Genomic DNA, 144,179 nt, shown 5'->3' with positions numbered 1-144,179 from the left:
CTGAGCCTACCAAGCAACCTGGGAATTCAGATCCAAAGAATCGTGAGGATGGAGCTGAGCCTACCAAGCATCCCGGGAATTCAGTTACGAAGAATCGTGAGGGTAGATCTGCGCCCCCAAGCATCCTGGGAATTCAGTTCCGAAGAATCGTGAGGATAGATCTGCGACCCCCAAGCATCCTGGGAATTCAGTTCTGAAGAATCGTAAGAATAGATCTGCACCCCCCCAAGCATCCCAGAAATTCAGTTCCGAAGTCTATGAATCTGGTCAATATATACGGGTGCATCATAGTGCGCATCCGACAGATCATACTTCTGCTTATAATATCTCTAAAGAAACGAGCAGTCTCAAATTGGAGAGTAAATAAAAAGCAGAGAGTTGACTCTACATCATCGTTCAAAGCGAAACCTGTGTGGTCAGATGAACAGGACAACATGCTTACGGCTATGTCTGGTCAGTACGTTCAATACAAAATTTACCAGATGAAACTAAATATTTCTGCGAAATATATGAAAGATTGATGAATGCATACCCAACACCTGACATTATCGCAGAACTATATGAATTCAAAAGAGAGCATGCTATTGTATCATCACAACCTAATTTGACAGGTGCAAGAGTATGGGCACTCTTAACAATTTCTTGATTTGAACACTCCTAACTACTTTTTACTGACTTACTAAACCACTAAATTGGTTTTGTAACCTCATTGAGCTTTGAACTTCATAGGCAGGTGTATCCAATCATGAGAAAAGGTATTTAAGGTGGCCACTTGAATGTTGTTCTCCTATTTGAATCTCCTATGAAGAGTGGCATCATGGGCTCCTCAAAACAACTCTCAAATGATCTGAAAACAAAGATTATTCAACATAGTTGTTCAGGGGAAGGATACAAAAAGTTGTCTCAGAGATTTAAACTATCAGTTTCCACTGTGAGGAACATAGTAAAGAAATGGAAGAACACAAGTACAGCTCTTGTTAAGCCTAGAAGTTGCAGGCCAAGAAAAATATCAGAAAGGCAGAGAAGAAGAATGGTGAGAAGAGTCAAGGACAATCCACAGACCTCCTCCAAAGACCTGCAGCTTCATCTTGCTGCAGATGGTGTCAATGTACATCGGTCAACAATACAGCACACGTTGCACAAGGAGAAGCGGTATGGAAGAGTGATGCGAAAGAAGCCGTTTCTGCAAGCACGCCACAAACAGAGTCGCCTGAGGTATGCAAAAGCACATTTGGACAAGCCAGTTACATTTTGGAAGAAGGTCCTGTGGACTGATGAAACAAAGATCAAGTTGTTTGGTCATACAAAAAGGTGTTATGCATGGAAGCAAAAAAACACGGCATTCCAAGAAAAGCACTTGCTACCCACAATAAAATTTGGTGGAGGTTCCATAATGCTTTGGGGCTGTGTGGCCAATGCCGGCACCGGGAATCTTGTTAAAGTTGAGGGTCGCATGGATTCAACTCAGTATCAGCAGATTCTTGACAATAATGTGCAAGAATCAGTGATGAAGTTGAAGTTACGCAGGGGATGGATATTTCAGCAAGACAATGATCCAAAATACCGCTCCAAATCTACTCAGGCATTCATGCAGAGGAACAATTACAATGTTCTGGAATGGCTATCCCAGTCCCCAGATCTGAATATCATTGAACATCTGTGGGATGATTTGAAGCGTGCTGTCCATGCTCGGCGACCATCAAACTTAACTGAACTGCAATTGTTTTGTAAACAGGAATGGTCAAATATACCTTCATCCAGGATCCAGTAACTCATTAAAAGCTATAGGAAGCGACTAGAGGCTGTTATTTTTGCAAAAGGAAGATCTACAAAATATTAATGTCACTATTATGTTAAGGTGCCCATACTTTTGCACCGGTCAAATTTTGTTTAAATGCAGATTGCACATTTTCTGTTAGTACAATAAACCTCATTTCAATCCAGAAATATTACTCAGTCCATCAGTTATTAGATAAATGAAACTGACATAGCTGGTGCAAAAAGCCAAATTGTTATAAAGAAAAAAGGTTAATTGTAACATTAATAGGGGTGCCCAGACTTTTTCATATGACTGTAGATCGAGAGTAATCAAACGTGCTCTAAAACTGTTAGTTAGATCGAAATTATTACTAGCAGTTAGAAAATGAGAAGAGGCAGCTCACATATCTATAACTACACAAAACCCACAGATGTAGATAAATGCACAGAGTTTATCTTTACATGTCTAAGATGACTCTAGAACTGTTAGCCCCAATGTGTCTCCAAATGCTCAAAGCAGACAGCCTCTGGAAACACCTGCTGAAAATGAACATGATGCAGCACCGGTTGGTAATATTGATTATGATAATGTAGTGAACGCAGAACAAACATTATTTCTACAGCATTTTTTTCATCAACAAAGAGATGTCTGCAATTTGAATGCCCACATGTACATTGATCATTTCAGATTTGTAAATTTAGACCGTATCCATTCATTTGTAGAGGCAATAAATGTTGTACATGATACCATTCAGTCATTACTGGACGGAATCATTAGAGACATTGCTCCTGGTGACTCTGTTCAATTAAGGCTTGAAGGCGGTGCCATGTTAGTGTCGCGGGCGGAGGGGCCGCGCTCGCTACGCTCGGGTCCGGGGCTGCTGCTGCTTGGTGGCTCGAGCGGTGGGCCGGACCCGGGGACTCGAGCAGCGCTCCTCGCCCACGAGTGAAAAGTGGGGTGGTTTGTTTGGGGAGATAGTTTTGACGCCACCCACGGGTCGTGGGGATAATGGGCACCACCGCTGCTGGTGACGGGGATCCCGGGAGCGATGGCAGGGAGCAGCTAGGATGTTGGTTCCCCCTCCGTGGGTATGGGTTGGTGATCCCGGGGCCCGGTGGTGATACGGGGAGGCAGGATAGCTGGGGTGCAGGGTTGCGGAGGCAGCGCGGCGCGGTGCCAGATGGTACTGTTGTACTCACTCAGGCACAGATTCACAGAGTCTCTGGTAAACCAAACGGCTGGATGGACGGGTCCCGCAGCCGGCTGCAGTGTCTTTGCTCTCCCCGGATAGGTTGATGGTGGCTGTCTTTCCCTACACCTTTGTAGAATGTTTTGACTCTGATGGTTTCCCAACGGTAGTCCGCTCCCCGGCGTGTATGTACCGAAGGAGCCCGTTTTGCCCGCAGGCGCTGGCCCTTGGATCTCTAGCCTATGGCGGTGGCTTTTTATCCTCACTGTGTGGACGGTTGCCTTCTGTCGGGTCTTGGGTGTTAAGGAACCCCTGGGGTTCCGGTCACTCTCGGATTTGACCGTTGTCGGCGGCTCCCAGCCTGGTCGGGGTCCGATGGCCCTGCTTTTGTGCTTGGTACAAATCTGCTCCCCGGCTCGGTACCGGCACACCACCCGTCCCGGTCCTACAGTTTTGCTGACTTGCACCACCTCCTGTAGACGGCCACCACCGTCTGCCGACCTTGCAGACAGTGCCTGGGCTCCGACCCAGACACTAGCAGTTTCTCTGCTGTCACTTTCAACTCCAAACTTAACTAACTGCTTTTTCCCGCCTCCAGGCCTGTGAACTCCTTGGTGGGTGGGGCCAACCACCTGGCTCCGCCCCACCTGGTGTGGACATCAGACCCTGGAGGAGGCAACAAGGATTTTGTTTGACTGATGTTGACTATCCAGGGGAGGGGGTGTGTGTGTTGTTATGTCTGTGACGACTTGGCTAGTCCAGGGCGTCACATTAGATCCCATTTTCACTACAAAACAATCAAGGAATGATTTTAGTTCTGTATCATTTTTAAATTCTGTTGTTCGCACACTACAAAGTAATGCTGAATGCCTAGCATCCAATTCCCTCAAATAAGTCGTAACAATAATTAAAAATAGACGCAGGGGAGCAAAGAGGCACTTGAAATCTATAGCGAGTAGTCAAATCATTAAACTAAAGAAATGCTGGTTGTATGACTTTAACAATTACAACACAAATCTGTGCTTCGGCGCTAGTGTATATACACTGATGGTCGACACCGATGTTGGTGATTCAGTTACTGCGTCGTGCTAAAGCCATACACGCAGCCCTGGGTATTCCTGAGGAACAACTAATCTTTAGCGATATTGTGGATTTTGAGAAACTTCTGGGTGTCAACATTAAAGTACTGTACTACAGTCAGGGAGATGGGGTTACTTTCAATCAGGTAATACATCTGGTACTAAAACCATTTTCATATTGCACCATGATAATCATTACTACTAGGGATGATCGAATACCCTATTATTCTCTTCGACGGATATATCTCGCCACTATTCGAGTATTCGCGAATATTTGACCCCCAATGTAAGTTTATGGGAAACTCGAAAAATTTTACATTGAACCTGTTGGTGACCTGTGGTGACCGAGCAAAAGGCTGAAATGAATGCGAAAAGGCTGAAACAGTATAGGTACAGCCTGTAGAAGGTACCTCACTGCATTTCTGGTGTCTTTGAATAACGTGCTCAGAGCAGCACACGGCGCTTACGTAGTCACCAGAACAGCTCTCAAACCAAAGTAAAAGAGGGGAAATTGCTAAGAAACAGTTTCTAGTGCCTAAATACTGTAAAAAAACATAAAATCAAGCCCCGACCTCCAAAAAAAACACTTTAGCATATGTTCACACGTTTCGTTTTTTACATTTTCCTTCTTTTCCGATAAGAAAGGGCTGTAACTTATACATTATATTGGTGTCTGTCTCACACCTCCTTTTTTGGGACAAATTTGACAGCACTTTAAAAGGTCAGCTACAATGTGCCCGTTGGGATGTTGACCTTGCCCTCCTCCTACTCCTCCACCAGCACCACCGGCTCCAGTGGTCCTCTATTCAAATGTACAAAAGGGCCACTGGCTGTCCTCAAATCTCAGACTTCTTAGGGCACTCAGGTGGGCCCTGTAACATACATTGGGGAGGGATGGCAGTCATTTGTAGTTATCTGTGTCCCCTATATCATTTGTGTGAAAGTTGGAATACGTACTCCATAACACTTTACAGTGCTATTGCCAATGTGGCCATTTGGATGTTTTTCCTTGCCCTCTTCCTCCTCTTCCTCCTCCACCAACACCACCGGCTCCAGTGGACCTCTATTCAAATTCTATTCAAATGATTCAGAAATGTATGTTTTATGGACAAATGAACGCCACACTGGGACATTGAAGCTGATGTCGTTGCTGATGATTGCATCTGACCAAAAGCAGGTTGGAAGCAAGAGGCATCATCGCCTGCTTCCTAGACCGCAGTTTGTGAAGTATGCATCACCGTGGAAGTGGCAGTTGTTTCACTCTGGAACTCAGGCTTTATTCCACTAGCTAACCCCGAGGATTTCAAAAAATTCCCCAGGGGGGAATGGTTCAAAGACCATGTAGCACAGCATCAGAAGTTACTCCCAACAGCTCCCAACAGCTTTTTTTTTTAAAAAAATGGTAGGATTTGCAACAGGGCATAACATGCCAAGGAGTTTAATACATTCAGTTCCCCTAGGGTGTAAAGGTTCAGATATCATATGGCTAAGCATCACAGGGTACTCCTAAGAGCTCCCAACAGCTTATGTTAAAAAATATTGGTAGCATGAGCAACAGGGCATAACATGCCAAGGAGTTTAATACATTCAGTGTCCTCAGGGAATAATGGTCCAGACAGTATGGAGCTAAGCATCAGTAGGTACTCCCAACAGCTCCCAAGAGCTTATTTTAAAAAATTTGGTAGGATACGCAACAAGGCATAACATGCCAAGAAGCTAAAAAAAGCATCAATAAAGGACCCCATTTAGAGACTGTCTGACCAATTGTTCTAGACAGTGTAGCCTCGACAGTGCTTGTGCCAGTGCATAATGTACAAAGGCCTGAAAAATATTGCCCTGGGCGATTGGGCCAAACAATTACATGACAGCAGCATAACAAGTTACATTAGTCATGAGGTGAACTTAAGAAATCCAAATTTTGGGGCTACACTTATTGGGTATTGTCAACAGGCGGCCTGAGATACTCTGGGGCAATCCATCTATGGTTCATTTTGATCATGGTCAAACTGTCTGCACTTTCTGTGGATAGTTGTGTGCGACTATCTGTTATTATTGACCCCGCTGAGCTGAAAACACGCTCAGACAACAGACTCGCAGCAGGGCAAGCTAGCACTTCCAAAGTGTATAACACGAGGTCTGGCCAAGTGTTGAGCTTGGAAACCCAATAGTTAAAGGGAACAGTAGACTTGGAAAGCACGCTGATACGGTCACCTTCATAGTCCCTCACCATCTTACTTAACTGTTCCCTCTTTGTCATCGTTCCCCCAACCGGTATCTGATTCGCAGTTGACGGTTTGTGGAAAATGGACCAGTTTTGGCACATTAGTCCCCCACCTGTGTTGCTCCTACTATGCGTAGCCCTCTCTTGTAATCCTGTTGCGTGAGATGACATGCTACCTCTGATGCCAGCATGATATGAGGGTAATCGTTTGATCAACTGCTCCAGTACAGCCCTCTTGAATGTTTCCGGAGTACAATCCATATTTGCCTCCACAAGTAGCAAAGCAAATATGTCTTTGTAGCGTGGGTCAAGGAATGTACATAACCAGTATTTGTTGTCTTCCAAAATGTGGACTAGCTGACAGTCATGAGAAAGGTAGTGTGACATGAACTGTGCCATGTGTCCCAGACTCCGAACTGGAAACCTTTGTGTGTCATTGCTAAGAATACATTTTGTCTCCCTAAACCTCCTCTCCTTCTCAGTCTGTCTCTCCTCCTCCTGCTCCTCCTCAGGCCATCCATGCTGGACAGCCCTGAAGCTTGGGTTGTCAATCCCTTGACTACCAACTTCAAAGCATTCCTGTTCTTCATCATCCTTCTCATCCTCATGATGCTGAGCAAACGTGGCCTGAGCTTGTTGGCCGAGGTTGTGTGGATTACTAGCAACCATTGTGAAGTCTGGATCCACAGACAACTTGGGTGCATGAACACTTTGGTCAGTCAGACCATCCAGAGAGCGTTTCAATAAACAAATCAGTGGAATTGTAATGCTGATAACAGCATCCTCACTGCTCACAATGTTGGTACAGTAATCAAAATTCTCCAAGACCTGACAAATGTCTGCAATCCACACCCACTCGGCAGTACTTATGTCTGGCAGCTGCTTCTGATTAGCATGTTCCAGCTGGAATTGGGATACTGCCCTCTGCTGCTCATGGATCCTGGCCAACATATGATAGATTGAATTCCATCTCGTAGCGAGATCACATATTAGTCTGTGACGAGGCAAGTGTAAGCGCTACTGCAGCACTACCAGGCCAGCAAAAGAGGGAGATGACTTGCGGAAATATGCGCTAATACATCGTACCTTGGTAAGTAGGTCTGGTATCCCAGGGTATTTCTTCAGAAAGTGATGAACTACTAAATTTACAATGTGGGCCATACAAGGAATGTGTACAAGCTTTCCAAGCTTTAAAGCCACCACCAGATTACGACCATTATTGCACTCTACCATCCCTGGATGGAGCTCCAAAGGCTCAAGCCATTCTTCTGTCTGCTCAGTTACTGCTTTCAAAAGCTCAGGTGCCATGTAAGATTTGTCACCGATACAGATGAGCTTCAGTAAAGCGTGTTGACGCTTAGCTGAGGCAGTGCTGCAGAGATCCCAGCTGGGGAATGATGTCGACGGTTGGACACCGGCGGATGTTGAGGAGGATGTACAGGAGCCAGATGAAGAGTAGGAGGAGGAGGGAGTTGTTGCTGTGTAGGAGGCTACTGAAACTGTGATTGAAGTGGCCCCGCTATTCTGGGTGTGGTAATTATATGGAATGTTGCCGGCTCAGACTCTGTACCAGCCGCCACCAGATTCACCCAGTGTACCGTCAGTGAGATGTAGCATCCCCGTCAACTTCCGCTGGTCCACGTGTCTGTGGTTAAGTGGACCTTCCCTGTTATGACATTGGTGAGAGCCCGTTTGATGTTTACGGACACGTGATTGTGGAGCGCGGGGACGGCACAACGAGAAAAATAGTGGTGGCTAGGCACAGAGTACCGATGTTCTAACATCGCCAAAAGGTCACGGAAATCCTCTGTTCCCACAAGCCGATACGGCAACATCTCAAGGGCTATCAATCGTGCAATGTGTGCAGTTATGGTTTCTGCCCTGGGGTGCGTAATGGGGTATTTTCGCTTCTTTTCAAAGGTCTGTGGTAAGGACAACTGAGCGGAACGTTGGGACACCGAAGCTGATGTCGTTGATGATTGAATTTGGCCAACATCAGGTTGGGAGAAGGAGGCATCAGCGCCACTTTCTTGCACACCAGTTTGGGAAGCAGGCAGCCCAGGGGAAGTGGCAGAGTTTTGAGTCTGGAAATCGTGTTTTTCACCTAGAGCTGTCAACCACCTAGTGGTGTGCTTGGCTAACATATGGTTTCTCATGCTACAGATAACAGATACAGATAACTGTATGATTGTACTCACACTACCGGCATCAACAGAAGTTTTAACTCAGCCTGAAATGATGACTTGTAGAAAGACCAGGAGAACCGCTGTAGTTTTCTTCTAGACTCTTGTATTAAGTACAAGGTAAAGGCAGTTGAAAAGGAATAATCTGTACAGTGTTGTAGACATGTATTCAGCAATGATTCCTCTCTAGACTAAACTGAAGGAGAAGGGAGGAGCATTCTATACAGAAGCCAACTAAGGGAGGAACATCGGGACAAACTTCATACAGTCTAAATCTACCTAGTAACAATAAGGAATTTCCTGATAGGAGGAAAAATATGCAATGCAAGAAATATATACAACACGTTGTTCCCATTCATGGGACACAACACTCCCACACAATTGCACCACGGACCCTTGGACTCTGAGATGGTTGAGGTGGTGCACGGACCCTTGGACTCTGAGATGGCACAGGTGGTGCACGGACCCTTGGACTCTGAGATGGCACAGGTGGTGCACGGACCCTTGGACTCTGAGATGCCACAGGTGGTAATGTCATGTGCACAGTTGATTGACTTCTGGCAGTGGTCGAAACCCTATGTCTTACAGCCTTATTGCGGACTATGGGCACATGCTCCTCTGCACTGCTGCTCTCGCAATCCACGCCACCCATCCATGTTGGATCAGTAACCTCATCATTGACCAGGTCATCTTCAAATTCCTGAAGGTCAACATCTTCGGTAATGGAGGTTTGAGGCTGACCTGAGGGCAACTGTGTATCATCATCCTCCAACACTTCCACCTGATTGCCCAGCAAGTCACGGACAACAACATGGCTTTCTTCTGGTCTTGGGTGCTCAAAGATCTGTGCATCACTGTACACCACGGCCTCACCTGCGTTGGTGGTGTTGTGCGGTGAGAGGCATGAAAGTTCAAAGGGTCCCGTAAACAGTACCTCAGAGTAACCTGCTTTAATGTCATATTTTTCCTTAGAATACTGATGTTATGAGGAAGGATGACCAGGCTCAGGATTTGATGGGCCAGCCTCTGGGCTACTCAAGTCTGTCTGTGTGAATCCTTGGGATTTGCTACTCGGCAAGTAACTGGAAGCATTTTTTGCTATCTAACTCGTTACCTGTTGGCACTGTTCAGGGCGCAAGAGTGCTTTCCCACGTGGAGAAGAAAATTGGGATAGGAAGGCAGAGGTCGATAAAGCAGGAACCTTTTTCTTTGGCTCAATTACACTGCTTGGGCGACCACCACTGTCACTACCACCTCGTCCACGGTTCTTACCCCCTCTTTTTCCCATTTTTTTGGTTTGATTATTCAAGGTGAATACTGTAACGTGACATTTTCTACAGGCAGTGGAACAACACTTATGCCAGATTGTTAAACTTGCATTAATAGTTTCTCACGATAGCTGTTTCTGTAAGTCTAAAAACCAAAAGGTACCTTTATTGGACAAACTACCACTTGGAGGAGTCGACAAAGATGTTGTGAATGTCCTTCAGCCCCAAAAGAAAACAGGGTTTGACAACACTTTTCTTTTAGTATTGGTTTTTGGCACTCAGACTGTGTTTTAGTAAGAGCAAGGCACTATGTAGGTGCTGTAAGATATGAAGCCCCCAAAAGTATGCTAGTTGGCTGGTAGGAAGGTACTGGCCTTGAGGCACAATTACTGACCCTCACAGCAAGTATTAATAAAAACTGGGTAACGCTGAGACTGTGTGTTAGTTGCAGCAAGCCACTATGTAGGTGCTGCAAGATATGAAGCACCCAAAACTATACAAGGTTGTTGGTAGGAAGGTACTGGCCTTGAGGCACAATTACTGACCCTGACAGCAAGTATTAATAAAAATTGGCTAATACTGAGACTATGTGTTAGTAGGCCTCCACACAACACTTTCCCTCATAGGGAGCCGACAAAACCCTAGTCACCCCCCCAAAGTAGGAAAGGCACACCAGTGGGCGGGACCAGGCGGATGGAAAGCGCCCACTTAGGGGTCTAGTGAATCCGGGGCGGGAAAAGAGAGAGTGCAGAGTGCAGAGTTGAGAGTTTGGAGTAGGAGAGGAGAGGAGAAAGTGAAATGAAGTTCAAGTGGAAGCCAGAGAGAAAAGGTGTCGGGGTTGGAGCCCCGGCATGCTGGCTAGGTGGCAGACGGTGGTCCATGTCTGTCAGGAGATGGGAAGATGGAGATCCGAGGTGGACCGGGACAGGGTAGGAGCCCGCCGGTACCGACACCGGAGAATCAACCCAGAAACCATGCACAGAGGGGGTACCTGGACCCTGAAGCAAGGACCGGAACCACCGGCTTTGTTAATTCACCAGTTGAGGACAGGATTATAGGTTCTGTCCCATCCAAAGTCCCAAAAGAGCAGCCCAGCAGCCCACCGCAGGCAATAGGGCATCCGCCAGGGCCCCTTTAGATCCCATGGGTCAGCGTTTGCGGGCAAGGCTCCCACCCGCAGTTCTGGGAGCGGACTCCCGTGTTCCACACCGGGAAGTCCAAAGAGAATTAAACCGTGCAGAGGAAAGTGACACAGACCATCACCCCGCATCAGGTACCAGAATGCACCCGGCCACTGGCACCTTGGTTTACCGCTGGACTTGTGTGATTTCTTTGACTGTGAGTACACTAATATCCCCCAGTCCGACCGGGCGCGCCGGCCCTTGCAGCCACCATCCTCAGCACAGTGACACTGGGCCCCGGGGCATCCATCCTACCATCCTACCTACGTAGGGTTACAAACAACTAGCTGCCATTCCAACATCCCTGGGTGCTCCCTAATAGCAGTGGTGGTACCCCATCTTCCACACGCTGTGAGTGGCGTCACGGACTATAAAGAAAATCCCACATACAACCAATCCCCCCTTTTTATTTGAAGTGTCCGCGAGACCGCCGGGTCCGGAGATCCCTCGAGCCACACTGTGGATCCAGATCCGAGCAGGACGGCTGCTGGCGTGGGGGCGGCACAGTTGCAGCAAGCCACTATGTAGGTGCTGTAAGATATGAAGCCCCCAAAATATATTAGGTGGCTGGTAGGAAGGTACTGGCCTCGAGGCACAATTACTGACCCTGACAGCAAGTATTAATAAAAATTGGCTAACACTGAGACTGTTAGTTGCAGCAAGCCACTATGTAGGTGATGTAAGATATGAAGCCCCCAAAACTATACAAGGTTGTTGCTAGAAAGGTACTGGCCTTGAGGCACAATTACTGACCCTGACAGCAAGTATTAATAAAAATTGGCTAACACTCAGGCTGTGAATTGAGATGGTAGCTGACAGGCACTACAGTACACCTAAACCCCTTGTTTTTACAATTTTGGGACCTTTTTTTGCAAGTTGTAATACTTATTGCTAGTATAACAGACACAAGGGATGTAGCAGTGCTGAGATTGTTGATTATTAGTAGCAGATGTCAGGACAGCTTTAAATCTCTCCCTGCCTGTGAGTAAGCTGTCCCTAGCTGTCCCTATATCTCACACTGCAGGAACAGACCGTATGCAGCACTAAGAAGAGGATTTTTTTTTTCAGCAGCAGTTCTATGATTTACACAGCTGCTAGCACAGTGGACACTGTCTTCAGCCCTTACAAGGACTATTTTGGATTTTGCGGCAGGAACACTATCTCATAGAACAAAGTGCACTGCCCCTATACCTGTTTCTATGATTTACACAGTCGCTAACAGGTAATGCTAAATAGCTTTAGCCCTTAGAAGGACTAGTATTAGCTGACTGGAAAAACGCTGTACTGCTACAGTACAGTCTCACTACACCAGAAGCTCAGGAATGAATGTGTGCACATGTGGCGCCCTGGACAAGCCAGGACGTCACAGGTACTGCAACAACACACCCTACACCCCGGTTAGGAACATCAAGGTCAGACACAAATCCTTGTTGCCTCCCTCCAGGGACTGATGTCCACACCAGGTGGGGCGGAGCCAGGTGTTGGCTCCACCCACCAAGGAGTTCACAGTCCTGGACGCGGGAAAAGGAAGGAGTAGTAGGACAGTTGAGTTTTAGAGTTTGGAGAGTGAGGAAGTAGTAGTGGAGGAACTGACTGGCCGTGTCCGGGTACGTGGCCCGGGCACAGAAACAGCAAGGTTGGCAGACAGTGGTGACCGTCTGCAGGAGAGGCTGATTGACGTACAACCATAAGGAGCGGGGACGGGCGGTGGCCCGCCGGTACCGGATCGGGGAGCAAAGAGAAGCCAGCACCAATCGGCAAGGCCTACAGACCCCGACCAGGCTAGGAGTCGCCGTAAAACCGGTCAAATCCGTCAGGAACAGGAACCTCCGGGGTTTCCCAGCAGTAAAGACCCGACTGAAGGCAACCGTCTAAACCGTGAGGGAGATAAAGCTACCACCAGAGCTAGAGCTCCCAGGGCCAGAGCCTACGGGCAAAGGAGGGGCTCCCTTAGCCAACATACCGCTGGGGAGCGGGCTATCAGTGGGAAGCCATTGGGGCTGAGAACAGCACACCGGTGCAGGGAGAGACAATTACCGCCAACCCACCGGGAGTTACCGCCGCAGCCGTCTGTGGGACTCGTCCATCCAGCTGTTTGTTTTACCAGAGACTCCGTGTGCGTTACTGGCTGAGTAAGTACCACCGTGCCGTCTGGAACTGCGCTGCCCCGCGACCCTGCACCCGGCCAGGCCCTGCAACCCACCTTCCGACCTCCACCACCGGGCCCCGGTGTGGAGACACGGGGCTCAGTGGGTGCTCTCGTCCACTAAAACCCGCCGCCTTTAGAAAGACAGCGTGGCTCAGGGCTCATCCCAACTGAACGCCGGCCTCCTTAACCGTGGGCGTAACACTACTCAGACAACACAGGGTGAGGGAACCACAATAATTAGACTTTATTGGATCCCCAAACAATTAACGGCACATAACACATAACCAGCAAAACACACAAATGTAACAGGCAACAGAGTCTCACCCTTCCGCTGGCTCACCAGGGATTAGAATGTCCATGCCTCAGAGCTTCCAGGGCCGCTTACTCCAGTCCAGCAGCACCCCGCTTTTGGCGGGCACCCACCGAGAAAGGAATAACGCCAGATTTAGGAAGCTGAGTGAGGTCTGCAAAGTCTGTAACAGGTGACTGAACTGTCCCAACCTGAGTGTCCTCCTTAGGTAGTCCTGGTATGATGATACAGTCCTGGCAGCCGGGGTCGAAATCCCTAGGCTGTGGATATGGTCTCCAACCAGAACCGGAGCCCCTAGATTGAAGCCATAAGCTATCCTGATCCTCTAGTCAGCTCCAAAGAGCTTAGACTGGATCCATCAGCATCCATCAACCTTCAACAACCCTGGTGGCTTAAAGAAGTCCCTTTTATAGCCATAACCTTCCCTTAGGATACACTGCGTCCTCATCGATTGGTTGGACAAGATTGCTTCTCCCATTGGATGAATTTCAAGCTGCATGGATAATGTTCATTTAAATGATGTGCATAGAAAGACTCAGTATTTTTACATGGAGTCGGCAAGTCACCGACTAGACAATGGCTACTAAGGAAATCACATTAGTAAGGCTGTGTGCACACGTTGCGTTTTTTACCGCGGAAACGCTGCGTTTTGAACCGCAGCGTTTCAGTGGCAAATTGCATGCGTTCAGCTTTCCCAGCAAAGTGTATGGGAAAGCTGAAAAATCAGTGCACACGCTGCGTTTCTCTCTGCAGCGTTTTGGATGCCAAAAATCGGTGCGGAAAGAAAAGCAGCATGTCACTTCTTTTGTGCGTTGTGGCTGCGTTCTCTCCCCCATTGAAATCAATGATGTGGGGTCAGAACGCAGCTACACCGCATGGACCTGCTTTTTTGTTGCGGTCCGCGGGCTTTGTCGGCACGCCAGAACGCAGGCATTTACCTGGAAGTGAGGTCAAGAGGTTTCCTGTTGACCTCACTTCCTGGCAAAGCCCCCGGTGTCGCCAAAGTGCCCGCCCCGACCCCCGACCCCCCTCCCGAAAATCCAACATGGCCGCGCGCACAGTAGCGCACCGGCCGCCCTGCTCCTATGTTATCTGTCGCATGTGCCTTGAGACATGCGACAGAAAAATGCACCCAGGCCCTGCCCGTTCACCCCAATTCCCCCCGGTGTCATACATACCTGTCCGGTCGCAGCGCTGATCCCCCGCGGCTCCCTCCTCCTTCACAGCAGACGCCGGCCGGTCACATGTGCAGAGCAGCTGACAGCCAGCACTGTGTTCAGTGTGAGCTGTGCTGGCTGCTCGGCACTCTGCAGCTGTGACCCGGGGAGAGTGGGTGCAGATTTTTGCACCCACTCTCCTCAAATGGAGGGTCTGCCCTCCTAGAAAATGGGGGATACGTTCCCTGAACGTGCCCCCATATTCTAGAAGGTCCAGAGCCGACGTGGGACATCCAAATGGATTTCTGCAGACCCATTTTTTTTATTAAATTGGAGAACAAGGGAATGATTTGGGGAGTGTTTTTTCTAATAAAAAAATTTTTGTTGTCTTTTTTTGCTTTTGTTTACTGTCAATTAGTTATGTCGGGTGTCTGATAGACGCCGTGACATCACTAATTGCTGGGCTTGATGCCAGGTGACAATACACATCTGGTATCAACCCCATTTATTACCCCGTTAGCCAACGCACCAGGGCGCGGGATGAGTTGGGGCGAAGCATCTAATGGATGCGCCACTTCTGGGGCGGCTGTGGCCTGCTATTTTTAGGCTGGGAAGAGTCCAATAACCATGGCTCTTCCCACCCTGAGAATACCAGACCTCAGCTGTCAGCTTCACCTTGACCCCATGTTATTTTTTTTTTATTATTTTTATTTATAAATAAAAAAAAAAAACCTGGGGAGCCCTCCAAATTGATCACCAGACAAGATGAAGCTGCCAGCTGTGGTTTGCAGGCTACAGCTGTCTGCTTTACCCTGACTGGCTATCAAAAATAGGGGGGACCCCACGCCATTTTTTTTTTTGTTTTTGTGATAAAAACTAGGCTAGGCACCCTTTAGTGCCACATGAAAGGTACTAAAGGTGCCAGCTTAGAATATGCAGGGGGGGGTGGGACGTTGTATATATATTTGACCTCCATTGACGCTTTTTAGGCTGGATGCCCACAATCGGGGTTTGCAGCGTTTTGGGCGCAGATTGTTTTCCCTGCGTCCATGACGCTGCGTTGTGCAGTAGAAGCACAGTGGAAGGATTTTTAGAAATCTCATGCCCACTGTGCTTCTTTTCTCCGCAGCATAAACCGACCGGTGGCACAGCTTCCCGAGCCTCAGCATGTCAATTTATGCTGCGTAGATGAGTGTTCTCTGCAGGTAGCATAGAGCTCCACAGCAGCCTGAACCCAAATCGTGGGCATGGGCAGCTGCGTTCTCCCGTGGGAAACACTCACATCTCTGCAGGAAGGCTGACACTGGGTACTAGACGCCGTGTCGCTGGATCATGGCCACATAGCCCAACAGTGAGAATATTGTTGCTACAGCTACATTTTGGGGGAAGTAGCTGTGGATTCAAAATGATTAATATACTCCTGAATAAAATCCTTGAGGGGTGCAGATTCCAAAATGGGGTCACTTGTGGGGGTTTTCTGACGTATAGGTACCCAAGTCTTAAAAAACGCACCTAAAAAAACGCATGAAAAACGCATGAAAAACGCATGCGTTTTCGATGCGTTGTTTCTCAAAAAGCATTGTTTACTATTCTCCCCTCTGCCAGAGGGTGCGTTTTTTTCCGTGCGGAAAAAAAAGCAACGTGTGCACATACCCTAATACACAACTACAATACAATGGTTACTGGAAAAGTCTGGAGAACAATACGTCTAGCTTTCAGTGGCCAACACAATTACATTGAGTCAACAAGAGTCTTGTAAAAACAATGAGGGACTTCTCCCTCATTTATAGACAATCTATCATGCTGTCTGGCTGGATTTTAAGAAACTTTAACCCATGAGAGTCCATGTCGTCACATTCCTCCCCCTTCTTAATATTAGCCAGACATGATAGGCTTCCGATCATCCTTCTCCTCTTGACGGCATTGTCCTTTTTAATGGTGAGGTCAGCAACAGAGGCTTGCATCTATACACCTCCCCCTGATTACCTCCCCCAAGTTGAGCAGCCATATTGTGGGCAAGCACTAAGGTGGGGTCCATGAGTTGGGCCTGCACAAATCTCCCACTATCAATCCTCCCCCAGTCAATAGCCACAGTGTGGTTAGGCTTACTCACGGTTCTTGGCTCAGAAGTGGATGATGGAGACCGGGCATGCAAACCATCCCTGGAAAAGATGTTAGAAAGATCCACATCAGGGTCCTGCTTGGCTTGGAGGTGGGTGATGGCTGCTTCAAACTGACTGGATAGTCCTTGTCCTAGGTCATTCTCCAAAATGACTGGTGTGAGCAGGTAATTCACAAGCCCCACTTTCACTTCCCTTTGAGTGGTATCCGAAACAACAGGCTTGGTGGGGCCATCTATGAACCCCACTTCAACTTCCTCCTGGCTAGTCCCCGAAACAACAGGTGTGGGGAGGCTGTCCATAAACTCCATATGGACCTCTTCCTGGTCAGACCCCAAAGTAACTGGTGTGGGGACGGTGTCCATAAGCTCCACATCAGCCTTGCTCTGATTAGTCTCCACAATGACAGGTATAGGGAGGCTGTTCACAAGTCTCACATCAACCTCTCCCTGGTCCTTTCCCGAAATAACTGGTGTAGGGACGGTGTCCATAAGCTCCACATCAGCCTTGCTCTGGTCAGTCTCCACAATGTCAGGTATGGGGAGGCTGTTCGCAATCCCCACATCGATCACTTCCTGGTTGGTCCCCAAAATACCAGGTGTGGGGAGGCTGTCCACAAGCTCCACCTCGACCTCTCCCTGGTCGGTCCTTAGGTCCAACTGCACACATGCCAGAGGAATGTCTGAGCGCTGGCCCTCAGCCAGGGAGATGGATAATTGGGAATCTGGTACAGGGTCTTCTGGGGAAACAATAACTGGACTTCCCAGGGTAATGGAAGAAACAGTGTCTCGTAGTCCCTGGCTCTTGACCGGCTGAGCTGGTAGATGGGCTCCAAGCATGCGGCCTCGGTTTTGGAGACAATCTCTATCTATATGTCCATGGCGCCCACATGTATAACAGCGCCATAGATTGGGCGAGTCACAGGCCCTGTTTGTAGTCCTTTGTTTTGGCGCAGCTTCTGCTGGGTAGCGGGACCATCCTAGTCGAAAGGCTGGTGTTAGCAGTACTGCAGCTGGAATCCCATAAACATATTCCAGAACATAAGCCCTCTCTTCTCTTGAGGATCTAGGCCCCAATGCATCCAACAACGCTGTGGCTTGGGCCATTTTGGACAAAGTTGATCCCTGATTGTCACTAGATCCATGATGTGGCACATAGTTTAAATCCTCTGGGTCAATATCGGCGGGATCCTCATCGTCCTCTGCATCATTCTGGGCATCCCAACGTACTAATTTCCGGATCAAGTCTGACCGAGTCTCAGCGTTCCAGTAGATAATCTTTCGCCTCTGGCACAGATCCTGTAGCATCCATTTACTGCAGCGGTCGTAACTCTTCTCTTGTCCTTGTCCCATGGCTGAGCTGGTGGGGTTGGACATGGCAGCGTCCGAAACCTGAATGCCTCCCCTATGGCCTGCTGGGTATGCTTATGTGCCTCCCTGGTTGTTGAGCCTTGGGCGGTGTCCGAAAACACCAGTCCGCTGCAGCTCCCCTGGGTAAACCAGGCTGAGTAGTATCCCACTGCTGCCACCAATTGTGGAGACACGGGCCTCAGTGGGTGCTCTCGTCCACTAAAACCCGCCGCCTTTAGAAAGACAGCGTGGCTCAGGGCTCATCCCAGCTGAATGCCGGCCTCCTTAACCGTGGGTGTAACACTACTCAGACAACACAGGGTGAGGGAACCACAATAATTAGACTTTATTGGATCCCCAAACAATTAACGGCACATAACACATAACCAGCAAAACACACAAATGTAACAGGCAACAGAGTCTCACCCTTCCGCTGGCTCACCAGGGATTAGAATGTCCATGCCTCAGAGCTTCCAGGGCCCCTTACTCAAGTCCAGCAGCACCCCACTTTTGGCGGGCACCCACCGAGAAAGGAATAACGCCAGATTTAGGAAGCTGAGTGAGGTCTGCAAAGTCTGTAACAGGTGACTGAACTGTCCCAACCTGAGTGTCCTCCTTAGGTAGTCCTGGTATGATGAGACAGTCCTGGCAGCCGGGGTCGAAATCCCTAGGCTGTGGATATGGTCTCCAACCAGAACCGCAGCCCCTAGATTGAAGCCATAAGCTATCCTGATCCTCTAGTCAGCTCCAAAGAGCTTAGACTGGATCCATCAGCATCCATCAACCTTCAACAACCCTGGTGGCTTAAAGAAGTCCCTTTTATAGCCATAACCTTCCCTTAGGATACACTGTGTCCTCATCGATTGGTTGGACAAAATTGCTTCTCCCATTGGATGAATTTCAAGCTGCATGGATAATGTTCATTTAAATGATGTGCATAGAAAGACTCAGTATTTCTACATGCAGTCGGCAAGTCACCGACTAGACAATGGCTACTAAGGTAATCACATTAGTAATACACAACTAAAATGCAATGGTTACTGGAAAAGTCTGGAGAACAATACGTCTAGCTTTCAGTGGCCAACACAATTACATTGAGTCAACAAGAGTCTTGTAAAAACAATGAGGGACTTCTCCCCCATCTATAGACAATCTATCATGCTGTCTGGCTGGATTTTAAGAAACTTTAACCCATGAGAGTCCATGTCGTCACACCCGGGACCAGCAAATTCCCCCTACCCACGGAGGGGAGAAAACATCTCAGCTACTCCCTGTCAACGCTCCTGGGATTCCTGTACAGAGCAGCAGTGGTGTCACAACCTCACCACAAACCGTGGGTGGCGTCACGGACAATATCCCTAAACCAAACCACCCCTTTCACTCACGGGCGAGGAGCGCCACTCGAGTCCCCGGGATCTGGCCCACCGCTCGAGCCACCGACCGAGCGAGCAGCAGCAGCAGCCGGACTCGAGCAGTGGGTGAGCGCAGCGTCCCCTCCCCGCCCGTGACAACTTGGCGTCACGAACAGGATCTTACCGCTCTGCCGTCTGGTAGAGGTGCGCCTTGTGTCCCGCCGGAGGTGTCCGGCCAAAAATTGTCAGAATCCGTCATCTTGGGCGCGAAAAGTCCCCCGCTCGAGCGTCTTTCCGAGCAGTGGAGGCGCGAAAGCCGAAGCTCCACCCCTGAAGAGGAGGTGCCGGAAAGACACCAAGGGGGGACGGATGGCGTCTGGCCGCATGTAGCCCGCGGCTATAAACGCAGGGACGCCAGGACCCTGCGGCCATCTTTGGTTCCTGGAAGAGGCCGCTGCTAAGATGCTGAGACTGATCGACAACACCGTAGTCCCCGCACCCGCGCCTGGCACCGCGGCGTGGGTGGAAGTCCGGACCGTCCAGCTAAGCAGCCGTCTGCAGGTCCGTGTGCAGCTCCTCCTGGAGGAGTGGGAGACTGACATAGCGGACGTGGTGGCGGCTATACAGAGACGCGAGGTGGAGGAAGATCTGGAGGAGCGGGTAAGAGACCCACGCCCCTGTATTCCCGAGGGATCGGCCACTGCGGCTGAGGGGCCCGGCCTGCACCCGCTCACCCTGCTGCCTCCCCCGCTACCCGCATTAGTCGCTACCGCCCTGCCACTAGGCCCGCTACCCGCCCAACCGGTAGCGGTACCCCGCCCGTCCGCCCAAGCGGACCGACCTGCAGCAGAAGCCCGTCACAGTCCCGAACCGCTTCCTTGGAAGTTACCAAAGGCCGAGCCCATCGGCGGATCTATACCGGAGGCCCCCCGCAACAACCGTGCCCGATGACGTACCGATTCCGGCAGGCCGTTCCGTGCAGGAGGGAGCGGAGGTTAAGCGGGAGACGATCCCTGTGCCCATCCCCCACGCCTCGGCTGAGGCCGCGCTGGGTCGCCGCTGTGAGGCAGCACCCCAGGCCATGACACCGCGGGACCTTCCACCCAGAATGCCAGTAATGGGCAGCGTGAAGGAGGTCTCGCGGGGCCCGACCCGTGCGCCGGGGCCCGCAGTAGCCCCTTACTGGGACAGGGAAGACTCCACTGGGCCAGGAAATCGCAGAGAGAGAGAGGAGAAAGGCGGAGCTGGTAGCCCGCACGATTAGAGAAAAGGAGAGCCTCCGCCAGGCCACCTTCCTCGTACGGGGCCCGATCTATGAGGGGCAAGGGAGGAGATTTGATGTCCGTCGGGGGTACGGATTCATATATGAGCCGGGCCTGGAGGCCGAAATCTTTATAGCCCGACGTGACGTCCATGCCCACTTACCGGAGGACCACCCGGGCCGTAACCTGATGCCAGGGGATTTGGTCCAGTACACTAGGCATTGCGGGGAGAGGGGTTGGTTTGCTCTGGACGTCAAACTGAGGGGCAGACATGAGGCCCGAGCACCAGCCCAGCCCCCTCCCCCAACCGACACTGTGGATCTGAAGTGAGTCAGCGGTCCACCGTTGCCGCAAGTTGTCCCCGTTGGGACCACCAGTACAGTTGATAAATGTTGTTGAATGATAAGGAAAATGAAAGAAATCAACCGAAGAAGTTTACCAGATTGACACCGTGATTCAACCGGCCGTTGCTGGCAACTAGTCCCCATAGGGACTTTCTGCAACCGTTGCGTAAGGAACTGTTTACGGACACGCCCGTGAACTTGCAGGGCAACCATAAACTTAGTGGCATGTAAATATATTTGTTGGCTTAATACCGTAACCGCCACCGGAGAGGCAGATTGGAGGAAGGGCCCGCAGTGGAGTAGGCTGGGGCCCGGCCACCACCTGAACCGGTGGCGATCCTCCGGGGGTTCCCCATGGACGTGGGTCCCCTGAAAGGGACCGTACCCGCTCGGGCAACTTGGATCTGGACTGGGGCAAGGGGTGCTGCCCACTTCTTAGGGGCAGCATCAGGGCCAGGTTGTTTGGGCGGGGGGGAGAGCGGAAGCCGTACCGTTAAATAAATAAAAAAAAAAATGTTTAGTAACGTTAAAAGAAAGTGCCTCCTGTTAAGGGAAGTTTTATAGAAATGTTTGTGTTTTATATGTTTTACCATTTTCTATTTTTCCTAGTTGTGAAAATAAAACTGGTGATGGACGAGCAGCCCTCGGACGGTCTGCGCTTAACCAAGGGGGAATGTGGCACCCTGGACAAGCCAGGACGTCACAGGTACTGCAACAACACACCCTACACCCCGGTTAGGAACATGAAGGTCAGACACAAATCCTTGTTGCTTCCCTCCAGGGGCTGATGTCCACACCAGGTGGGGCGGAGCCAAGCGGTTGGCTCCACCCACCGAGGAGTTCACAGTCCTGGAGGCGGGAAAAAGAAGGAGTAGTAGGACAGTTGAGTTTTAGAGTTTGGAGAGTGAGGAAGTAGTAGTGGAGGAACTGACTGGCCGTGTCTGGGTATGTGGCCCGGGCACAGAAACAGCAAGGTTGGCAGACGGTGGTGACCGTCTGCAGGAGAGGCGGATTGACGTACAACCGTACGGACCGGGGATGGGCGGTGGCTCGCCGGTACCGGATCGGGGAGTGAAGCGAAGCCAGGACCATCCGGCAGGGCCTACGGACCCCGACCAGGCTAGGAGTCGCCGTAAAACCGGTCAAATCCGTCAGCGATGGGAACCTCCGGGGTTTCCCAGCAGTAAAGACCCAACTGAAGGCAACCGTCCAAACCGTGAGGGAGATAAAGCTACCGCCAGAGCTAGAGCTCCCAGGGCCAGAGCCTGCGGGCAAAGGAAGGGTTCCCTTAGCCAACATACCGCTGGGGAGCGAGCTATCAGTGGGAAGCCATTGGAGCCGAGAACAGAACACCGGTGCAGGGAGAAACAGTTACCGCCAACGTACCGGGAGTGACCGCCGCAGCCGTCTGTGGGACCCGTCCATCCAGCCGTTTGTTTTACCAGAGACTCCGTGTGCATTACTGGCTGAGTAAGCACCACCGTGCTGTCTGGCACTGCGCTGCCCCGCGACCCTGCACCCGGCCAGGCCCCGCAACCCACCTTCCGACCTCCACCACCGGGCCCCGGGACCACCAAATTCCCCCTACCCACGGAGGGGAGAAAACATCTCAGCTTCTCCCTGTCAATGCTCCCGCGATCCCCGTACAGAGCAGCGGTGGTGTCCCAACCTCACCACAAACCGTGGGTGGCGTCACAGACAATATCCCTAAACCAAACCACTCATTTCACTCACGGGCGAGGAGTGGCGTTCGAGTCCCCGGGATCCGGCCCACCGCTCGAGCCACCGACCGAGCGAGCAGCAGCAGCAGCCAGACCTGAGCAGTGAGTGAGCGCAGCGTCCCCTCCCCGCCCGCGACACACACAAAATGGCGGCTGCCTTATATAGCCCCTATGACGTGACGCTGTGCGGCCAAGCCAATCACAGTAACGCCACAACAGAGATTCTCCTGCGTTACTGTGAGGGCAAGCAACGTCAGATGTGTTCATTGGCTTTAGAGCTTATGCGACCCACATAATTAAATAGAGGAGCTGTGCTCTCGATGGCTGACACTTTGGATTTCAGTAGGCCGCATAAGCTCTAAAGCCCTATCCCACTCGTTGTGTTAGTGCCTTCGATCTCTGAGCTCTTGGGGAAAGTTTGTAAAGAAACTATCCTCCACAGGTGAATTATCAGGTTGCGTGAAGCTACTCCCTGATCTAGGGTCCAGTACCCTGCCGTGCTCGGTACCGGTCCAGTTACTAGATTTTCCAGTGCCGACCGTTCTCCAAAACTAAGCCTTTCTCCAATACCCTGTGACTGGGTCTCTGACTCCTCCGGTCCCAGACCACTGTCTGCGACCTAACCAACGTCTCCCAGGGAGCTACAACTCCCTCAGCTCCTCACTCTCCGAGGGCTACCGCTCGACTGAACTGTGTCAGTTTGAAATTTAAAGTATTCTGTTGGCCCGTTGGCATAAAGCTGTCCGGGCCCCACACTCTACTGTTTGTAGTGGAGCTGTGCTCTCAAGGGCTCACACTTGGGATTTCAGTGGGCTGCTGGGGTGGGAAAGCCCTATTCCCCTCGTTGCATTAGTGCCCCTGATCTCTGAGCTTCTTGGGGAAAGTCCATAAAGTCATTATCCTCCGCAGGTTAATTGCCAGTTTGCCTGAAGCTACTCCCCAACCTAGGGTCCAGTACCCTGCCGTGCTTTCGGTACCGGACCGGTTATTAAGTACTCCGGTGCCTCCCGTCCTCCAAGACCGGGTCCAGGCACCCAGCCTCAATACCCTGCAACCAGGTCTCTGACTCTTCCGGTCCCAGACCAACGTCTGTGACCCAACCTGTAACTCCCCGGGAGCCACACGCTCCTCTAGCTCCTCACTCCTCGAGGGCTACACTGTTCTCTTCTACTTCCTTCCCACCAGTCTGCCTGACCCCTAGGTGGGCGGCCCTATTACAGCTCAGCAGCCCACTGGTGTGTCTAACAGAGGAAGGCAGTACCATAGGTTGGGAACACAGTACCATGGGGGGTTGAACCCTGCACTGAGAGATAAAGAGCGTGCAGTACCCTGTGACGCCCTGACCATGTGCGTCACATTCCCCCTTGGTTAAACGTAGCTCATCCTCGAGCTACAGGACAGCCAGGGGTTTATTTTTGTTTAACTGAAAAGAAAAAGAATAACAACTTTTATTAACAATTTCTCTTCTTGCACAGGGGAGGCACATTACTTGAACATTGCATAACAAAACTCTTAGAGTTTTAAATGAACCATGGGAACGCTACCGGTTATGGTGGTAGCCGGTGGCTCAGCCTACTCTGCTGCAGCCTCTTCCTGCAACAGTCCATTCCGATTGTCCCTCTTCCTTCAACCCGCCACCCAAACAACCTGTAACCCGCCGCTTCCTACTTGGGTTCCGTGACGTGGTTGGAGTCCTGGAGGTACTAAAAGACGACTCTGGTGGGCGCACTAGGCGCAACTATGTACAAAAGCACAAATTCCTGCTGGCTGCTTTCAGTCCCGCAGCCATAGTCCATTTTTACTAGCAATGAAACATGGTCCATGCACCAGGTGCAAACATTATAACTCCTGAATCAGGTGAGGTAATCAGGTCAATTAGAAAACATATAAATCAGCATTTTTTCAACATTCTTCTTATCGTTAGCAGCTTATCAAACATTAAGAAACATTAGAAAAACACAACTTTTTTTTTTTTTTTTAAACCCTATGATAGCCGGGTCCCGCTACCACTTTAGCCCATAGTTTACTGCAGAGGCCGACATGGCTTTCCCATCAAGGAGGACAAGCCTCTTTACCTCCAGGGCATACCAGCCCCGCTCGCCGCAATGTCGGCAGTAGGAGACCACCTCTCCCAGCTCCAGATTTCGTCCTGGGTGCCCTCTAGGGAGGTGCTCCTCAACATCCCTCTGGGAAACAAATACTCCAGCCGTGAAGCCTGCTTTTGTGATGAACCCCCATCCCTTAACAGGGTCAAATCGCTCCACTAGGCCATGGTACCGTGGCCGTCTGACCCGGTAGGTGGCATTCCTCAGGTGCTCCTTTTTCTCGTTTGGTTCGGGCAGCAATCTCCCGTTGTCGCTATTCTCGAGTACTGATTTCTTGGTGTAGCTTTTGTTGTTGTCTTTCCCATTAGGGGGCGTCAGCGTCCGGCCTCGCCTCTCCCACAGATACTGGCTGCAAGGTAACTCCTACGGCCCTGGCAGCCGCCGGGACGCCGCGCGGTAGCGGAACCGGCATCTCTTCTGGCTCCACCTCCGCTGTGGTGTGTAGAGAAACTGGCTGTTCCTCAGCCGGGGTTGCAGAGCCCGGGTGCTCCGTATCGAGGTACAGATCCGGTGATGCGACTGGGTCTGGTTGGGCCGGTGCTGGGATGAGCTGTGTTGCGGCCTGGTCTGGTGGTAAGGTCAGGGGGTTTGCAGCCTGCATTTCACAAACGGGGACTGGAGGTTCCGCTGCCGGTGTTGGAGGTAGCGGCTCGGCGTCCTCCGAGGGCGAGGGTGACGTGGCCGGATGCTTGCAACGGTCGGGGGCAGACCGGATCCCGCGGCCGGGTAGGCCGGGTCAACCGGGACTGGGTAGCTGCTTACCTGCTCCTCTCGTGGGACCTCCATCTCACGGGCCCTCACCGCCACTGCCAGACTCCTAATCTTTTCCCTCCAATGATCCAGGATGTACAGAAACTGTGTTTGCATCCTCCTGCAGAGCTGCTCGGTTTCTTGCTCTATCCAGGTCGCGGTCCTAGGAGCAGCACGCTCCGGTGATCAGTCCCTTACTGCCGTCATCTTGCCTCTGCGCTGTCCAGGAACTTTATGTCAGAGTCCTGCCATCCATGCTCCACTTCCGCTGCTACATCCCGTCACGCCCCCTTCGTTTTTCATCCACCAATCACTCTCGCGCCAAGAAACCCTGGGAACGTCCGGTTCCGGCCACACTCTCAGGACGAGGGGCGAGGCTTCAGCTTTGCGCGCTTTTGGTCAGGAAAATGGCGTTTTGGCTCCAAAGATGGTGGAAAATGGCGGGAACGGGATTTTGATACCACAGCTTCGCTTTTCAAGGCGCACGTCACCCAGGTTAGTGGGTCCTGTCTGTATCCTGTTCATGAGACCAGAAATTTGAGCTGTGCCACCCCTGCAGTGGTCAAACCGCTCAAATCCGGTATCTACTGTGGCTTGAGGGTCTCCAGACCCAGGGGCTTGCGGTCACGTCAAATGTAAAGGGGGTATTTACAGGGGATAAGAGTTCGTGATGCCACCCATGGTTCACGGTAAGGGGAGTACCGCCGCTGATGATGGGAGTACCCAGGGAAGATGGAGTGGGGCAGCCAGATGACGTTCCCTCCACGGGTAGGGGAGGCCCCGGACTCTGGATAGCGGGGGGTCGTTGGTGCAGAGGAGCGCAGGGCTAGTGGCAAGCATGTACTCACTCAGATGGTGTCAGCGATGAAAAGCAGACTCTCACAACAATGTGAACCAAGTCTCTGGGTGCCGCTGCCCTCTTAGGGAAGCCCGTCCGGGTTTCCGTCCCCTATAGTACTGCCGGATGGTCCAGAGCCTGCCTCTGTGCACACAAGTGTTCTGTTTGCCCGTTGGCATAAAGCTGTCCGGGCCCCGCTCCCTACTGTTTGTAGTGGAGATGTGCTCTCAAGGGATCACACTTGGGATTTCAGTGGGTTGCTTGGGTTGGAAATCCCTAACCCCCTCGTTGCACTAGTGCCCATGATCTCTGAGCTTATTGGGGACAGTCCATAAAGTCATTATTCTCCGCAGGTTAATTGCCGGGTTGCTTGAAGCTACTCCCCGATCTAGGGTCCAGTACCCCACCGTGCTTTTGGTCCCGGACCAGTTATTAAGTACTCCGGTGCCTCTCGTCCTCCAAGACCGGGTCCAGGCACCCAGCCTCAATACCCTGCGACCAGGTCTCCGACTCCTCCGGTCCCAAACCACCATCTGTGACCCAACCTGTAACTCCCCTGGAGCCACACGCTCCCCTAGCTTCTCACTTCTCGAGGACTACACTGTTCTCCTCTACTTCCCTCCCACCAGTCTGCCTGACCCCTAGGTGGGCGGCCCTATTCCAGGTCAGCAGCCCACTGATGTGTCTAACAGGGTGTGATGTGAGGTGTGGTTGGGATTTGGATGCTGATGGAGGTGTGGCGCCCTGGAGAAGCCAGGACGTCACAGGTACTGCAACAACACACCCCACACCCCGGCTAGGCACACCGAGGTCAAACAAAAATCCTTGTTGCCTCCCTCCAGGGGCTGATGTTCACACCAGGGGGTGGAGCCAGGCGGTTGGCCCCACCCACCGAGGAGTTCACAGTCCTGGAGGTGGGAAAAGGAGAGAGTTGAGTTGAGGAGTGAGATGAGAGTAGTAGTGGAGGAGAAAGGGGAGTTGAGTTTGAGGAGCGGAGCACATACAGCAAGGTTGGCAGACGGTGGTGACCGTCTGCAGGAGAGGCTGATTGACATGAACCGTAAGGACCGGGGACGGGCGGTGGCCCGCCGGTACTGGATCGGGGAGCAAAGAGAAGCCAGCACCATTCGGCAGGGCCTACGGACCCCGACCAGGCTAGGAGTCGCCGTAAAACCGGTCAAATCCGTTAGCGAAGGGAACCTCCGGGGTTTCTCAGCAGTCTAGACCCGATTGAAGGCAACAGCTCGAACCGTGAAGGGAAACACAGTCACCACCAAGGCTACAGTTCCCAGAGCCAGAGCCTGCGGGCAAAAGGGGCTCCCTCAGCCTCCATCCAAGCTGGGGAGCGGGTTACCGGTGGGAAGCCACCAGAACCGAGAACATAACACAGGTGCAGGGAAAGGCAGTTACCGCCAACCTACCGGGAGAAAAACCACCGCAGCCATCTGTGGGACCCGTCCATCCAGCCGTTTGTTTTACCGGAGACTTTGTATTCATCATTGGCTGAGTGAGTACCACCGTGCCGTGTGGCACCGCGCTGCCCCCACGACCCTGCACCTCACCAGGCCCCGTAACCCGCCTGCCATCCCTCCCTCACCGGGCCCCGGGACATCCAACCCCCCTACCCACGGAGGGGAAAAACAACATCCAAGCTGCTCCCTGTCATCGCTCCCGGGATCCCCGGCCAGAGCAGCGGTGGTGTCACAACCTCACCACAACCGTGGGTGGCGTCACGGACAATAAATCCCCAAAACCATCCCCCTTTTCACTCACGGGCGAGGAGCGCCGCTCGAGTCCCTGGATCCGGCCCTCCGTTCGAGCCACCGAGCAGCTAGCGAAGCAGCAGCGCCGGACCCAAGCGTGGTGAGCGCAACGTCCGCCCCGCCGCCCGCGACAACTTGGCGTCACGAACAGGATCTTACCGCTCTGCCGTCTGGTAGAGGTGCGCCTTGTGACCACCGGAGGTGTCCGGCCGAAAATTTTGAGAAGCCGCCATTTGGGGCGCGAAAAGTCCCCGCTCGAGTGTCTCCTCGAGCAGTGGAGGCGCGAAAGCCAAAAACCCGCCCCTGTAGAGGAGGAGCCGGAAAAAGACTAAAGGCTACTTTACACACTGCGATATCGGTCCCGATATCGCTAGTGTGCGTACCCGCCCCCATCTGTTGCGCGACACGGGCATATCGCTGCCCGTGCCGCACAACATCGCCCAGAGCCGTCACACATACTTACCTGTCCGGCGACGTCGCTGTGACCGGCGAACCGCCTCCTTTCTAAGGGGGCGGTCCGTGTGGCGTCACAGCGACGTCACTGAAACGTCACTGAACCGCCGCCCAATCGCAGCGGAGGGGCGGAGATGAGCGGGACGTAACATCCCGCCCACCTCCTTCCTTCCGCATAGCGGCCGGGAGGCAGGTAGGGAGAGCTTCCTCGCTCCTGCGGCGTCACACGCAGCGATGTGTGATGCCGCAGGAACGAGGAACAACCTCGTTACTGCTGAAGTAACGATAATTGGGAATGGACCCCCGTGTCGCCGATTAGCGATTTTTCACTGTTTTGCAACGATGCAAAATCGCTAATCGATGTCACACGCAACGGCATCGCTAATGCGGCCGGATGTGCGTCACGAATTCCGTGACCCCAACGACTCCGCATTAGCGATGTCGTAGCGTGTAAAGCCCGCTTTAGGGGGATGCGGATGGAGAGATGGCGGCGTCCTCGAATTGGAGCACGGGAGTACCCGCCACCGGGGCGTCTAAGCTCTGGGGGAACCGAGGAGGAGTAGCCATTGAGGACTGCGGCCTGGGTGAGCTCCCCGCCGAGACCGCTGCGTGGCTGGAGCGGGAGCTGGGCCGGTTCTACTTGAAGGTGAGGGCGCAGAGCCTGCAGCAGCCACTGGATTGGAAGGCAGAGATGCGCAGAATGGTTGCCGTAGTGGGAACCTGTGAGCAGGGGCCGCTGCAGCCGTGCCGCGTCGCGATCAGTCCACCCAAACTCCAGAACCAGCCCTGATTGCGTGGGAGCCGGGGGCCAGCACCGCAGCCGGAGGTCCAGAGAGAATGCCGCTGATGGAGGAGGGGGTCCCGAGTACTCTGCCCCCGCCACCGTTCCTAACGGCCGTCAGTGGTTCTGGACTGAGCTGCCTATGAAAGGAGAACCCAATGTACCGCCCAGTCCCCGAGTGGGCCGACCCCCTGCGATTGTAGCCACCTCAAAGTCAGCGGCGTCCCGCTGCAAGTTGTTCCCATTGGGACCACCAGTACCGTTAAAAGTTTGAATGACAAGATGAATCAACCAAAGAAGTTATCTGATTGGAACCGTGATTGAACCGGCCGTTGCCGGCAACTAGTCCCCGTAGGGACTTTCTGCTCTGTTTGCGTAAGAAACTTCTTACGGACAAGCCCGAGAACTTGCAGGGCAACCACGAACTTGTGGAATGTAAATAATTGTTGGCTTATACCGTTACTGCCTCCGGAGAGGCTGATTTGGGAGGATGGGCCTGGAGGAAAGGGATGGCCCAGGCCCGCCACTACCGTAACCGGTGGCAATCCTCCGGGGGTTCAGGGGTCCCCCATGGACGCGGGTCCCCTGAAAGAGACAGTACCCGCTCGGGCAGCCTGGTGATGGACTGGGGTCAAGGGGTGCTGCCCACTTCTTAGGGGCAGCACCAGGGCCAGGTTGTTTGGGTGGGAGAAGAGCGGAAGCCGTACCGTTGTAAAATGTTTGTGATTTTTACATGTTTTTACCGTTTTCAATCTTTTGCAGTTAACAAAAATAAAACTGGTGATGGACGGGCAGCCCGCGGACGGTCTGCATTTTACTAAGGGGGAATGTGGCGCCCTGGACAAGCCAGGACGTCACAGGTACTGCAACAACACACCCCACACCCCGGCTAGGCACACCGAGGTCAAACAAAAATCCTTGTTGCCTCCCTCCAGGGGCTGATGTCCACACCAGGGGGTGGAGCCAGGTGGTTGGCCCCACCCACCGAGGAGTTCACAGTCCTGGAGGCGGGAAAAGGAGAGAGTTGAGTTGAGGAGTGAGAGGAGAGTAGTAGTGGAGGAGAGAGGGGAGTTGAGTTTGAGGAGCGGAGCAGACTGACGGTGTCCGGGTGCGTGGCCCGGGCACATACAGCAAGGTTGGAAGACAGTGGTGACCGTCTGCAGGAGAGGCTGATTGACGTGAACCGTAAGGACCGGGGACGAGCGGTGGCCTGCCGGTACCGGATCGGGGAGCGAAGAGAAGTCAGCACCATTCGGCAGGGTCTACGGACCCCGACCAGGCTAGGAGTCGCCGTAAAACTGGTCAAATCCGTTAGCGAAGGGAACCTCCGGGGTTTCCCAGCAGTCAAGACCCGATTGAAGGCAACAGCTCAAACCGTGAAGGGAAACACAGTCACCGCCAAGGCTACAGTTCCCAGGGCCAGAGCCTGCGGGCAAAAGGGGCTCCCTCAGCCTCCATCCAAGCTGGGGAGCGGGTTACCGGTGGGAAGCCACCAGAACCGAGAACATCACACAGGTGCAGGGAAAGGCAGTCACTGCCAACCTACCGGGAGAAGAACCACCGCAGCTGTCTGTGGGACCCGTCCATCCAGCCGTTTGTTTTACCGGAGACTTTGTATTCATCATTGGCTGAGTGAGTACCACCGTGCCGTGCGGCACCGCGCTGCCCCCGCGACCCTGCACCTCACCAGGCCCCGTAACCCGCCTGCCATCCCTCCCTCACCGGGCCCCGGGACATCCAACCCCCCTACCCACGGAGGGGAAAAACAACATCCAAGATGCTCCCTGTCATCGCTCCCGGGATCCCCGTCCAGAGCAGCGGTCGTGTCACAACCTCACCACAACCGTGGGTGGCGTCACGGACAATAAATCCCCAAAACCATCCCCCTTTTCACTCATGGGCGAGGAGCGCCGCTCGAGTCCCCGGATCCGGCCCACCGCTCGAGCCACCGAGCAGCAAGCGAAGCAGCAGCAGCGGCCGGACCCGAGCGTGGTGAGCGCAGCGTCCGCCCCGCCGCCCGCGACAGAGGCAGTACCAAAGGTTTGGAACCCAGAACAATGGGGGGTTGAGTCCTGCACAGACAGATAAAGAGCGTGCAGTACCCTGTGACGCCCTGACAAGTCCAGGGGCATCACACATCCTCATATTATCTATGAGAACTTTGGATTCATTAATTCATTTGGTATTGCCAAAATCAAGGTCTACCATCCAAGGGATTTATTTTTTCTTGTTCTACCGATAAAACTCAACAAAAAATTAATGTCCTCTCTTTGCTATACATGCGCTGTAAATTCACAAACTGAGGACTGCGCACATAGTGACGAAGAGCGCTCTCTGACAGGTACATGGTGCACAATAGAGCTTGAAGTAGCCATAGAAAAAGGGATAGCACACATCTATGAAATTTGGGATTTTCCTAAGGCGGGCTTTGCACGTTGCGACATCGCAAGCCGATGCTGCGATGTCGCACGCGATAGTCCCCACCCCCGTCGCAGGTACGATATCGTGTGATAGCTGGCGTAGCGAAAATTATCGCTACGCCAGCTTCACACGCACTCACCCGCCCTGCGACCGTCGCTGTGGCCGGCGACCCGCCTCCTTCCTAAGGGGGCGGGTCGTGCGGCGTCATAGCGACGTCACACGGCAGGCGGCCAATAGCGGCGGAGGGGCAGAGATGAGCAGGATGTAAGCATCCTGCCCACCTCCTTCCTTCCGCATATCCTACAGAAGCCACGGTGACGCCGGTAGGAGATGTTCCTCGCTCCTGCGGCTTCACACACAGCGATGTGTGCTGCCGCAGGAACGAGAAACAACATCGGACCGTCGCGTCAGCGTAATTATGGATTACGCCGACGCTACACCGATGATACGATTACGACGATTTTGCGCTCGTTATTCGTATCATCTAGGCTTTACACACTACGATGTCGCATGCGATGCCGGATGTGCGTCACTTTCAATTTGACCCCACCGACATCGCACCTGCGATGTCGTAGTGTGCAAAGCCGCCCTAATACCAGTGATGTTCTGTTTGCTCCGTACATTAAATTACACCTTAGGGATAAGCAGGAGGCATATGGCTATCCCAGCTGGTGCATTGATGATAACAAGAAACAACAGTACATACATTGATGTTTTTTTTTTTAAAAAAGGTGTGCAATTACGGTCTGAAAATATAGGAATGAATTCTGCTTCGAGACAGATCTACAAACATTTCTTAAATTCTTTATTGGAAAAGCTTGCACAGAGATCTAATTTATAATGTACCAGCATTGTTAGCGATAATGAAGATTTGTTTCATCATGTTTTTTTACCATACTATGACATTTCAATGTTGAATTTTATTGATGATGAGTCAGCCACAATTGATTGGAAATATACAGAAGGACATTACACTGTCAACAAAAACACAAACAGTTTTATAGCGTGTTTTACAACAGCGTATGCCAGCCTAGAGCTTTACTCTGTTCTGGAAAATTGCAGGAAAGGTGTCTTTATCATGACACAGATTCTGTTATTTTTGTGCAGAGAGATGGTGAGGGGAGTGCTCCTTTGCAGGTCCAAAAACGTACGGATACAAACTCAACACTGGTAAAAATGTCTTAAAAGTGAAGGGTATAACATTAAGGGGTACTTTACACGTTGCAACATCGCTAGCATCAGCTAGCGATGTCCAGCGCGATAGTACCCGTCCCCGTCGCACATGCAATATCTTGTGATTGCTGCCGTAGCGAACCTTATCGCTACGGCAGCGTCACTCGCACATACCTGGTCGGCGACGTCGCGTTGACCGCCGAACAATCCCTCCTTCAAGGGGGAGGTGCATTCGGCGTCACCGCGACGTCACTGCGACGTCACTGCGACGTCACTAAGTGGCCGGCCAATAGAAGCGGAGGGGCGGAGATGAGCGGGACATAACATCCCGCCCACCCTCTTCCTTCCGCATTGACGGTGGACTCAGGAAAGGAGATGTTTGTCGTTCCTGCGGCTTCACACACAGCGATGTGGGACGCCGCTGGAGCGACAAACAACATCGTACCTTCAGCTGGAGCGACATTATGAAAATGAATGACGTTACACAGATCAGCGATTTTTGACTGTTTTGCGCTCCTTCATTGTCACTCCTAGGATTTACACATTGTGATGTCGCTACCGGCGCCGGATGTGCGTCACAACAACCATGACCCCGACGATATTTCGAAAGCAATGTCGCAACGTGTAAAGTAACCCTAAATGTTGGGAACAACCAATCTATTAATTTCAACAGTCTAAAAGATCTAGTTCTGGACTACCCACTTAATTCTGATTCTGAAACACAAAAGCGTATTATTGTTGAACAGCTTCCAACCAGTCTAGGGCCCCAGTGCCCTGCTCCTGCACTAGGCCCTGAGAGTGGTCAATCACAAAGCTCACATCAGCGGCCGTGTGCACTACTCTCTTGTACTGTTCCGTTTTTTTCACTTTCAGTGTGTGCTCATGTGTCTGTCCTAGCCCCTCCCCAGACCAGAATGCATCAGGGGAGCTCTCCTTAAAACAGTGTTTGAGCTCCCCCTTCTGGCCTGAGTTAGGAAGTGTTGTGTGCAAACTTACCTAATATGAAGTTCTCCCCACTGCTTTCAAGCATAGCATTGCTCCTGGTGAAGAGAGCAATACCACTGTGGCTCCCATGACCACTGGGGTGCCACATCCCCCTCTAGTTAAATTCAGTACTCCCGGACTGAGAAGAAAGAAAAAGAAAAACATTTTTCAAAGACATACAACACAATATAAATAACACAAGTTAGAGAGACAAGGTATATACATTGTTTGCTTTATATCACATAACTTTGGCTACACCATGGACTCTCAATACCGGACAGGTTTTTGACCAAGGATGCTACGCTTTGACCTACGTAAGATTGGTGATACCCCCTCACTGTCCGGTGTATTTCCTGACCTATCTTGGCTGCCTAGGTCTATGGTGCAAATGGGCCCTAGTCGCACTGACTGGACGGGCAGTCCCTCACAATCCCTTACACTCACTGTGGGCACGAAAGATTCACCATTGGCAGGAGGCAGATTCTCCAATTCCCTTGCTGGTGTCGCTTCTGTTTCACTGGCTGGTGGGGCTTCGGGTTGGTCTTGGGGCTCGGCCACATCGGGTAGGGTCATTTGGGGAAAGCTCAGGAACGGGATTATGCTAGCTTGATTCACCTGTGTCCAGGTCATGGGAAATGCTCCGAGGACAGTCTGAATGGTTTCTTCTTCCTGTTCTGTAGACTGGGGAACGTCTGTGTCATCTTCCCTAATCTTCAGCTGACTGTGGCATACGTTTAGGTGATCCCTTCACACTGCCGCCGAGGTTCTTCCTCCATCTTTACTGATGAGGTATATTTGTGATTATCAAAGCTTAATGGCATGACGGTAAATGGCTCTGCTTCCACTGGTTGTCTAATTTGTGCACCCTCCATTTCCTCTTGAGAACCTGCTCTCCAGGTGCTAAGGGAGCTGCTGGGCCCATTTGATTGTAGTTCCTCTCCTGACTCAGCCTTGCCTGGGATAAGCTCTTCTCCACACATTCTTGGACCTGACGGTACTGTTGATGTCACCCAGTGTCCCAGTCTGCATCCGGTTGGGTTGCCTCAGGCTCTAAGATTCCCATGTCCAGGTTTATGGGCAACCTGTCAGGTCTTGCCCGCATTAAGTAGGCCGGGATGCATTTGGTGGATTTCACTGGGATATGATTGTACATGTCTACCAGATCTGGCAACTTCTCTGGCCACAGGTTTCTTTCTTCAAGGGGCAGAGTCTTCAGCAGGTCTAGCACCACCTGGTTCTTCTTCTCACACAGCCTATTGGTTTGGGGATGGTGCGATGTTGTTCTTATCTTCTTGCAGCCATACAGGTGACAAAATTCTTGGAACACTTCAGCTTCAAAGGCTGGACTCTGATCAGTGAGCACGCTTTCAGGGTAACCATGGGGCCGACAGAAGTATTCTTGGAACGCCTTGGCTGTGGTCTTGGCCATCTGATCTTTCACGGGGACCACTACCAGAAAACAGTAGTAATGGTTGTGGAGACACGGGGCTCAGTGGGTGCTCTCGTCCACTAAAACCCACCGCCTTTAGAAAGACAGCGTGGCTCAGGGCTCATCCCAACTGAACGCCGGCCTCCTTAACCATGGGCGTAACACTACTCAGACAACACAGGGTGAGGGAACCACAATAATTAGACTTTATTGGATCCCCAAACAATTACCGGCACATAACACATAACGAACAAAACACACAAATGTAACAGGCAACAGAGTCTCACCCTTCCGCTGGCTCACCAGGGATTTAGAATGTCCTTGCCTCAGAGCTTCCAGGGCCGCTTACTCCAATCCAGCAGCACCCCGCTTTTGGCGGGCAGCCACCGAGAAAGGAATAATGCCAGATTTAGGAAGCTGGCTGAGGTCTGCAAAGTCTGTAACAGGTGACTGAACTGTCCCAACCTGAGTGTCCTCCTTAGGTAGTCCTGGTATGATGATACAATCCTGGCAGCCGGAGTCGAAATCACTAGGCTGTGAATATGGTCTCCAACCGGGACCGGAATCCCTAGATTGAAGCCATAAGATTTCCTGATCCTCTAGTCAGCTCCAAAGAGCTTAGACTGGATCCATCAGCATCCATCAACAACCACCTGGTGGCTTAAAGAAATCCCTTTTATAGCCACAGCCTTCCACTTGGATACACTGCGTCCTCATCGATTGGTTGGACAAGATCGCCTCTCCCATTGGATGAATCTCAAGCTGCATGGACAATGTTTATCCAAATGAGGTCTACAGAAAGACTGAGGGTATACATGGAGTCTGCAAGTCACAGACTCAACAATGGCTACTAAGTTAATCACATTAGCAATACACAACTACAATACAATGGTTACTGGAAAAGTCTGGAGAACAATACGTCTGGCTTTCAGTGGCCAACACAATTACATTGAGTCAACAAGAGTCTTGTAAAAACAATGAGGGACTTCTCCCCCATCTATAAGCAATCTATCATGCTATCTGGCTGAATTTTAAGAAACTTTAACCCATGAGAGTCCATGTCGTCACATTCCTCCCCCTTCTTAATATTAGCAAGACATGACAGGCTTCCGATCATCCTTCTCCTCTTAACGGCATTGTCCTTTTTAATGGTGAGGTCAGCAACAGAGGCTTGCATCTATACACCTCCCCCTGATTACCTCCCCCAAGTTGAGCAGCCATATTGTGGACAAGCACTAAGGTGGGGTCCATGAGTTGGGCCTGCACAAATCTCCCACTATCAATCCTCCCCCAGTCAATAGCCACAGTGTGGTTAGGCTTACTCACAGTTCTTGGCTCAGAAGTGGATGATGGAGACCGGGAATGCAAACCATCCCTGAAAAAGATGTTAGAAAGATCCACATCAGGGTCCTGCTTGGCTTGGAGGTGGGTGATGGCTGCTTCAAACTGACTGGATAGTCCTTGTCCTAGGTCATTCTCCAAAATGACTGGTGTGAGCAGGTAATTCACAAGCCCCACTTTCACTTCCCTTTGAGTGGTATCCGAAACAACAGGCTTGGTGGGGCCATCTATGAACCCCACTTCAACTTCCTCCTGGCTAGTCCCCGAAACAACAGGTGTGGGGAGGCTGTCCATAAACTCCATATGGACCTCTTCCTGGTCAGACCCCAAAGTAACTGGTGTGGGTATGGTGTCCATAAGCTCCACATCAGCCTTGCTCTGGTCAGTCTCCACAATGACAGGTGTGGGGAGGCTGTTCACAAGTCTCACATCAACCTCTCCCTGGTCCTTTCCCGAAATAACTGGTGTGGGGACGGTGTCTATAAGCTCCACATCAGCCTTGCTCTGGTCAGTCTCCACAATGTCAGGTATGGGGAGGCTGTTCACAATCCCCACATCGATCACTTCCTGGTTGGTCCCCAAAATACCAGGTGTGGGGAGGCTGTCCACAAGCTCCACCTCAACCTCTCCCTGGTCGGTCCTTAGGTCCAACTGCACACATGCCAGAGGAATGTCTGAGCGCTGGTCCTCAGCCAGGGAGATGGATAATTGGGAATCTGGTACAGGGTCTTCTGGGGAAACAATAACTGGACTTACCAGGGTAATGGAGGAAACAGTGTCTCGTAGTCCCTGGCTCTTGACCGGCTGAGCTGGTAGATGGGCTCCAAGCATGCGGCCTCGGTTTTGGAGACAATCTCTATCTATATGTCCATGGCGCCCACATGTATAACAGCGCCATAGATTCGGCTAGTCACAGGCCCTGTTTGTAGTCCTTTGTTTTGGCGCAGCTTATGCTGGGTAGCGGGACCATCCTTCTTGACCGGCTGGTGCTAGCAGTACGGCAGCTGGAATCCCATAAACATATTCCAGAACCCAAGCCCTCTCTTCTCTTGAGGATCTAGGTCCCAATGCATCCAACAACGCTGTGGCTTGGGCCATTTTGGACAAAGTTGATTTCCGACTGTCACTAGATCCATGATGTGGCACATAGTTTAAATCTTCTGGGTCAATATCGACGGGATCCTCATCGTCCTCTGCATCATTCTGGGCATCCCAACGGACTAATTTCTGGATCAAGTCTGACCGAGTCTCAGCGTTCCAGTAGATAATCTTTCGCCTCTGGCACAGATCCTGTAGCATCCATTTACTGCAGCGGTCGTAACTCCTCTCTTATCCTTGTCCCATGGCTGAGCTGGTGGGGTTGGACATGGCAGCGTCCGAAACCTGAATGCCTCCCCTATGGCCTGCTGGGTATGCTTATATGCCTCCCTGGTTGTTGAGCCCTGGACGTTGTCCACGAACACCAGTCCGCTGCAGCTCCCCTGGGTAAACCAGGCTGAGTAGTATCCCACTGCTGCCACCAATTGTGGAGACACGGGGCTCAGTGGGTGCTCTCGTCCACTAAAACCCACCGCCTTTAGAAAGACAGCATGGCTCAGGGCTCATCCCAACTGAACGCCGGCCTCCTTAACCGTGGGCGTAACACTACTCAGGCAACACAGGGTGAGGGAACCACAATAATTAGACTTTATTGGATCCCCAAACAATTAACGGCACATAACACATAACCAGAAAAACACACAAATGTAACAGGCAACAGAGTCTCACCCTTCTGCTGGCTCACCAGGGATTTAGAATGTCCTTGCCTCAGAGCTTCCAGGGCCGCTTACTCCAATCCAGCAGCACCCCGCTTTTGGCGGGCAGCCACCGAGAAAGGAATAATGCCCGATTTAGGAAGCTGGCTGAGGTCTGCAAAGTCTGTAACAGGTGACTGAACTGTCCCAACCTGAGTGTCCTCCTTAGGTAGTCCTGGTATGATGATACAATCCTGGCAGCCGGAGTCGAAATCCCTAGGCTGTGAATATGGTCTCCAACCGGGACCGGAGTCCCTAGATTGAAGCCATAAGATTTCCTGATCCTCTAGTCAGCTCCAAAGAGCTTAGACTGGATCCATCAGCATTCATCAACAACCACCTGGTGGCTTAAAGAAATCCCTTTTATAGCCACAGCCTTCCACTTGGATACACTGCATCCTCATCGATTGGTTGGACAAGATCACAGACTCAACAATGGCCACTAAGGTAATCACATTAGCAATACACAACTACAATACAATGGTTACTGGAAAAGTCTGGAGAACAATACGTCTGGCTTTCAGTGGCCAACACAAATACATTGAGTCAACAAGAGTCTTGTAAAAACAATGAGGGACTTCTCCCCCATCTATAAGCAATCTATCATGCTGTCTGGCTGAATTTTAAGAAACTTTAACCCATGAGAGTCCATGTCGTCACAATGGTCTACTATGGTGAGGGCATAGACATAACTGTAATGGCTCAGAGCTAGCTTCACATGATCCAGGGCCACCAGTTTGAGCGGCTGTCTCGTAACGATTGGCTTTAGGGGGGCTTTCTGACTTTCACAGTCTTTCCGCCTCAAGCTGCATGGACCACATTCTCGGCACCATTTCTTGATCGTTTTTCGCATGCCGACCCAGTAGAACCAGGCGCGAAGCAAGGCCTCTAGGCTTCCATCCGAAATGCACGGCCCCATTGTGGTATGCCTCCAGGACCATCGGGGAATTCCTCCGTGGAACTATTATCTGCCAGACCAGTTCATTAGTTCTGGGGTCACAGTGTCTTCTACACAGTTTGTTCTTGTAGACGAACAGTTTGCCCTTTTTCTTCCACAGCTGTTGTGCCTCCTAGAGAGCATCGGAGCCAGTGTTGGGTTAGCAGTTCCTTGACCAAACGGATGACCGGGTCACTATCTTGTGTTTCCTCCCATATATGGTGGGACAACGTGTTAAGAGAAGCTGCTTGCTCTTTTGCATACCTCTCCTTCACCTGGTGCAAGCATTGGGAGACACAGTGCCGCTAGAAGGATGGCATCTCTATCTCTTCCATCTCATCCGAGTCTTCTCCAGTTTCCGGTAGATGAGGCATTCGGGACAGGGCGTCTGCGTTTGCATTCTTACATCCCACCAAGTACTTGATTGTCAAGTCGTAGTTGGACAGCCCGGTCATCCATCTCTGCTCCAATGCCCCTAGCTTCGCTGGTTCCAGGTGGGTCAGTGGGTTGTTATCTGTGTATATTTTGAATTTCGCAGATGCCAGGTAGTGTTTGAAATGTTCAGTGACTGCCCAGACCACAGCGAGGAACTCCAGCTTGAAGGAACTGTAGATTTTCAGGTTTCATTCAGTAGGCCGAAGCTTCCTGCTGGCATAGGCTATCACCTTCTCTCTGCCCCCTTGTATCTGAGACAGAACGGCTCCCAGTCCCACATTGTTGGTGCTGGTGTAGAAGACGAAAGGTTGACTGTAGTCCGGGTAGGTCAGGATCTCTTCTCCAGTAAGAGGCCTCTTCAACTGGGTGAAGGACTCCTCTTGTTGATTGGCCCACTCGAACGGAGGTCCCCGGTTCTTGGCTTGGCCCACCAGGAGGTCTTGGAGAGGCGATGCCATGTTGGTGAGTCAATAAGGAGGGCAATACCTGCTACGAAGGCTAGATAAGCAGCCCAAATCCTAATCAGTATGAATATAGAGCAAGGATTAAAATATAACTTTTAATTTATACTGTCTAAAAAAGACCCACATACAAAAAGTGCAGTGCAATAAAGAATAATAAAATGGATAGATCTCACCAAACTTCTTTCCAAATAGATCTCACACCACTGGATACACACGGGCAAAAGAGGGCCGACTTGAAAGGAAGGGGTAACAAAGTCAGTGTATGCTAACCCCTGTCATGCCCATGCATAAGCTTCCACCCTAACAAGGGCAGCACCCAAGTCAAGCAAGCTGCCCCAGTGAAAATTAGCCTCTCCCAACGCGTTTCCCTCTCCAAATTAGCAGAGATTTCATCAGGGGAGAATTGGGACGTAAAGCCTGCAATGGCAGGTACATACATACACACACACAACACACCTCCAGTCTATGTGTTCACACAGCTCAATTTCAGCATGTGTGCTAATGGCCAGTGGTGTGTGCAAGGTCTGTGGTAAGGGATGTGTAAGTGGACATCCCGATGATCGTGGTGCATGCAGAGGCCATGGCCGTGAGCTATGGCAAACTGGGCCTGCTGCAGGAGCACAGCAAACACACATCATCTACTGTACCTACCTTCCTCTCTGATTTTTCAGGGGGAGCGACACACCACTGCTGAAGCCAGAACAATGCAAGTGTGCCGCCCCTGTGCCGGCAGCCTGCCGGTGCTCGGGTCCGGGCCTTCCGGTGGGTGGCTCGAGGTTCTCCGGACCTGGGGGATCCCGCAGACACTCTGAATAAAAAGGGTTGGGGGGATGGTGGATGTAGGACGTATATGTACGGGCTGGGCCGTACCAGGTTTGCGACGCCACCCACGGTATGTGGTGAGTTTGAACACCACCGCTGCAGCCACGGGGCACCCGGGGGAGATGCTGTGCAGCAAGCCGTCAACCCCTCCGTGGGCAGGGATGGTGGCCCCGGGACCCGTTGGGGTTTTGTTCGTGCAGGGAGATGGGCGACCGCAGGGTATCGGTGTACTCACTAGTGAAGGAAACACACTAGTCTCTGGCAAACCAAGGCGATCGTGGTCGGTGCCCGCAGCCGGCTGCGTTCTGGTCCCCCACCCGGCTGGTGGTCTCCGTCTTTCTCCTGCACCTCTGTGTAATGGTGGACTGCCTGTACTTGCAACATCAGGAGTCCGCTCCCGGCTGGATGCGGCCCAAGGAGCCCCTGCCCGCAGATGCCGGCCCATGGGATCTCTGAGCCCTGGCGGTGGCTTTCCACCCCCCTCGTTGGGCTGTTGTCATCTAATAGGCACTTTGGGTGGGACAGGACCTCTAGTCCTGGCCTCAATCGGTTAATTCGCTGGTTCCAGTCGCTTCTGGTACTGGCTTCAGGGTCCGAGTACCCCCCTGTGTGCTCCGTTTTCCGAGTCGGTTCCCCGGGTCGGTACCGGCGGGCCGCTACCCTGTCCCGGTCCACCTCAGTTCCACCGAGCCGTCTTCCCGACTCCTGCAGACGGAGACCGCCGTCTGCCTCCTAGCCAAAGGCACAAGGGCTCATACCCTGGCGTTTTCAGCCTGACAAACAGGCCTGACCTCCACTCTCACTGAACTCTAAAACCAATCTGTTTACTTTCCCGCCTGGGCTGTCCAGACTCCTTGGTGGGCGTCTTCCAACCGCTTGGTTCCGCCCCCTGGTGTGTCCATCTAGCCCTGAGGGCTAGACTAGGGTTTTAAGGTTGGCTGATGTCACCTGTGAGGGAAAGGTGTAGTGCAGGGGCCTATCTATGACTACCTGGCCCGGCCAGGGCGTCAGACAAGCAGGTTGTGGGCTGGATGACAGATCATCCTTCCAGTCTCTTTACTAGCACCACCCTGTCTTCCACATTACTCAGCCTGACTAGTCAAGAGTCAGGACCACATATTCCTCACCCCAATCCTCTTTCCTCCCTCTGTGGTGAGTGCCAGAAGACAAGCACCGCATACCTGGATAGACCAAGGAGTGCTTTAACTTTCCATTTATGGCTTTTTCTGGCCTCTCACCATGCACATTTCAAGAAGCATATGAGGGGATCATAAGCAATGATCCCCAAATCTTTGAGCATCCACGGTCAGAAGAACGTGACAGTGGGGAACAACAATTACTGTCTCAAGAGGTGGATGATGGTGAGACACAGTTCCCAACAAGTCATATTAAAGGGGACCAACCAGCCGGATTTTGCTATATAAAGTAAAGGCAGTGCCATACTGGCACCAGAAAGCTGAAACCAAGAAAACCTTTTGTTGAACTATTGGATGTTTGGTTGCTGAAATATCTTTAATCAAAGGTCCAGAAATGCACTGCACCTTTGATTGATATGTGCATCAATGGCTGGGTTTCGTGGCTGGGGTCCTCGGTATATATTCCAAATATAAAATATTAGACAAGCAGCTGATCATCACATATCATGACTAAAGGTGGTGTCACACACAGCGACGGCGACAACGACGTCGCTGCTACGTCACCATTTTCTGTGACGTAGCAGCGACGTCCCGTCGCTGTCGCTGTGTGACATCCAGCAACGAGCTGGCCCCTGCTGTGAGGTCGCCGCTCATTGCTGAATGTCCTGCTTAATTTTTGCTCGTTGCTCTCCCGCTGTGAAGCACACATCGCTGTGTGTGACAGCGAGAGAGCGACGAACTAAAGCGAGCAGGGAGCCGGCGTCTGGCAGCCTGCGGTAAGCTGTAACCACGATAAACATCGGGTAACCAAGGAAAGCCCTTTCCTTGGTTACCCGATATTTACCTTCGTTACCAGCGTCCGCCGCTCTCACGCTGCCTGTGCTGCCGGCTCCCTGTTCCCTGCACACCAGAGTACACATCGGGTAAATAAGCAAGGGTTTTGCTTATTAACCCGATGTGTACTCTGGCATGCAGGGAGCCTGCGCTAAGCGGTGTGCGCTGGTAACCAATGTAAATATCGGGTAACCAAGACCTTGGTTACCCGATATTTACCTTAGTTACCAAGCGCAGCACCGCTTCCACCTGTCGCTGCTGGCTGGGGGCTGGTCACTGGTCGCTGGTGAGATCTGCCTGTTTGACAGCTCACCAGCGACCATGTAAAGACGCAGCAGCAATCCTGATAAGGTCAGGTCGCCCGTCGTGATCGCTGCTGCGTCGCTACGTGTGAACCTAGCATAAGACTTAGGGGTACTTTACACGTTGCAACATCGCATCCGAAATATTGTCGGGGTCACATCGTTAGTGACGCACATCCGGCGCCGGTAACGACATCGCAACGTGTAAATCCTAGATGCGCCGATAAACGATCGCAAAAGCGGCGAAAATCGGTGATCTGTGTAGCGTCGTTCATTTTCATAATGTCGGGTCAAGCGCAGGTACGATGTTGTTTGTCATTCCTGCAGCTCCACACATCGCTGTGTGTAAACCCGCAGGAACGACAAACATCTCCTTACCTGCATCCCAACGGCAATGCAGAAGGGAGAAGGTGGGCGGGATGTTATATCCCGCTCATCTACGCCCCTCCGCTTCTATTGGCCGGCCAATTAGTAACGTCGTGGTGATGTCGCTGTGACGCCGCATGCACCTCCACCTTGAAGGAGGGATTGTTCGGCGGTCACAGCGACGTCGCTGAGCAGGTATGTGCATGTGAAGCTGCCGTAGCGATAATGTTCGCTACGGCAGCAATCACCACATATCGCATGTGCGACGGGGCTGGGTACTATCGCGCTCGGCATTGTTAGCCGATGCTAGCGATGTCGCAACGTGTAAAGTACCCCATTGTGTGACGCCCTGGCAAAACCAGGTTGTCACAGGAGACTGCATCCATCTTTTAGATGCAGGATCCCCTCCTCCTTGTCCTACCAACACAAACCCACACACAGGTACTACACCAGCCACACAGCTTAGTCACCCTCCCCAGGACAATAGGGACACACCAGTGGGCGGGGCCAGGCAGATGGTGATGCCCACCTAGGGGTCCTGAGGTGTCAGGGGAGGGAACACGTCAGTAGAGTGGAGGAGTCAGTGTGTAGTAGACAGAGGATAGTAAGAGGAGTGAAGTGGTAGTCGGGGGTTGTAGCTACCGGACTACCGGACTACCTGAGCTGACTAGGTGGCAGACGGCAGAGCAAGGCCACAGGCGACGGAGATCCGGTCGCGGGAGACCTTAAGTGGACCAGGGCAGGGTTGTAGCCCGCCGGTGCCGACAGCGGGAATCCGGTCCGGAGGCCGTGCACAGTCGGGGTGCCTGGACCCTAGGGCGAGGACAGCTTCAAGCCCCTAGTCCATTAGCCAGCAGGGAAGAAGATTCCAAGCCTTGTCCCACCAGTGAGCCCAGATAGAGTGAAACTGCTGAGGGGGACATCCTAGGAAAAGGACATCCTCTCTCTTTCTCTCTTCAAACACCAGTGATGGCCCCCTTACTTGCTTGGGATTGACTGGAGCCTACGACGGCAGAGAACAACACCTGGGTGCAGCTTTAAATCAGTGAGGAAAAAACCTGGAACCGCAGCTGCTGACTCAGACTCTGATTAGCGACAACATCACCCCGAGCTCCGGCGCTCCCAGGGGATTGTCATTTTCCCGTTATCCACCTGAGGCCCACTCCGCCTGTTGGGAGCGACACCATCCCGGCTGCCATAACACCTGCCCCGGTGAGGAATTCTGCAACGGCAGCTACTCCCTGGCCACGTACCAGAGGGGGTGTCATGACAAACTTTCCCCAACACCCCGATTTCCCCACCATTTACTGCATGCCTCGGGGCAACGGAACCAGGTAAGGCCACCCGTGACATCACCAGACCCAACCCGAAATGTCCCGGCAACAAGTAGGTTAACCACCTGCCCCATGGGGCGCTGCATTTGGTGTCACGAACAGGATATCTTGCACAGGCCAAAAATCGGGGTACTGTGCGCCTTACTTGACTGTGTTTAATATTTGCAAAAGGACAGTCGCCATTATCGGCAAAGCGCGGGAAAAAAAGAGGCGTGTCTTTGTGGGCGGAGCTCAGATAAGCGCGCGAAGAAGAGCCCCGCTGCCAGAAATTACCAGGAAACCGCGTGTTTCCAGCCAAGAGTGGGAACTGTTTTCCAGGATAGACTGTACAGCTTTTTTGAATTGCAACTCTAGATTTTGGAACTAAAAAAAGGGCATGACTACTCTGATCAAGGTAATGCAGACCAAGACAGGGACTCAGCAACCGGTGACCATTGATTGACCTGGCTTCCAGTGCTGATGATCTCCTCTGGTGGCAACGTGGGAAGAACCCGCCACCCCCAGTGACTGACCGTTATGATGCTGACGAGCAGCCCAACTGCCGCCGTTGTGGCAATTCAGGACATTATGCCAGAGGATGTCCAGTGATCGTGCCAAACCAGGGGGTCGGGACCGGCCCTCTGGAAACACCAGCAACCAAGCAAGAATAACTGTTAATGTTTTTCATGTGTAAAATGTTTTCTAATTGCTGATAATTGTTGCCTTGAAATATTCTGATAACCTATGACCGGTATTGTTGAAAATGTTTGAAATGTTTGAAATAATTGCTGCCTCCCATAAAGGGAAGGATGTTTTCTTGTTAACCTGTTACATGCATAGACAAATTACGGTGTTAACTGTGTTTTGTTACAGCCCGGTAGTGCTGCCATTTGCCGTGGGGGAATGTGGTGCCTCTGAGGCTCTGGTAGCCACAGGGTACTGCACCTCAGTTAAGGTGCAGTACCTGTTGTGAATACGTTTTCCAGTTTGGGGCTCCCTCTTGTGGTCAGTGCTGGCAGTGCAGTTGATGTGTGGAATGAAAGCAACATACCTGTGGAGGACTGGCAATCAGGGTCAGATTGGGCTATTTAACTGAGTAGTTTTCTCTGGTTATGTCACGCTTCCCGGTCCCCGACGCCGTGTCCCACTCACCGCTCCGGTCCCCGTTTCCTCAGCCCGCGGCTGCACAGCCCGCTCCTTCTCCTCTGCGTTCCCCATGCTCCCTGCTCTCCACTCCCGGCATTCCTCTGCGACCCAGGACACACACACGGGCTCCCCTGCATCCTTTGCACAGCTTCCTGCACTGGTCTCCAGCACTCGGGCATCGCGCATGCGCATTAGGGCGCGCGCGCGGTCATTGACCTCCTCCTAAAGGGCCAGTGTCCGGAAACAGGAGATTGCTTAAATCAGGTGTAGGGTATATAGGAATCTTCCTGCTATGGGGGCGTTGCCTGTTTGTTGAGTTCTGCAAGCTAGGAGTCCAGGTCCCCATGTGCCTTGCTAGTACTAACTTTGTCTCTTCCATAGAGCCTGCTCTGCCTCCGTAACCGGTCCCTGAATCCAGTATTGCCAAAAGGTCCTCCGGTGTCCATCGGCGGGGAATCCAATCACCGTTACCTCAGCCTGTGCCTATCTGGGATCCCCGACTTCACCCGGCTGCCTTCCCGTCACACCCAGCTAACCCGGATCCCACCTGAGCTTCCTAACCGGCACCCGTACTGGACTCCCGTAATTGTCTCCGAGGACTCTGTGGCTCCAAAGACTCCGTTCTACCCGTTCCCTGAGGGACGCTACCCCGGTCCCGCTAGTACTCCGGCTACCGTGTACCTAGGCCCTCTGGTGGGGTGACTGGACAGTCCCTGTATAGGGGTTAGCTCCAGGTTGCCTCACTGGGGGAGTCCGGTACATGGCCCAGAGGATCCACCATCACCCGCACCTAACAGGTTACTTGCCGGTGGTCAATGTCTCCTGTGTGTTAAGGACATTCTGTAACCAACTCTCCTCACTTCCAGAACTTCTCTCAGATAAGTGGTCTTTGTACCTCTGCTGTTTGTTTTCCACTTTCTTGTTGTTTTTTTCTGATTTGATACTAATGCATGATTCCTATTTTGTCTGTGTGGAGTTCTTGGTGGAATGGGATCATTCCCTGCTGGGATTGTCTGTATACTTAGCTCCATGATTCTGCAAGGTATTGTGTTTGTCATGCTTGGTATTAATTCAGTCCCTCATCTGTATTAGTGTTTTTGGATCTCAGTAACATCAGAGTGCTGATACAGTGGGGGAGAGGTTGTGTGACCTCAGGATTTTTCCATATAAGAGGTGCTGGTATATATCATCTTTTTTTATGGCTGCAGACAGTTGCTCTTTCCTATCCTTTCCTATAAAGATGGTTTGGGCCTCACCGTTGCTGAATCTGTCTTTTCTGGCTTTGTATTGTGTTTTTCTGTATCACCGTAGCCTTTACATGTGGGGGGCTATCTATCTATCTTTGGGGACAGCTCCAAGGCAGATTAACTTTCTTATATTTCTATCTGTGAGATTATTTAGTTTTCCGGCTTTGTAAAGGGGTCCAGGTCATTGTAGGCACGCCCCACGGCTACTTTTAGTTGTGTGTCAGGATCAGGTCTGCAGTCCGTTAAGTTTCCAGCCACTCTGTTACCTTTTTGGGATTCCACATTTTTTAATCCTCCTTGGTCCCTGAATCATAACAGGTACCCATCTTAGGTAAGGGGGGTTAATCACCGGTGTTTCACATTCACACTCTACATACAGCTTGGGAGCCTTCTCACAGGGGGGGTTGGCTCAGGGTAGATAGGGGGGTGGCCATCACGATGCATGGGACTTCCCCGGTCACTGAAGCCAGGATGTGTATCGGCAAGCATCGCGATGAGGGAGTGACTTCCCATATTAGCCGCTACTCAAAGGCAGCACGCTGGCCAATCAGAGGGAAGCAGCTCCTGCCTTTTACATCAGCGCGCTGGGAGCGGAAGGTCCGGCATTGGTCGCGATGGTTACCCGATACACATCCTGCACGGGCGAACTGCAAGTTCCTTGAAGCTGGCGATGGAACAGAAGGTAAGGGGAGCATAATATGTGTGCGTGCGTGTTTGTGCGTGTTTGTACGTGTGTGGAATGGCACAATAGGGGACCAGGATGGGACATTTAACAAGTTGTGGAACGAATTATCTGCATTGCAATAATTTCCTATGGGAAATCTTGCTCTGCTGAACGAGTAACTTGGTTAACAAGCACACTCCCAGAACGGATTGTTCTCGTTAACCAAGGTTCCACTGTATATATAATATATGTGTGTGTGTGTATGTGTGTCTGTGTGTGTGTCTGTGTGTTTGAGTGTGTGTGCGCTTATGTCCGCTAAAGGAATCCGCACCATCGCATGTACAATCACGAACTTTTGCACACACACCCCATTTGACTTAGGGAACATCATAGATTATGTTTATGTTTTGAGGGGAAATTTTAACCCCACGCTTTACAGTTATTCGCCAAAAAACTTGCCTCCATTAAAGTCAATGGAGCTGGGAGCCACAATGCAGCCAGAACTTCAAAAGAATGTTGGTGTGACACAATGCACAGCCACACACTTGAATGGAATGTTGGCGTGCCACAAAGCAGCCAGGGAAAGAGACAGACACAGACAGACACAGACAGACAGACAAACAAATAGACAAAGAGACAGACACAGACAGACAGGGAAAGAGACAGGCAGGGAAAGAGACAGAAAGGGAAAGAGACAGAGACAGAAAAGGAAAGAGACAGACAGAGACAGACAGGGAAAGAAACGGACAGACAAGGAAAGAGACAGGGAAATATGCAGACAGACAGAGCCAGGCAAAGACAGACAGACAGACAGAGACAGACACAGATAGACACAGACAAAGAGACAGACACAGATAAAGAGACACACAAGGAAATTCACAGACAAGGAAAGAGACAGACAGGGAAAGAGACAGAGAGACAGATAGGGAAAGAGATAGTGAGACAGACAAAGACAGACAGGGAAAGAGACAGACATGCAGACAGGGAAAGAAACAGACAGGCAGAGACAGACAAAGAGTTAGAGAGACAGACAGGTAAAGATAGACAGACAGGGAAAGAGATAGAGAGATAGATAAGGAAAGAGATAGCGAGACAGACAGGGAAAGAGACAGATAGACAAAGACAGACAGAAACAGACAGGGAAAGAGATAGAGAGACAGACAAGGAAAGAGAGAGACAGATAGGGAAAGAGATAGCGAGACAGACAAAGACAGACAAGGATAGAGACAGATAGACAAAGACAGACAGGGAAAGAGAGAGACATACAGACAGGGAAAGAGACAGACAGGCAGAAACAGACAAAGAGTTAGAGAGACAGACAGGTAAAGATAGACAGACAAAGAGATAGAGAGATAGACAGACAGAGAGACAGACAGAGAGGCAGACAGAGACTGGGAGAGAGACAGACAGTTACTATCCCAAGCAATGCCAGGTACTACAGCTAGTATATATAAATATAGTGAATGCATATCCTTGCTCAGTTTTGAGAAAGATCCTTAGGTATTTAAACGTTGCTGATACACCTATGGGCCATTAAAGCTTTGAATTCTTTGCAAAGTGGATTGCTGCTTTCATTATTTTTTTATTTGTCTGATGGAAATTGAATATTTACACGGGAAGCTTTGCACCCATAATTTGTGAGTTTTCCAGTGCTGCTCAGCTTTTTGATTAATCTACAGTATATATATCCTTGCTCAATTTTTGAGTCAGAAATTAAGATTGTTTTCAAAATGATCCCAAACTGGAATCAGAGTCTCTTCTGTACATTTATTGCTGCATATATTTCTCCTGATTATTTCAGCTAGGACTCACACTGACTGCACCTCTTTTGACAGTTTTGGAGTCAATAATTCAGTGTTTTCAAAATGGACAACAAACTGGAAATAGTTTCTTCTGTACATCTATTGCTGGCTGTATTGCCATTACTCCTGGTCATTTTAACTAGGCCTCACACTGTCTGCATCTCCTTTGGCAATTTTATAGTCTATAATTAAGAGTGTTTTCAAAATTGATTCCAAACTGAGATCAGAGTGTTTTCTGTACGTATATTCCTGCCTGTGTTGACATTCCTCCTGACTATTCTAGCTAGGCCTCACTAAATCTGTATCATGATTTCAGAATTGATCCCAAACTGCGATCTTCTGCACGTTTATTGCTGGCTGTATTGCCATTCCTCCAGGTGAACTAGGTGGACTGAACGCCTGGCCTGGGTCCACAGTCATTCTATTCAGTAAACCCAGTCACTGCTTTCTCCCTTGTGTTGCGTGCTGGACAATTTATTTACTTTGTAAATAATACTACGGCATTAATGGGGAATTTTATGCAATGCTTTGAATGTTTTTTGCAAACATTTTGTCTCCCACCATGATGCTGTCTTTGATATTTCCTTATCTCAAAGCAGCATACAGCTGCCTACACCCCAGGCCTTGGAGTGAAAGCATAAATATGCAGCCACCCACCCAAAGGCCCAAGCAATAAATGGCCACATTTCCAGACTGCCTTCCCTTCAAATGTTGGTGTTTAGATGTCACACTTGGTATTGAGGAATACTAGTGTAGCACCCAGGGGGCAGGGGAATCAGGCAAGGGGTCTCGTACCTAAGTTAATCGTTGCTAGGCCGGTGTGGTGGTTTGGGATGTCGCGGTGGCCTGCCCGGCGTCGTCCCCCGAGGTGTACACCAATAAGGAGGGAGGATGATGGGGATTGTGGTAGGATGATTGTCGTGACGCCACCTGTGGTACGGAGCCAGAAATTAGCCGCCGCCGCTGCTGTCACTGTCCTCCGGGGCAGATGGTAATATCAGCTGAGATGGTGTCGCTCCTCACAGGTGGATCAGGCTCTGGGGAGGATGATGAGGGGAGTAGTGATGGCGAAGACCTGTGGCGCCGAGGTGTGGGGCCCCGGCGCCGGTAATAAGAGTCTGAGTCAGATTCTGAGGTTCCAGGTGTCTTTACTCACTCTTTGTGCCGCTCGCCCGGGTAGTACCAGTCACCCGCTGTGATGTGCCCCGTCAACCTCGGATAAGTTAGAAGCAGTCACCAGTGTTTGAAACAAAAAAGTGCTTTATCAGAGTTGCCCTTCCAGCCTTGGGAAACTCGGCTGAGCACTCCGCTCCAAGCCTCAGGCCCCGTGAAGAGAAGAGAGGTGATGGTATCATGTCCCAGAACTGGTGTCCCGGGTAGACTGTCTGGTGCAATACTCTGTGGCGACTGAAGCCTCATGGGCACCACATTCCCCCACAGCAAATGGCAGCACTCCCAGGCTGCAACTAAACAACATTAGTACACCGCAATTTTTCAATATGCAATGTAACAAATAACATTCTTCCCTTTATGGGAGGCACCATTAGTAAACAGTTTCAAATATTTTCGACAGTTACCGGTAAGCAGTACCATCATGCAATTAATATCAACATTTGCACATGGAAAACAAAACAGTTATTCTTTCTTGGCTGCTGGTGGTACCAGAGGGCTGGTCCCAACCACCTGGCTCTGGGCACGCAAGGGACACCCTCCAACATAGTATCTTGCCTTGCTACAACAACGGAAAACTGGTATAAGGATGTCCATGGTGTCAGAATCGGGTTTCTTCACAGAAGCAATCATGGAACATCTCTTCGGTAAAAATCTCTGCAGAGGCTGGATCACAATTACCTCAGTTTTTTCTCCATCGCATGGCTCCAAGAGAGCCGGGTGAGCCACAGGAGCCATCAGGGGAGCATCGGTTGGAGGGCAGGTTTTTGACAGATCCAAGATTCCTTCCCTGCCGACATTCAGCAAAGGCACTTCCTCTCCAAAAGTGCAAAGCTGCGACTCCAGCATCTCTGATGTCACAGGAGAAGTGTCCGGACCATCCTGGTCTTCTGCCTTAATTAACAAGATCTTTCTTTCCGGGTTAGTAACATTTGCCTCCAATAGTGGGGCCTCTGTTCGCACGCTTTTCGGGGTGCCACCCACGATGGCATGCCCCCTTTTCTTCCCGCACAGAATGACTAATGGTGACTGTCCTTTTTAAGTGAAATGTTAAACACAGTCCAGTAAGGCACATAGTACCCAGGTTATTGGCCTAGGCATGGTATTCTGGTTGTGACACCAAAATGTAGCACTCAGGGGGCAGGGGGAATAAGGCACAGGGTCTCGTACCTGAGTTACTCTTCGCCGGGCCGGTGTGGTGGTTTGGAATGTCACGGTGGCTTGCCCAGCTTCGTGCCCCGAGGTGTACACCAATATGGAGGGAGGATGATGGGGATTGTAGTAGGATGATTGTCGTGATGCCACCTGTGGTACGCGGCCAGAGATTAGCTACCACTGCTGTCGCCTTCCTCCGGGGCGGATGGTAATAGCAGCCAAGATAGTGTTGCTCCTCACAGGTAGAGCGGGCCCCGGGGAGGATTATGAGGGGAGTAGTGATGGCGAAGGCCTGTGGCGCCCCAAGTGGAACCCCAAGTGGAACCCGCCCCCCAGGTGGCTGCTGGCTTCAGTGACCGGGGAAGTCCCATGACTCATGATAGCCACCCTCCTGCCTACCCTGAGCCATCCCCCCTGTGAGAAGGCTCCTAAGCTATATGTAAGTGTGAATGTGGAACACCGGTGATTAACCCTCTCCTTACCCAAGGCGAATATCGCACCTTAAATAAGGTGCAATACTCTGTGGTCAGGATTACAACATTGCACTCTCAAAAAAGGAAAAAGAACAAGGTTTATTCTTTGCAAATTCTTGAATTTTTATTTATATTTAAAAGTGACAGGAGAACGTTTCGGCCCAATAAGGCCTTTCTCACGCCTAGTCACTTCCAGTAGGAGATTTGGCTTATGTAGAGCAGATTCTGCTAGATGCAGGGATAAGTGAGATAGAGGAGGTCCACCAAAATATAGCAAGGTTCAGTTCACTGTAAACAATTTCTGTTTTGTTGCTTATAAAGGGTTTATGCGTCCTAGGAGCTTTGAAAGGATATAGCATATGTAGCGCCTTAGGTCTCTTGAGAATAAAGGAATTAGTTTCTAGTGTGATTCTAGCTATATAGCAGAAAGAATTTCCATCTGTGGCTTGTACATCAGATGTTACAATGCTGTGGTGGACTGAGCCCTCTTGTTGCCTCCTTCCCAGGATGTGGCCGAAGGCTCCTAAGCTATATGTAAGTGTGAATGTGGAACACCGGTGATTAACCCTCTCCTTACCCAAGGCGAATATCGCACCTTAAATAAGGTGCAATACTCTGTGGTGACTGAAGACTCTGGGGCGCCACATTAGATGAACGTTGAAAGGGGGAGGGAGATGGAAACCCTGTCGTTAGGGAAGGGTTAAAGATCGTGACCCCTAGTAAAACCTACCACTAGACCCTTGGACACATTGATGTTCCTAGATAGACTCTGCACCTATACAGTGTTTGCCTCTAAACTCACAGTGTGTCATCGCGGCATCTGACTGTTCACACTGCAGAGCCTGACACTCCTCACTATGCTTCCTTTCTTGCTTCTGAGTTACAGAGACAGGCTGAGTCATTGACCAGCTATGTTCTCATTAGTGATCTGGCTTGCAGGAGTTAATTTTGCTAGCTTGCTGGTTACATCTTGGTTTATATGTTTTTGGAGACCTATCACAGTCACTCCCTGCCTTTTTAAGATGGAGGAGCCTGACTTCTTATGCTGACTATAGCTTTAGCTACATTGGTTCTTGTGTTGTTGTATTCCAGTCCTGCTGGTAATTGTATTGCTTTGTGCTTGGTGTTGTGGACAGCTCCCGTTGTCTTGTTGTTTCCTCCCTGCTCTTCTTTCTCTCCTTATCACTATTTGTCTAAAGCTGGTGTCACACACAGCGACAACGACAACGACGTCGCTGCTACGTCACCATTTTCTGTGACGTTGCAGCGACGTCCCGTCGCTGTCGCTGTGTGTGACATCCAGCAATGACCTGGCCCCTGCTGTGAGGTCGCCGGTCGTTGCTGAATGTCCAGCTTCATTTTTTGGTCGTCACTCTCCCGCTGTGACACACACATCGCTGTGTGTGACAGCGAGAGAGCGACGAAATGAAGCGAGCAGGGAGCAGGAGCCGGCGTCTGGCAGCTGCGGTAAGCTGTAACCAGCGTAAACATCGGGTAACCAAGGGAAGGCCTTTCCCTGGTTACCCGATATTTACCTTCGTTACCAGCCTCCGCCCTTGCTGCTAGCGCCGGCTCCTGCTCTGTGCACATGTGGCTGCAGTACACATCGGGCAATTAACCCGATGTATACTGTAGCAAGGAGAGCAAGGAGCCAGCGCTAAGCAGTGTGTGCGGCTCCCTGCTCTCTGCACTGTGACATGTAGCTGCAGTACACATCGGGTTAATTAACCCGATGTGTACTGTACCTAGGAGAGCAAGGAGCCAGCGCTAAGCGCGGCTCCCTGCTTTCTGCACATGTAGCACAGTGATGTTATGATCGCTGCTTCTGCTGTGTTTGACAGCTAAGCAGCGATCATAACAGCGACTTACAAGGTCGCTGTTACGTCACAGAAAATGGTGACGTAACAGCGACGTCGTTGTCGCTGTCGCTTAGTGTGAACCCAGCTTTATACAGCTATGTGTGCGTGCTGTGTGAGCAAGTATTGGTTTCCCCATTTGTCCTTATCTCTGAGTTTATGCACTACTGCCCCAGCCGTCCCTGAGGTGAGGGAGAGTGAGTATTAGATCAGGGCTGTTCAGGAACAAGGCAAGGAAGGTGGCCCAGACATCATCACCATTAGATCTGGATTGGGACAGCTAGGGCCCCCTGAGCTTGAAGGCCAGTTTAGAAGCTCCAGTCCCCGGTTATCCCATCACACCCCTTGATAAATACCTAGGCCTTGGCTGACCCTGCAATAGGCCCTAGGTCAGTCATGGTGAACCTTTTGCAGGCCGAGTGCCCAAACTGTAGCCCTAAACCCATTTTTTTTTCCGAAGTGCCAACCAATCCTATTATGTAAATAATTGATTTTAACCTTACCTTTGCAGTCTTCTCTTCAGCAGGGGGCATCACGCTCATGCATTCTTACCACACATTGAAGCTGAGCCACTGCCACTACCCTTTCCATTCTATTAAATTTCTGTGTATATGGAAAGCAAAAGAATAAGGAAGAAAAGGAACCTAGCACTCAAATAAATTCAATCCATTCTGTTGCTTTAGTCACCTCTTGAACGTTTCACCTCCATCCCGAGCGTTCAACAGCAGTCACAGTGACTGCTGTTGAAAGCTCATGATGGTGTGGATAGATTGAATATATTCAAGTACTGGGTTCTTTTTCATTACTCAGTGGCTTTTGACCACCCGTCTCCACAGGAATCTGATGGAAATCAGCAATAACTTTCTCTTTCTGCAATGTCCAAGTAATGAAGTCAGTGTTCTTTTAACTTTGAACTTGCCAATAGAGATGAGCGATCCTGATCGGCAGAGATTGGAAAATGTTAAAATCGTACGATCTTTGGCCAGATTGAATCGCCATTGGACGTCCTAACATTTACCATAAAAGTCGGCAATCTTGCCAAGAATCAGTAAGTGTTTGGATGGCAAAAAACATCCTTTCCTTGCCCATCACAGCCATGTCAGGTATAGGCATGACTGTAATTGGACACTACAAAACACATACAGCTGCACACTAAACATGAAAAAGGAAACTCTGGTTTTGCATTACTGCTATATGAATTTTTTTAAAAAAAGAGATATTTAGCTAATGGATTGGTCAATGCATGTAAGCCCGGTCACCACGGCAAGGTATATCTCTGTATACTGGGAACCTAAGTTGAAATGCCACTATCTGCGCTAAAACCCTCCATGTCTGGGCAGCTAGACTAAAAAAAAAATTGAAATGCCACTATCTGGGTTAAAACCTCCATGTAATTGGCCACTGTTAAAAAAATAGGAGGCAAAAGTGATCAGCAGTACATACTTACCAAGTCTCCCCGAGGCTGCAGCGCTACTTCTGGGGCTGATAATTATCCCTTGTAGATATTTACTGCTTTCCCTGTCCACCGGTGTCTCTGATTGACTGTAGTCAGCCTGCACCTACACCCTCTCTGACAGCATTATACAGGGGTAAAATAAATAAATAAAATACCTATGTTGCCCCTATGTTTTTATACCAGCACAGATAAAGCATTTGGCTACAGGCTTGTGCCCCCAGCTGTTCGCTTATCTCGGCTGTGTATCAAAATAAGAGGAATCGCATGTGACTTTTTTAAAAAATATTTAAATAAATAATTTAAAAAAACAGCATGCGATCCCCTTCTATTTTGATACCCAGCCAAGAGAAAGCCCAACACCTGGGGGCTGTTATTCTAAGGCTGGGGAGGCCCATGGTTATTGGCCTCCCCTAGCCTAAAAATAGCAGCCAGCAGCCGCCCAGGATTGTTGCATCCATTAGATGCAACAATTCCAGCATTTTACCCTGCTCTTCCCGATTGCCCTGGTGCAGTGGCAATCGGAGTAATAAGGGGTTAATGTCAGGTCACAGCTGACTCTAAGCCCTGGATTAGTAATGGGAGGTGTCTATGAGACCCCCCATTACTAATCTGTAAGTGAAAAGAAATAAAAACAAACATCAAAAAAATCCTTTATTTGAAATAAAATACAAAAACAAATACCCCTTTTCAACACTTTATTAACCACCAAAACACCTAGATTCAATGTAATCCACATGATGGACCACGATGATTCCAGCTCTCTTACATATGAACTGACAACATGAGGCCATAGAACAAAGAGCTGTGAGCTTCAGGCAGAGACTGAGCCTCAGCAATCAGCAGTAACATCTCTCAGATTACTTGTGGTCACAGCTGGAGGTTCGCAAGGCCCTCCACCTATGATCGCAGGTAATCTGACCTCAGGGGACCTTCTAAAGTGAGGTTACTGAATTCATTGAGGTTCCCTGAGGACAGGTTTCCTGCAGTCACAGGTGGAGGGCTGTGGGAACCTAAAAACTAACCTGAGTGATGTCACCGCTCATTGCACAGCTCAGTCTCTGCCTGAAGCTCACAGAGCTTGGTCATGTTCTATGGCCGTGCACTGTGTCTTCTGATGTAGCAGATCTGGAATTATCGTAGGAACTCGTGTGGATTACGTTGGACATGGGAGTTTTGGGTATTAAATGTTGGTGAAAGAGGGTGAGTTGTTTTGTATTTTACTTCAAATAAAGGACTTTTGGAGTGTTTGTGTATATATTTGAATCTATCTGAAAAGAATTTTTTTGTATTTTTGGAATAAAGGTTTCAAAGCTTCTAGATAAATTAGAGGTTATTAGATTATGCTATGATTCCTATAATCTGGTTTCTACTAATTATATTACAGCTCATTCTATTAGAACAGTTTCAACATCCTGAGCTGAAAAGGTTCTGCTGCCCTGTGACTTATAATACATTTTTGAGTCACTATATAGACTGTGTTTGCAATTTTCAGAATCGGCGGCTCTGTGGGTTTTTGGGTGTGAATGTTGTTTTCCAGGAGATTCTTCCCAATGAGGTTTTCTTTTGCTTAACATACAGGTAATTTTGATTTTTTATTGTTAATTTGTTTTAACTTAGTCCTTCTAGTAGCTCAAGCTTCTCTTCCCTTTTTCTTTTTTCTACTTTATAATGTAATACAAAGTAAGTGGGGCCAAAAGAGATGTTAAAGTTTTGGAAGATGATGTTTCTTATTTTTACTTATTAACTATTTAATTTGTCTTACCAGATACCAGCTTGTGTTGCATAGTGGAATACAGATTAGCAGTATGATATCATGCTATACATAATTAGTTTCTTGAAAGCGGCATGTTATGAAATCTATCCAATCTATTTAGGTGTGTAACTTCTATGGGGCATTTTAAGACAACTTGTAAATTCTATCTATGCGGTATCTACCATATATAATCCAGTGATGTTTCTACAATTTATACAGGGATGTTTGATCATCCACTGTTCTCAAACTAACTTATCTTATCTAATCAAAGTTATTTAAACAGTGCTGTTATCTGAAAAACATTTCAGAGCGAAACCTGTGATCAGAGAATCATAAATTGCTATAGTCTGTGTTTATGGCCTCATTACAACCTCATTTATTGCAGGAACCATCTTAAGGTACCATCACACTAAGCAACATCGCTAGCAACATAGCTGCTGAGGCACAACTTGTTAGCGATGTTGCTTAGTGTGACATCCAGCAACAACTTGGCCCCTGCTGTGAGGTCGTTGGTTGTTGCTGAATGTCCTGGGCCATTTTTTAGTTGTTGCTGTCCCGCTGTGAAGCACAGATCGCTGTGTGTGACAGCGACAGAGCAACAACTAAATGTGCAGTGAGCAGGAGCTGACTTCTGCGGACGCTGGTAACCAATGTAAATATCGGGTAACCAAGAAGCCCTTTCCTTGGTTACCCGATATTTACCTTCGTTACCAGCGTCCGCCGTTCTCAGCTGTCAGTGCTGGCTCCTGCTCCTTGCACACAAAGCCAGACTACACATCGGGTAATTAACCCGATGTGTACTGTGGCTAGGAATGCAGGGAGCAGGAGACGGCACTGACAGCTGAGAGCGGCGGATGCTGGTAACGAAGGTAAATATCGGGTAACCAAGGTAAGGGCTTCTTGGTTACCCGCTGTTTACCATGGTTACCAGCGTCCGCAGAAGCCAGCTCCTGCTGCCTGCACACGTAGCAGAGTACACATCGGGTAATTAACCCGATGTGTACTGTGGCTAGGTGTGCAGGGAGCCAGCGCTAAGCGGTGTGCGTTGGTAACCAAGGTAAATATCGGGTTGGTTACCCGATATTTACCTTAGTTACCAAGCGCAGCATGCTTCCACGTGTAGCGACGCTCCAGCGATCTCTGCCAGGTCAGGTTGCTGGTGGGATCGCTGGAGCGTCGCTTAGTGTGACATCTCACCAGTGACCTCCTAGCAACTTACCAGCGATCTCTATCAGGTTGTATCGTTGTTGGGATCGCTGGTAAGTTGTTTCGTGTGACTGGGCCTTTACTGTGTTGCATAGCAACATATAATAGAAGTGAATGGGAAACTCAAGCATTTTTTCTGGAAATCTTCCATAAAAATGCTCGTATTTTCCATTGACTTTCATTATACTAGAGTTGCTCCCATCCAAGTGTCAAACTGCTTGTTACGAGTACAGAGCACAGTAAGGTAGTTAGTGCTTGTGTAGCACCTACAAGGCAAGGGGTTAACTTTACTCGTCGCCGGGCCGGTGATGTCGGGTCTGGGGATGTCACGGGTGGCTCTGCCCGGCTTCGTAGCCCTGAGGCGTACAATAAAAGGGGAGGATGATAGGCATAATTTGTCTCGTGACGCCACCTGTGGTACGCGGCCAGGGATTAGGTGCCGCTGCTGGTGATGTCCTGCAGGGCTAATGGTGTTGCAGCAAAGATAGTTCTGCTCCCCACAGGCGGAGCGGGCCCCGGGGAAGATGATGAGGGTGGTAGTCTATGGTGTTGTACACCGGGGAACGGGGCTGAGGATGCCGACAGTAACTGGACGACACAGGCTAGTAGTATCCTTTACCTTTTACTGGTCAGTTGTTATAGTGTGGTCTGCCGGGAGGCAGTGAGGAATCCCTTTTCTGCCAGGTACGTTGGAGGCCTTCCTTAGTGCACTCTGACTGTGGGTCATTGTGGCCTGGAGCAGCACAGCATCCCTCTTCCTAGGTGGGATTTGCCTTGTCCCTTGTGGCGGGCAGCATGAGCCGGATGTAGGGCCCGCCGGTATTTCTGCGGCTCCGGGTTCTATTATGCTATTGCGCCTTGGGAGTCTCTGTTGTACCAGGCGGTGTGGAACCTCCTGCCCTCCGGGTTTACTGCTGGGCCATTAGTACCCGACAGTCGAGGATCCTGGTGTCCTGATTTAGTGCTCGGTCCTGGAAAGCTTGAAACAGCTCTCTAACAGAGACTGTTCTCTTGCACTGCTACTCGAGTTCTGAATTTTCTCTTCCTGTTCCTCTCTCTCTAACCCCTCCCCAGCCCAGAATGCACAGGGAAGCTCGCGCCAAACAGGACTTGAGCTCCCCCTTCTGGCCTGGATTAGGCAGTGCTGTGTGTATGATTGTACCTGGCATAGAGGTCTCCCCGCTGCTTCCAAGCATAGCATTGCCTTCCGGTGAAGAGAACAACGCCACTGTGGCTCCCATCACCACTGGGGTGCCAAACTTACTCATCACTACTGTTTATTTATTTTACTTACTTTGCACCATTAATTGCATGATGCTTTACAGAAATCATTATTGATGAGCACGCACTACTATGCTCGGGTGCTCAGTACTCGTTAAGAGCAGTTGGATGCTCAGATGCGCACAACTCGAGTAGCCAAGTATAATGGAAGTCAGGAGGACTTGAGTGTTTTTACGGGAAATCTTTCAGAAAAATGCTCAAGTTCCTTATTGACTTCCTTTATACTCAGGTAAACGAGTGAACCTCAGCTGAGCATCCAATTGCTCTTAATGAGTATCGAGCGCCAGGGCATGGTAGTGCTCGCTCATCACTACTAGTGATGAGCAAGCGTGCTGGCACTGTTCGTTACTCAATCAAGCTGCTCAAGTTCTTGTGGAGCTTGGCTGAGTATTGCGGAAGTTTAGATGTGTTGTCCATGAAAAATCGAGCACAACGCCCAGGTATGATGTGAGCAGGCAAGGGAGAGCCTTTCGCAGTCTCTGAATGGCTCTCACTTGGGGTAGCAACGTTTTCAGATGTAGTGTGTCAAAAGAAAGAAAAAAAAACTGCCCTCCTTTCCCCCGGAAATGCTTTGTATATGGCTCGCTGTAGGTGGACAGAGGACTGAACTGCCCAATCATTGACTTCCATTATACTCATTACTTGAGTTGAGGACTTCAGAGCGTCTGACCTGCTCAACTCAAGGACTGAACACCCTAACATTTTAGTGCTTTCCCATCTCCAATCACTACAGATCATCTGTTCCCTCTTGGGCTCACAATCTAAATTCCCTATCAGTATGTCTTTAGGGTGTGAGAGGAAATCAGAGCCCTCAGGAAATCCACACATACTTGTACGCGGGGAGCGTGTACAATCTCTGTCCTTGGTTGGATTTGAAGGCAGTGCTGCAATACAGTACTGGAAACCACTGACCCACCGTGATGTCCAGTGTTTGACACCCTTCTGCCAAAGACTATGTTCACACATTGTGCCTTAGGCTATGTGCGCACTTTCAGTTTTCACCTGCGTTTCAGGTGCGTTTAGCATCAGTTTTGAACTGCAGCGTTTTTGTGCCCAAATGCATGCGTTTTGGTTTTCCATTATAGACAATGAGAATTCATGATTTCTTGTCCGCACTTTGCGTTTCCAAACGCATCTCAAAATTTGCATAAGTTTGGTCAAAAACCATGCGTTCAGAAAAGGACTCTGTCAATTGTTTTTGCCATTTGTGGTGCGTTTTGTTAACATTGAAGTCAATGAGAAGTAGCAAAAAGCAAGAAATATCAAAATTCCTGCGTTTTACCTGCTTTTTCATTGCAGAAAACATGCGTTTTGGACTACCAAAACGCATACTTTTTGAACTTCAAAATAATGATTTGATATGTCCCTTTACACACACACATAATCCGACAATTAAATTTAAGAATATTATGCATTTATTGCTATTTTACCGATAAAATGTATATTAACGCTATAATTTTATTAAATATATCTTTTTCAATTATTTTTCCCATTAATATAGATTTGTCCCTTTTATTCTCTTTTTTCATTCTGTTTGACTATTTAATCTTTATTTAGCAGTGTCTTGATGTTCAAAACGCATCTGTGAAAACGCATGTGGAAACGCATGGAAAAAGCGCTAAAAACGCATCTAAAACGCGTTAAATACGCATGCGTTTTCTGCCCTAAATTTCTGAAAAAGGCAACTTTGGCTAAATCAATTAAGGCTAAAACGTGCATTTACAACTGCATGTAGGACGACGGAAAGTGCGCACATAGCCTTAGGCTATGTGCGCACGCTGCGTTTTTTTGACGCTGCGTTTTTGTGCGTTTTTGGCCGCTAAAAACGCACAAAAACGCACCTGCGTCGAAAAAACGCATCAAAAACTGCATGCGTTTTTACCACGATTTAGTGCATTTTTGGCTGCGTTTTGCTGCGTTTTTGATCTCTGCGTTTTGCTGCATTTTTCCAATGCATTGCATGGGCGGAAAACGCAGAAAAACGCAGGAAAGAATTGACATGTCCATTTTTTTTTTCAAGCTCAAAAACGCAGCTTAAAAAAACAGTTGTGTGCGGACAGCAAAAATGAAAACTCATAGACTTTGCTGGGGAAGCAAAGTCATGCAGTTTTGAGGCCAAAAACGCACCCGAAAAACGCGCAAAAACGCCGTGAAAAACGCACTGTGCGCACATAGCAAGAATCTGCTCTTTTGAAAGTAAAAAAGCTTGGAAGCAGATTTTGCTGCTTTAATTTCTGCATGTTTGCTGCTTTTTTTGGGTGTTTTTGGCTATATTTTTGGTATGTAATTTTTCTATAGTACATGTTTAATAAAAGTTAACTTTATTCACCATAAAAGCAACAAAAACAGAGTAAATTGCAGAGGTTGCGCTTTGCACATTCTCATTGCTTTCAAGGTGAAAAGTCACTGCAAAAATGCTGAAACAATTGACATGTTGCTTCTTTAAAAAATGCAGCCGTTTTCCACGCGATAAAAAAATAGACCTATACATTTTCTTTATTTGGGGGGACACATAAATTTAATGGGTCCATGTCCTATTGACAGGTAGAACATGAACATGAGACATGGATATCTAAGTGAGGCTTAAGGCTATGTTCACACACTGCATCTTTTACTGCGTTTTTTGGTGCATTTTTGAGGTTACAAAGATGCACCAAAATGCATTCATTTCCTTCTCCCAACAAAGTCTATGATATTTTGATGTCCACACTGGGCATCTCTTTTTGGCTGCATTTTTGAAGATGCAGCATGTCAATTTTGTTGCGTTTTTGAAGCGTTTTTGAGTCCTCCAATCAATAGATTTGACTTAAAAAACGCATTGGGCAAAATGTTTTTGATGGTTTTTTGCCGCGGGTGCGTTTTTTGGGGCCAATAACGCTGCACCTTTGTGGTTCAGAAAAGATGCAGTGTCTGAACATAGCTTTACAGTCCATATCAAAGTCAGTATGTAACGCATTCACATTTTGGGGAGGACTCACTGCAGCAAAACACCCATAAGAAGATGAGTTTTGGGCACCACTTTGATTTAGTTTATTGTGTACTAGAAAAGAAATGGAAGTCTGATGGTGGATTCACATCACGTTTGGGCCACACGTTTGTGTCTCCATTGGGACTTTAGTCTGAAGCCATGAAAAAAGAGGGGTAGAGCCATTCATTAGGAGTCTCTTTTTTCTAAGTAGTTCTGCGGTATCAACCTAGTTGGTTAAAAAGAACGTTTGCACCTTTACTTCCTGGGCTGGGGTCATAACTGTGGATCAGAGTGGCACAGAAGAAAAAAAAAGCAAATTGGAGAAGGCACTCAGTCTAACTTGAAAAAAAAGATCCAGTGAATGGTCTTCTTTAACTTTGAGTACAAGAATGAGAAAAAAATCGAAATATAGAATTAGAAGTTACTTTTTATTAAAGAAAAAAAACTGTCACACACATTTTAAGTACATAGGTCTAAAATACTAAGATATCTGTCTACAGAAACAAATCTGAAAAATTGTGAAGGACTGGCATATTACTGATACTGGCGCTGAAAGGGTTAACACACAGTAGGACTATTCCTCACTAAAAAAGGATTAGTAACCCCTTTCTTTAATAGTGGGGGTGGGGGCGAATCTCCTCAAATATCTGGAGTTGCCTTGGTGCCACAATTGTGTGTGGAATAAAGAAGGGATCCTGTCAATTGTTTGGTCCTTGCAGAGGGGCCCTGTGCCTGAAGAAAGGCGAGAAGGAAACGTGTTCGGGTCCCGGGCTGCAGAGAACAGCACCAACCCTAGTGCTTACACTATGATATAGCTCAGATTATACCTGCACTTTTTTCATATAATAGTGAGGATATTATGACGATATATACTGTGGGCAGCTTCTACACCACAAATTACACCGCTGTGCCACCCCCTTTGCACTCTGCATAGTAATTACTGGCAACATGTACCGTTACATGCCCAGCAATACTTCAGTGCTTTACATACATCAATTGAGTGAACAGGGCTAAAATATAATTCCACTATTGGTGCACTATACAATTTTATCATACCACTTCAAGTTTCTTAAAGGAAGTTGTATCGGGAATGCTGGTACAACCTGTCCCACTTCCACCTCAGCATAGTCCTTACATCCCTAGGAAAGGAAACCCCATAATCCTACAACACTGCATTAACATCTATGACATCAGCCTATCATAGCTCAGCACCAAAAGCCCAATCACCTGACTAATATATAAGTGCACCCTACAAGGACAGTCACTGGATCTGATTGCTTCCTGCAGTGTATTGGTATTGTGATCAGGTATATATACGAAATTATGATGGGCGTGCACTAAAGGCCACTTTACACACAGAGATAAATCTGCGGCAGACCTGTGGTTGCAGTGAAATTGTGGACAATCAGTGCCAGGTTTGTGGCTGTGCACAAATGGAACAATATGTCCATGATTTCACTGCAACCACAGATCTGCCAAAGATTTATCTCTGTGTGTGACAGGGCCTTAACACTTTGCATAAGGATTGCTTGCAGTTTTGTGACCACACTGCTTTAGGCCTCTCTCACATGTCCGTGAAAAACTATGCACGTTTTTCACGGACGTGTCAGAGGTGCGTTTTGCCCTCCATGAGGCGTGTTTCTGCTCACCTGTCCCTGGCGTTGCTGTCCGTGGTGCTGATCTTCGGTCTCCGGTCCTGCCGACTCCCCGCTGCTGCTACTTCCGGCCACAGTGAAGTGAATATTCAATGATCATAATGAGCGGCGGTCGGCAGCAAGTGACAGCGGCGGCAGAGACAGGAGGGCTGGAGAAGGTGAGTAAAGTTTTGTTTTTTTCTCTCACAGACACGTCTTTTCTCTGGTGCGTGTCACACGGAACACATCCGTGTTGTCTGTTTGCATTACATGTGACACGTTTGCGTTCCGTGTGACACCCGTGATGCCGGAGAAATAACGGACATGTTGCCGTGAGAAACACACGGACACGCGTAAGTACGGAACGGACACACGTTCCGTGCGAAAATACTTACTTCTGTCCAAAACCATAGGAATACATAGGTCTACATGTGTACGTGCCTCTGGTACGTGGGAAAACTGCCAAACTCGTACCAGTGGCACGTACGTGTGAAAGAGGCCTTAAAAAAACACACCAAAAACGCAATAAACACATTGTGTTCACACTGCCTTAAGGCCGCTTTACACGCTGCGATATAGGTACCGATATCGCTAGCCTGGGTACCCGCCCCCATCTGGTGTGCGACACGGTCAAATCACTGCACGTGCCGCACAACATCGCCCAGACCCGTCACACTACTTACCTGCCCGGCGACGTCGCTGTGACCGGCGAACCGCCTCCTTTCTAAGGGGGGCGGTTCATTCAGCATCACAGCGACGTCACAGCTGCATCACTGAACCGTCGCCCAATAGAAGCGGAGGGGCAGAGATGAGCGGGACGTAACATCTCCTTCCTTACGCATTGTGGCCGGGAGGCAGGTAAGGAGAGCTTCCTCGTTCCTGCGGTGTCACACGGAGCGATGTGTGCTGCCGCAGGAACGAGGAACAACTTCGTTACTGCTGCAGTAACGATTTTTAAGAATGGACCCCCATGTCACCGATGAGCGATTTTGCACGTTTTTGCAAAGATGCAAAATTGCTCATAGGTGTCACACGCAACGGCATCGCTAATGCGGCCGGATGTGCGTCACCAATTCCGTGACCCCAACGAGTTCGCATTAGCGATGTCGTAGCGTGTAAAGCCCCCTTTATACTATGTGCGCACGCTGAGTATTTGGTTGCAGACATTTCTGCACCAAGTCTGCATCTCTTGGCAGAAAAAAACGTGCATTTTTGCAGCTTGTTTTTGCCTCATTTTAGGTGCATTTTTAATGAGTTTTATCCGTGCATTTTTTCATTGCATTTTCTGTGCATTCTCGGGTGTTAAAACGCTGCAAGAATGATGAAAGAATTGAAATGCTGCAGATTTATTTCTTCACAAAATCTTTATGGGAAAAACCTTCAGGATTCTCATTGACTTTGCTGGCATAAGGATCTGCTTGCAGTTTTATGACAAAACCCCACTATAAAATGTATCAAATGTATCAAGAAATAGGATAAAAACGCATTGCAGTTTCCCATTTCAGTCAGACATATTAAACAGTTGGGTTCATTAGCTTTAGAAAATCTCATCACTTTAGCTGGGAATGTAAAATCAGCTTTCAGTTTGCATCAAACACATTAAAAATGCTACCAAAGAATGCTTTAAAAATGCATTGTCTAAACATAGCTTTAATAGCCGGGCCATCGCACACCGTATTTCCCCGTCGCCTATGACTACAGTAGATGACATTGTATAGGGCAGATATTTCAAACTCAAATATACAAAGGGCCAAAATTAAAAAATTGGACAAAGTCTAAGACCAACCTAATCACAGGCCCCACATAGCCCTCTATACAGAATAATAGGCCCCACATAGCCCTCCATACAGAATAATGGGCCCCACATAGCCCTCTATACAGAATAATGGGCCCCACATAGCCCTCCATACAGATTAATGGGCCCCACATAGCTCTCCATACAGAATAATGGGCCCCACATAGCCCTCCATATAGAATAATGGGCCTCACATAGCTCTCCATACAGAATATTGGGCCCCACATAGCCCTCCATGCAGAATAATGTGTCGCACATAGCCCTCCATACAGAATAATGTGTCCCACATAGTCCTCCATACAGATTAATGTGCCCCACATAGTCCTTCACACAGAATAATGTGCCCTATATATAGCTCTCCAAACAAAATAATGGGCCCCACATAGCCCTCCAAAAAGAATGGGCCTCATTTTGCCCTCTAAACAGAATAATGGGCCCCATATAGCCCGCCAAACTGAATAATGAGCAGCAGATAGCACTCTATGCACAATAATGGGCCCCACATAGCCCTCCATACAGAATAATGGGGCCCACATAGTCCTGCATACAGGATAATGTGCCCCACATAGCCCTCCATACAGAATAATGTGCCCCACATAGTCCTTCATACAGAATATTGAGCCCCACTTAGTCCTCCATACAGAATAGTGTGCCCCACATAGCCCTCCAAACAGAATAATGGGCCCCACATAGCCCTCTATACAGAATAATGTGCCCCATTTAGCCCTCCATGTAGAATAATTGGCCCCACATAGCCCTCCATGCAGAATAATGTGCCCCACATAGCCCTCCATACAGAATAATGTGCCCCACATAGTCCTTCATACAGAATATTGAGCCCCACTTAGTCCTCCATACAGAATAGTGTGCCCCACATAGCCATCCAAACAGAATAATGGGCCCCACATAGCCCTCTATACAGAATAATGTGCCCCATTTAGCCCTCCATGTAGAATAATTGGCCCCACATAGCCCTCCATGCAGAATAATGTGCCCCACATAGTCCTTCATACAGAATATTGAGCCCCACATAGTCCTCCATACAGAATAATGTGCCCCACATAGCCCTCCAAACAATAATGGGCCCCGCATAGCCTTATATACAAAATACTGTAATGTGCCCAAATAGTCCTCCATACAGAATTATGTGCTCTACATAGCCCTCCATACAGAATAATTTGCCCCACATAGCCCTCTAGATAGAATAATGGGCCCCACATCGTCCTCCAAACAGAATAGCATCGCTAGTAAATAAAATTGGTCTGCGGGCCAGATTTGGCCCACGAGCCAGAGGGTCACATATGTGGTATGAACATTTTTGTTGTTATAGCAGGCACAGTATCACCTGCTCAATTATCTTGACCTGTGCATGAGACATCAGCGGCACATCCACTACCCTGTACATTACCGCATGTCCGGCACATATTAAATAGTTTTACCACGGTATTAATAGGTAAACTGGTAAGAATCTGCAGTCAGCGCGAGGCCTATCCATATTGACTATGAGTCATTGGAGATGTTATGGGTCATGAGGTTGTGTGAGGTGGGGACGCCACACAGGGAAAATAGTGATAGCTGGGATTCAGGTATCGATGGATGGCTGCCACCGTCAGGTTGTGGAAATTATCAGTGTCCAGAAGCCTAAGCGCAAACATTTGCAGGGAAAGCAGTCTGGAAATGTGGCCATTTATTTTATTGTTTTGGCCTTGGGGTGGGTGACAGCATATTAAAGCTTGCACTTCAAGGCCTGAGATAGAGACCACTGGGCGCTACACTCCAGAACAAGGCAGTTGACGTGGTCCCTGATGGTGTTTGTGAATGTGCAAAGACAGTATCAAAGTGGGAGGCGTCCATGCCTGTATCCTGGACAGGGGATTGACCAGAACGTAGCACAATGGAAGAGACAGTGGGGTCACCCGAATAGAATGACTGTGGACCCAGGCGTTCGGTCCATCTAGTCAACCAGGAGGCATAAAGCAATACAGCCAGCAACTGACGTACAGAACACAATCCAATTCCTAGTTTGTGATCAATTATTAAAACACTCCTAGTTCTTGACTCTTAAACAGGTAAATGAGATGCAGACAGTGTGCAGCCTAGCCAAAATAGGAAGAAGGAATGGCATTACAGACAGCAACAGACATACAGAACACACAGCCTGATCCCAGTTTGGGAGCAATTTTGAAAACACTATAATTTCTGACTCAAAAACTAGGCAAAGGTATGTATTCACTAGATAAATATACATATATTATATACATATATATATATATATATACTGTATATATACCCACACACCTTTGTTTGGGTGTAAAAGGAAACATTTCAACTGACTTTAGGTTCTGCTGTTGTGATCTGGTGTCGATGAGAACTCTGGGCCAATCCACTCTTTGTTCATTTTGATAGCAGTCAGCCTGTCAGCATTGTCAGTTCTCAAGCAGATGAATTGGTTAATATGCCCGCAGCGGCACTAAAAACTTGCTGAGACAAAATGCTAGTACCAGGGCAGGCCAAAACCTCCAAGGCGTTGAGGGACAGTTCATGCCACATGTCCAGCTTGAATACTCAACAGTTGTACGGCATAGAGGAATCACGGAGGATAGAGCTATGGTCAGCTATGTAATCCTTCACCATATTCCAAAACTTTTCAGTCTTTGTCAGAGTTCCCTGGGCGATAAGAGTGTGTCATTAAACTGTCAAAAAAATGTAATAGTGTTCACCTTTCTCTGTTGTTTCTGTTGTGTGTCTCCCTCTTTACTCCTTGGTTGTGCAAAGAACTCTGACCTCTGCAGCCAGAGTTGTCAGATAGAAATTTTTTGACCAATTCTTCAACTGGTATTGCACCATTGAAGTGACCTCGGGTAAGGCGGGCTTTGCACACTATGACATCGCAGGTGCGATGTCGGTGGGGTCAAATTGAAAGAGACGCACATCCGGCATCGCATGCGACATTGTACTGTGTAAAGCCTAGATGATACGATTAACGAGCGCAAAAATCGTCGTAATCGTATCATCGGTGCAGCGTCGGCGTAATCCATAATTACGCTGACGCGACGGTCTGATGTTGTTCCTCGCTCCTGCGACAGCACACATCGCTGTGTGTGAAGCCGCAGGAGCGAGGAACATCTCCTACCGGCGTCACCGCGGCTTCCGTAGGATATGCAGAAGGAGGTGGGCGGGATGTTTACATCCTGCCTATCTCCGCCCCTCCGTCGCTATTGGCCGCCTGCCGTGTGAAGTCGCTATGACGCCGCACGACCCGCCCCCTTAGGAAGGAGGCGGGTCGCCGGCCACAGCGACGGTCGCAGGGCAGGTGAGTGCGTGTGAAGCTGGCGTAGCAATAATTTTCGCTATGCCAGCTATCACACGATATCGTACCTGCGACGGGGGCGGGGACTATCGCGTGCGACATCGTAGCATCAGCTTGCGATGTCGCAACGTGCAAAGCCCGCCTTAGGCCACGGCTGAGTTCCCATAATCTGCGCCAACAAAATCCCCACGCTCGGATTTTATGTAAGGGTACATTTCTTTACTGGTAAACATCTCAATGACACACGCCACTGGCTTAGCAGCACACATAACCAGGGTTTGCTATCCGGGTCTTTAACTTCAGACGCGCGGCGCAGAACACAAAAAAAAACAGCAATGATAAAAAAGAATCCTGTCCCTGACTTGCCCTATAGGTTATATTACCAGTCCAAAACACAAGGAGGGAGGGCCCCCACGTAGCAGGCCTGGACTCCGGGTAACCGGCGGCGACTCCAAGGGAGAGAAGTGGGAAGATCTTCAGCCCTCTCAACAGAGGACTAGCTTACAGTCTCTTGGTACGGAGGAAGGAGACAGACCAGAGGTCCCTTGAGTCCAGTATCCCGTCTGCAGCAGTTCTGGCAATCCCTCACACTTCAGCGATGAGGGCAGTCCGAGGCAGGTCTGCTCAGGTCCAGCTCCAGTAGCTCAGTGTCCTTTTCCCGCACTTTTACTTCCTGTACAACAAGTGCCTGAGGGAGGGGATCAGATTTTACAGCGTCCACCTCTCGAGCAGTTTCAGCACTTGTCCACAAGGTGGCAGCACCATCCTGTGTAATGTCAGTCTCCATGTCCATTTTAATCACAAAACAGTCGGAGCTGCTCGCCTCGTTACATATCCCCCCACTGAAAGGTTGGCAGTCCCTGTCAACATTCACAGGTTCCAAGGCAGCGAGGACTGAGGCTGTGGCAGGGGGAGGCTGAGAAGCGGACCATACATACTGGACCCTATAAGACTGTCCAGGAGGAACCCCGGCAGTGGTGCGGGTAGTACGCCGCAGAGGTTGGTTTCCCTCCACTCTATCACCGGTTCCACTCTCTACCTCCCTCAGTTCCCTAGAGGGAGAGCCAGTCTGAGCAGGTGGGTAATCAGTCCCGGAGTCAACAAGGTCACTATGCTGAGTAATATCAATGGTGTCAGTCATGTCAGCAGTGTCATCCTCACCGGGTACTGTGGTCAGGGGGTCAGGCTGGGATCGGCAGGGGCGCAACATATTCTGATGCAAGGTGCGAGAGTTGCCGCTATCTTCGCCTCGGACTCTGTACACATGACCATCGGGGTAGGGGCGCTCAACTACCCGATAGACTTCAGCTTCCCACTTAGCTCGGAGTTTTCCTTGAGGCTTCTTAATACGAACCAGGACTAGCTGTCCTACTTCTAAGGGTTCTTCCTGTACGGGGAGCGGGTCAGCATGTCTCTGGCCCTGGATTTGTTGGCCTACCAGTCGGTGGTATACAGTTTCCATCTTCTGACGGTGAGTGTGTAGCCAGGATGGATAGGTACCGCCGGTATCTTTTTCAGGACTGGTCAGGTTTAGGTCATGGACCCCTTTTCCTTGGCGGCCAAAGAGAAGGGTGTGTGGGGTAAAGCCCGTCACGGAGTGGACTTGATTGTTGTAGGCCCACACTAGATCTGGGAGGGATTGGGGCCATTGGTCTTTCTTGTCATCAGCTAAGGTGCGGATCAACTGGAGTAGAGTCCGGTTAAAGCGCTCACATGCACCATTCCCCTGTGGGTGGTAAGGGGTGGTTCTGGACTTCTGGATCCCATACATCCGATGCAGCTCCTCGATAATTTGACCTTCAAAACAAGCCCCCTGATCAGAGTGCAACCTCTCCGGACACCCATAGACCTGGATGAACTGTCGACAGATGGCCCGCGCAGCTGACTCGGCAGTCTGATCTTTGGTACCAACAGCAACTGCGAATTTTGTGAAATGGTCTACCATAACCAGACAGTATTGGTAGCCACCACTCGCCGTCCCAATCGACAGGTAGTCCACCATCAACAGCTCAAGGGGCCGGGATGTTTCAACTGTTTGGACAGGTGCACGCTGCTCAGCGGACTTGTAAAGCTCACAGGTGCGACAGGCTTGGCAGACATCTTCAACCAGCTTGCGGAGTCCCGGACAGTAGATGGACTGTTGGATCCACCGGAAGGTCTTGTCTATCCCAAAGTGGCCGTTCCTCTTGTGTGCTTCTCCCACCATCTCACGGGCCATTTGGGCCGGCACTACAACCTGTAGGCACTCCTCCAGCATGTGGGATAGGAAGATCCTCTGGTATAGCACTCCTTCTCTCAGAATCAGATGATCCCATTGGCTGAGCAGGGTCAGGGTACTGGGGGACAGTCCTGACCGCGTGTCAGAGGACGGCTTCTGCTGCTGCTTCACCCATTGTTTGAGTAGGGCACATTCAGCATTCCAGTCCTGGATTCTGCACCATTCCTGTGGGGACAATGGGGACCCTACTGGAGTGCCAGCCTCATCCACAGCATACTGGCGACAATCCATCATCTGCCGGGCTAGTCTTGTGAAGTCAGGCATCTCGTCTCCTTCCAGCTCCTCGTCCTGGTCCTTAGTGGGCGAGGGGGATGTCCTTCTGGACAGGCTGTCCGCATTCTGATTTTCAGCCCCAGCTCTATATTTAATCTTGTAGTTAAACTTGGAGAGCCAAGCCATCCATCGCTGCTCCATAGCCCCAAGTTTCGCATTTTCTAAGTGGGCCAAAGGGTTGTTATCCGTCAGGACTAGTACTTCTGTCCCCGTCAGATATCCGGCAAATTTCTCAGTCATTGCCCACATCAAGGCCAACAGCTCCAGCTGGAATGAACTGTAATTGGTGGGATTCTTTTCACCTTCATGTAGGGACCTACTGGCATAGGCTACAACACGTTCCTTGCCTTCTTGTACCTGTGAGAGTACTGCCCCCAGACCATGTAGGCTGGCGTCAGTATGTAATTGAAAGGGCAGGGTGTAATCTGCATATGCCAGGATGGGGGACGACGTCAAGGCACCCTTTAGAGCTTGGAAGGACTCTTCTTGGGTAGGTCCCCAATCGATGAGTCGTCCCCTGAGACTGTTGGTGGTTCCTCGAAGCAGGTCGTGCAGTGGTGCGGCAAGCTGGGCGAAGTTCTTGATGAACCGGCGGTAGTAGCCTGCCAGTCCCAGTAAAGCCCTGACCTCCTTGACAGTTGTGGGCTGTGGCCAGTCCCGTACAGCGGCTATTTTCTCCGGCGATGGTTGTACACCTTCGGCCGAGATCCTGTGGCCCAGGTAATCGATCTCCTACTGTAGAAGACGGCACTTGCTGGGTTTCAACTTCAAGCCATGTTCCCTTAGCCTCTGGAACACATGGCCCAGCTTCTGTAGATGTTTTTCGAACGTGGCTGAATAGACCACAATGTCATCAAGGTAGATGAGGGTGAAGTCGAAATTGAAGTCTCCCAAGCAGCGCTCCATCAGCCTCTGGAAAGTTCCCGTTGCGTTGTTCAAGCCGAAGGGCATCCTGTCAAACTCATACAGACCCATGGGTAGGATGAAAGCGGTCTTTTCTCTGTCCTTTTCGCTCATGGGTACCTGCCAATAGCCGCTGGTCAGATCCAGGGAGGAAAAGTACTTGGCTTTCTTCAGAGCCGTCAGGAAATCTTCGATCCTCGGCAAAGGGTATGAGTCCAGGATGGTGCAAGCATTCAGGCGGCGGTAGTCCACACAGAACCTCAGGGATCCATCTTTCTTTTTAACTATTACCATCGGTGCAGCCCAGGGGCTCTGGCTCTCTTGTACCACTCCGGCATGGAGCATGGAGTTCAGGAGGTTTTTCACTTCTTGGCATTGCTGGGGGGGTATCTGCCAGTATCTCTCGCGGATAGGAGAAGTGTTACCTGTAGGGATCTCGTGTTGGATACTGGTGGTGCATCCAAAGTTGGTGTCATGCCGGGCAAAGGACACCTGGTGTTCCTGCAGTAGTTTTTCCACCTGGGACACTTCCTGATTAGAGTATTGGGATGTATCCAGCTGACACTTCTCTAGCAGCTCCTTTCCAGCTTCAGTGTCATCTGTGGCGGTGGCCATGGCGGAGACAGTCACTGTCCAGTCTCCCTCTGCTGATGGGGCAAACTGGAGGGCGCCCCTGGGATTCACCTCTGTAGGTAGGGCGTAGACTCTAGTGAGCTGTATCCTTGCTTCTAGATCGACGCCTACACTAGCCGTATTGCTCAGACGGACAGGGATCCTTCCCCTCCTCACGACAGCCAGAGTGCGAGCGACTAATGGGTTCAGTTTTCTCTCCCTCTGGGTTTGCGGCTCAATCAGTACCTCCATGCCTTCAAGCGGTCTTGTGGTACTAAGGGGAAGCGAGATAATTGTCTCCTTTTCAGCCGGTAAGGTGCTCCTAGTGTGGCGAGGCACTGTGATTGTGGCTATGGGCCGTTGTTCCTCTGCCATTTGCTGTAGGCTGCAGGCCCGAACCACTCTTCGGAATGCTCGGCGGGTGGCCCCGTGTGTGGTAACTTCCTGCCAGTACTTGGGTCCCCTCTTGGTAAACAATACCAGGTCTAAGTCTTTCAGGATGTTCATCCCAATAATTATGGGCGTTTCCGAACCGAAGCCTTCTTTGACCTCAATTATCCCCCTTTTCCCGAGGTCCTGTCCACATATTTCAGTGCTCATCCAAGCTACTCCCATTACTGGAATGGGTAGATTATTGGCCGCTTTGATCTTGATGATGGTATTCGGGTCATAAGCAGCCCGTGGTTGTAGATATTTCTCGTAAAACTGCTCTGAGATGGTGGACACCTGGGATCCAGTATCCATTAGTCCTTGCACGGCAACCCCCTCTAGCATTACTTTCAGTGTAGGGCTGTTTGATGCAAGCTGGCTCCTTTGTTGGTTCCTTTTCTCTTTGGCCTTCCCGGTCGAGTGAGCCTCCTCAGCCGGGGTGTCTAGTTTAAAGGTGCCCGCTGTTGAGAGGCACGGCTTGGTGGTTCTAGTGAATAGGCCTGGGGCTCCATCCGCTGTTTTGAGTGAAACTCCGTTTGCTGGGGTGTTTGAGAGTCCATTCGATGGAACGGCTGCGGGTCGGGTTGGAAGGAGTTCTGGGGGCAACGGTTGGCTCTGTGACGGGGGTCACCACATGTCCAGCACTTTCCCATAGGCCGGCTAGGTTGCCGTCTCACTTGCCTATCCACCTGTCGGTCTAATGTGAGCTGCAGCACCTGCTTCTGTAAATCCGCCACCATCTGCTTCAGTTCCTCCGTGTCGCTGTTCGGAGTATTTGTACTGTACATGGATCTGCAAGTAGCGGTATAAGTCTCTGTTCCTGTCACAGGTCCCCTAGAACGTTCTATGGCTTCTTGTTTAACCTCAGCAAATGTAGGGGCTGGATTTATCCGGAGTAAGTCCTGCAATGAGCGGTTGAGATACGGATCTCTCAGTCCTATTACGAATTGGTCCCTCAGCACCAGGTCGCGGGAGGATATACCAGCTAGATTTTCTCCATTTTTGCAGGCTTGTTCCAGCAGTACTTGGAGGGCATTCGCATATCGGGGAATGTCCTCCCACTCGAGCTGTGTACGCTGAAAGAACATGTAGCGCAGTGTTCTCAGGTATCTGGTCGGCCCATAGGTGTTCTCTAGCACCCGCATCAAGTCATCTAATGTACGCTGGCCCCTAACCATCTCCAGTCTGACCGTCGTCCATGCCTCCCCCTCTAACGTCAGCATAGCCTTTTTCGCTAAGGTCTTAGAATCAACATTATACATTTCCCCCACTATCCTAAGTTGTTCCGCCCATTCAGGTACAGGGTAATTCCGTCCGTTAAACTTTCTCACTTGATTTACAATAGACGCCGGAGGAGCTGTCTGACTATAAGCTACCACCGGGAGGGGATTTTGCTGGTCACAGATCCTGCCGACTACGCCAGATGAAGTGACCTCGGGTAAGGCCGCGGCTGAGTTCCCATAATCTGCGCCAACAAAATCCCCACGCTCGGATTTTATGTATGGGTACATTTCTTTACTGGTAAACATCTCAATGACACACGCCGCTGGCTTAGCAGCACACATAACCAGGGTTTGCTATCCGGGTCTTTAACTTCAGATGCGCGGCGTAGAACACAAAAAAAACAGCAATGATAAACAAGAATTCTGTCCCTGACTTGCCCTATAGGTTATATTACCAGTTCAAAACACAAGGAGGGAGGGCTCCCACGTAGCAGGCCTGGACTCCGGGTAAGTGGGAAGATCTTCAGCCCTCTCAACAGAGGACTAGCTTACAGTATCTTGGTACGGAGGAAGGAGGCGGTCCGGAGGTCCCTTGAGTCCAGTATCCCATCTGCAGCAGTTCTGGCAATCCCTCACACTGCTCAGGTCCAGCTCCAGTAGCTCAGTGTCCTTTTCCCGCACTTTTACTTCCTGTACAACAAGTGCCTGAGGGAGGGGATCAGATTTTACAGCGTCCACCTCTCGAGCAGTTTCAGCACATGTCCACAAGGTGGCAGCACCATCCTGTGTAATGTCAGTCTCCATGTCCATTTTAATCACAAAACAGTCAGAGCTGCTCGCCTCGTTACACCATTTTGCAATCTTGTCCACAGGAATGAGAGATGTAAAGTTCTCCTTATAACATGTGTCAAGAGTGGTGAACCAACAGTAAGCTGTTTTCCCCAAAATGCATATAACTTGAGGGTCCCTGGAAATTAAACGGGACATATAGTCTGCCATGCGTGCCAGACTCCCAAAAGACAAGATTTCCCTGTCCGTCACCAGGTTATGACCATTATCACACATGACTATGCCTGGTTGGAGGTTCAGCGGGGAGAGCCACAGATCTGTCTGATCTGTTAAGGTACCATCACACCTGACCTGGCAGGGATCACAGTAGCGTCGCTACACAGGTTGCTGGTGAGCTGTCAAACAGGCAGATCTCACCAGCAACCAGTGACCAGCCCCCAGCCAGCAGCGATGCGTGGAAGCGATGCTGCGCTGGGTAATTAAGGTAAATATCGGGTAATCAACCCAATATTTACCTTGGTTACCAGCGCACACCACTTAGCGCTGGCTCCCTGCACTACTAGCCACAGTACACATCGGGTTAATTACCCGATGTGTAGTCTGGCTAAGTGTGCAGGGAGCAGGGAGCTGGCACTGGCAGCGAGAGAGCAGCGGACGCTGGTAACGAAGGTAAATATCGGGTAACCAAGGAAAGGGCTTCTTGGTTACCCAATATTTACATTGGTTACCAGCGTCCGCAGAAGCCGGCTCCCTGCTCACTGCACATTCAGTTGTTGCTCTCTCGCTGTCACACACAGCGATGTGTGCTTCACAGCGGGAGAGCAACAACTAAAAAATGGTCCAGGACATTCAGCTACAACCAGCGACCTCACAGCAGGGGCCAGGTTGTTACTGGATGTCACACACAGCAACATCGCTGGGCCTGGGATAGAGACAGCTGGATGCTGCACTGGGACAAGGAAGTAGACCTGCTTGGTGATGGTGTTTGCGAATGCAGAAAGACAGTTGCAGGGCTAGAGGCATCCGCACCTGTGTCCTGGACAGGGTATTGACCAATGCATTGCACAGGGCAAGAGGCAGTAAGGTCACCCGCAGACAATGATTGTGTACCCAGGATTTCAGGCCACCTAGTCGGGTGTTTCGATGACATGTGCCTGAGCATGCTGGTGGTGATCAGGCTGGTAGTGTTCTTGCCCATACTGAGCTTGGTATGGCACAGGTTGCCAAAGACTGTTTTCTTGTAATGTGCACTCTCTGTTAAAAAGCGCTAGACTGGTCAACACGTAACTCTTCGCCTGGTATCTTTCTGTGTGTGGGTGCCCTGAGGAACAGTTGTCCATCTTCTCACTCTAGCCCACCACTGCCTCTTGCTGCTTGTTTTGGTGCTGCGGATCTTTCCCCCTCGGAGCTGCTGTCCTCACTATGCATGCCGCCTCACCATGTTGGGTCAGTGACTTTATTGTCCACCACCTCATCTTCCATTTTCACACTTTGTTCCTCATGATGATTTCTAGACTTTATCTGACTTGTTGTCAACTGTGTTTCATAGTCATCCACCTCTTGAGACAGTAGTTGCCATTCACCACCATTGTCTTCTTCTGACCATGGCTGCTCAAATATTTGGGCATCATTGCACACCATTTCCTCATGTGCCTCTTGAAATGTCCACACTGAGAGTCCAGAAGAAGCTATAAATGTAAAGATAAAGATTTCCTTGCAGTATCCAAGTGTGGGGACACTTGTGTATTTAGACTCACTATGGTGGAAGGAAGGAGGATCAGTGTGAGGATTAATTGCTCCATAGTCTTGACTATTCTGGCTTCAACAGTGGTGTCCCACGCTGTCCTGCAATGTGCGGCAGGATGTTAAGTCTTGATTATTATGGTGTTTGCTGTGGTCCCACAGCAAGATCAGTTTGCCAAGGCTCACAGCCATGGCCTCTGCACACACCATCATCAGCAGAACGCTCAATTCCACGTCCCTTACCGCATGCCTTGCACATTTCTAATTATGTACGTGTTATGTCCTGGTGGTGGATTCTCTGGGCTGTGCACCGGACTCCCCCAGTGAGGCAACCCGGAGCTAACCCCTGTACAGGGACTGTCCGATCCCCCCACCAGAGGGCCTAGGTGCACGGTAGCCGGAGCACTAGAGGTACAGGATCAGCGTCCTTCAGGAGACTGGTATGAAGATGTCTCTGGGGCCACGGAGCTCCTGTAGACGGTCCAGACGACGGGACTCAAATTTAGGTGCCGGGTAGAGTCGTCAGGCGGGATCTGGATCCAGCTGGACAAGAGGGCAGAGGTCACCAGGAGAAGTTGGGGATGTGTGTCCTGGGTCGCAGGGGAACACCAGGACCGAAAGACCGGAAGCATGGGGGACGCAGAAAAGGGGGAGTGAGCCGAGGAGTCGTGGGCAGGAGGACCGGGGACCGGAGCAATGAGTGAGAGGCGGCGTCGGGACCCAGGGAGCGGGACAGTACGCAGCTAAGAGCGGTATTATTAGAGGCTACATTATTTATTTATTTTTTCGGTATCAGCAGCACAGTATGTAGGGATAGAATCCCTGTCTACAGGCCTCTAATACATTAACTCTTCTCCAGAAACTCATCCTACACTATAGACACTATATATATATACACACTGCAGACTAAATGCCCCGTCACACGCAGCGATGTATCTAACGATATATCGCCGGGGTCACGGATTCCGTGACGCACATCCGGCATTGTTAGCGACGTCATTGCGTGTGACACGCACGAACGACCGTTAACGATGGTAAATACTCAGAAAATCGTACATCGTTGACATGTCGTTCCTTTTTAAAAATCGTTGATTGTTGAGCACGCAGGTTGTTCGTCGTTCCTGAGGCAGCACACATCGCTACATGTGACACCTCGGGAACGACGAACTGCAGCTTACCTGCGGCCGCCGGCAATGCGGAAGGAAGGAGGTAAGCGGGATGTTACGTCCCGCTCATCTCCGCCCCTCCGCTTCTATTGGGAGGCCGCTTAGTGACGCCGCTGTGACGCCGCACGAACCACCCCCTTAGAAAGGTGGCGGTTCGCCGGCAACAGCGACGTCGCTAGGCAGGTAAGTCTGTGTGATGGCTCTTAACGATATTGTGTGCCGCGGGCAGCGATTTGCTCGTGACGCACAAACGATGGGGGCAGGTGCTTTCACCAGTGATATCGGTATTATTAGATAACAGAAAATATTTTTTCTAGGTAGCAACAGCAAGGTCTGTAAGGCTAAAATCCCTGCATACAGGCCTTGAATGCAACCCTTCTCCAGAAACTCACCCTACGCTAAAAGCAAAATAGGACTTGTATTATTAGATAACAGACTAGATTTTCTAGGTAGCACCAGCAAGTTCTGTAAGGCTACAATCCCTGCCTATAAGACTTTAATACACTAACCCTTCTCCAGAAACTCACCCTACATTAAGGGCAGAATAAGATCACCCCACACTAAATGCAGAATATATTTCAATTAGCCCTGAAAAGAACTGTAGGTTTACTATTGTACCAGCAGGTACTGTCACGCTGTTGTCGCGGACGGGTGCCGCTCCACGGCAGAGGGGCTGCTCGGGGTGCTCGGATCCGGGATCGTGTCTGGGGCTCGAGTGGTGACCGGACCCGGGGCTTGTGCAACCACCCGTCCTCGCAACAGTGAAAGGGGGGCTATTTACAGGGGAGATAGTTTTTGTCTGTGACGCCACCCGTGGGTTACGGTGATGGGATGATAGCACCGCCGCTGCCTCTCATGCAAGCACCTGGGACCGATGGAGTTGGGCAGCAAGATGGTATCCCCTCCACGGGTAGGGGAGGTGTAGTCCCGGGGCCCAGGTGTACGTGGGGAGTAGTGCTGGGGCGCCGTCGGCAGGTTGGACCGGATGACACCGGTGTACACACGATTGAGAATAATCCACACAGAGTCTGTACTGTAAACCAAGGCCGGATGCCGGTTGCCGGTTGTTGTGGTCCCGCACACGGGTTAGCAAGGTAGGGACCCTTCCCCCTGCACTTGTGTCTTGCTGTGTGTTAATTTAACCCGCTTGGAACGGGAGAAATCCGCTCCCCTGTGGTTTTGTGTACAGAGAGAGACGTGCCCGAAAAATCTGACCCTTGGGATTTTAGTGGGTTCTGGCGGACACCCTATCCCCCGCGTTGGGCTTCCGTTTTGTTCTCTGGGCTTCTCTCTGGAAACAAGTCCTAGAACCTTGTCCCGCTGGTCAATTAACAAGGGGTTTGAAGCTTGCCTCATTCTAGGGTCCAGGTACTCCGCCTGTGCACGGCCTCCGGACCGGATTCCCACTGTCGGAACCAGCGGGCTACAACCCTGCCCCGGTCCACTCTGGGTCTTCTGCGACCGGATCTCCATCGCCTGTGGCCCTACACTGCCGTATGCCACCTAGTCAGTTCTCCTGTGGTCCAAGGGCTCCGACCCTTGACCACTCTGCCACTTCAGCTCCTCACTCCTCAGCTCTCCACTTCCAACTCTCTGACTTGACTCGACTCTTTCACTTTCTGACGTGTTCCCGCCCCTGACACTTTAAGACCCCTAGGTGGGCGTTCCCATCCGCCTGTTCCCGTCCACTGGTGTGTCCCTGTTGTCATAGGGGGCGACTAGGCTTTGTGGCTGGTGTTCCTATGTGTGGGATGTGGTGTTAAATCCCAAGGAGGAAGCGATTCCTGTACCCTTGGTGGGGGGTACAGTCATCTGTGACTACCTGGTTTTGCCAGGGCGTCACACTATAACACACTGTCCCTTCTGCAGCAGAATCTCTCCCTAAGCCCCACACTATTTTCAGGTACAGTGTGGCAAACATGTTATCTCTGGGTCTTAATTAGACTCGATGATGCTATGTGGCTAACTAATCACATTTATGCAAGTAGCCAAGATGACTACAGCATTACCACGATTGACAGGCAATCCCTGCATAAATGCCAGTAAATTATACATTTATAAATTACTAGCTGTACTACCCGGCTTCGCCCGGGTTAATAACTGCTGTTAACAAAATATAATGTATTAACAAAAATGTATTCTACACACAAAAACCACAAAACAAATAGATATAAATGTAATTATAATGTCTGTCTCCCCCTCTGTATATATCTCTCTGTCTCTCTCTATCTCTTTGTCTGTCTGTCTCTTTCTCCGTCTGTCTCAATCTCTTTCCCTGTCTATCTATCTCTTTCCCTGTATGTCTACGGTATCTGTCACTTTCCCTGTCTGTCTCTTTCCCTCTGCCTCTTTCCCTGTGTCTGTCTCTTTGTCTGTCTTTGTCTGCCTCTTACCCTGTCTGTCTCTTTCCCTCTCTTTCCTTGTCTGTCTGTGTCCCTGTGTCTGTCTGTTTTTTGTCTGCGTCTGTCTCTTAACCTGTCTCTCTCTTTCCCTGTCAGTCTGTCTCTTTGTCTGTGTGTGTCTCTTTGTGTCTGTCGCTTACTCTGTCTATGTCTGTTTCTTACCCTGTGTCTGCCTCTTTCCTTGTCTGTGTCTGTCTCTTTCCCTGGCAGCATTGTGACATGCCAACATTCCATTTAAGGGCGTGGCTGCGCATTCTTCTGAAGTTCTGGCTGCACTGTGGCTCCCAGCTCCATTCGCTTTAATGGAGGCAGGTTTTTTGGTGACTAACTGTAAAGCGCGGGGTTACAATTTCCCCTCAAAACATAGGCTATGACGCTCTCAGGGGTCCAGAAGTGTGAGTGTGCAAAATTTTGTGGCTGTAGCTGCGACGGTGCAGATGCCAATTCCGAACATACACACACACACACACACACATACACACATTCAGCTTTATATATTAGATAAACTGCCGGGAAACGTGTGGCCGTTACTTGAGCATGGCGTCTTAGCAGGAAAATGCTCAATCCAGTACCACACACATCAAGCACCCTAGTCGAGTACCGAGCATTACCAAGTACATTCGCCCATCACTAGTAAGCAGTTCTTTTTCTGTGATGAATAATGCGTATTTGTTATCTCAAAGTATAGAACAGAGGGAATGTTTTTGAAATTTGAATATTTCCACTAGTTATTAAGGCCCTAAAAATGTCACCATAGAGAAGTAAGCGGGGCAGATCAGCATAAAATCTAGATGTTTCTGCAGTTCTTCCTGTGGACTTTCAGTAAAACGTGGCAAGAAATGCATGCTGAGGGTGCGTTTTTTTGGGACCAAAAACATGCATCTTTGTGGTCACCACAAAGATACAGCGTGCGCACATAGAATTACTGTAATGAGAAAGAGGGAGTCATTCTTTTAGGTGTGCACAAAAGTACAGTCAACAACGGTTTTGTGCTCCTTTGAAAAGAAGGCCACCGCTGAACAGAGGCCAAAGGGCGTTTGGAGTACCTCTGCTGCCTCATTAGTGAATATATCTGTCTGCAGTCTCAATTGAATCACGTATTTCAGAGATGTATATGGGAAACTTAATGTAAGTTCTCAGCATAGAGCACAGGATAAATATGAACTGATTGGAAATGTTCTGTACACCACGTTGCTAAAAATAGCCTGTAACTCAATCCAGAAAAAAACAAGTCACCACTAGGGTTCAGCCTCTGTTATCACAAAAATAAGGGGTTTCCACGTTACTGGTAGCACAAAGGCTCTGGAAAAATTCTATAGTTCCCCCCACCACAAAAAAAAATAGAAAACAGCAAAATTTACACTCCCAATTCTAAATGCCCCCTCTCTTCTGAGCACTACAATGTGTCTAAACCAGTTAACATACACGTTTGACATGTTGTAGTGAGGATGCCTGCTTCATTTGTGCGATAAGTGTCTCTAGAAGCACAAGCTGTGGCACCATGTACAGGCACTACAATATACTGCACACTAAAAGTGCTTATTTGCAATTCTTAATTCTGCAACATTCATGGCATTTGACTCAATGAGTGTTGTCAAGAGACAAACTTGTCACTACACCCATACCTCCCATAATGGCAGCCCAGCTCTGTTCTGCCCCCCTCCCCCGGCAGGGATGCCAGCACTTTCATCTTCCTGGTTGCCCAGCAGTGGCTGCCCTGTACCCAGTCCATACTGCTGTCTTCCAGGAACTGCGTACATCGCAAAGGCCTCCTCGAAATGCCCGTAGGGTGCGCGCATGAACACGCCCCTTTTCTTGAAGGGTAAGTATGCCCTCACCAGGAAGTGCATCTCAGCTCAGCTGCGAGGCATCAGGTATTTAAGGTACTTTCCCCTTAAAGGAAGTGCCTGGGCAACGAGTTCTATATGTTGCTAGTTCTCAGGTCTTCAGTGCTGCTGCTGCTGTTGTTGTTAGTTACTTAGGTTGAAAAAAGACATAGGTCCATCTAGTTCAACCTTCCTCCACCAGTTCTACATTTGGTCACTAAGTCATTTATAAACAACAATGTTGTGTGTACTGAGGAAATCATCCAGCCCTTTTTTAAAAGCTGTTATAGTATCTGCCATTACTACCTCTTGTGGTAGGGCATTCCACAGTCTGACTGCTCTAACTGTAAAGATCCCTTTCCTATTTAGCTGTCTGAATCGCTTTTCTTCCACTCGCAGTGAGTGCCCCCTGGTCTTTAGTATTGTCTTTGGAAAAAATAAGCCATGCGCCAGTCCTTTATATTGACCACACATGTATTTATACATATAAATGAGATCTCCTCTGAGACGTCTTTTTTCTAAGCTAAAGATATCTAACTTTTTCAACCAGTCATCTTATGAGAGGCCTTCCATTCCTTATAGTAGTCTAGTTGCCCGCCTTTGAACTGACTAACTTCTGAATGTCCTTTTTAAAATGTGGAGCCCAAAACTGGATCCCATATTCCAGCTGTGGCCTTACAAGTGATTTATAGAGGGGTAACAATATGTTTTGATCACAGGATCTAATCTCTCTTTTTATACACCCTAAAATCTTGTTTGCTTTAGCAGCTGCTGCCTGACATTGAGTGCTGCTGCTCAGCTTATTTGTAATGAGAATACCCAAGTCCTTCTCCTGTTCTGTAGTCCCGAGTTTACTTCCATTTAATGTATATGTACAGTCATATGAAAAAGTTTTGGCACCCCTATTAATGTTAACCTTTTTTCTTTATAACAATTTGGGTTTTTGCAACAGCTGTTTCATATATCTAATAACTGATGGACTGAGTAATATTTCTGGATTGAAATGAGGTTTATTGTACTAACAGAAAATGTGCAATCCGCATTTAAACAAAATTTGACCGATGCAAAAGTATGGGCACCCTTATCAATTTCTTGATTTGAACACACCTAACTACTTTTTACTGAATTACTAAAGCACTAAATTGGTTTTGTAACCTCATTGAGCTTTGAACTTTATAGGCAGGTGTATCCAATCATGAGAAAAGGTATTTAAGGTGGCCACTTGCAAGTTGTTCTCCTATTTGAATCTCCTATGAAGAGTGACATCATGGGCTCCACAAAACAACTCTCAAATGATCTGAAAACAAAGATTATTCAACATAGTTGTTCAGGGGAAGGATACAAAAAATTGTCTCAGAGATTTAAACTGTCAGTTTCCACTGTGAGGAACATAGTAAGGAAATGGAAGAACACAGTTACAGTTCTTGTTAAGCCCACAAGTGGCAGGCCAAGAAAAATATCAGAAAGGCAGAGAAGAAGAATGGTGAGAACAGTCAAGGAAAATCCACAGACCACCTCCAAAGACCTGCAGCTTCATCTTGCTGCAGATGGTGTCAATGTGCATTGGTCAACAATACAGCGCACGCTGCACAAGGAGAAGCTGTATGGGAGAGTGATGCGAAAGAAGCCGTTTCTGCAAGCACGCCACAAACAGAGTCGCCTGAGGTATGCAAAAGCACATTTGGACAAGCCAGTTACATTTTGTAAGAAGGTCCTGTGGACTGATGAAACAAAGATTGAGTTGTTTGGTCATACAAAAAGGCGTTATGCATGGAGGCAAAAAAACACGGCATTCCAAGAAAAGCACGTGCTAACCACAGTAAAATTTGGTGGAGGTTCCATCATGCTTTGGAGCTGTGTGGCCAATGCCGGCACCGGGAATCTTGTTAAAGTTGAGAGTCGCATGGATTCAACTCAGTATCAGCAGATTTTTGTGATCAGTGATGAAGTTGAAGTTACGCAGGGAATGGATATTTCAGCAAGACAATGATCCAAAACACCGCTCTAAATCTACTCAGGCATTCATGCAGAGGAACAATTACAATGTTCTGGAATGGCCATCCCAGTCCCCAGACCTGAATATCATTGAAAATCTGTGGGATGATTTGAAGCGTGCTGTCCATGCTCGGCGACCATCAAACTTAACTGAACTGGAATTGTTTTGTAAACAGGAATGGTCAAATATACCTTCATCCAGGATCCAGGAACTCATTAGAAGCTACAGGAAGCGACTAGAGGCTGTTACTTTGGCAAAAGGAGGATCTACAAAATATTAATGTCACTTTTATGTTGAGGTGCCCATACTTTTGCACCGGTCAAATTTTATTTAAATGCGGATTGCACATTTTCTGTTAGTACAATAAACCTCATTTCAATCCAGAAATATTACTCAGTCCATCAGTTATTAGATATATGAAACTGAAATAGCTTTTGCAAAAACCCAAATTGTTATAAAGAAAGGTTAACATTAATAGGGGTGCCCAAACTTTTTCATATGACTGTAGCTATAGGATTACTCTGACCTAGGTGCATTATTTTACATTTATCAACATTAAATCTCATTTGCCAAGTATCTGCCCATTCTGATATTTTATCCAGATCTTTTTGTAATATTGTTCTATCAAGGTCAGTTTTTAATATCCTGCATAGTTTGGTGTCTTCAGCAAAGACTGACACTTTACTATCAATCCCATCCAAAAGGTCATTAATAAAGAGATTAAAAAAAATCGGTCCCAGCACAGATCCCTGCGGCACCCCACTGCTGACTATAGCCCATTTAGAGAATGTACCATTTATGACTACTCTTTGTTTCCTATCTTTTAGCCAATTCCTTACCCAGTTGCATATAGTTTTCCCTAGTCCTTGCTTCTGGAGCTTTAGTATAAGGCTATTATGTGGTACAGTATCAAATGCCTTTGCAAAGTCCAAATAAATCATATCAGCTGCATTACCAATATCCAGGTTTGCACTTACCCCCTCATAGAACCCCAACAGGTTGGTTAGACACGACTTATCTTTCATGAATCCATGCTGTTTGTCAGTTATTATATTATTTTCTGCAATATATTTTTGCATGTCATCCCTTAAAATGCCCTCAAAAACTTTGTATACTACTAATGTCAGGCTTACTGGACGGTAGTTGCCTGGATCTACCTTCTTACCTTTCTTAAATATCGGTACCACATCAGCAATCCTCCAATCCTGAGGCACCAACCCTGTTACAAGCGAGTCTAAAAAGATGAGATACAGCGGTCTGTTGATTATGGAGCTCAATTCCCTCAAGATTTGTGGATGAATGCCATCTGGCCCGGGGGATTTGTCAATATTTAATTTACTCAGATGTAGGCGTACTTCTTCTTGTGTTAAATTAATTATATCGGGTGGTGAACTTTGATTTTTCACTTGTTGAATGATCCTTGGTACAGTCAGTTCCTTGGTGAACACAGATGAGAAATGCCTATTTAATATCTCAGTCTTTTGTTTGTCCTCTATAACTAACTTGTTATTATATTTTAAGGGGCCAATACTATCCTTTGTTTTCCTTTTAGCATTAATGTATTTATAAAAGATTTTGGGATTTATTTTAATGTCCTTGGCGATTTTTGTTTCAGTACCTAATTTTGCTTGCTTGATTTCTTTTTTACATTTCAGCCCAGGACTTAAGCAAAAATACAGTAATAAGGAGGCCTCATATCTAACGGATGCGGAAATCCTAACTGCCACTCGACGACCCGGACTGTACCCTGGACGTATCCCTGCTAACAGAATCAGTAAAGGTACAGAAAGAAAGACCCGGTGTGTGTCTGTGACAGTTATTGTTATCAAAGGTACTGCTCTAACTATGGACTTTGTTTGCCTGAACATGAGGAGCCACATCTCAGTGGCCTTGAAGAGACCGGTATCAAGACTCGTGTGGTAAGCTGTCTCCCTGTGTGTAAAATTTCAATCCTTCCCAACAGCCCCGGGGACATCGCCCCACCTACGGGGAGCGTAACAAACTAGCTGCTTCATCATCACCCTGGAGGTCTGCATACAGCGCCAGTAATATTACCGAGAACCGTAGGTGGCGTCACAAGACACTTTATTTATTTTTACTATTTTTTTATCAGAACTATTTTAACTACCACCAGGCCCACGGGACCGGGTACAGCCACCTGTGACAATCTCCTAAGAACTAAAAGCCCGGGCCCGGGTAACCTATGGCTCTGGGCCAGGCAAAGGCACTGGTCACTTCAAAATTATGTAGGATATATGATTAAGATAAGAGCCCACAATAATATGAAGTTGTTTACTTCAAAAGGGTCCAAAAATCAATTTTAAAAATTCAGTATTTGAGCCCGATACTTTGAGTATATTGGACTCAGATAGGCCTCAGAATTGATGTGAATTGGTAGTGCAAAATTTGAATGTAAATATTAAAGGTTACATTTTATTATTTGTTCACATTAGCCAGTAAATTTACTCTAATGATAATCTACTGCTGATTAATCAGTGATTTTATCAAAACTACACTAAACAGCGCAGTAACTAACACATCGCTGGAATCAGCATCTCTGCCCCTACATTATGTTGCTCTCAAATTAGGTGGCATAAACCTGATGACAGATTCCCTATAACTGCACAAACAAACTATCCCAACCATCAGATTCTACTTATAGCAGCAGCTACTGTGGAAACACTATTTCCTACTGTTATATTCCCTTTTTATTGAGAGACTTTAGAGTACAAAACATGCCAGGAATACGCCAGAGGTGTTTTTCCTGAAGTGTTTATTGTGGCGTCATTGCGGTTATTACCCGCGGCTTCTTTGCTACCGGCGTTTTTAATTTCTATTTTGCTAGTATGTTTGAAATAGTAAGCGGCTTGCAAGTAGAAACCTTCTGAAGAAAGGTCAGGTCACTTCTTTTAAAAAGACTGAATAGAACCACAAGAAGTCACTTTTACATTCTAGTGCATATGTTTATTCCTTATAACATATATTTGGAGCTCTGCATTTCGCCTGAAAAGAGCCGTGGTGTGCACATAATCTAATGCTAGATTACTGTATGTTATAATGGTACAGACTTTAAGCTGCATGTACACTGAAAGATAATCGTGAATGAGCATACTTAGAAATGCTCATTTCACAATTACCTTGCAAGCAGTCTGCCAATCACCCCACATATGAGCAAAATGCTCATTCATCAGGTGCAATTATCTTTTGTGCAGCACAAAAATCTTCGTTCTCAACAGCACATCAATCTGTGTAAACAGGACTGAGTGATCTATTACAGTTTGCTCAGTGTGCATTTGCTTGTTCTGCCTGTCTAAACAGGCATTTAAATGATCACGGTCATAGAAATTGTAAAATTCATAAGGCATCTCTCTGGTCTGTGGGGAGGATATATTCACCCCCACACTGAACATATAGGATTAAGTAAGCTAGGGAGAAAGAAACAAAATATATCTGAGGAAAGAGAGCTTGCAATCTAAAATTTTGCCCTCTGTTCAGCTAGGACCTCTGGTGTAGAGAGGTAATTACCTCAGAAGAATGCTTGGGAGAGACAACCAGTCTGAGATTCATTTATGCGGAAGAGCAGAACTGCCTTTCCAACTGCATCAGCGCACTCTCATCAAAGCATCTTTTAGACACTGTCTCCAGTGTCCAGATATGAATAGCATGGTTTTTATCAATCCAATATTTATGGGATATACATTTTCAGCATTGTGAACATGAGAGGAAGAGTATGCATATTTCTTTAAAATTATGAGGCCGGCCTATGAGCTCTAAATGTAATATCAGGCAGATGGATGACAATACATATGCCATGTTTCATGTCTATAGAAAAGAAAACCGTGATAAGAAACATGAACACAATATCTTCCGCCTAGGACTTCCAGGGGTGATGATATCCTGTAAGTTGGGGATCACCTAACATTTTGAAGTGCTGAGCACATCCCACAAACAGCGCCCATTTGACGTCACAGAGAGGTATATGGGAGTGACTGTCAGAAGCTGAATTGACACGGTGTTCGATGCTGGAAGATAAACTTTGGTGAAAGAGTGTTCCATATTTTCTATTAGAAGAACTTTTCTCCTCTAAGCACTGAATTCATTGCTGTGACAGATTTAAAAATGTTATTGTTTATTCCCCTTATTTTATATAATATATATTATTTTATACTGTATATTGTATTATTTCATCTGTAACACCTTTTGTATATTTTTATAAACACTGCCAATCTTTTGGATTAAGTATATAAATCTTAATAGCTTCAATCTTCTTGCTCTACAGACTGCATTCTCTTAGCCATAAGCTACCTGAACGGGTGTCCAATCGGCATGCATAAACGATTGGAAGTGGCAGTGAGTAATAGTTTTGCTTATTTTGTTGGGTTATTGTGGAGTTGTTGATGTCTGTACCAATATATATATATATACATACACGTATACACATACATATATTATATATACCCACATATATATATATATATATATATATATATATATATATATATATATATATATTCCATACATTGGAATTGGTTATATACTGCATGTACAATGCGCTATCAGTTTCCCAATAATAGTAGCGGACACATCCGCAGCCTCGTCCAACCCTACACCATCGGGCAATTTTCTGTTTTCATTTTAGTTTTTTTCTCCCCTTTTTCCGAGAGCCATAACTTTTTTATTTTTCAGCCAATCTTGCCATATAAGAGCTTATTTTTTGAAAAACAAATTGTAATTTTGAAGTGAATCATTAGTTGTACCCTATCGGTTAATAGGAAAATAATTCCAAATGTGGAGAAATAATGAAAAAAGTGAAATTCCACAATGGTTTTGTTTTTTTATTTACCATGTTCACTATATGGTAAAACTGACATGTCCATATGATGCCACAGGTCGGTACGCGTTCGTTGATACCAAACATGTATACTTTTCTTTTTATCTAAGTGGTGAACAAAAATTCAGAAGTTTGTCCAAAAAAAGAATAGCGCTTTTGTCGCCATTTACCAAGACCCGTAGCGTTCTCATTTTTCAGGATCTGGGACTCAGTGATGGCTTATTTTTGCATCTTGAGCGAATGTTTTTTAATTATAGAATTTTTGTGTAGATGCAATGTTTTGATCGCCTGTTATTGCATTTTAATGCAATGTTGCAGTGAGCAAAAAACTGAATTTTGGTGTTCGGAATTTTCTTTTTCACCATGGCGTTTACCGATCATATTGATTTTATATTTTGATAGATCAGGCATTTCTGAACACGGCGATACTAAATATGTGTATTTTTTTATTGTTTTGTTTTCAATGTGGCAAAAGGGGAGTGATTTAATCTTATTTTTTTCATATTTTTTTATTTATTTTACTAGTCCCCTTAGGGGACTTTATGGCTGCACTATTCAATTGCTTCTCCTGATAAGAGCGATGCTGCAGCATCGCTCTGATCAGGAGAAATGCTCATCTCCTTGGAGTGCTGGTGCTCTGTTGGCTCTCACAGAAAGTGTGCCATACTAGCTTTAGGGGTCATCAGCAGACCCCATGCTACCATGACAACACATTGGCACCCCATGATCATATCAGCAGATATGTGCGGGAATATCACAGGATCGCTGTCGTAGCTCGTGGTAACTGGAGGAAGGCAACCAAGGATGTACCAGTATGTCCTTGATCATTAAGGGGTTATCGTCAGTCAATTATTTACTGTCCTGATGATTGGAGACAGTGTGGGTGCTTCTCTTGACTAATTGGTGGCAGCAGTGGCATATCTGCATGATTCCCCTGACTGTCTCAGTCTGTTTCCTTGACAAATTGGTGGTAGTGGTGGGATATCTGCATGATCTCCTGGGGGTTCTCAGTCTTATTGACAAATTGGTGGCAGCAGTGGGATATCTACCTGACCTCCTCGGATTGTCCGTGACAATCAGTAATTTGGTCTGTGTAATCGAAGCTTTGCGATAGCAATAATTGGCCATACAATGCAGCATGCGTGAATTGCTAGACAATATCCTAGCGGCTTATTATTAAAGGCGTTATCTGGGATTATTTGTATTTTACCATTGGCCTAACAACTAACAGGCAGGTAGTTGCTAACTACTTCCCTGTTGTGTCTGGCACCAATCTCTGCAGGCACAGCGCGGTTACAGACCACTCCAGCTAGTGATTCAGAGATTTCCACTGATGTCATGTTGAAAGAGCAGCTGCTTCTCTTCCACTCTATTGACTGGGCGTTTCTGCCAATGTGACGCTGATTGACAGCCAGCTCCTTACAGCATAACTGTGTGGCGCCAGCTGTCAATCAGCATGATATCATCTAGTCACGCCCTGTCGAAAGAGCAGCGTGGAAAAGTAAGAGCTGCTGTTGATGTGGAGCACCTGAATCGCCGGCTTGAACAGGGCAGAAGAGGCAGGTAATTATGAACTGTTTGTTTGTCTTTAGGCCTATAGCATAAAATGAAATAACATAAAATAGTACTGGAGAACCTATTTCATAAACAGGGAATGATTGCTAAAGATCTTGGTAACAGTGGATAGAGCAGATTGTGAAATATATTCTAGTACTATCTACTATCTTCTGGAAGTACCTAATGCTAAAAAAAAAATGTTTTTGCATTTATTCACCCCCCAAAAAGTAGAGCCTAATAAGTGTTTTGCTATTACAAAAGAACATTATTGGAACTATGATTTCCTAAAAAACATTTGCCAGAACCTTATGTACAGTAGAACATTCATCATCTTATGTGTACCGATTGCCGAACTTATCGCTAGGTTTGGCAGCATTGTACCATATTAAATGAAATACCTGACTGAAACTTTCAATTAAAGGTATCTTATAAAACTAGGTCTTCTTTCTGAGTGTGTTGTTTACGCTCACAATAACATGAATGATTAAAGCAGGGGACAATCTGACCTACACAAGAAAAAAAGAAAAAAAAAATCAATATTTTTCTCATATCCTTTAGCAGCAGGTATTTTCCACTGCAACAATTCATTGCAGTTCTTCTGAACAGATGTGCCTGGCAAAAGAACAAAATAAAGTTCTGCTTATTCACAAGGACATCAAAAGGATAGAAAATCAAGTTGGGTTAATTTATTTCCAATAACAAATAATACCAACAACCAAATGTGATTTTTCTGTCTTTAATGTTCACAAATATCAACTCCAGGCTGAGCTTTACAAAATATGCAAAAAGACATCTAAACTCACAGTAAGATTCAACATATAGAAAGGTTTCATTCCTAGATGGTTCAACAGCACACTGATCTAAACCCAGTGTCAGACTGGCCTGGCTGAGCAGGAGGGTAAGGCTAGTTTCACACTTGCGTTGAACGGTATCCGTTGCATTGTGTTGTGTGACGGATGCAACGGATGTGTTGCATATAACGGATCGTACAAAACAACGGAATCAGCCTTTTTTTTTTTTTTAAACACAGTTTCACCGGCGGCAGACTATTGTGATTGATCAGCTGATCGGTCCAAGCAGCCGGTCACCGGGTGATCAGCTGATCGCTCCCAGCACCGGGTGATCAGCTGATCACTTGGCCGCCGACAATGTGTGCGGGGGGGCGGAGTGCGGAGTGGGTGGAGCCGAGCGGGGCCATAGCGCTGAGGACAGGGGAGTATGTGTGTATATATAATTTATATATACATACCAACATATACACACACACACACACACACACACACACGTGGAGTGGAGTGCGGGAGGGGGCGGAGCCGAGCGGGGAGGTGTCGGACTCCCTGCACACGTGGCCAGGGTAAATATCGGGTAAAGCACTTTGCTTGGTTACCCGATATTTATCTTGGTTACGGGTGCAGGGACCCAGAGAGAGTATGCGCAGTGAAATACTAAGGATTCCGCTGCTCAAAAAAAAGTTACATGCTGCGTTCCTCCCGCTGGGCGGAAGCAACGCAGCGTTGGCCAGCGGAAGCAACGCAGGTCCTTTTGGCACAATCCGTCATCCATACAAGTCTATGGGAAACAGCGGAATGCGTTAACGGATTCCGCTGTTTTCCAAAAGGGCGGATTGTGACAGAAGGAAAACAACGCAAGTGTGAAAGTACCCTAAGACGGTGGGCCCTCCCCCTTGCTTCTGCATGTTTGGAGCAGAGACAAGGGCTGCAATTCTGGAGCATCATTCAAGGTAGTACTGACATCTACATTAACTTCTACAGTATTACCTAAAAAAAACTCTGTGCTTATTCCATTTCTGATATTTATTAATACATTTTAAGAAGATATGCTAGAGTATGCATTTGTTAATAATCCCCCTATATTTTTTATTTGGTATATGGGTTTTTGTTCTGAGGAGTGGAGTTCACTTCCAGGACCTACATTGATGACTTCACGCTGCACTCCGCACTTTTTAAGTGCTACTGTCTCCATGTTATATCAAAGCTTGTGACAGGAAATATAAGAGAGTTCTTTCATTCTTATTGTCATAGTTTTGTAGTGCTTTTACTTTTTGAAGGTTTCTAGTCTGGTCTACATCGGATTTGGTGGTCTATGTTGGAACAGCATGGGATGCATGCCTTTAGTAAAATGGTCACAGAGGAATCACTATGGCTGTTACACACACAATTATTTAACTACCCAACATAGTGGTAATGAGAAGAGCTTGGTTACCCTCAGAATTGGACCCTTCAATGTGATAGGCCACCTCGCCAGTGACTGCTGGCTGGTGTTTTTAAGGGACCAATATCCATGGAACTTCTCACCCTAATAGTATCAGTTTGGTGTCTTTGTGTTTACCTTGGTTGGATGTAATAGAAAAAAAAAAAATCAAGGGATTCTCTCATAACTGTTCATTTATGCAGAATTGAGCAGTGGGTTTTCCACTACACTGGTGCCATTTATTTGTAGGTCTTTCAAATAGAAATGGTTCACTTTTGCCTTCTTGAACCTCTGGTTACATTTTCAAACTAACACAGGATAAAATGTTGGAATGTGAAACAATTTAATTCATTTACCTACTCGTTTCTTTAGGTGGTCCTGAACATTTTCCAAACCAGGCAAAACCAACACCAGCAAGCTGGAAAACTGTAGCGTCAGATGGAAGTGCTGAGAAGCATTGGTAGTTAGTTTCAGATTACACTTTAAAGTATGCGGACCTTGTCACTCTGGGAGTCAGTAGAGATCTCTAGCCATGGACTTATACCAATGTTTTCTTCTGACATATCTGTATGATAAGTTACAAAGCATCTTCATCTTTAAGGCTACTTTCACACATCCGGTTTGAGCAGTGCGGCTCAATCCGGCTGTTCAACCTATGCAACGGATGCGGCGAAAACACCGCATCCTTTGCATAAGTTTTTACATGCAGCCCGTCCGTTTTTTTCCGGTTGCGGCACGCTACTGAGCATGCGCAGTGGAAGAAACCGCATGCGGCAGCCGGATGCGTTTTTTTCCACATCGCGCTGCATCTGGCGTCCATAGGCATGCATTGAAAAATGCGCCGCAGAGGCCGGATGCGGCGCGATGCGTTTTTTTTGCCAGACAAAAAAAACGTTACAAGATAACATTGCCTCCGGCCGCCGCTTTACTTAATTTTGCCGCATCCGGAAAAAAACGGATGCAATGCAAAGCCATCAGGCACAATCCGGTAACAATGCAAATCTATCGGGATAAAACGGATGCGGTACCGGATCCGTTTTTTTCCGGATTGTGCCTGATGGAAAAAACCTGATGTGTGAAAGTAGCCTAAGGCTGCAAATTTCATTAAAACGAAGAAACATTTTGAAGAAAGAAAATGTGGACACTTAGAAGATCCAAAAATATAACTGATCTTTCACCTAAGCCAACGTAAACCGGGAAATATGTACTGGACTTTCCTAAATATGGCAAAAAAAACCCTTTTTAACATCCATTGTCCAAATGCCAAAAGGTAAAACCAACTGTAAAAAATGTGTTTTAATAACTTGCCAAAAGAACTAATGTTCAAGTCTTAACTCACTAGTGGTTTCTATTCTATGGGAAGAAGGGAAAAAGACCAATGGTCGCCTTCTTATGTCGATACTTGTTAGAAGGTAAAAAGTATTGGATGGTTGGCTAGATATGTTCTCATATGCATTAATAATTGCAAAGAAAGTTATCCATTTGATACCATGAAGTTGGAAATAAAGCATATCTATATTGGGACTGCTGGTCAGTAGTTATAGAATGGAACAATGACTTACCATTATTTGTTACTGTACAAAGTGCCTTATCAATGTTATAAATGTCATTCTTGTGTTATAACTGGTGTACATGTAGTACAATTGGCATACTTGTAGTACAATTGGTAACAATTTGAACTATTACAGCTCTAGGGTCATCTGTTAAATTCGAGGCTAGAATGCTTCCTTAGCAGAGGAGAGTAGAAGTTAATAGGATCCTGGGCTACCTGTGCATAAAATATTATCTGAACCTCTAGGACCAGATTTGGAACTTTGCACAACACATCAGAACAACACATTTATCACAAAATTTTAGTGACCCTAATACTTCTATTAGAAATTTGACTGAATATTGTTACAAAAAATATGTATCGGGTTTGCAGAATGTAGGAATGTTACGTTCTTGGAATCCATAAGAAAAGTGAAGTTTAAAACATTAAATTAGAAAAGGTCATTTTAATATAAAATGACAACCTATACTAACCCTATTAAGAAAAGAGCCACTAATCCATTAAACATGTAGCTAAATAGTCCATAACAGTGCAGTTTGTGCATCTTAACACTGGTAAAAAGAGGTGAATTGCCTGACATCAGGCTTGACAATAACAGTGGCCAAGATGATTTCCAAACTGTTCCTACATGAGAAGTTTTTCTTTTTGTAATAGTCCACCCACGAAAATCTGCAAAAGATAATACAAGGTGAAATTAAAGCAAAGATAAAAAGGTAGAAATTACTAATAATTAAAGAGCAAACATGAATTTTTGACCGCTTTACACGCTGCGATTTATCTCACGATCTCTTAAACGATGTGACACGCCCAGATCGTTGTTACGATTTGCCGAGATCGCACATAGGTCCTTTATTTGCGGTCGCACGTAACGATCTCACAAACGACGCAACAGCGATCAGCGGTATATTATTTGACCAAGGCGCTCGTTTGGATGTTGTTCGTCGTTGGCAGGGTGTCAAACGTACCAATATGTCTGCTGCAATTCAAACGACGAACAATATTTTGAAACTGAACGACATGTCAACTATCAATGATTTTCAACCTATTTGCGATCGTTCGGAGTCGCACGTAGGTGTCACACGCAACGATGTCACTAACGATGCCGGATGCAAGCCACGGAAACCGTGACCCCGACGACATATCGTTAGATAAATCGTAGCGTGTAACGCCGCCTTAACTCTCGAACAAATCTGTCAACCCCACCATTAGTGTAGATACCAAGGGGGCAGAAGATGCAGTCGCCCCGGGCCGGGCCCCACGATCACAGGGGCCCTCCTGGAGCTACTGTAATCGATACCAGCACGCCAATACTCTGCAGTGTAAGAGGGAGAAATGATCTCCCTACACTACTGCCCTCCATTCTGTAGACCACAGGTCGATTTAGGCTTGTGGTCTACAGAACAGTAGGAAGGTGCATGGACGAGGAGAAGAAGTGAAGCAGCGTGATGATGTAATCATGCTGGGACTCTGTGTGCCCAGCGCAATTACATCATCATGCTGGTCCTGTCTCCTAGCGGAATCCTCAGGATCCATGGGTAGGCAAGTATGATGTTAATGAAAAGATGGGTTTTTTGTTTTGTCTTTTTTTTGCTACTGTGGGGATACTGGGTTCCTTGATATAGTGTGAGGGAAATACTGGGGGCATATACAGTGTGGGAGAAATATTAAACACTATATTTCAGTGTGGAGGAAATTCTGGGGGCTATATTTCAGTGTGGGGGGAAAATTTGGAACCATATAGCAATGTGGGGGGAATATTGGTAGTCATATTACACTGTAGGGGAAATACTGTTGATCATAATACAGTGTGGGGAAGAATACTGGAGGCCATAATACAGTGTGGGGAAAGAATATTGGGGGTCATAATACAGTGTTGAGGGAGAATACTGGGGGCTATAATACAGTGTGGGGGGAGAATACTGTGTGCAATATTACAGCGTGGGGGAAACACTGGGGGTCATATTACAGTGTGGTGGAAACATATGGGGCCCATATTACAGTGTGTGGGAAACACTGGGGCCCATATAGTGTGGGGGAAACACGGGGGGCCATATTAAAGTGGGGAAGAAACACTGGGGGCCATACTACAGTGTGGGGGAAACACTGGGGGGCCATATTACAGTGTGGGGGAAACACCGGGGGCCAAATTATAGTGTGGGGAAAGAATACTAGGGGACATAATACAGTGTTGAGGGAGAATACTGGGGGCCATAATACAGTGTGGGGGAAAAACTATGGGCAATATTACAGTGTAGGGGAAACACTGGGGGCCATATTACAGTGTAGGGGAAGCACTGGGGTTCATATTACAGTGTGGGGAAACACTGAAGGCCATATTACAGCGTGGGGGAAACACGGGGGGCCAAATTATAGTGTGGGGGAAACATTGGAGGGCATATTACAGTGTGGGGGAAACAATGTGGTCCATATTACAGTGTGGGGGAAACAATCCATATTTTATAGTGTGGGGGAAACACGGGGGGGAATTATAGTGGGGAGGAAACAATGGGGGCCATATTACAGTGTGGGAGAAACACCGGGGGCCAAATTATATTGTGGGGGAAACACTGGGGGGCATATTACGGTGTGAGGGAAATATTGAGGGCCATCATATAGTGGGGGGGTTACAGTGGGCCGTCATACAGTGTGGTGTTACAAGGGTCATTCATACAGTGGGAGGGGGATACTACAGAGCTCGTCATGCTGTATAAGGGGAACTATATGTGGTTGTACTCAGGAGACATTATTAACCCCTTCCCGACCTTAGACGCACCATATGCGTCATGAAACCTTGTGCCTTCCCGACCTTTGATGCACCGTATGCGTCATGGCGGGTTTCCGTTCCTGCAGCGCTGGTGACCAGGTTTACTGAAATGTCACCAGCACTGCAGGTACATAAGGATTTGTAGTTGAGCCCAGGGGGGTGGCTTTGCCCCCCCCCCCCCCCCGTGGCTACAATCGCTCTGATTGGCTTTTGAATGTGTCACTTTCACATTCAATCAGAACGATTGTAGTATTTCACCAATGAAACTTGGTGAAATACTACACTCCAGTATCATCAGCCATTGGCTGGAGCAGGGAGAGCTCCGTGTAATGCCCCCCCCCCCCATCTGATTGGAGGTAGCGTCCATGTGACGCTATCCCTCCAATCAGATGTGGAGGAGCGATGTGTCCGGTGGGTTCCCTCCCCCTTCAGCTTCATCTTGACAGTGGACTGCGACGCTGAAGAGGAGGGTCACCTGCTGCCACTGCTACCGCGATCTGCCGCCACCGATCACCATCCGGTAAGTTTTTTTCCCCTCTTTGCTGTCTTTCCCTTCGTTTCTGTGCTGTCTTCCCCCTCCCTTCTGTGCTGTTCTGTGCTCCCCTCTGCTGTCTTCCGTCCCCCCCGCTGTCTTCCGTTCCCTCCCCCCCCATTGTCCGATCCCACCCCCACCCCGACCTCCACTCCCCCCGCCGTCCGATTCTACCCCCCCCAACCTCCACTGCCTTCCCCGACCTCCGCTTCCTGTGATCACTCTCCGCCAGTGTCCTGCTTCTGACACCCGGCTAGTGTGAGTGACTGCTGCTGCTGCCAGTGATCAATCCCCCGCCCTGGTGATCACTGGGCAGCAGGGGGCTGATCACTGGGCAGCAGGGGGCTGATCACTGGGCAGCAGGGGGCTGATCACTGGGCAGCAGGGGGCTGATCACTGGGCAGCAGGGGGCTGATCACTGGGCAGCAGGGGGCTGATCACTGGGCAGCAGGGGGCTGATCACTGGGCAGCAGGGGGTGATCACCCGGACCCCCCTGCGCCCCTGCGATTGTGGCCCACCTGCGCCCCTGCGATCTGAGCCCCTGCGATCGCCTCACCTGCGCCCCTGCGATCTGCGCCCCTGCGATCGCCCCACCTGCGATCGCCCCACCTGCGATCGCCCCACCTGCGCCCCTGCGATCGCCCCACCTGCGCCCCTGCGATCGCCCCACCTGCGATCGCCCCACGTGCACCCCTGCGATCTGCGCCCCTGCGATCTGCGCCCCTGCGATAGCCCCACCTGAGCCCCTGCGATCGCCCCACCTGCACCCCTGCGATCGCCCCACCTGCACCCCTGCAATCTGCGCCCCTGCGATCGCCCCACCTGCACCCCTGCAATCAGCGCCCCTGCGATCGCCCCACCTGCACCCCTGCAATCTGCGCCCCTGCGATCGCCCCACCTGCACCCCTGCAATCTGCGCCCCTGCGATCGCCCCTGCGATCTGCGCCCCTGCGATCTGCGCCCCTGCGATCTGCGCCCCTGCGATCTGCGCCCCTGCGATCGCCCCACCTGCACCCCTGCAATCTGCGCCCCTGCGATCGCCCCACCTGCACCCCTGCAATCTGCGCCCCTGCGATCGCCCCACCTGCACCCCTGCAATCTGCGCCCCTGCGATCGCCCCACCTGCACCCCTGCAATCTGCGCCCCTGCGATCGCCCCACCTGCACCCCTGCAATCTGCGCCCCTGCGATCGCCCGATCTGCGCCCCTGCGATCTGCGCCCCTGCGATCTGCGCCCCTGCGATCTGCGCCCCTGCGATCGCCCCACCTGCACCCCTGCAATCTGCGCCCCTGCGATCGCCCCACCTGCACCCCTGCAATCTGCGCCCCTGCGATCGCCCCACCTGCACCCCTGCAATCTGCGCCCCTGCGATCGCCCCACCTGCACCCCTGCAATCTGCGCCCCTGCGATCGCCCCACCTGCACCCCTGCAATCTGCGCCCCTGCGATCGCCCCTGCGATCTGCGCCCCTGCGATCTGTGCCCCTGCGATCGCCCCACCTGCACCCCTGCGATCGCCCCACCTGCACCCCTGCGATCTGCGCCCCTGCGATCGCCCCACCTGCACCCCTGCGATCTGCGCCCCTGCGATCGCCCCACCTGCACCCCTGCGATCGCCCCACCTGCACCCCTGCGATCTGCGCCCCTGCGATCGCCCCACCTGCGCCCCTGCGATCGCCCCACCTGCGCCCCTGCGATCTGCGCCCCTGCGATCGCCCCACCTGCGCCCCTGCGATCTGCGCCCCTGCGATCTGCGCCCCTGCGATCTGCGCCCCTGCGATCTGCGCCCCTGCGATCTGCGCCCCTGCGATCTGCGCCCCTGCGATCTGCGCCCCTGCGATCTGCGCCCCTGCGATCTGCGCCCCTGCGATCTGCGCCCCTGCGATAGCCCCACCTGAGCCCCTGCGATCTGCGCCCCTGCGATTGCGTCCCACCTGCGCCCCTGCGATTGCGTCCCATCTGCACCCCTGCGATTGCGTCCCCCTGCGATTGCGTCCCCCTGCGCCCCGGTGATTACGCCCGTGATTATGCATCCCTGCCACTGCGCCCCTGTGATTATGCATCCCCCTACGCCCCGGTAATTACACCCCTGCGATTGTGTCCCTGTGATTGCATCCCCCTGTGATTGCGTCCCCCTGCGCCCCGGTGATTGCGCCCCAGTGATTATGGCTCCTGCATCTCCTCAGCCCTCTCCTGCAGTAGAAAGTGTCACCAAACACTTGCACATACACACGCACACTAAAATAAAGTTTAGGGTTTGGGGTTTTTTTGCACACAAATATCCTGCTCGTCCCTCCGTAGCTGATAGTGAGGGAGAGGGTCCCACTTTTCTCTATTTCTCCCACTCTTCCTCCTCCAGTGACACAGACTTGACGTCGCAGGACAAGAAATCGTCCGGAGGCCGGGAGGAGAAGAGCCGGAGGCCGGGAGGAGAAGAGCCGGAGGCCATGGAGGAAGACCCACAGTAAAGTGTGAGTAACCCCCAACCTAGCGCTAGTGCACTAAACCACACACACCAAACTGAAGTACATTACACCACACTAACCTGACATACACTACGTCAGGTTGGTATGCGGTGTGGTATAGTGTACATCAGGTGTGTGTGTGTGTGTGTGTGTGTGTGTGTGTGTGTGTGAGTGTGGTGTATACTACACCACACATCAACCTGACACACACCAACCTGAGGTACACTACCCTATACCACACTGCACGCCAACCTTACTTAGTGTATGTTAGGTTGGTGTGTGGTGCATGTCAGGATGGTGTGTGTGGTGTATACTACACCACACATACCAACCTGACGTACACTACACCACACACACCATCCTGACATACACCACACACCAACCTAACATACACTAAGTCAGGTTGGTGTGTGGGGTGTAGTGTATGTTAGTTTGGTGTGGGGTGCAGTGTACGTCAGGTTGGTGTGTGTGTGGTAAACACTACACACACCAACCTGATGTATACTACACTACACACACACACCAACCTGACATACACTACATATTCTCCATACGCCACATGGTGTCCGTAAATAATTGGAGCTAATTTTCCATTCAAATTGTTAGCAGACACCATGTCGCGTATGGAGAGCCCCTGTGTGCCTACATATTGGTGCTCCCCCAAAAGTGACCCCCATTTTGGAAACTAGACCTCCTTAGGAACTTATCTAGATGCATAGTGAGTACTTTGAACCTCCAGGTGCTTCACAAATTGATCCGTAAATATGTCTTTTAGCCTCAATTTTTTTCATTTTCACATGGGCAACAGGATAAAATGGATCCTAAAATTTGTTGGGCAATTTCTCCTGAGTACATAGATACCTCATATGTGATCATAAACCACTGTTTGGGTGCACGGCAGGGCTCGGAAGGGATGGAGCGCCATTTGACTTTTTGAATGGAAAATTAGTTCCAAAAGTCAAATAGCGCTCCTTGCCTTCCGAGCCTTGCCGTGCACCCAAACACTTGATTTCCACCACATATGAGGTATCTGTGTACTCAGGAGAAATTGCACAATAAATGTTATGGTGTTATTTTTCCTGATACCCTTGCGAAAAAAGCTACCTGGTTGAAGTAACAATTTTGTGGTAAAAAAAATATAAATATTTTCACGGCTCAACATTATAAACTTCTGTGAATCCCCCAGGGGTTCAAAGGGCTCACTAAACCTCTAAAAAAAATTCCATGACGGGTCTAGTTTCCAAAATGGGGTCACTTGTGCAGGAGTTCCATTGTTTAGGTACCTCAGGGGGTCTCCAAACGCAACATGGCGTCCCCTTACGATTCCAGACAGTTTTGCGTTTGAAAAGTTAAATGGTGCTTCTTGCCTTCCGAGCCCTGCCGTGCACCCAAACATTTGATTTCCACCACGTATGAGGTATCTGTGTGCTCAGGAGAAATTGCACAATACATTTTATGGTGTAATTTTTCCTGATACCCTTGTGAATGCTACATTTTATGGCTATAGTAACATTTTTGTGTAAAAAAAGTAAATTTTCATTTTTTCCTTCCACATTGCTTTGATTCTTGTGAAGCACCTAAAGGGGTAATAAACTTCTTGGATGTGGTTTTGAGTAGCCTGAGCGGTACAGTTTTTAGAATGGGGTCCCTTTTGGGTATTTTCTGTCACCTAGGCCTCTCAAAGTCGCTTCAAATGTGATGTGGTCCCTAAAAAAAGTTTTTTGTAAATTTTGTTGGAAAAATGAGAAATTGCTGATGAACTTTGACCCCTTCTAACTTCCTAACAAAAAAAAAAAAATTGTTTTGAAAATTGCGCTGGTGTAAAGTAGACACGTGGGAAATTTTTATTTAGTAACTATTTTGTGTAACATATTTCTCAGATTTACGGGCATAAAATTTCAAATTTTGAAAATTGCGCAATTTTCAAAATTTTCGCCAAATTTCCGAAATTTTCAAAAATGAACGCAAAAAATATCAACCTAAATCTACCACTTTCATGAAGTACAGTATGTCACAAAAAAACAATGTCAGAATCGCCAGGATCCGTTGAAGTGTTCCAGAGTTATAACCTCATAAAGGGACACTGGTCCGAATTGCGCAAAATGGTGAGGTCAGTAAGGTCAAAATAGGCTGGGGGCTGAAGGGGTTAAATGTTAAGTGGACACTTAAGAAGCATTATTGTTATAGGGTCACTCAGTGTATTGTAATTGTGAAATGGGCACACTTGGGGCAAAATTAATTTCTAAGGGAAAAATGTGGGCACTGTTTTCTAGGGTACTTGCACAGGGCATTAATATTTTTATTAATGGGGCAGTTTTAACATCTAGAAGCCACAAAGGAGTCATTTTACTATAATAAAAAGGCACAGTGCTGGACATAAGGTGTACTAAGAGGATCAACAATAGGGACACATACGACAGCAGCGGCTCAGTGGAGTATCAGCAAGATGGATGATTTGTGCAAGTTGGGAATAGATGGGGAAGGTGCTGGAAATGTGACAATTCAGTTTTGTCTTTGTTATAATCTCTATAGACTAGTTGTAGCTGGAAGAAGTCATGATGTCTGTCGGAGCCAGATTGAAAAGATGGAAAAGTTCAAAGAACATCAGCTGTAAGTCACCATCTCTAACTGTATTGTAATCTGTTATATGTTCTGTAGGACTGGTGTCTACCACTATATGGTCACTGTAAAGCGGTGATACAGGTGTTAATGTTTGTAGATTTTTAGTAAGGTCTTCTGCTTATGTTCCCCTAAACATATGATTAATCTGCTCCACCGTACTTGTAATCAGGTTATCTGGTTAGGGGTCCACTCAGATGTTTTTCCCCCCCCTGATCTGAACCCCTGGATACACCTCTAAGGCCTTGTGCGCACTAGGCGTTTTTGCCGCGTTTTTAGCGGCTTTTTTACCGCGTTTTTGTGCTGAAAACGCAGTGACATTGCTTCCCCAGCAATGTCTATGGGTTTTCAGAAGTGCTGTCCTCACACAGCGTTTTTTTTTGTAGCTGCGTTTTTGTGGTGACCACAAAAATGCAGCATGTCAATTATTTCTGCGTTTTTCACCCATTGAGTTCAATGAGATGTTCAACAACGCAATGAAAAACGCATATAGCCGCGTTTCTATGACTAAAAACGCAGCTATAAACGCAGGAGGTGGGCAGTAAAGTGACGTGTACAGGAAGAGGATTCCTTCTGTTGGTAAACACAGAAGCATGAATCTTCCCGGTACCGTCACCGCTGCGTCCACCTCCCATCCGGTGCCATGTCAGCTCCGTGCGGCGCCATGTCCGGGCGGGAGGTGGAGGCAGCGGCGAAAACCAAAGTGAACAGTAGAAAAAAAAAAATGTCATATATACTCACCTGTCTGCAGGGTCCCGGTGCCATGCCCGCTCCCAGCCCGTCTCGGTACCGCCGCTCTGGCTGTGTGCAGTCTCCCCGGGGCAGGACCTTGCTTGCAGGACCTGGCGGTGGATCACCTGATGCAGTCACCTGACGCATCAGCTGATCGTAGTCTCGCCGGCTTTTTCGCGCCCGGCCGGCTATCAGCTGATCCTGCCGTCAGGAGACTTCATCAGCTGATTACCGGCAGCTGCTGCAGCGATCGGACAGGATCAGACTCCTGTCCAATCGATCGCTCCAGGAGCTACCGGTAATCAGCATAGCACATAAGTGAGTATTATTTTTTTTTTTTCTACTGATGCATCAGCTGATTGTATAACCGGCTTTTATACAATCAGCTGATGTGTGATGGGATTCAGGCACTTGATCCTGACACATCATCTGATCGCTTTGCCTTCCAGCAAACCGATCAGATGATATTGGATCCGGATTGGACGGCGCGGGACCCTTGACCCAGGATTACTGCGGAGGGGGGGTTCTTTATTTCAATAAAGATGGAGTCACTAATTGTGTTGTGTTTTATTTCTAATAAAAATATTTTTCTTTGTGTTGTGTTTTTTTTTTTTATAATTACTAGAAATTCATGGTGGCCATGTCTAATATTGGAGTGACACCATGAATTTCGGGCTTAGGGATAGCTGATAATATACAGCTAGCCCTAACTCCATTATTACCTAGCTAGCCACCCGGCATCAGGGCAGCTAGAAGAGTTGGATACAGCGCCAGAAGATGGCGCTTCTATGAAAGCGCCATTTTCTGGGGTGGCTGCGGACTGCAATTCGCAGTGGGGGTGCCCAGAAAGCTTGGGCACCCTGCACTGTGGATTCCAATCCCCAGCTGCCTAGTTGTACCTGGCTGGACTCAAAAATTAGGCGAAGCTCACGTCATTTTTTTTTTTAATTATTTCATGAAACTCATGAAATAATTAAAAAAAAAGGGCTTCTCTATATTTTTGGTTCCCAGCCGGGTACAAAGAGGCAGCTGGGGGTTGGGGGCAGGCCGTACCTGCCTGCTGTACCCGGCTAGCATACAAAAATATGGCGAAGCCCATGTCATTTTTTTTTTCTTTTTGGGCAAAAAACTGCATACAGTCCTGGATGGAGGATGCTGAGCCTTGTAGTTCTCCAGCTGCTGTCTGCTCTCCTGCATACACTAGTTCTTCAGCTGTCTGTCTGCTCTCCTGCATACAATGAACATTTTGAAGAAGGAAATGACATCAGACTTTTTTTTTTTTTTCCATCAACAATCTTTAATGGCATTGTGCACTGATTAAAAACGCAGTGAGCAAAAACGCAGGAAAATACGCACCAAATCGCGGCAAAAACGCATGCGTTTGTCGCGTTTTTTAGCCACGGGTGCGTTTTTGAGACAAAAATGCACATAAAAACGCAGCGTGAAAAAAACGCCTAGTGCGCACATACCCTAATATGGCCTCATGCATATGCCAGCTTGAGACTTTGACAACACACAAGGTCTCCTGCAGCTCTGAGCTACACAGCTATAATACAACATGGCTCTCTATCCAAAATTAGAAGAATATAGGAGGTAATTTTCCACATACTTATATGGGAGCTGCATTACAGTGTGAAAAATCAGACCTAGCTTTGGATAAGTGAGAAACATATGATAAGTGCTTGTTATATCACTTCTTTAATAAACATTCCCATTTCTAAAAAAGAAATAGTAAAGGACTTTGCGGATGTGATTCTGGGTCAGAGAGCAATTAGGAGGTCAAAAGACATGGGAAATATGTGCCTAAGGCCAATACATGTCAGCTGGTTTCAGGTTTCACAAAGGAGGGAAAAGAAAGCTCTGAGGTTACTAGTGAAGTCATAAGCTTTAGCTGCATTGTAAAACACCCACATATCATATGTATAACAACACTGCTCTTTGTCGACAACTAAAACCTCCATACATATCAGACTAATGTAGGTTGAAACCACCGCTATCAGATTCAGCCGACAGTTTAATGTTTATGGCTACCCGGAGAATTAATAGTCATGAGCAGTTAAGGGTCCGACATGTCCAATCATGTGGCTCACAGCCATCTGATGTGTATGGTGGCTTTAGGGACCATTTATACTGGTCAACAACAGCCACTAATTGGTCACCAACCAGCTACAAGTTTGCCATTTAATTGTCTAGTTATATAGGCTGACTGTACTTCCATGTGCACAGAACAATTGTTCATATGATCGTTCTTTGCTCATAGAAAATCATTCTCAGTATATCTTGTGTATATCAAGGACTGAAGAGAACGATGATTTTTAAACTTGATTAAAAAAATTATTTCACCTGACAATTTAGCATTTTCTTTCTTTGTAAGGCCCAGTGCCCATGCTGTGTAGCTTTGACGCGTATTTTCAGAAATCTGCAGCAAAATCTGCATGTCCATTGTGAAGCCAGCAAAGTCTATGAGAATTCAGAAGTGCTCTGCCCACGTTGCTTATTTTCCCCTTGCGTATTTGATGCAGATTTGGTGCAGAAAAAAAGAAATCCACCAAATACTCAAGGGAAAAATACTCAAAACGTGGGCACAGCACTTCTGAATTTGCATAGACTTTGCTGGCTTCAAAATGGACATGCAGATTTTGCTGCAGATTTCTGAAAATCCACGTCAAAATATGCAGAGTGGGCACTGGGCCTAAAAGCTGCTTTCACACTTCCATTGTTTTGCATCAGTCACAATCCTTATTGTGACTGATGTGACAGATGCGTTGGAGATTGTGGTACAACTGATGGGACGGATCAGTTAAAAAAATGGATCCATTGTAGCAGTTTATACCTGGCAGAATCAAGCCGTTTCCGCGGATAACCTGAGTGACGTCACCGCTGACAGCGCGACTCACTTCAGTTACTGTGTGGAGCTCACAGCGAGCGGCAGTGTTCTACGGCTGTTTGTCAGCTTATGATGTAGCAGAGCTGAAAGCGTTGTGGGACCTCGTCTGGATTACGCCAGACATGGAGGGGTATTTGGGGATTAATAAAGTGGTGAAAGAGAGGTTTTTTTTGGCTTTTATTTCAAATCAAAGGATTTTTCGGTGTTTGTGTTTATTTACTTTCACTACAATTAAGTGATGGGGGGGTCTCATAGATGCCTGCCATCACTAAGCTAGGACTTAGTGGCTGATATGGGCCATTAACTCCTTATTACCCCGATTGCCACCGCACCAGGGCAATTCGGGATGAGTCAGATAGAGTCCCAGGACTGTCGCATCCAATGGATATGGCAATTCCGAGCGGCTGCTGGCTGATATTTTTAGGCTTGGGGGGGGGGGGGGCTCCCCATAACGTGGGGCTCCCCATCCTGAGAATAACAGCCCTTAGCCATGTGGCTCTACCTTGGCTGATATCAAAATTGGGAGGACTGCACACCCTCTTTTTTAAATTATTTATTTATTGTACTGCATGATATAGATCCGCCTACTGGCGTCTGTGATTGGTTGCAGTGAGACAGCTGTCACTCAGCATGGGGGCGCATCTGTCTGCAAAAAATCATAGGCGCCGGTGGACGGGGGAAACAGTGAATACGAGATGGAATATTGAGCTGCCGGCATTTTCAAAGGCAGGAGAAGTCGCCGGAGCAGAGTGACAGCCATGCAGCACCATGTTGGTGATCGGTGAGTATGAGACAGGGGGTGAGATGGAGAGACCGACAGAGAGAAAGTCAGAGACAGAGATTTTCTAACCAGAAAGGAATTTACACATCTGAGCATGCTCGGTTGCTAAAAAAACGGAACAGTCGCCGGAATCCGTTATTTGACGGATTGGATGGATTCAGGCGCCATAACCAACGACGGATGCTGACGGAATCCTGCGCATTTCGTTTTTTTCAACGCTACAAGATATGTTACATTCAGAGTTGCTTCCGCCCGGCGGTCACTCATTCCATGGCTGATCAGTCGCATAGCGGACGCAACGCAAGGCCATCAGTCACAATCCGTCGTTAATACAAGTCTATGGGGAAAAAAACAGAATCCTGCAAAATATTTTGTGGATACCGTATTTCCTCAAGGCGACGGATTGTGACTGATGCAAAACACCACAAGGGTTTGCTGGTCTGCTTCAGCAGTGCTCATATGTTGTGCCTGTGATGTGTTTTTTGGAAAAAAAGAAGGGAATTTTGTTTACTTACCGTAAATTCCTTTTCTTCTAGCTCCAATTGGAAGACCCAGACAATTGGGGTGTATAGGCTATGCCTCCGGAGGCCGCACAAAGTTTTACACTAAAAGTGTAAAGCCCCTCCCCTTCTGCCTATACACCCCCCGTGCTCCCACGGGCTCCTCAGTTTTGGTGCAAAAGCAAGAAGGAGGAAAAAATTATAAACTGGTTTAAAGTAAATTCAATCCGAAGGAATATCGGAGAACTGAAACCATTCAACATGAACAACATGTGTACACAAAAAAACAGGGGCGGGTGCTGGGTCTCCCAATTGGAGCTAGAAGAAAAGGAATTTACGGTAAGTAAACAAAATTCCCTTCTTCTTTGTCGCTCCATTGGGAGACCCAGACAATTGGGACGTCCAAAAGCAGTCCCTGGGTGGGTAAAATAATACCTCGTAATAGAGCCGTAAAACGGCCCCTTCCTACAGGTGGGCAACCGCCGCCTGAAGGACTCGTCTGCCTATGCTGGCATCCGCCGAAGCATAGGTATGCACCTGATAGTGTTTCGTGAAGGTGTGCAGGCTCGACCAGGTAGCCGCCTGACACACCTGCTGAGCCGTAGCCTGGTGCCTCAAAGCCCAGGACGCACCCACGGCTCTGGTAGAATGGGCCTTCAGCCCTGAGGGAACCGGAAGCCCAGCAGAACGGTAAGCTTCGAGAATTGGTTCCTTGATCCACCGAGCCAGGCTTGATTTGGAAGCCTGTGACCCTTTACGCTGGCCAGCGACAAGGACAAAGAGTGCATCCGAGCGGCGCAGGGGCGCCGTACGAGAAATGTAGAGTCTGAGTGCTCTCACCAGATCTAACAAGTGCAAATCCTTTTCACATTGGTGAACTGGATGAGGACAAAAAGAGGGTAAGGAGATACCCTGATTGAGATGAAAGGGGGATACCACCTTAGGGAGAAATTCCGGAACCGGACGCAGAACCACCTTGTCCTGGTGAGACACCACGAAAGGGGCTTTGCACGACAACGCTGCTAGCTCAGACACTCTCCGAAGTGAAGTGACTGCTACTAGGAAAACCACTTTCTGCGAAAGGCGTGAGAGAGAAATATCCCTCATAGGCTCGAATGGTGGTTTCTGAAGAACCATCAGCACCCTGTTCAGATCCCAGGGTTCTAACAGCCGTTTGTAAGGAGGAACGATGTGACAAACCCCCTGCAGGAACGTGCGTACCTGTGGAAGTCTGGCTAGGCGCTTCTGGAAAAACAGAGAGAGCGCTGAGACTTGTCCCTTAAGGGAGCCGAGCGACAAACCCTTTTCCAGTCCAAATTGAAGGAGGGACAGAAAAGGGGGCAAGGCAAATGGCCAGGGAGAAAAAACCCTGAGCAGAGCACCACGACAGGAAAATTTTTCACGTCCTGTGGTAGATCTTGGCGGACGTTGGTTTCCTAGCCTGTCTCATAGTTGCAATGACCTCTTGAGATAATCCTGAAGACGCTAGGATCCAGGACTCAATGGCCACACAGTCAGGTTGAGGGCCGCAGAATTCAGAAGGAAAAACGGCCCTTGAGACAGCAAGTCTGGTCGGTCTGGTAGTGCCCACGGTTGGCCGACCGTGAGATGCCACAGATCCGGGTACCACGACCTCCTCGGCCAGTCTGGAGCGACGAGGATGACGCGGCGGCAGTCGGCCCTGATCTTGCGTAACACTCTGGGCAACAGTGCCAACGGAGGGAACACGTAAGTGAGCTGAAACTGCGACCAGTCCTGAACTAAGGCGTCTGCCGCCATAGCTCTGGGATCTTGAGACCGTGCCATGAACGTCGGTACCTTGTTGTTGTGCCGGGACGCCATTAGGTCGACGTCCGGCATGCCCCAGCGGCAACATATCTCCTGAAACCCGTCCTGGTGAAGGGACCATTCCCCTGCATCCATGCCCTGGCGACTGAGAAAGTCTGCTCCCCAGTTTTCTACGCCTGGGATGTGAACTGCGGATATGGTGGAGGCTGTGGCTTCCACCCACAGTAGAATCCGCCGGACTTCCTGGAAGGCTTGCCGACTGCGTGTCCCGCCTTGGTGGTTGATGTATGCCACCGCTGTGGAGTTGTCCGACTGAATTCGGATCTGCTTGCCTTCCAGCCACTGCTGGAACGCTTTTAGGGCCAGATACACTGCCCTGATCTCCAGAACATTGATCTGAAGCGAGGACTCTTGCTGAGTCCACGTACCCTGATCCCTGTGGTGGAGAAAAACTGCTCCCCACCCTCACAGACTCGCGTCCGTCGTGACCACCGCCCAGGATGGGGGTAGGAAGGAATTCCCCCTCGATAATGAAGTGGGAAGAAGCCACCACCGAAGGGAAGCTTTGGTTGCCTGAGAGAGGGAGACGTTCCTGTCGAGGGACGTCGGTTTCCTGTCCCATTTGCGTAGGATGTCCCATTGAAGAGGATGCAGGTGAAACTGCGCGAAAGGGACTGCCTCCATTGCTGCCACCATCTTCCCGAGGAAGTGCATGAGGCGCCTCAAGGGGTGTGACTGACCTTGAAGGAGAGATCGCACCCCCGTCTGTAGTGAACGCTGCTTGTTCAGCGGAAGCTTCACTATCGCTGAGAGGGTATGAAACTCCATGCCAAGATATGTCAGCGATTGGGCCGGTGTCAGATTTGACTTTGGAAAATTGATGATCCACCCGAAACTCTGGAGAGTCTCCAGAGTAGCGTTGAGGCTGTGCTGGCATGCCTCTTGGAAGCCTTGACTAGCGGATCGTCTAAGTAAGGGATCACCGAGTGACCCTGGCAGTGGAGGACCGCGACTACTGTAGCCATGACCTTGGTGAAAACCCGGGGGGCTGTCGCCAGGCCGAACGGCAGTGCCACGAACTGGAGGTGTTCGTCTCCTATGGCGAAGCGCAGGAAGCGCTGATGCTCTGGAGCAATCGGAACGTGAAGATAAGCATCTTTGATATCGATCGATGCAAGGAAATCTCCTTGGGACATTGAGGCGATGACGGAGCGGAGGGATTCCATCCGGAACCGCCTGGTCTTTACGTGTTTGTTGAGCAGTTGTAGGTCCAGGACAGGACGGAAAGACCCGTCGTTCTTTGGAACCACAAACAGGTTGGAGTAAAAACCGTGACCCTGTTGCTGAAGAGGAACAGGGATCACCACTCCTTCTGCCTTCAGAGTGCCCACCGCCTGCAGAAGAGCATCGGCTCTTTCGGCGGGCGGAGATGTTCTGAAGAATCGAGTCAGAGGACGAGAGCTGAACTCTATCCTGTAACCGTGAGACAGAATGTCTCTCACCCATCGGTCTTTTACCTGTGGCAGCCAGGTGTCGCAGAAGAGGGAGAGTCTGCCACCGACCGAGGATGCGGTGTGAGGCTGCCGTATGTCATGAGGAAGCCGCCTTGGTAGCGGCACCTCCGGCGGTTCCCGTAGCCACAAGGCCCTGCGTAATGCCACCGAATTGTCGGCTGCAACCGCCGTACGGCTCGCAGAGTCCAGGATAGCATTAATAGCGTAGGACGCAAATGCCGACGTTTGAGAGGTTATGGAAGCCACTTGCGGCGCAGACGTACGTGTGAGTGCGTCAATTTGGGCTTGACCCGCTGAGATAGCTTGGAGTGCCCATACTGCTGCGAATGCTGGAGCGAAAGACGCGCCGATAGCCTCATAGATGGATTTGAACCAGAGCTCCATCTGTCTGGCAGTGGCATCCTTGAGTGAAGCCCCATCTTCAACTGCAACCATGGATCTAGCCGCCAGTCTGGAGATTGGAGGATCCACCTTGGGACACTGAGTCCAGCCCTTGACCACGTCAGGGGGGAAGGGATAACGTGTATCCTTAAGGCGCTTGGAAAAAACGCTTATCTGGACAAGCTCTGTTTCTGGACTGCCTCTCTGAAGTCGGAGTGATCCAGAAACATACTCGCTGTACGCTTGGGGAACCTGAAACGGAACTTCTCCTGCTGAGAAGGTGACTCCTCTGCTGGAGGAGCTGAGGGAGAAATATCCAGCATCATATTTATGGACGCAATAAGATCATTCACTATGGCGTCCCCATCAGGGGTATCAAGGTTGAGAGCGGCCTCAGGATCAGAATCCTGATCAGCTACCTCTGCTTCATCATACAGAGAGTCATCTCTCTGAGACCCTGAACAATGTGATGAGGTCGAGGGGATTTCCAAGCGAGCTCGCTTAGGCGGTCTGGGACTGCGGTCCGTGTCAGAGACCTCACCCTGGGATCTATGAGACACCCCGGGGGAACATTGTTGTTCCAACTGAGGGGAACTAGGGGGCAGTGATTCCACAGTGCCCATGGTCTGAGATACCGGTCTGGACTGCAAAGCTTCTAGTATTTTAGCCATAGTCTCAGAAAGTCTGTCAGTAAAAAACTGCAAACTCCGTCCCTGTCACCTGGACAGTGTTAGCTGGTTGTTCCCCCTGGGCCCCCCTTAGCAGAGGCTCCGGCTGAGTAAGTGCCACAGGGGCCCACAATGAGGGTCAGTGGAACCTGCCGGTAGCGAGGTTGTACATGCGGCGCAGGCAGCATAGTAAGCCCGTTGAGCAACACAACAGGGTATATAACCAGAAATCAACTGTGCACCATACAGTGTAAAGTATAGCCTGCAAACATAAACTATAATCACACTTCTACACAAGTGGGGTCAGCACCTCAGGTGCTGCTTACCGCCCGCTTAAAGCGGTTGTGTGGCCACCAGAATCCCTGCCTGGGTCCCCCAGAGTTTGTCTCCCCTCTGCAGCATCCTAGGAGCTGACAGGAATGGCTGCCGGCGTCCTGAGGAGAGGAGGGAGCCGTGGGCGTGACCCAGAAAGTGCGGGAGCTGGTGCCTCACTGTGCACAGTGAGGGGGGTGGAGTATGCAAAGCATGCTCCAGCCCTCAGTGCTGCCGTGCTGTACAGCGTCCCGCCCTTCCCCTGACTGGCAGGGCTGAGGGCGGGAAGAAACGGAGACTAGGCCCAAAAGCCGGGGACTCGAGTTATAAGCGCGGCCGCCGTATAAGCGCGGCCGGCGCAGAGTCCCCGGCGCACTAACAGTCCCAGCCGCGCCTCAGTAAAAACAATGGCAGCGGCGGTCAGCGCGGTAGTCCCCATACACAAACACACTCAGCGACGCTGCAGTGTATAATGGCACAAACGCGGTCAGCGCCGCGGTCCCCGGTGCACTAGCACACCCAGCAATGCTGGAGTGTTGCTGTGCGCGGTCCCCACGGGGACACAGAGTACCTTAAAGTAGCAGGGCCATGTCCCTGAACGATACCCGGCTCCTATCCAGCAGGCTCCTCAGGAGTTTTGGATGAAGCACGGTCTCAGTGCCTGGAGACCGATGGGATCCCACTTCACCCAGAGCCCTAAGGGGGATGGGGAAGGAAAACAGCATGTGGGCTCCAGCCTCCGTACCCGCAATGGATACCTCAACCTTAACAACACCGCCGACAAGAGTGGGGTGAGAAGGGAGCATGCTGGGGGCCCTATATGGGCCCACTTTTCTTCCATCCGACATAGTCAGCAGCTGCTGCTGACTAATCTGTGGAGCTGTGCGTGCATGTCTGCCTCCTTCGCACAAAGCATAAAAACTGAGGAGCCCGTGGGAGCACGGGGGGTGTATAGGCAGAAGGGGAGGGGCTTTACACTTTTAGTGTAATACTTTGTGCGGCCTCCGGAGGCATAGCCTATACACCCCAATTGTCTGGGTCTCCCAATGGAGCGACAAAGAAATGCGTGTTACCACAAGTGTGGCAAAAAAACACTCAGGAGGCGCAGCATTTAAATGAAACCTTAGGGTACATGCCCACGATCAGGGCCCACTGCATCCTGACCTGCGCGGCTGCAAGTCTCTTCCGCAGGAGAATGAAGGAGACCGCAGCTGCCCGTGCCCATGATCAGTGTCCGAGGCGCGGCAGTCTCTCACTTGTGTTCTTCCTGCAGAGAACGCTTGCAACTCCGAAGCAAAGAATTGACATGATTGCGGCTCGGAAAGATGCACCACAGGTCAGTTTTGACTGCAGGCCGTACCTGCACTGTGGGCAAGGGATTTCTAGAAATCCCATCCACTATGCCTGCACCCTTAAGGCCACGTCTCACTAAGCAACATCGCTAGCAACATCACTGCTGAGGCATGACTTTTGTGACGCAACAGCGATGCTGCTAGCGATATTGCTGTGTGTGACATCCAGCAACAATCTGACCCCTGCTGTGAGGTCGCTGGTTGTTGCTGAATGTCCTGGACCATTTTTTAGTTGTTGCTCTCCCACTGTGAAGCACACATCACTGTGTGTGACAGCGACAGAGCAACAACTGAATGTGTAGTGAGCAGGGAGCCAGCTTCTGCGGACGCTGGTAACCAATGTAAATATTGGGTAACCAAGAAGCCCTTTCCTTGGTTACCCGATATTTACCTTCGTTACCAGCGTCCGCCGCTCTCACGCTATCAGTGCCGGCTCCCTGCTCCCTGCACACATAGCCAGACTACACATTGGGTAATTAACCCGATGTGTACTCTGGCTAGGAGTGCAGGGAGCCAGCGCTAAGTAGTGTGCTCTGGTAACCAAACCAAGGTAAATATCGGGTTGTTTACCCGATATTTACCTTAGTTACCAAGCGCAGCATCGCTTCCACGCGTCGCTGCTGGCTGGGGGCTGGTCACTGGTTGCTAGTGAGATCTGCCTGTGTGACAGCTCACCAGCAACCCGTGTAGCGATGCTCCAGCGATCCCTGCCAGGTCAGGTTGCTGGTGGGATCGCTGGAGCGTCGCTAAAGCGGGCTTTACACGCTGCGACATCGCTAATGCGGAGTCGTTGGGGTCACGGAATTCGTGACGCACATCCGGCCGCATTAGCGATGCCGTTGCGTGTGACACCGATAAGCGATTTTGCATCGTTGCAAAAACGTGCAAAATCGCTAATCGGCGACATGGGGGTCCATTCTCAAATCTCGTTACTGCAGCAGTAACGATGTTGTTCCTCGTTCCTGCGGCAGCACACATCGCTGCGTGTGACGCCGCAGTAACGAGGAAGCTCCCCTTACCTGCCTCCCGGCCGCTATGAGGAAGGAAGGAGGTGGGCGGGATGTTACGTCCCGCTCAGCTCCGCCCCTCCGCTGCTATTGGGCGGCGGTTCAGTGACGTCGCTGTGACGCCGCACGGACCGCCCCCTTAGAAAGGAGGCGGTTCGCCCGTCACAGCGACGTCGCCGGACAGGTATGTATGTGTGACGGCTGTTGTGCGACACGGGCAGCGATTTGCCCGTGTCGCGCAACAGATGGGGGCGGGTACCCACACTAGCGATATCGGGACCGATATCGCAGTGTGTAAAGTAGCCTTTAGTGTGACGGTACCTTTAGACAGGACACTAATCTGGAATCTAGCTGATATCCTGATTATCAGCCCATCTAAAACATTTCAGCAATGGCAAAACGAACAAGCAAAACACTTCATCAGGTAAAATAAAGCATATAAATCTTTGTCCTTGGCAGCACATTGTCCTGTGTGTTTAATAGGATATATGCTGATATGCATGATATTATATGAGCAACTAAATTATTGTGCACATGGATGTTCGATCGGCCAAGTTTAATCAGGCCATTAAACGAATGCCAGTCTGTTGTTTGCATGTAACGGATCAGCATTTGTTTAGCTGCTAGCAGAAACTTAAGGGTGCTTTACACGCTGCGATATCGCTAATGATATATCATCGGGGTCACAGTGTTTGTGACGCACATCCGGCGTAGTTAGCGACATCGCAGCGTGTGACAGCTAGAAGCGATGATCAACGATCGCAAAAACGTCTAAAATCGTTGATCGTTGACACGTCGCTCCTTTTCATAATATCGTTGGTGGTGCATGCCGCTGGTTGTTCGTCGTTCCTGCGACATCACACCTCGCTATGTTTGACACCGCAGGAATGACGAACATCTCCTTACCTGCGTCCACCGGCAATGAGGAAGGAAGGAGGTGGGCGGGATATTCCGCCCGCTCATCTCCGCCCCTCCGCTTCTATTGGACGGCTGCCAAGTGACGTCGCTGTGACGCCACACAAACTGCCCCCTTAGAAAGGAGGTGGTTCGCCAGCCAGAGAGACGTCACAGGGAAGGCAAGTCCGTGTGACGGGTGTAAGCGACGATGTGTGCCACGGGCAGCAATTTGCCCGTGACGCACAACTGACCTGGGTGGGTACGCTTGCTAGCGATATCGATATCGCAGCTGTGACACCCTGGACTAGCCAGGTAGTCACAGACATAACACCATACACACCCCCTCTTCTGGATAGTCACACCAGTCAGACAAAAACCCATTGTTGCCTCCCTCCAGGGTCTAATGTCCACACCAGGTGGGATGGAGCCAGGCGGTTGGCCCCACCCACCAAGGAGTTCACAGGCCTGGAGGCAGGAAAAGAGAGAATTGAGTAGACAGTGAAAGTGAGAGGTTAGAAACTGTCGATGTCTGGGTAGGGGCCCAGACACAAACAGCAAGGTTGGCAGACGGTGGTGGCCGTCTGCAGGAGTTAGTGGATCTCTGCGAAACCGTAGGACCGGGGTCGGGCGGTGGCCCGCCGGTACCGAACCGGGGAGTGGAGTGAAGCTAAGCAGAAAGGCAGGGCCATCGGACCCCGACTAGGCTTGGAGCCGCCGACAACGGTCAAATCCGAAAGTGACCGGAACCCCAGGTGTTTCCTAACAACCAAGACCCGACAGAAGGCAACAGTCCACACCGTGAGGATACACAGCCACCGCCATAGGCTAGAGATGCAAGGGCCAGCGCCTGCGGGCAAAACGGGCTCCTTCGGTACCTATACGCCAGGGAGCGGACTACCGTTGGGAAACCATCGGAGTCAACACATACTACACAGGTGCAGGGAAAGACAGCCACCATCAACCTGTCCGGGGAGAGCACCAACACTGCAGCCGGCTGCTGGACCCGTCCATCCAGCCGTTTGGTTTACCAGAGACTCTGTGCATCTGTGTCTGAGTGAGTACCACAGTGCTATCCGGCACCGCGCCGCGCTGCCCCTTCAACCCTGCACCCCAGCCATCCTGCCTCCCCGTTCTGCAACCAATCCCTACCCACGGAGGGGACAACATGCTAGCTGCTCCCTACCATCGCTCCTGGGATCCCCGTCACCAGCAGCGGTGGTGCCCATCATCACCACGACCCGTGGGTGGCGCCACGAACTATCTCCCAAAACAAACCACCCACTTTTCACTCGTGGGCGAGGAGCGCTGCTCGAGTCCCTGGGTCCGGCCCACCGCTCGAGCCACCGAGCAGCAGCAGCACCAGCCGCGGACCCGAGCGTAGCGAGCGCGGCCCCTCCACCCGCGACACAGCGTGTGAATTGCCCTTAAGGGTCCAATTCATTATTGCATTTGAGCCTGTTTTTGTTTCATGTTTACTGTTTTGTGCCTTTTTTTTGCTTATGAGATATTAAACTTTCCTTTTGCCCCCCCTTTTTTTTCTTCTTTTTTTCATGTTTTCCTATTTTTTTTATGTTTGCCATCATGGGAAAAGGTTAGGGTTTCCACATGTTTGCAGCTGTAATATTTGTCACAAATGTCCAGTCCCCTTTCCTGGAGTGATTGTATGTACGCCAGATAATTTGGCACAATTTTCTGCTAACTTGTGAAATGTGCATTTTTGTTGTGCAAAATTTATAAACTAAGTGTTTGTTGAGCTTGGAGTAAAAAATCGGCAACAAAATACCATAAGGAAAGAAAACACACCCCGTTATATAGCAAATGATGACTTGGTGGGGGGGGGGGCTAAGTATCCACCAAGTATCTATCCACTGTGCTCAGAATAGTATAAAGCCCTGTGTGCACACTGCGGTTTTTCTTGCGGATTTGCCGCGGTTTTCGCGGCAGAAGAGGTGCTGTTTTTGTTCCTTTTGTTTCTTTTTGCTGCAGAAATTCCCCAGCAAAACCTATGAGGAAAAAAAAAAAAAATACCGTGCGCACACTGCGTTTTTTTACCTCTGGCTTTTGCTGCGGAATTTCTGCAGCAAAAAGAATAAGCATGTCACTTCTTTTCCGCAGATACCTGCAGTTTTTTCCATAGAAATTGTAAAAAACTGCAGGTACCAAGCCGCGGAAAAACCGAGGCAAAACCACGGGTACGTTATTACCGCGTTTTTTGCTGCGAGTGCGGTATTCTGCCAGAGGGTGCAGATTTTTCTTAAGAAAAAGTTATTTCCCAGTGCGCACAGGGCCTAAAAGTGGTTCACATGCTGTAAGAGCTGAGTTCTTAGCATTGATGAGCGCGCACACAAACACTCCAATACTTGTTACTCAATTTGAGCCATACAGACGCTCGGTCGGAAGTAACGAGCAGGACACAAGTAACGAGCATTATGGAAAGTCAATGACTGGCCTGTACAGGTCCCTGCCCACATACAGGCAGCCATAAATTTCAAGCAGGAGGGTGTCACTACGTGCAAGAATGTTGTTTTATCCCCTGGGAGAACCATTCAGAGACTGAGGGTCTCTCCCAGATATGCCTGCAAACATCATTCTGTGAAGCAAGCCTGTGCGCTGTGGTCATTGTTTTCACAGATAAAAAAAATCCACGAGTACACAAGCACCCCGATGCTCGATCGAGTAACAAGCCGAGATGAGCGCACTCGCTCATTGCTAGTTCTTGGTCAAAACCGATGTAGATCATTTCTGCAGCATGTAGATGAATTCAGTATGTCACAAACCACTGGGGGGGTCACTCAGAAATCCCCCGCGCTGGCTACCAGTACGTCACAATCGGGGGGTAACAAGTGGGGGGTCACCCCTCCTTTATACCTCCCGACCGACAGACAGAGCACGTGACGCGCTCTCTAGCGCCCCTCTTATAGTCAGGCCAATTATGGAATTGCCCGACAATAAGCAAGGAGGCCGCTATACTACTTATGCCGATTATTGAAGGGTCCCCGGTGAGAGTAAGGTATATATTCCCCCGACCTCCGCGGGCGGAATATATAAAATCTCCCCGAATCTCACTGGCCTCCCCACAATAATCCTTGGCACAATTCGCTGCCACCAACCGATTTACGGTAACTATTAGCCGAACACACAGACGTGGGATTCAAGATCGAGATAACAGAACAGCCCAAGATTAATTATATAATTTAATCAGCCTAAAGCACACTAGAAACTACAATATATACAATAGGGAATCTACAGAATATACATATGTCAGAGTACAGTTACAATCAAAGCATGGGTTACAAACAGGCATACACAGTTCCAGCAGTTACCTTCCAAAGACATACAGATAGGGACTCTAGATTGTGAGCCCCAATGGGGACAGTGTTGCCAATGTATGTAAAGTGCTATGGAATTAATAGCGCTATATAAATGAATAAAATTATTATTATTATTAGTATCAGGCCATTTAATCATTTTTGCAGATATTATCTACAAAGATAAGCAGGTAAAATACGCAGCAATTCTATCCCTGAGGATGTGTGTTACAGTGCTCGCTCGTTTGATATTTGGGTTCATATACAAATTAGGTTTCTAATTTTATGCAAAACTTAATGCAGCCAAATGACGCTTCATCATATGCCATATTACAGAGCTTTGCTACTAGGAGTAGATAACCCTATTATGCTTTAGTAATTAGTACATTACCTAATTTTTCTCAGGTGCATTTCTATTCTTATAAAAAGAATTACCTTCAGGCTCAAGCAGAAAGATACTTCCATGTGCTGACGAAGGCTGTTGGGATGAGAGAATAAGGCACTGTGGTCACACTGCTCCATGTGTCACTTGCAGGATCGTAACAGTCCAGTGTTTTCCCACGTTGTGAACCACAGTATCCACCTACTACATACAGTCTATTGCCAGAAGCAACTGCACGGCAGCTAATCCTTTTTGAGGAAACATCCCCAAATCTGCACCATTGATAAGTTTCACTATTAAAGTGATAGGCTGAACTTGCAGAGAACTCAGTGTCTCCTCCAATCACAATGACATGGTTTCCTAAAACAGCTGCACCAGTATACCGCCAGGGTTGAGGGCAGGTGGCAGGCACTGTCCATCTATTTTGAAATGGATCGAAACACTGGACTTTGGGAAGTTTTTCACGGTTTACACTGGTACCTCCAAACACAAAAAGTTTCATCTTTGCTCCCACGACTGCAGCATTACTCACACCCTCTCTAAGAGGAGCTACCAAGTTCCATTTGTCAACTTGTGGGTCATAATGTTCCACTTGTTTCAAAGATACAGAAGGTGATGCAGGAAATGCTCCTGTAATGGCAGTATGCCCTCCAACCACATAAAGACAGTTGTCTAGCTCCGCAGATCCATGACCAAATCTAGCAACAAGCATAGGTCCAGCCTTGGACCATTCATCATGCAAGGTGTCATAGACCCAGACATCTTTAGATGCTCCATTTTCTGCCCCCTTGCCACCTGTAACATAAACTTTGCAGCCAATTGCACAGGCACTGCACTCTTTACGTGGGCTAGGAATGTCAGTCTTGGGTATTATTTCAGTGGTCTTTTGATCCATTACATAGATCATGTCACACATAAATGTTTGCCCACCCAAGAGTAGCAAGGCCTGACTAACTTTCCGAGGACGAGCACAAAAGCCAGTCACTAAACCATCATTCTGCAGAATCTTGTTCCTGCAATGTGTTGCTTCTTCCACTATTGCTTTTGCCAGCTTGTTCTGAACCACCAACTCATCTGTAGCCAGACTTCGGAGGTACTGGTCTGGAAGTAAAGCTAGCCTGACACAGCGTAGGAGATCTGGCAGATCATCCAATCGAAGACAAAGATCATATTTTATCCATCCTATTACAGCTTCATATACTAAACTTTCATCTTCCACTTCGAGCTCCTCGCTTAGGATGAGCTCCATTAGTTTGAGCTTTGGCAACCTTAGAAAGTCTTCAGTTTTTGATAATTCTACAAAATTGGAAAGACACATCCTCCAAGACAGCTCAAATAGTCTCTCGCAGCAATGTGCATCAGATATCAGCATCATGTTCAAGCAGTTTGCAGTATGGAGATTCTTTTCCAAGAACTCAGAAGCTGCATCTCGGATGTCATGAAACTGTAGCATATCCCCAGCTTCCAGCAAAGACTCTGCATTCTCCTCATTGAGTATTATACGAGCAGAATAAGCATAATCGAGAAGCAGTTCCAGGACTTCAGGGTGAAGGGCATCATGAAAGTTGACTTCTCTATCTTGGCTTTCTTTTAGACCACCACTGAACATTGCCTCAAAATAACGACTGCTGGAAGCTAGTACAGCCCTATGACATGGGAAAGCACGGTTTCCAGCCATTAACACCACGTCTGTGAAGAGGCAGCGCTTGCGGAGCAGATTCAGATGGGTTAAGAGGCTATCAGCATGGCCAGGCTTGTGGAATAAATGGATGTTCATAGAACCCGTGCTGGAACGAGACTTGCGATTTTCATGATTGCTGACCGACATTTTCGTCACTCTAGTTTGCTTGTTAACAGGATAATAACTTAAAAAAAAAAAAGAAAAAAAAATGTTGTTAGATAGCAGAATAATACAGAATGTCCCTGAAAATATAACCTTGTATGTCTTATCATTCACCACCCTCAGGAAGTACAGGTGAGTGTATACACAGACGAGCAAACAAAGGCTCAGCAATTTCCATCAACTCTTTCAATGCCAGTGTCCTGAGATCTATCCACATGGACCATGACACAAAAATGTGATCTGGAAATTATTTGTTTGACTTTTCTCCTTTGATGTCCATTTTGAACTAAGCTTGTTAACCATTAAGGTGCTGTAGATACCAACAAATGCACTGTTTTATATAGACATGCATATATAAATATCAGCCAAGATGCCGCAAATTAGCGCTGCTTGAATAATTTTGTAAGCTAGTCAGTGTTATAGGGTTAGAACGTTATGGGGGCTGCTTCTGAAGACAAAGCGGAGTGTAAACTACCTAGTTCCTGGTACCTTTAGGGAACAACAGAATCTACAAGAGTCTTCTGGTGGGAGAAGAGGCAGCTTGTCTATGACTTTGTGGAAGAAGCAACCAAAACCTTGGAGACGTTGCACTACAAATGAAGCAAGCTGCTACGTTCATATATACAGGACATAAAACAAGGAATAACGAGTATAAAGCTATAATTCCCTGGCTATGTAACACTCATTCAGCTGCCACAGCATAACCAGCACAGCAGCTTTTCTAATGAATTAGGCGGCCCGGCTTTGTAGGGCTAAAAGAAGTCAGGACAAAGGTCTGAACTACATTAATTATTAAACCACGTGAGGTTAATAAACAGTCCCTGGAGCCACAGTGTACACTGCTCCCAGCTAAAACACACAAAACTCATTGTCACTTCCTGCTGTACAGCAGACAGCTCATGAAATACCAGAGCAGGCCTGCATTAACCCCCTCACGCCTGAAAGCCTGGCGTGGTTCGGAGATTGCAGGCAGCCGGGCAAGTTCGGACTTCTTACCTTGATCACAATGGAGGAAGCGGATGTGGATATAAGTCCTAGCATTTACATATGAGTTTAATACTCAAAAGGGGTTACCCACAAACAAATTTAATTTTAAAGTTCATTTTACTCAATACATCTTGGAATAATAATGTTCCACAATTAGCTGTGATATGTCACATGATCCAACAGGGCTGGAAGTTCTGGAGGGGGGGCGGGGGCATGCCTTCTAAACTGCCAGAGGCCCAGGCTACTTTAATCCGCCCCTGACGGTATCAAATAGGTCTTGGAATAATAATTTCCCAATTGGATGTGTTATGTAAAATGTTCCTGTGCTGAGATAATCTTATATATGTGCCCCTGCTATGTACTGTGTAATGGCTGTGTCTGACCGTACATGGACATGGCCTGATCATACCACATCTCCTCGGCAGGGGAGGATGTAAAAAAGAAAAAAAAGTATACAGACATTACAGCATGGGATTGCAAAGGATTCTTTGAGTGAGGTAAAGCATTTCTCTGCCTGCAAAAATATACATAATAGAGTAGGGGTGGGCAATTAATTTCCTGAGAGGTCACAGGAGAGCCCGTGTCTGGTGTGGAGAACTGAACCAATTGGTTGAAATTAATTCTGCTCAATAATATTAACATATTAATTATTTTTTTTTATATTAATAGTATCACTTAATATTGAGCAGGCAGAATTAAGTATTCTGACATCCCAATATATTGAGTATGAGCCCACATACAGTCCACTCCTATACATAGTATAAGCCCTCACATAACTCCATATATACAGAATGAGCTCCCCACATAGCATATACCTCCAAACCGTCCCAGATACAGCGGGACTATCACGCTTTCATTGTTTGTCCCGTTGCCCCGGGCGGGAGGTCTTTATCCCGGGCTCCGCCCACCCACTCTCTCCCCGCCTCCCTGCTTTTCCCTCCTACCATCCTAAGACGTGACGTGGCATAACAGAGCGGAGCGCGCTGCCCGAAACTAGTCTGTCTGCTCTGTGCTGCTGCTAAGGTATGAAAACTGAATCTCCCCAACGCTGATTCCCCTCCCCCCCCCGGCCGGAGCGTGAGATCCTCTGTTTCTCTGACTCCCTGTGTCCTTATCTATCGTGTGTGCCTGCCCTGCAGCATTGAGAATCAAACAGTGTTTGCTTCTCAATGCTGCAGGCACCCCACGGTAGATCAGGACATTGGGGAGAGGACAGTGTACTTACCACTTGTGTCCTCTCCTGCAGGTGCACAGCACTGGCCGGTAATATGCAAAGATGGAAGCATTTCCAATGCTTCTATCAGCTACCGACCACTGATCCCCTGCCTGGCAGAGCTGCTGTTCACACATCAGTTTTTTCCAATCAGGCACAATCTGCTTTGTGCCTGATTCAACGGATCCGTCTCAGATTGTGAAAAAACTGATGCGACGGATCAGTTTTTTTGGGGTTTTTTTATGCCGAGAGAGATCCCACACGCACACACGCAGGCACTACCTCGCACGCATCATCACCGCACACGCCAGCACTACCCAGCACGCATCATCACCGCACACGCAGGCACTACCTCGCACGCATCATCACCGCACACGCCAGCACTACCCAGCACGCATCATCACCGCACACGCAGGCACTACCCAGCACACATTATTACCGCACACGCCGGCACTACCCAGCATGCATCATCACCGCACACGCAGGCACTACCCAGCACGCATCATCACCGCACACCCCTGCACTACCGCACGCATCATCACCGCACACGCCGGCACTACCCAGCACACATCACCGCACATGCAGGCACTACCCAGCACGCATCATCACCGCACACGCAGGCACTACCCAGCACACATCATCACCGCACACGCAGGCACTACCCAGCACGCATCATCACCGCACACCCCTGCACTACCGCACGCATCATCACCGCACACGCAGGCACTACCCAGCACACATCATCACCGCACATGCAGGCACTACCCAGCACGCATCATCACCGCACACGCAGGCACTAGCCAGCACACATCACCGCACATGCAGGCACTACCCAGCACGCATCATCACCGCACACCCCTGCACTACCGCACGCATCATCACCGCACACGCAGGCACTACCCAGCACACATCATCACCGCACATGCAGGCACTACCCAGCACGCATCATCACCGCACACGCAGGCACTACCCAGCACACATCATCACCGCACACGCAGGCACTACCCAGCACGCATCATCACCGCACACCCCTGCACTACCGCACGCATCATCACCGCACACGCAGGCACTACCCAGCACACATCATCACCGCACATGCAGGCACTACCCAGCACGCATCATCACCGCACACGCAGGCACTAGCCAGCACGCATCATCACCGCACACGCAGGCACTAGCCAGCACACATCACCGGACATGCAGGCACTACCCAGCACGCATCATCACCGCACACCCCTGCACTACCGCACACATTATTACCGCACACACCGGCACTACCCTGCACGCATCATCACCGCACACAACCCGGCATTACCTCAGTGACGTCACCGCTGACAGCGGGACTCTCTTCAGTTGCTGTGTGGAGCTGATAGAGAGAGGCGGTGTTCTACTGCCTTTGCTGTCAGCTTCATGTAGCAGAGCTGAAATCATCGTGGGACCTCTGTTGCTTACGTCGGACCTGGAGGGGTATTTGGGGATTTTAATAAAATGGTGAAAGAGGGTGTTTTTTTGCTTTTATTCCAAATAAAGGATTTTTTTGGGTGTATGTGTTTATTTACTTTCACTTACAGGTTAATCATTGGGGGTGTCTCAGACGCCTGCCATGATTAACCCCTTATTACCCCGATTGCCACCGCACCAGGGCAATTCAGGAAGAGCCGGGTAGAGTCCCTGGACTGTCGCATCTAATGGATGCGAACAGAGAGTGATAGAAGAAGGGTCTTAATTCCGCGCCAAGGACTCAATGGATCCAGGAAGAGATTAATGCTTCTTTAATAACATGCACAAGTCTACGCGTTTCTGGAGACACAGCTCCCTTCATCAGGACATTGGCAAGAGAACATCAAATCTGGTTTCAAGTGAGATGGTGAAGTAGAAAAGCATGCAATGATGTCATAGGAAACACCCATCCTGAAAAAAACTTTGAAAGCGGGCGGGATCCTGATCATTCTAGAAATCTGTATGTTCCAACAGTTCCCTGAATATTGAATTATGATCAAAAACAGTTATATACACTTCTACTAACATACAGTAAACATGTACAATAATCCTGACAAAGGAAAAACAAAATAGATATATAATAGATATACTAAACGACATACACGGGGTTAGAACCTGGTGTAAAAGAAAGAAAAACAGCACGATGTCATGGAGGAGCAGAGACATCAACCACAGGACTACCGCCCCGAGTCGTAATTTATCATAGTCCTAAGGTGGTTTCCTATTAGGCAGGTAGCCTAAGGGTATAATGATGGAGCTCAAAATGCTGTCAAGGAATTGCTAGAAGAGAGCGGATGGCCGAGGGCTATGTGTGGAGTATATTGTGGAACCTTCAATGAAATGCAGTACGGAGCTAGTGTCAGAGAGGTGAACAAAGTTCAGCGGCGTGGGAAGAATACCCCTACGCCTCCGCAAACAGAAAACTGCAAAAGGGGAGGGATAAACTGAGTGGTACGGGAACAGGTTTCAAAGAACTAGAAAACCTCATTCAAACTATAATAAGTTCAATTACTGGAGGAGGGGGATGATCAGAATATAAAAGACTGGATAAGGGGGGGAAAAAAAAATCCTCATAGTGTAAGAAGGAGAAGTGGTTAAAAAAAAATATATTAATTTTTATTACGACATTAAAAAACTAGGAAGCATCTATCTCTGTATTTAAAAGCAAATTACCCTAAAAATTATTGAAAAAAAAAAAATTATATAAAAAATATTATATATATATATATATATATATATATATATATATATATATATATATAAAAATTCGGGTTTAAGACATATGACAAAAAGGAAGTGGAATCATTAATAAATAAGTGAAAATTGAGAAAAATTATTATTACGGGTATATATAACCTAAAATCAATGGAATAGATCAGTGACCTCATTAAGACCCGACGGTTTAAGTGTACGTAGCCTATAGATCCAATAGGTCTCCTATATTGCGCTTTTCTTTACACAGTTTCTCATCTAATGGATGCGGCAATTCCGGGCGGCTGCTGGCTGATATTTTTAGGCTGGGGGGCCCCCCATAACGTAGAGCTCCCCATCCTGAGAATACCAGCCTTCAGCCGTGTGGCTTTATCTTGGCTGGTATCAAAATTGGGGGGGGGAACCGCACACCATTTTTCTTTTAATTATTTATTTATTTTACTGCACAATATAGACCCGCCCACCGGCTGCTGTGATTGGTTGCAGTGAGGCAGCTGTCACTCAGCGTGGGGGCGTGTCTCACTGCAACCAATCATCGGCGCCGGTGGGCGGGGAAAGCAGGGAATACGAGATCGAATAATGAGAGGCCGGCATTTTCAAATCAGGAGAAGCCGCCGGAGCAGTGTGACAGCCGTGCAGCCCTGCGCCGGTGAGTGGGTGAGAGTGAGTGAATAAGTCAGTGAGTCAGTCAGTGAGTGAGAGAGTTTGAGAGTGAGTGATTGATTGATTTTCTGACAAGCAATGAATTTATATCACTTCTGGGCATGCTCAGAAGTAAAAACCGGATACGGTACATGCTTCCGGCGTTTGAAGCATGACACCGAATACGGCTCGCATAGACTTTCATTATGCACCATGCTGCACAGCGCCGCACCCGGAGCTATGCATTTTTTTTGCCGCTGGGAAAAAAACGTTCCTCTCTGCGTCCTGTGCGGCCGCCGGAGTGACGATTTTTGCCGCATCAGGCAAAAACCGGATCAAACGCAAGTACATGCGGCACAATCCGGCGCTAATAAAAGTCTATGAGGAAAAACCACACCCGGCGGCAAAAAAAAACAAAACAGATGCGTTATTCCTGCAAGGCGCCGGATTGTGCCGCACAGCAAAAACCTGATGTGTGAACATACCCTTAGCTGCACACCCTGTTCAGCTCTCCTAGGTCCTAGCTGCCTGCACACCCTGTTCAGCCCTCCTCGTGGGTCCTAGCTGCCTGCACACCCTGTTTAGCTCTCCTCCTGGGTCCTAGCTGCCTGCACACCCTGTTTAGCTCTCCTCCTGGGTCCTAGCTGCCTGCACACCCTGTTTAGCTCTCCTCCTGGGTCCTAGCTGCCTGCACACCCTGTTTAGCTCTCCTCCTGGGTCCTAGCTGCCTGCACACCCTGTTTAGCTCTCCTCCTGGGTCCTAGCTGCCTGCACACCCTGTTTAGCTCTCCTCCTGGGTCCTAGCTGCCTGCACACCCTGTTTAGCTCTCCCCCTGGGTCCTAGCTGCCTGCACACCCTGTTTAGCTCTCCTCCTGGGTCCTAGCTGCCTGCACACCCTGTTCAGCTCTCCTCCTGGGTCCTAGCTGCCTGCCCCCCCTGTTCAGCTCTCCTCCTAGGTCCTAGCTGCCTGCACACCCTGTTCAGCTCTCCTCCTGGGTCCTAGCTGCCTGCACACCCTGTTAAGCTATCCTCCTGGGTCCTAGCTGCCTGCACACCCTGTTTAGCTCTCCTCCTGGGTCCTAGCTGCCTGCACACCCTGTTTAGCTCTCCTCCTTGGTCCTAGCTGCCTGCACACCCTGTTTAGCTCTCCTCCTGGGTCCTAGCTGCCTGCACACCCTGTTTAGCTCTCCTCCTGGGTCCTAGCTGCCTGCACACCCTGTTTAGCTCTCCTCCTGGGTCCTAGCTACCTGCACACCCTGTTTAGCTCTCCTCCTGGGTCCTAGCTGCCTGCACACCCTGTTTAGCTCTCCTCCTGGGTCCTAGCTGCCTGCACACCCTGTTTAGCTCTCCTCCTGGGTCCTAGCTGCCTGCACACCCTGTTTAGCTCTCCTCCTGGGTCCTAGCTGCCTGCACACCCTGTTTAGCTCTCCTCCTGGGTCCTAGCTGCCTGCATACCCTGTTTAGCTCTCCTCCTGGGTCCTAGCTGCCTGCACACTCTGTTCAGCTCTCCTCCTGGGTCCTAGCTGCCTGCATACCCTGTTCAGCTCTCCTCCTGGGTCCTAGCTGCCTGCATACCCTGTTCAGCTCTCCTCCTGGGTCCTAGCTGCCTGCACACCCTTTTCAGCTCTCCTCCTGGGTCCTAGCTGCCTGCACACCCTGTTCAGCTCTCCTCCTGGGTCCTAGCTGCGTGCACACCCTGTTCAGCTCTCCTTCTGGGTCCTAGCTGCCTGTACGCCCTGTTCAGCTCTTCTCCTGGGTCCTAGCTGCCTGCACACCCTGTTCAGCTCTTCTGGGTCCTAGCTTCCTGCACACCCTGTTCAGCTCTTCTCCTGGGTCCTAGCTGCCTGCACACCCTGTTCAGCTCTTCTCCTGGGTCCTAGCTGCCTGCACACCCTGTTCAGCTCTTCTCCTGGGTCCTAGCTGCCTGCACACCCTGTTCAGCTCTCCTCCTGGGTCCTAGCTGCCTGCCCCCCCCCCCTGGTTTCAGCCCTCCTCCTAGGTCCTAGCTGCCTGCACACCCTGTTCAGCTCTCCTCCTGGGTCCTAGCTGCCTGCACACCCTGTTCAGCCCTCCTCCTAGGTCCTAGCTGCCTGCACACCCTGTTCAGCTCTTCTCCTGGGTCCTAGCTGCCTGCACACCCTGTTCAGCTCTTCTCCTGGGTCCTAGCTGCCTGCACATCCTGTTCAGCTCTCCTCCTGGGTCCTAGCTGCCTGCCCCCCCCCCCCGGTTTCAGCGCTCCTCCTAGGTCCTAGCTGCCTGCACACCCTGTTCAGCTCTCCTCCTGGGTCCTAGCTGCCTGCACACCCTGTTCAGCCCTCCTCCTAGGTCCTAGCTGCCTGCACACCCTGTTCAGCTCTCCTCCTGGGTCCTAGCTGCCTGCACACCCTGTTCAGCTCTCCCCAAGGGTCCTAGCTGCCTGCACACCCTGTTCAGCTCTCCTCCTGGGTCCTAGCTGCCTGCCCCCCCCTGTTCAGCTCTCCCCAAGGGTCCTAGCTGCCTGCACACCCTGTTCAGCTCTCCCCAAGGGTCCTAGCTGCCTGCACACCCTGTTCAGCTCTCCCCAAGGGTCCTTGCTGCCTGCACACCCTGTTCAGCTCTCCCCAAGGGTCCTTGCTGCCTGCACACCCTGTTCAGCTCTCCTCCTGGGTCCTAGCTGCCTGCCCCCCCTGTTCAGCTCTCCTCCTAGGTCCTAGCTGCCTGCACACCCTGTTCAGCTCTCCTCCTGGGTCCTAGCTGCCTGCACACCCTGTTAAGCTATCCTCCTGGGTCCTAGCTGCCTGCACACCCTGTTCACTCTACTCCTGGGTCCTAGCCGCCTTCACACCCTGTAGTTAACTCCCTGCCTGTTCTGCACATTGCTGATCTGTGGTGGCTCAGAGCGATCACGGACAGCTTCTGCAGTTTCAGTTTGCTGGATGGGTGTAGATGGGGAGTGGATATGGGTGTGGCTGTTTGTAAAATGGGTGTGGTTAGGGGTGTGGCCTAAAAAATTGCCGCAGCGCGCCACAAACTTTGTCCCTCTTTCCCTTCTTTAAAAGTTGGGAGGTATGCATAGCACCATATATACAGTATGAGCCCACACATTTCTCTTTATATTCAGTATGGGCCATCATATAACCACTACATATAGTGTGAGTCCAACATAGCTCCCTATATATATATAGGATGTGCCCTCATATAGTTGTCTAGACACAGTATGAGCCCCACAAATAGCCTCCCTATATACAGTGTGAGCCCTCATATAGCCCCCTATACACAGTATGAGCCACCACTTAGTTGCCTAGACACAGCATGAGCCCCCAAATAGCCTTCCTATATGCAGTATGAGCCGTCACATAGCTCCATGTATACAGGATGAGCCCCTGTACCGCCCCGGGCTCGGCTGCAACCGAGCCGATCGGATCCGGGCTTGCTGGTGGGTGGCTCGAGCGTCTCCGGACCTGGGGGCCCTGTGGTCACTCCGATCTGAAAGGGGCTGGCGGTTTAGGGGACGTAGGTGTACGGCCGGAGCCGTGGTTAAGTTCGTTACACCACCCACGGGATGTGGTGAAGGTGGACACCACCGCTGCAGTTATGGGGCACCCGGGGGAGATGTTATGCAGCAAGTTGTTAACCCCTCTGTGGGCAGATATGGTGGCCCTGGGACTCGTTGGGGGTGTTTGGCGGTGCAGGGAGATGGGCGGCCGGAGGGCACTGGAGTACTCACGATTAGAAACACACACAAGTCTCTGGTAAACCAAGGTGATGGTGGTTGGTGCCCGCAGCCGGCTGCAGTCTGGTCCTCCACCCGGTTGGTGGTCTCTGCCTTTCTCCTGCACCTTTTTAAGTGTTGATGGACTACCTGAACTTGCAATACAGGAGTCCACTCCCCGGCTTGTGTATGTCGGAGGAGCCCTTTACCCGCAGACGCTGGCCCGTGGGATCTCTCTGCCTGAGCGGTGGCTTTCTATCCCCCTCGGTGGGCTGTTGTCTTCAGTCAGGACTTTGGGTGGGAAAGGACCTAAAAGTCCAGACCGCAATCAGTTAATCAACTCAGTCTGGACAGTTTCTAGACCTAGTTTCAGGGTCTTAGTATCAGTTCTTGTGCTCCGGTTTCTGAGTCGGTTCCCCGGGTCGGTACTGGCGGGCCACTACCCTGTCCCGGTCCACCATGGTTCCACCGAGCCGTCTTCCCGGCTCCTGCAGGCAGAGGCCTTCATATGCCTCCTAGCCAAAGGTGCCCAGGCTCCAACCCTGGCACCTGTCAGACTGCTGCAGACCTGCTACACAGGCCTGCTTCCACTCTCCTTCACTCCTCTACCAACTAGAAACAACTCTTTTCCCACCTCAGGCTCTCTAGACTCCTCGGTGGGTGGGGCCAACCACCTGGCTCCACCCCCTGGTGTGCCCATCAAGCCCTGAGGGGGGTGACTAGGGTTTAAAGTGTTTGGCTGCTGACACCTTGTTAGGGACAGGTGTTGTGCGGGGCTCTAACTGTGACTACCTGACTAGTCCAGGGCGTCACACCCCCACATAGCTCCTTATATACAGGATGAGCCCACACATAGCGCCCTATAAATACTTTGAGCCCCTAAGCAGCCTTCCTATATACATTATGAGTAGAGTTGAGCGGGTCGGCTATAATCGGGATCGAAAAAAAAACAACAAAAAAAACGGAGTCGGATCGTGCACCCCGGATCACGGGTACTGGTCGGACTCTGATCGGAACCTCGAACCGCGCGGATCCGGATTTTTCACCTCGCTCCCATTCCTCAGGGTTCCAGGCCCTGGGTCTATCCTTCTTGATGCTGGTGAATATACTCCAGTATGAAACATAGTACTTCTAGTACTATAGTACTGATATACATGAAGCCATGCAGTGATCACTGACACAGAATATACCCCACTATGGAATATATTACCTCTGTCTTACATTACCTTTGTATGTAAGAAACAGACTCCATGCACAACTGACAGCCATAGAATATAACCCCATTATCCAGTACAGTTACCATGTGCCAGACAGAAGCTCTAAGACCCTAACCAAACAATGCAGTCCGCTGACATTTTTAAAATTCCTTTAGAAAGAAATCATAATCCGCACCAGCAGACAGGAATAGAATCCTGGCACTGCATTTGCACTTCAAAAAAGGTTTGGTAAAAGAGTGCAACTTACTGTGCTCAGAGTGGAGGCATCAAATCTTCATACACATCCTCTTCTAGTCCTGTATGTCCGACATAGAGGGATTCCAAGAGCTGAAAAAGGAACACATTGTTAAATATCCATTTTATAATACAATTGGACAAGTAAAAGCGGAAGTGGTGACAACTAATGCAGACGCGTCTCTTTATGTCCCTTGAAGGGCTCTGCATAGTTTTATGTGTGAGCGTAGAATGAGGGCACCAGGATGAAATATCTACATGCTGTATAAGTATACAGCATAGGTGTCTTTGGTAGATCATTATAATGTAGGCTCCTCCGGCAGGTCAGCACAGGTGTCTCCGGTAGGTCAGCAAGAGTGCGTCCGGCAGGTCAGTATAGGAGCCTCCGGCAGTTCAGCAAGAGTGCGTCCGGCAGGTCAGTATAGGAGCCTCCGGCAGGTCAGTATAGGAGCCTCCGGCAAATCAGCAAGAGTGCGTCCGGCAGGTCAGTATAGGAGCCTCCGGCAGGTCAGTATAGGAGCCTCCGGCAGGTCAGTATAGGAGCCTCCGGCAGGTCAGTATAGGAGCCTCCGGCAAATCAGCAAGAGTGCGTCCGGCAGGTCAGGATAGGAGCCTCCGGCAGGTCAGTATAGGAGCCTCCGGCAGGTCAGTATAGGTGTCTCCGGCAGGTCAGGAAGAGTGCGTCCGGCAGGTCAGTATAGGAGTCTCCGGCAGGTCAGCAAGAGTGCGTCCGGCAGGTCAGTATAGGAGCCTCCGGCAGGTCACTGTGGGAGCCTCCGGCAGGTCAGTATAGGCGCCTCCGGCAGGTCAGTATAGGCGCCTCCGGCAGGTCAGTATAGGCTTCGCCGGCAGGTCAGTATAGGCGCCTCCGGCAGGTCAGTATAGGCGCCTCCGGCAGGTCAGTATAGGCGCCTCCGGCAGGTCAGTATAGGCGCCTCCGGCAGGTCAGTATAGGCGCCTCCGGCAGGTCAGTATAGGCGCCTCCGGCAGGTCAGTATAGGCGTCTCCGGCAGGTCAGTATAGGCGCCTCCGGCAGGTCAGTATAGGCGCCTCCGGCAGGTCAGTATAGGCGTCTCCGGCAGGTCAGTATAGGCGTCTCCGGCAGGTCAGTATAGGCGCCTCCGGCAGGTCAGTATAGGCGCCTCCGGCAGGTCAGTATAGGCGTCTCCGGCAGGTCAGTATAGGCGCCTCCGGCAGGTCAGTATAGGCGTCTCCGGCAGGTCAGTATAGGCGCCTCCGGCAGGTCAGTATAGGCGTCTCCGGCAGGTCAGTATAGGCGCCTCCGGCAGGTCAGTATAGGCGTCTCCGGCAGGTCAGTATAGGCGCCTCCGGCAGGCCATTATAGGCGTCTCCGGCAGGTCAGTATAGGCGCCTCCGGCAGGTCAGTATAGGAGCCTCCGGCAGGTCAGCATAGGTGTCTCCGGCAGGTCAGCATAGGTGTCTCCGGCAGGTCAGCATAGGTGCCTCCGGCAGGTCAGCATAGGTGCCTCCGGCAGGTCAGCATAGGTGCCTCCGGCAGGTCAGCATAGGTGTCTCCGGCAGGTCAGCATAGGTGTCTCCGGCAGGTCAGCATAGGTGCCTCCGGCAGGTCAGCATAGGTGTCTCCGGCAGGTCAGCATAGGTGTCTCCGGCAGGTCAGCATAGGTGTCTCCGGCAGGTCAGCATAGGTGTCTCCGGCAGGTCAGCATAGGTGCCTCCGGCAGGTCAGCATAGGTGCCTCCGGCAGGTCAGCATAGGTGTCTCCGGCAGGTCAGCATAGGTGTCTCCGGCAGGTCAGCATAGGTGTCTCCGGCAGGTCAGCATAGGTGTCTCCGGCAGGTCAGCATAGGTGCCTCCGGCAGGTCAGCATAGGTGCCTCCGGCAGGTCAGCATAGGTGTCTCCGGCAGGTCAGCATAGGTGTCTCCGGCAGGTCAGCATAGGAGCCTCCGGCAGGTCAGCATAGGTGTCTCCGGCAGGTCAGCATAGGTGCCTCCGGCAGGTCAGCATAGGTGCCTCCGGCAGGTCAGCATAGGTGTCTCCGGCAGGTCAGCATAGGTGCCTCCGGCAGGTCAGCATAGGTGCCTCCGGCAGGTCAGCATAGGTGCCTCCGGCAGGTCAGCATAGGTGCCTCCGGCAGGTCAGCATAGGTGCCTCCGGCAGGTCAGCATAGGTGCCTCCGGCAGGTCAGCATAGGTGCCTCCGGCAGGTCAGCATAGGTGCCTCCGGCAGGTCAGTATAGGTGCCTCCGGCAGGTCAGTATAGGTGCCTCCGGCAGGTCAGTATAGGTGCCTCCGGCAGGTCAGTATAGGCGTCTTTAGCAAGTCACTGCATTAACAATGTAATGTATATGAAATCTCTACCAACTTACCTGACACTCCTGCTCGCTCCCTTCCCTCCCTCAGTCTGAGAGCTCAGCTGGGACAAAGCCTATTTACTATTCACAAACCCTAACCCTGCCTACTAGCATCCAGCCAATGGAAGATTGCTGCTTTCTCTAGCACTGATGTCTGCTTCTGGGTCTTAGCACCGGCCGCACATGAAGGAAGCACATGTCAGGAACACTGGTGGTGTATACTATTCATAGACACACTACTTCCAAACTTGGGCTAACCCATTATATTATATTAGCTTATAGGAATGTAGAAAATAATAAACCAATAATAATCCTTCCAAACTCCAATGCATCCTGTCTAACAGGACAGGAGAAGTGGTACTGTGCAGTGTATATATACAGATACTGATAATTATAAGTAACCCAGTATACAGAACAGGAGAAGTGGTACTGCGCAGTGTATATATACAGATACTGATAATTATAAGTAACCCAGTATACAGAACAGGAGAAGTGGTACTGTGCAGTGTATATATACAGATACTGATAATTATAAGTAACCCAGTATACAGAACAGGAGAAGTGGTACTGTGCAGTGTATATATACAGATACTGATAATTATAAGTAACCCAGTATACAGAACAGGAGAAGTGGTACTGTGCAGTGTATATATACAGATACTGATAATTATAAGTAACCCAGTATACAGAACAGGAGAAGTGGTACTGTGCAGTGTATATATACAGATCCTGATAATTATAAGTAACCCAGTATACAGAACAGGAGAAGTGGTACTGTGCAGTGTATATATACAGATACTGATAATTATAAGTAACCCAGTATACAGAACAGGAGAAGTGGTACTGTGCAGTGTATATATACAGATACTGATAATTATAAGTAACCCAGTATACAGAACAGGAGAAGTGGTACTGTGCAGTGTATATATACAGATCCTGATAATTATAAGTAACCCAGTATACAGAACAGGAGAAGTGGTACTGTGCAGTGTATATATACAGATACTGATAATTATAAGTAACCCAGTATACAGAACAGGAGAAGTGGTACTGTGCAGTGTATATATACAGATACTGATAATTATAAGTAACCCAGTATACAGAACAGGAGAAGTGGTACTGTGCAGTGTATATATACAGATACTGATAATTATAAGTAACCCAGTATACAGAACAGGAGAAGTGGTACTGTGCAGTGTATATATACAGATACTGATAATTATAAGTAACCCAGTATACAGAACAGGAGAAGTGGTACTGTGCAGTGTATATATACAGATACTGATAATTATAAGTAACCCAGTATACAGAACAGGAGAAGTGGTACTGTGCAGTGTATATATACAGATACTGATAATTATAAGTAACCCAGTATACAGAACAGGAGAAGTGGTACTGTGCAGTGTATATATACAGTGCCTACAAGTAGTATTAAACCCCCTGCAGATTTAGCAGGTTTGATAAGATGCAAATAAGTTAGAGCCTGCAAACTTCAAACAAGAGCAGGATTTATTAACAGATGTATAAATCTTACAAACCAACAAGTTATGTTGCTCAGTTAAATTTTAATACATTTTCAACATAAAAGTGTGGGTCAATTATTATTCAACCCCTAGGATTAATATTTTGTGGAATAACCCTTGTTTGCAATTACAGCTAATAATTGTCTTTTATAAGACCTGATCAGGCCGGCACAGGTCTCTGGAGTTATCTTGGCCCACTCCTCCATGCAGATCTTCTCCAAGTTATCTAGGTTCTTTGGGTGTCTCATGTGGACTTTAATCTTGAGCTCCTTCCACAAGTTTTCAATTGGGTTAAGGTCAGGAGACTGACTAGGCCACTGCAACACCTTGATTTTTCCCTCTTGAACCAGGCCTTGGTTTTCTTGGCTGTGTGCTTTGGGTCGTTGTCTTGTTGGAAGATGAAATGACGACCCATCTTAAGATCCTTGATGGAGGAGCAGAGGTTCTTGGCCAAAATCTCCAGGTAGGCTGTGCTATCCATCTTCCCATGGATGGGGACCAGATGGCCAGGCCCCTTAGCTGAGAAACAGCCCCACAGCATGATGCTGCCACCACCATGCTTGACTGTAGGGATGGTATTTTTGGGGTCGTATGCAGTGCCATCCAGTCTCCAAACGTCACGTGTGTGGTTGGCACCAAAGATCTCGATCTTGGTCTCATCAGACCAGAGAACCTTGAACCAGTCTGTTTCAGAGTCCTTCAAGTGATCATGAGCAAACTGTAGACGAGCCTTGACATGACGCTTTGAAAGTAAAGGTACCTTACGGGCTCGTCTGGAACGGAGACCATTGCGGTGGAGTACGTTACTTATGGTATTGACTGAAACCAATGTCCCCACTGCCATGAGATCTTCCCGGAGCTCCTTCCTTGTTGTCCTTGGGTTAGCCTTGACTCTTCGGACAAGCCTGGCCTCGGCACGGGTGGAAACTTTCAAAGGCTGTCCAGGCTGTGGAAGGCTAACAGTAGTTCCATAACCCTTCCACTTCCGGATGATGCTCCCAACAGTGGAGACAGGTAGGCCCAACTCCTTGGAAAGGGTTTTGTACCCCTTGCCAGCCTTGTGACCCTCCACGATCTTGTCTCTGATGGCCTTGGAATGCTCCTTTGTCTTTCCCATGTTGACCAAGTATGAGTGCTGTTCACAAGTTTGGGAAGGGTCTTAATTAGTCAGAAAAGGCTGGAAAAATAGATAATTAATCCAAACATGTGAAGCTCATTGTTCTTTGTGCCTGAAATACTTCTTAATACTTTAGGGGAACCAAACAGAATTCTTGTGGTTTGAGGGGTTGAATAATAAATGACCCTCTGAATAAACTTTTCACAATTTAAAAAAAAAAAAAAAAAGAAATAACATTCTTTTTTGCTGCAGTGCATTTCACACTTCCAGGCTGATCTACAGTCCAAATGTCACAATGCCAAGTTAATTCCGAATGTGTAAACCTGCTAAATCTGCAGGGGGTTGAATACTACTTGTAGGCACTGTACAGATACTGATAATTATAAGTAACCCAGTATACAGAACAGGAGAAGTGGTACTGTGCAGTGTATATATACAGATACTGATAATTATAAGTAACCCAGTATACAGAACAGGAAAAGTGGTACTCGGCAGTGTATATATACAGATACTGATAATTATACCTAGTATACAGAACAGGAGAAGTGGTACTGTGCAGTGTATATATACAGATACTGATAATTATAAGTAACCCAGTATACAAAACAGGAGAAGTGGTACTGTGCAGTGTATATATACAGATACTGATAACTATAAGTAACCCAGTATACAGAACAGGAAAAGTGGTACTGTGCAGTGTATATATACAGATACTGATAATTATAAGTAACCCAGTATACAGAACAGGAGAAGTGGTACTGTGCAGTGTATATATACAGATACTGATAATTATAAGTAACCCAGTATACAGAACAGGAGAAGTGGTACTGTGCAGTGTATATATACAGATACTGATAATTATAAGTAACCCAGTATACAGAGCAGGAGAAGTGGTACTGTGCAGTGTATATGTACAGATACTGATAATTATAAGTAACCCGTATACAGAACAGGAGAAGTGGTACTGTGTAGTGTATATCTACAGAATACAGATACTGATAATTATGCACAGTATACAGAACAGGAGAAGTGGTACAGTGCAGTGTATATATAATTAATAATAATACAGATACTGATAATTATACCCAGTATACAGAACAGGAGAAGTGGTACTGTGCAGTGTATATATACAGAATAATACAGATACTGAGGATTACACCCAGTATACAGAACAGGAGAAGTGGTACTGTGCAGTGTATATGTACAGAATAATACAGATACCAAGGATTAAACCCAGTATACAGGACAGGAGAAGTGGTACTATATATACAGAAAAATACAGATACTGATAATTATAACCAGTATACAGAACAGGAGAAATGGTACTGTGCAGTGTATATGTCGCGGGCGGAGGGGTGGGAACGCCGCTCGCCTGGAATCGCTGGCGCTCGGGTCCGGTGCTCCTGCTCCTCGGTGGCTCGAGCACGGGGCCGGACCCAGGGCTCGAGCAGCGCCTCCTCGCCCACGAGTGAAAAGGGGAGGTTTTTTGGTGGGTATTTGGGATGTCGGTCGTGACGCCACCCATGGGTTGTGGTGATGGTGGGCACCACCGCTGCTGGTGACGGGGAATCCCGGGAGCGATGGCGGAGAGCAGCTAAGTTGTTGACCCCTCTGTGGGTAGGGGCTGTTGGTCCCGGGGCCCCGGTTGGGAAGTAGGGAGGAGGTATAGGTGCAGGGGCCGAGGCAGGGAGACAGCGTGGGCGCGGGTGCAACGTTGCAGTGCAGCACGGTGCCGGATTGCACTGTTGTACTCAGACACAGAAGGACAGAGTCTCTGGTAAACCAAACGGCTGGATGGACGGGGCCCACAGCCGGCTGCGGTGTTCTCACTCTCCCCGGACGGGTTGATGGTGGCTGTCGTTTTCCTGCACCTTTGTAAGTGTATTTGACTCCTATGGCTTCCCACGGGTAGTCCGCTCCCCGGCGTGTACGTGTCGGGAGAGCCCGTTTGCCCGCAGGCGCTGGCCCTTGGATCTCTGGCCCTTGGTGGTGGCACTTATCCGGACGGGTTGAGCTGTTGCCTTCTGACGGGACTTAGGTGGGAATGAACCCCTGAGGTCCAGACCGCAATCAGATAATTTGACCTTTACGGCGGCTCCTAGCCTGGTCGGGGTCTGAGTACCCTGCCTTGGTGCTTGGCTTCAATCTGCTCCCCGATTCGGTACCGGCGGGCCACCACCCAACCCCGGTCCTACGGTTCTGCTGACCTACACCAACTCCTGCAGACGGCCACCACCGTCTGCCGACCTTGCTGAACGTGCTTGGGCTCCAACACAGACAACAACAGTCTTCACTCCTCTCACTTTCACTGCCTAACACAATCTCTCTACTTTTCCCGCCTCCAGGCCTGTGAACTCCTCGGTGGGTGGGGTCAACCGCCTGGCTCCGCCCCACCTGGTGTGGACATCAAACCTGGAAGGTGGCGACAAGGATTTGATTGACTGGTGTCACCTAACCAGGGGAGGGGGTGTGTGTGTGTGATGTTAGTGTACTGTGACCCCTGGGGGTCCAGGGCGTCACACTCCCCCTTGGTAAAATGCAGACCGTCCTCGGGCTGCCCGTCCATCACTGGTTTTATTTTCTGAAAAAGATAAATAACAGGGAAACAAACAAATGGTATGCATATTTTTTTCAGATCTTCCCATACAGGAGGCACATTACTTCAAACGTTGCAAACGGTAATAAAACATTTTTTATAACAACGGATGGGTCCCGGTTCTTCCGCTTTCCCACCCAAACAACCTAAACCTTGATGCTGCCCCTAAGAAATGGGCAGCACCCCTTTTCCCCAGTCCAGAAAACAGGAACCTGGTTCAGGTCGCCCAAGCGGGAACGGGTACGGTGTCTCGCACCCGGTTGTTATTCAGGGGGCCCCACGTCCAGGGGGACCCCTGACCCCGGAGAATGGTCACCGGTCCTGGTGGTGATCGGACCCCAGCCTGCTCTGCTGTGGGTCCTTCCTCCAACCTACCTCTCCGGAGGCGGTTAACGGAAATCCAGTCCGGAATTATTTACAAGCCCACCAGTTTGTGGGTGGCCTGCGAGTTCTCGGCCATGTTCATTATTTCTCATGTGGGAGCAGGCTTTTTGGGGTTAACGGTGGCAAAAGGGGACAACATCAGTCCCAACTGGGACGGGCACTTCATAGCCAACGGGCTACCACAAACTGTAGGTCCCAACGGGGACTTGCTGATGGGTCCCAGGGGCTATCCGCAACACTTGACTCCAGTACAGCTTCCTCCTGCAGCTTTGGCACAGTCCACCACCGGACAGCACGAGCACGAGCCTCCAATGCCACCCTCACTCAGGGGTGACACTGTCCCACAGGACTCCATTTTCAGTTGCCGGCGGTGCGGGTACGACTGCTCCTCCGACCGGACTCTTTAATCTTGAGGGCCAACTGGAACATCAACAGGGTCCTCACGGGGACCGACAGCAAGGTAGCCGGGAACCGCTAACCTTTTAACTTTTCTTTCCTAAGCAGCAATTTCGTGGCGCAGCTTTCGTTGCCGCCGCTCCCAGTGTAGAGCACCTTCTGCTTGCTCCGGGTTGGCTTGTGTAGGGGACGGGCCCAGCCGGAGTCCCTCCATGCCGGCTACGACCTTTTCCTTTTCCCTGCTCGGGGAAAACGACTCGAGTGGGAACTTTCGCGCCCAAGAAGGCGGATTTTCAAATTATCCTGCACCTGTGTAAGTGTATTTGACTCCTATGGCTTCCCATGGGTAGTCCGCTCCCCGGCGTGTATGTCGCGGGCGGAGGGGACGCACTCGCCACGCTCGGGTCTGGGGCTTCTGCTGCTGCTGCTCGGTGGCTCGAGCGGTGGGCCGGACCCGGGGACTCGAGCAGCGCTCCTCACCCGTGAGTGAAAGGGGATGGTTGGTTTGGGGAGAGAGTTCGTGACGCCACCCACGGGACGTGGTGATGATGGCACCACCGCTGCTGGTGATAGGGATCCTGAGAGAGATGGTAGGGAGCAGCGAGGATGTTGCCCCCTCCGTGGGTAGGGGGTTGGTGATCCCGGGGCCCGGTGGTGTAACGGAGAGACTGGATGGCTGGGGTGCAGGGTTGCAGGGACAGCGCGGCGCGGTGCCGGACGGCACTGGTGTACTCACTCAGACAGTCAATGACAGAATCTCTGGTAAACCAAACGGCCGGATGGACGGGTCCCGCAGCTGGCTGCAGTGTTGTTGTGCTCTTCCCGGACGGCTGATGGTGGCTGTCTTTCCCTGCACCTTTTAGAATGTTCTGACTCCTGTGGTTGCCCACCGGTAGTCCGCTCCCCGGCGTATAGGTGCCGTAGGAGCCAGTGTTGCCCGCAGGCGCTGGCCCTTGGATCTCTAGCCTGTGGCGGTGGCTGTATATCCTCACGGTGTGGACTTTTGCCTTCTGTCGGGTCTTGGTTGTTGGGAAACCCCTGGGGTTCCTGTCACACTCGGATTTGACTATTGTTGGCGGCTCCAAGCCTGGTCGGGGTCCAATGGCCCTGCCTGTGTGCTTAGCTTCACTCCGCTCCTCGATTCGGTACCGGTGGGCCACCGCCCAGCCCCGGTCCTACGGCTCTGCAGAGTTCCACTAACTCCTGCAGACGGCCACCACCGTCTGCCAACCTTGCTGTCCGTGCCTGGGCTCCGACCCAGACACTTGCAGTTTTCTGACTTCTCACTTTCACCTCCTGAACTCATCTACTGCTTTTCCCGCCTCCAGGCCTGTGAACTTGGTGGGTGGGGCCAACCGCCTGGCTCCACCCCACCTGGTGTGGACATCAGACCCTGGAGGGAGGCAACAAGGGTTTTTGGTTGACTGTTGTTACTGTCTAGGGTGGGGGGTGTGTATGTTGGTATGTATGTGACTACCTGGCTAGTCCAGGGCGTCACCCTCCCCCTTGGTAAAACGCAGACCGTCCGCGGGCTGCCCGTCCATCACCGATTTTATTTTTGTTTCTGCAAAAGATAAATTAACATTTAAATATTCAATATAAGCATATTTAGAAATCTTCCCTTACGGGAGGCTCGGTACTTTAACATTGCAAACGGTAAACATTTTTATTAAAACGGACGGGTTCATGGTCATCCGCTCTCCCACCCAAATAACCTAAACCTTGGTGCTGCCCCTAAGAAACAGGCAGCACCCCTTTACCCCAGTCCAGGTCCAGGTTACCCGAGCGGGAACGGGTACGGTGTCTCGCACCCGGCTGTCACTTCAGGGGACCCCACGTCCAGGGGGACCCCTGACTCCCGGAGGATGGCCACCGGTCCTGGTGGTGGCCGGGCCCCAGCCTCCTCTGCTGCGGGCCCTTCCTCCAATCTGCCTCTCCGGAGGCGGCACGGAACGGAAAACCGGCCCACAAATTATTTACAAACCCACAAGTTCGTGGGAGGCCTGCTAGTTCTCGGCCATGTTCATGAGCAGTTTCTCATGTGAGCGGTAAAACACAGAGTCCCTCTGGGGACAACTTGCCAGCAACGGCCGGAATAATCACTGGTTGCTGATCAGGTAAAAATTCGGTTTGATTTATGTTCATTCAATGGAAAAACAAAGTGCTGAGGGTCCCAACGGGGACAACTTGGTTGCAACGGCGGACCGCTGCCTTTACTTGAGGTCACACTCAACAAAGACCTCCTCCAGCTCGACATCCGGACGGCACGGTGTGGGAGGGGGCTGGGGCCGCACATGCACACCGTGGCTTTCCCTCTGTTTAACGTCGAGGGCATACCAGCCCCTCTCCCCGCAATGTCGGGTGTAGGTTACCAGGTCGCCTGGCAACAGATCGCGACCTGGATGGCCCGTTGGGAGATGCGAGTTCATGTCGCGGCGAGCCACAAACACTTCGGCCTCCAGGCCCGGTTCATAGATAAAGCCGAACCCCCTTCGCAGGTCAAACTTCCTGACTTCATATAACTGAATAGGATAACTGAAGTGAGCACTAATATATATATTATGAGTGCAAGCCAAAAATTACACACTATATACGGATAAGGCTGCACATC

The 144,179-nt window shown here is 49.4% G+C and overlaps 1 protein-coding gene across 1 annotated transcript; it reads right to left on the bottom strand.

Annotated features, from left to right (window-relative positions):
- Positions 1 to 92,760: 92,760 nt before the first annotated feature.
- Positions 92,761 to 135,642, bottom strand: LOC142315857 (ectoderm-neural cortex protein 1-like). The gene is made up of 4 exons (XM_075352580.1): positions 135,568 to 135,642; positions 133,233 to 133,312; positions 120,733 to 122,544; positions 92,761 to 96,460 (listed from the first exon to the last, which is right to left on the bottom strand). Exon 3 carries the CDS (start codon positions 122,505 to 122,507, stop codon positions 120,741 to 120,743), a length of 1,767 nt encoding a protein of 588 aa, XP_075208695.1. The 5' UTR covers positions 122,508 to 122,544; positions 133,233 to 133,312; positions 135,568 to 135,642; the 3' UTR covers positions 92,761 to 96,460; positions 120,733 to 120,740.
- Positions 135,643 to 144,179: the final 8,537 nt, after the last annotated feature.

The sequence above is a fragment of the Anomaloglossus baeobatrachus genome, chromosome 1, assembly GCF_048569485.1.
Source record: "Anomaloglossus baeobatrachus isolate aAnoBae1 chromosome 1, aAnoBae1.hap1, whole genome shotgun sequence".
Taxonomy (NCBI): Eukaryota; Metazoa; Chordata; class Amphibia; order Anura; family Aromobatidae; genus Anomaloglossus; species Anomaloglossus baeobatrachus.
The sequence above is the reverse complement of the archived record's forward strand: the minus strand, read 5'-3'. Positions and strand labels throughout refer to the sequence as shown.

Coding starts and splice junctions, on each gene's coding strand:
- LOC142315857 (XM_075352580.1), bottom strand. CDS start 122,507: ATGTCGGTCAGCAATCATGAAAATCGCAAGTCTCGTTCCAGCACGGGT.